Here is a 144179-nt window from a genome sequence, read left to right as displayed (position 1 = left end):
TGATTTGAAAAATGATTGTGGCAACACTTAACTTTTTGTTACTAAAAAAATAATGGGATAACTTTTTGTTCCAAGTACAAAGTATTCAAAAGATACATAACCTCACTTCTTAGAGAAACAATGGATCATATCGAACTCGAGTCAATCTATGAGTTAAGTCATTTCTTATCGAGTCGAGTCGAGTTGAATCGTGCTCAACTCGACTCGACTCATTACCTACTACTTTTGCCTTTGAGGTGCAAGCACCCATCTTGTATTCTTCATTGTTCTTTTCTTTCTCTCTACCACACTCCTCAATCTTTTCTTCCATTTCATGGATTCTCCCTCTAGCTCCTCTATCATCATTGTCAATGTCGGTGTCTTCGGTGAGTACCATCGTCATTATAATTCTTCCTATCTCCACATCTTCATTTTTAAATATCAATAAATATGAGTTTTCCTTTGTGAAAGGTATCTCCATGACGAATGTGTTGGTTGAGAACAATGTAAAGACCTCATAATCTTGAAGGCTATAGACCACATCGGCGACAGGATCCAAAAGGAAAACTTCGACGATGTATCCATCGAGATCGTAGCCGCTTGGATTGTCGAAGTTTGTGGGAAAGAGTCCAATCTTGTTTGGGAACTCATCACTGAATCTGAGCTTCGGACCTGCTTCTCTGATTACACCAATGCGCGATACAACATCTACGATCGCAATTGAGACTTTACTTCCTTTTCTATTCTATGCTTCTTTCTTCCTATTGCTTTGTTCCGTAATTTGTGTTATATGTTCGGCATGCTTTATATGTATCAGTATATTTCCGTTTTGCTGAAATATATTTATGTAACCAAGTTTGTCTCAACGAGTTCATTTCAATGGAAAGATAATTATAAGCAGAAGCGTGCGGATTGATACAAAAAGGTTGTGGACTTGGACACTTTGACAACTTATTATACAAATAGTAGTTATTAAATTATTATACAAATAGTATAAAAAAAACTAGGATGAAATACACTTTTTGGGTCTATTTGATTGGCTAAAAATTATATTGTTGGACATGACATACTTTTGTTCCACGTTTGATTTGAAAAATGATGAAGGACAACTCAACTTTCAATTACTCAAAAAATCATGGGTTAACTTTTTGTCCCAAATACAAAGTATTCAAAAAATACATACCGTCACTTCTTTAAGAAGGAAAGGTTCATATCAAATTTGAGTCGAGCTTTGAGCCGAGTCAAGCTAAATCGAGCTCAGTTCAACTCGACTCATTTCCCACTATTTTTTCCTATGAGGTGCAAGCACCTATCTTGTGTTCTTCATTGTTCCACTTTTTTTTTTATCTACCACATTCCTCAGTTTTCTATTTCATTTCATGGATTCTCCTTCTAGCTCTTCTGTCATCATCGTCGGTGTTGGTGTCTTCGATGAGTACCACCACTACTACAATTATTCCTCTCTTCACATCTTTTTCAATTTTCAATATCATTAACTATGAGTTTTCCTTTAAAAAAGGTATCTTTGCAGCAAAAGTGTTCATTGAGAATAGTGTAAAGACCTCATAGTTCTTGGAGGCAACACACTGCATTGGTAGCAGGATTTAGAAGGAAAACTTCTACAGCAGTTGGATCATCGAAGTTTGCAGGTAAAAGTCCTATCCTATTTGGGAACTCACCATTGAATTCGGCCTTTGAACTTGCTTCTTCGAATACACCAATGTGTGATACAACATCTATGATGGCAGCCGATAGGCAGCTTCTATTTCCATTCTTTGCTTCTTTCTGCCTATTGCTTTGTTCCATAATTCTTGTTATATGTTTGATGAGCTTTATATGTATCAGTGTATCATCATTTGCTGAAATATATTTATGTAACCAAGTTTATCACAACGAGTTCATTTTAGTGGAAAGATAATTCTTAGCGGAATCATGCAAATTCATACAAAAAGGTTGTGGACTCGAACACTTTTAGGGACAACTTATTATACAAATAGTAGTTATTGAATTATTATACAAATACTATAAAAAAAACTAGGCTAAAATTCACTTTTAGGGTCTATTTGATTTGTTAAAAATTATATTACTAGACAAAACAAATACTTTTGTTCCACGTTTTATTTGAAAAATGAGTATGGGGCAACTAAACTTTTTGCTACTCAAAAAATCATGGGATAACTTTTTGTCCCAAGTATAAAGTATTCAAAAGATACATACTCTCACTTCTCTAAGAAACAAAAGTTCATACCAAATTCGAGTTGAGCTGCAAGCCAAGCCATTTCTTATCGAGCCGAGTTGAGTTCAATCAAGCTCAGCTGAACAAAGGTCCAGTACTATTGTCTTCTATATGGGTCATCCAATCTTCTATAATTTGGTGAAGCGTCCAATCATGTATAAGAGAGCATCCATTATTGTGGTTCATTAACATAGGCTATGTTGTAACTATAACTGTTTTTTGTTTTAACCATTTTTGGTTAGACAGTTAGTTGTTGTCTCCTTTATAAGGGTCTTTGTGTTCTAGCTGTAGTGAGCTTGAGGGTGCTTTTGAACCCCCTCATAGTAAATTTCGTCATTCGCAATAAACTTAAGAATTTTGTGTGGTATTTCTTTTCTCTTTTTATCATCTAAGCTTCTTTATCTAATTAGAATTTCTCGAATCTTTCTTAACAAATTGGTATCTAGAGCTTTAGTTCAAGACCAGTTTGACATTTGTTTTGTGGTAGATCAAGCCATCAGTGATGAACCATTCTGTTTTTTATTTGTCCGTGTTGTGTCTTCAATATTTTATCAAGAAAATATTCAACACAATCAAGATTGAGAAATTCATAGGGAAGAATAGCTTCAACCTTTGGTGCATCAAGATGCAAGCCCTTTTAAACGAACATGGCCCCTGGGCTCCTCTCTCTAATCAATCATCGAAGATTGATAAGTCAATGCTTGAGTTATATGAGGAAAAAACACATTCGCTAATTCTCTTATCTTTTTCTGATGAGGTTCTTTATGATGTTTCTAAAGAATTGTCTGTTGTTGAGCTTTGGCTCAAATTGGAGAAATTCTTAATGACAAAATCAATATGAAACAAATGCTTATGAAATGACATTTATTGGCCCTCCGAATGAAGGAAGGTACATCACTAAAGAACATCTTGATGAGCTAAACTCTATTCTGCTAGAGCTATGTGACATTGATGTCAAGATGGAAGACAAAGATCTAAAAATGGTTCTGTTAACCTCTTCTCCTCCCTCCTATGAGAATTTTGTGAGTTGTCTTAGTGTAGGCAAAGACTCCATTATACTTGAAGAAGTCAAGTCCAATATCTATTCTAGAAAGCTTTGATTAAAGACGTTTGGGAATGATGATGAAGCCTCTGGGTGCGGATTATAAATGATTGATTCCTCTAAAAGGGAGAAGAAAAAGAAAGGCAAAGGTGGCAAGAAGAGAAAAATTGATCTCAAGGACATCTACATTTACTGCAAAAAAATAGATCATGGAAGTGAGACTGTTCAAAGAAAGCAAAACAAGATTATGTTGTTGCTCTTGTTCAAAATGGCTCCTTATTAGAAAGTGATATTTTTTTGGCTAATTGTGAACAACTATAGCAACATTCTGAACAATGGGTAATGGAGCCAGGTTGTTCTTATCATATGTGTCCACACAAACATTGGTTTATGACATATGAGAATAAGTCTCGTGGTAATGTCCTCAACGGTAACAATGCTCCTTGTATGTCAATCGGTATAGGTTTTGTACAAATCAAAATATATGTGTTAGACAAGTGGCCTCAATAACTTAAGAAGAGGAGGGGTGAATTAAGTTTCAAAATTTTCCCACTAACAAACTTAAACCCCCTTTTAAATGATAGGCTTAGAATGCAGAAGAAGAAGAAGAAGCAATCAATTTAACAATGTTCTTTTAAATGCACAAGACAAAGTAAAGTGCAGTAAAATAACTGAGATAAGGGAAGAGAGAAATGCAAAGTTTATTTATACTGGTTCGGCCACTTCCCGTGCCTACGTCTAGTCCTCAAGCAACCCACTTGAGATTTTCACTAACTTTGTAAAAAACATTTTTACAACTTCTGAACACCCAAGGAATCCCTTTCGCTTGTGTTCAGGAAACTCACAATTCAAGAGACAACCAGTCTCTTGATTACAACTTACTTTCTGAGATGAACAAAAAGATTTCTCTCCTTTAGAGTGGATAATACAATTTGATGTTCCTGGATGAACTCTCAATAGATTTGCAAGTATTTGCCCAAGAGTTGTTGAGAGAGCATTTGTCAATGAAGTTCTCTTAGAATATCTCTCTCTTACTTTTCGAAGTCAGACACGCATATATATAGGCCCTTGTTTGATTTTCCTTTAACATCATGAAAACATGTATTCATACATTCACAGTATGATGGTGTTTTTAGAACCTTAATTGAAGTTTGTCACGTTCTAGAGTTTAAGAAAAATCTTGTATTTATGGGTGCCATTAATTCAAAAGGTTTTTCTTGCTGGGTTGAAGGTAAAGTTATGCAAATTAGAGGGAAAAGGAAGTTTATGGTAATGCAAGGAACCAAGCAAGGAAATTTATACATCCTTCAGAGGTCCATTGTGACAGGCTCTATCTCTGTTGTTTCACAATTTGGTAGCCATGTATCCAATGGCTTATCTGATAATTCTCTATGGCATTTGTGTATGGATATTCTGAGCAATCGAGGCTTATGTAGAAATCACAAGGTAGAACCTCTTTAGTTTTTTAAGCACTGCGTCTATGGGAAGCAACATCAGATGAAGTTCCCAAAGGTTGTGCACATAGCAAAGCCCATGTTGAACTACATCCATTCTGAATACTGGGGGCCTTCGAAAGTTCCATCACTGGGAGGGGCAAGGTATTTCCTCTCCACCATTGATGATTACTCCAGGATGACATGGGTATTCATGATGAAATAGAAATTTGAAATTTTTAAGCATTGGATGATTCTTATAAAGAATCAAACAGGAAAGATAGTAAAGTGTCTTAGGACTGACAATGACTTGAAATTTTTTTCTACTGAATTCTGTAGAGATGAAGACATAACAAGACAATGTATTGTACACTATACTCCATAGTAGAATAGAGTAGCTAAAAGAATGAACAAGACCTTGTTGGAAAGGGTCAGATGCATGCTATCTAATTCAGACATAAGTAGGAGTTTCTAGGTTGAGGCAGTTAGCACAATATGTTATCTTGTCAATTGCTCATCGTGCATTGCCATAGACTTCAAGACCCCTATTGTGGTATGGCCTAATAAACTAGTTGAATACTCAATGTTTAAGGTGTTTGGATGTCTAACACACTATCATGTAAGTGAAGGTTAGCTGGAGCCCAAAGCCAAGAAGGGATTCTTTATGTGTCAAAGGAATTTGAGTTTGGTCTCCATCTAAAAGAAAGGTCATTCTGAGTAGAAATTTTGTCTTTGAAGAACTCTCTATGTTGCATTATAAATCTATTGAAGATTTAGGCAAGGTTGAGGATGTCACTATAGGTGGAGTTTGAGAGCTCTACAATCAGAAACATTAGTGATCAGAAGCAGTTTGAAGCACCTAATGAGATTAATTAAGATTATCAAATGAACCTTCAACATCAGAATTCAACACCAGTTGAGGGAATTGAATGGATGATTCAAAACCATTCAAAGCAACCCAAAACCACAACACCGAGAAAGTCACAACACTACTAGAAAATAAGCTTTTAACATTGGTTGTTTTCAACTTTCAACATTGGTTTTCAACCGATGTTGAAATTACCGATGTTAACATTATCAATGTTAACATCGGTTTTCAAAAAATTGATGTTAACATACACTACACGACATCGATTTTTATGAAAACTGATGTCGTAAGTAAGAAATATACAAAAAAAAGCAAAAACTACAAAAACTGATGTAGAAATTGTCTTTACAACATCAGTTTTTGGCAAAACCAATGCAGAATGTGCTTACGACAATGATCTTAGCCAAAACTGATGTAGAAAGTGCCTTTAATGGATACTTTATACATAGGTTTTAGACCAACTGATGTTGTTTTTTGTAATTTTTTATGTTGGATCGAGTGGCCTCAGAATAATTAAGAAGGGGGGTTGAATTAATTATTCCTAAACCTTTACCAATTAAAAAATTACTCTTTTAAGGCTTTTACTAAATTGTTAAGAGAATGAGGAGTAGAAGAGAAACTTAACAGAAAGTAAAAGCGGAAATTAAATGCACAGTGGAAAGTAAAAGAGTAGGGAAGAAGGAAACAAACACACAAGAGTTTTTATACTGGTTCGGCAACAACCCGTGCCTACATCCAGTCCCCAAGCGACCTGCGGTCCTTGAGATTTCTTTCAACCTTGTAAAAATCCTTTTACAAGCAAAGATCCACAAGGCATGTACCCTCCCTTGTTCTCTTTGAACCTAGTGGATGTACCCTCCACTAGAACTGATCCACAAGAGATGTACCCTCTCTTGTTCTCAGTCAAACCCAAGTAGATGTACCCTCTACTTGTACCACAAAGGATGTACCCTCCAATGTGTTAAGACAAAGATCTCAGGTTGTTAAACCTTTGATACTTTGTGAATGGGGATACAAAAGAATTCTCAGGCGGTTAGTCCTTTGAACACTTTTGTATTAGGGAAAGGGAAGAATCAAAAGAATTCTCAGACTGTGTCATTTTTAATTCTTTGACAAGGGAGACACAAAAGAATTCAGGCGGTTAGTCCTTTGTTCTTTTGGAAAAGGGAGAAGAGAGACACAAAAAGAATTCAGGCGGTTAGTCCTTGGCGAATTCTTTTTGGCAAAGGGAGAAGAGAATGAAAAGATGAATAGCACAAGTTTTCAAGGTTTAGAAAACCAGAAAACTTCAGAAAGCTTTTGGTACAAAGAAGAAGAAGAAGTTCAAAGAGATTCAAGGCTTGTAAAGGATTGATTGGAAAAGTAAAAAGTGTGAAAGAATAAAAATTGAATTGAAAATGCAAAACAAAACCTTGCTTTTATAGACTCTTCATGTCTGGTCAAGAAGACCATTTAGAAGAGTTATAACTTTTAGAAAAACTTAAAACCAATTTGAAAAAGTCAAAACCCTTTTGAAGAGTTACATCTTTTGATTTATCAGAAACAGTCACTGGTAATCAATTACCAAATAAGTGTAATCGATTACACAAAGCTTTTGTGTGAAAGGATGTGACTTTTCACATTTGAATTTGAATTTCAACGTTCAAAGGCACTGGTAATCGATTACAGCCTTTTGAAAATAATTGGAACGTTGTAAATTCAATTTGAAAACTTTTTCAAAACAATTTTGCTACTGGTAATCGATTACAACAATCTGGTAATTGATTACCAGAGAGTAAAAACTCTTTGGTAAAAGGTTTTGTCAAAAACTCATGTGTTATTCAAAGTTTTGAAAAACTTTTTAATACTTATCTTGATTGAGTCTTCTCTTCATTCTTGAATCTTGAGTCTTGAATCTTGATCTTGATTCTTGAGATCTTGAACCTTGAATCTTGATTCTTGACTTTAGACTTTCTTCTTGAGTCTTGAATTCTTCTTGATTCTTATCTTGAACTCTTGAATTGTTCTTGATTCACTTGAGTTGTTCTTTGATTGATCTTTGATTCACTTGAGTTGTTCTTTGATTGATCTTTGAGCTTTTTGTCATCACCTTTGTCATCATCTTTTGTTATCATCATTGTTATCATCAAAACACCTTTGAATCACCTTTGATTCACCATGAAGCTTTGCTTCTACATTTTAAATATTTTGTTTGTTTTTACAATGAACCAACCAGAACCAATTTATAAAAAATATATTAATTTTAAATTAAAATATTTAAACAAATAATTAACATATAATAAAACTTGATAAGGAGGGAGATGATAAGATTAAGCTGACTAATTAATTCTAACTAAATTAAACATTTTCAAGGTAACCCCATGCCTCTCTAGTGAAAACTACAAAAACAAGTTGCATTGAGTTCAAGAAACTATCAGCAATAAAGTTTAGAAAAAAATAATTTCCTCTTGAAATGTGGATATCTTGAAAATAAAAATCAAAGAGAGTATTTCATAGTTGTAAATGAAACAAACAGTTTCCACTTAAAAGACTCAATTCCTATGCATATTCTTCTTTTACATATATGTATAGAAAAAGCAAGCTATCTAATTGGAACCTCTTGACTTTTCTGTTTCTTTTTTTTCTTCTTCTTTGAATTGGTAGTTGGAATTATAAGTTGCAAAGAGGCAACAACGTAAATAAAACTGTTTTTAGTGGCCTGAATTGAAACTTAATTAAAAATAGTATTGCTTCTAATTAAAAACTACGCTATCAAGTTATTGTCTCTAAGGTACCTGTGGCTTGCTAGATGTTAAACATGACAAATCAAAATCTGTTAGGGACACATGCCCATTGCTCTAGAGTAACACATTTTTTGGCTTCAAATCTCGATATATTATCCCCGTAAACTCTCACCAAACAATTCACATTAAACTTGGTTCTAAGCAACTGTCTAGCTTGTTATACATCAGAATTTTTCCCTGGCAATATTTCTTGCAAGTTGCAAGGGCAGAATTTCGTGATGCAAATTGCTAGTACGTTAGCATATGACACTTGATGACTTGAAAGGAAAATAAAATAAAATAAATTTGTTTTGTTATTAGTTCTTCTTTTAATAAGATATGAGAAATTAGAAATAATTAAAAATAGAAAGTTAGAAATACATGTAAGGCTTAAGTGAGATGTTAACAGAGATGGGAGGTGAAAAAAATCAATAAAATCATTTTGAATATAATTTACATTTTAATAATAAATTAATAATAAGTTTCTTATCATAAACAAAAAAATTTATTAAAGACTTAAGAAGTATTCTAACCTAATGCATTGACTTAAATTACATATATAGAATATACAGAGTTAAACACAAAGTTAAGAAAATTATCTCAAGTTGGCTAAAGGGGAATTACCACAATTTGGAATGAGATATACTACCCCAAATACTATTGAAAACTGCTATGCTATTTGAATCCCTTAGCAGCTCAAGGCCTCAAGGCACTTTACTTTCCTCCTCATGACAAAAGAACTAAATTTGATTGTTACGTATGAAACAATAAAAGTACTCATGAGTTTTCAACTTGTTTTTAAATGGAAATAAATTTAGAACAAGTAAACTTGGTAAAACAACCTAAGACACTATTTGATCCTAAGATAGAAACATATAATATAACAATAGCTATATATATCAATGTACCTCTCTGCCCACTATACCCTAGTGTACCCTATAAATCATCCATTTCTCAACATAAACCTCATCATCTCACAGATGGAACATAACCACATACCTCACCATCTTACAGATGGACCATAATCACATACCTCACCATCTTATAGATGGAATATAACCACATATCTCACCATCTCACAGATAGACCATAATCATATACCTCACCATCTCATAGACGAAATCTAACCATAACCACACCATCTCACATATGAAACCTAATATCAAAACATGTCATCTCACTTATGGGATATAACTAGCAATTCCTTACTCTTCCTTCAATCTTTTTGCATCTTTTTGTCGCATTGCGTGCATAGCCCTCATGTCGCGCACATCACACAAAACAAACATTCATAAACACACAGAGAGAGATAAGGCTCAAGCCTACATACTACTCTCAGGGAACCATTCAAGGTCCCTCAAGTGATAGAAATCACTTTTCACATAAATCTACTGAAAACTTGGTAGCATAACAATTATATTTACAACATCTCAATTTATAACAAGCAATTTGCCGAGGACCGGACACCCCCAAACTCAAACCAACGTGTGTACATGTGAATATCAATATATTGTAGAAATATAAATCACATGTTGCAGAGACAAGTGTTGGAGTTGACAGTCTCTCAGTCTTAGGCATTCATAAGCAATAATAAAATTTTATTGTTCATTCATTGAAATACAACAAATCACACCAGAAGAGGGGTTGAATAGTGTGTTAGTCAAAATATAAAACCTTTATGAAATAAAGAATGTTATAATGAACAAGTTTATAGAACCCTTGTCCAATGACAAAATGTGGACTATTGTCCAATGAGATGTAAAACTTTGTCCTTTAGTAAAAATCTTGTGTGCAAGGTATGACAGTAATGGATAGTGAAATACTTTATAAGTTAATGAAGAGCAATAAAAATACTTCGTTTTACACTGATTCACTCAACTTGAGCCACGTCCAGTTCTCTTTTACCAACTAGTAAAGGGTTCCACTAATCAACCTAGATTACAATAAGTATTCTTTCCCGCCACTTCTGGCTTACAAGTATTCTCAAGGCCACTCATAACACAACCCTTAGACTCTCCCTGAATCTAAGAGCACCCAAGTATTGTTTTGTCACCAAGCCACTCCTAGCTTTCACAAACAAAAGTTTCATATAGAATCAGAGATTCTTTACAACCATCAGAGAGTGGATTTACAATAAGGTTCTTATCTTTCACTAATACTTTGTATACTACAAAGGATGAACTCCCTTCAACTCAGTGTGTTTCTCAACAAATGTTTTTCTTTTCTCTTGTTTCTTGATTCACGACTCTAGTCTTTCTATGCATGTTCATTTTTCCCCTTCAATCTTTGATGTTGTATTTATAGGTAGAGAAACACTTGTAATTAGGGAAAGTATCTTCGGAATTGAATGTTATGACCGTTGTGCAGATTGATCTTTGTTTCCTGAATTAAGAGGATAGTGTGTGGTTTTGTCTGATAGAATCATGACTTTCCATATTTGTCATTCATAACTGAATATAACCGTTAAACACATAAATGGAAATAAAAGATAGTTTCGCAAATATGTTTCTTTTAAACAAAATTATATAAACTGGAATAAATTGATAATTCAAATAAAGTGCTTACTACATTTTTTGTTTAGATGGACTGGATGAGTACTTCATGCTTCTAGTAGGTGAGTTATTCAATAATGGAGAGGTCTCTCCTGGTGTTGCTTCCCGTCATCAAACTTGTTAACTCATATGCAACAAAGTGATTAACATAAATTTATATTTGTTTTCATCAAAATGTAAGAGATGACTGGGTCGTTCAATGATGGATCCTCTAGTGTCTAACATTCATATCTTAGAAATCACACTAGTAGGCAATATATTCATTTAAAGCATAACAATAGTCATCGAACATGCACACAATCAACCTCATCATAGAACATGACATTCATCGTATATCTCAATAATCACATTAGTGGCATCCATAACATTGTGAGGCATAACAATAACCATCAAAGAGCAACTACAATTAATTTCAACATTGATCATACAATCCACAAACATTACATACAACATCAAATTACAAATTAGAGAATTAATACAAGTTGACCCTCATGTGTTTAGTAATTTTTTTTGTCTTAGCTTACAAGTTCACATGGCTCCATGACACTTTCCCTAGGGTTTTCTTCATTTTAAATTCATTTTTAGTCTTAGAATTACCAAATTAAGTTATCTAATGTCCAATATGAAGTTGCTGCCATGTTTCACTCTTAAACTCATTTTTTAAATTTCTAAGTATTCTGGAAATCAGTTTTCATAAATTTTACATGCTACCCTATATTTTCACACCTAACAAACTCATTTTTAAAGTCAAAACTTGAAAAAAAAAAAAAAGAAGTCCATACAACCATAAAAATCACTTTAATTTCATAATAGATTCCATCCTACAAAATATCCTTAAACTTATTTTATTCATAACTTTTGCTCAAGGTTCATGAAGTGGAAAGACCCCCCTTACCTTGATGAAGCTTGCACAAAAATGCCCAGATGAACCAAGAACTCAGATCTGAATGTTCCCAAGCTTCAAAGGATGAAAAAAGAAATTTGGAACCAAGGATGAGAGTTTTGCACAAAAATGGAGAGGAAATAAGAAGAGAATGAAGATTAAGAGCCTCTTATGAAAGCTTTGAGGGAAGAAGCCACAAGAACACTTATATGAAGGTTGGAAGAAGAAGAAGAAAATGTATTGCTCTCCCTCCCTTGAAGAACTCGTGCACAACAATGGAGAATAAAGGTTCTAAGTTTGTTTTTTCTTGGAGAAGCGAGGAGATATAAGGCTTTAGGCTTGCTTCAAATGAAACTTGGTTAGGCTTAATGTTGACAAGATCAAATTGATAACATGAATAATCATTTGATAGCCATAATGCTGCCATATATGCATATTTTGCCTTTTGATTTTTTAACTAGAAATGACTAAAGTAGACTTAAGCAAAAATGGTAAAAACTCCTTTTGTTAAAACTGATAAACCTTATCCTAATCTTCTAGATTAGTGTGCTAACATCCCTTGGGATATGTGTACTCATAGTGAACCTTGCACAGAGTTCATTCACACAAAGACAAATTACATTACAACTCAGTGCACAATCCAATTCTTATACAGATGGAAATCTAACTCAAACAATTCCTATTTCTCTGTCAAGCTTTACTAAACCAATCACACACACGCACACACATACACACACATACAACACGAAATTCTATGATTAGAAACATATAATTACTAAAATTAAATTCGTACATACACAGATGACACAACACATAATTTTGTCTATTAATTTGAGTTGTAATTTTTTAGGGTTTTACAACTTTAACTTATTTTAATTATTCTTCATCATATAATTAGACACTTTAATTAGTCAGAACTAATTAAATTAAAATTCTATTTTAAAACTAATTGTATAGTGATTTATGAAAATGCCCTCCACTTTAAACTCTTATGACTTAATCACCCTTTTTCTAATTCCATGAAATCTAAATCATCATTAGTCAACCTTAATTATCCCTACTTAATTTCTAACCTTACTTACATTAATTACTAATTTTCTTCTTTCAATCTTGTGATTTCTATTTCTAGAATAAAATCAAATTATTTACATCTATGCCATTAATGACTTGACCATTATTTGACCGGAGAATTTTCTGTAAACTATCCTTATTCTTTCTAGACTTTAGCTTAAAAGCTTAAGAGTTTAACCATGCTAAGGTATTCTATGGTAATATCTCATTTTCTATCATTTCAATACTAAAAACACTACTCCACACACAACATAACAATAACACTATCTACCACACATACATGAAAAATTGGGATGTTACACTATTGAAAAGAATACATATAATTTTTAGTCTCTCTAAAATCTTGCATTCTCTTATTCTCTACTTTTCTGCTCCGAGTTATATTTTATTTAACACTTTTTAATTTTTGAGTCACCATGATATTGATATAATAATGGTGACTAATCATTGACAAAAACCTTGGTTAGCTATCTATGGTGAGTCTCTTAATATATTTTCTATCCATAAGATTCTCAAACCAAAGAAATGGTACTCTTATTCACTTGCATCAATGAGATATTACTATACTTTTAAAAGTTTAGAGACCCAACTGCAATTTTAAAAGAATAATTAGGAATCTAATTAAAAAATCTTAAATAATTTAGACACTTATAGATTAATTTAACCTTTTTCTCTTCACACCCATGAATTTTAATATCAAACTTTGAATCACAGACTTAAAGAATTTAAACTCCTTAATTTTATTCGAACCAATCTCTAAATCAAATCTTAATTATACTTCTTTATACAACGAATAAAGTATGATTAGGTTGTTAATAATAAACTTAACATATTATATGCTAGTATGAATATTAAATGAGTTTATTATTAACAAACATAAGTCTATTCGACACCTTATATAAGTCTATTCTTTAAGTCTGTGATTCAAAGTTTATTCGACACCGATGTCGAATAGACTTATGTTTGTTAAAAACAAATCCACACTGCTAGAAAAACAACATTTTACATCGATGGAAATGGGCTTTCAAAGACAGTGGACGCGTGTCTTTGATACGAATGTCGTTATAAAGGGTGAGTTTCTACATCGGTCATAAAATGACCGTCTTAGAAACACGTCATAAACAACATCGTGCCTACCACAGCAACGATGTAGAAAGTATTGCTTTCTACATCGTTGTTACCGAAGGCACGATGTTGTTTATGACGTGTTCTATGACGGTCATTTTACGATTGATGTAGAAAGCTTTTTTCTACGACGTTGTTGACACAAACACGACGTTGTTTATCACGTGTTCTACGACGGCGGTTTTGATACGACCAATGTAGAAAGCGTTAAACACGACGTCTATCACGTAAGCACCGACGTAGACACTTTATTATTAATTTATTTATATTAAATTAATATTAACAATTTTTTTATATATAAATTTATATTTTAACAACACATTATTAAAAATAGGACAAGTACATATACTTATTTTAAAAATTAAATCAAGATATGATAAGTACATATAATTAGAAAATTAATTGAAAGTATGATGAGTACACCTTTAAAAATCTTTATCTGGCTGCAGAGTTTGATGAATCGTCAACAAATAAAAGTGTATATTTACAAATGCAAATAAATAAGAGGAAACTCACCAAATTCAGAACTCCCAAAGGTTTTGTCACAGTGAAATTCAGCTCTTCATTCCAGTTAAATGAGCATGCCTACCAAACAATAACATAAACTAAATGAAAGAAACTTTGAGATTTTTCATGTAAATATCTTTATAACTTAAAAAGTGAGAAAAGAGTGGCAAGCCAGTGAATATCTTAAGTAATAAGTTGGATCCCTTAGTTAGAACTGAATTTTATTTAGACAAAACATTTAAAAAAAGGTAAATACAATTTACCAAAAAATAAAATAAAATAAAAGGAGGTGGGATACAGTGATTTAATGGCTGACAAATTAATTTTTTTTCTCAAAGAGAAACAATCTTTCTGTTTCAGCAAGGACGTACAGCAACTCATGTATATCTGATTTGAAAAAATCTTTGCTGAATTATATACTAATAATTTGATGATTATATACTATATTATAAGTTTATATATATATATACTAATAATTTAATACTATTGTTATTCAATAAAAAATCATTGTTAATAAATTTTTTGATGTAATTATCGTAAAAATAAACAAAGTTAACATTTGTTTCCTAATCAATGTGTTAAATGGTTTGTGTTTTGTATTTTATTACCAGCAGCCTCAATGGATTTAATTTCCAAACATGATGTAAATTTTAGGAATTAGTATAAAACACAGGAAATAATGCATGATAACTATCACCATTGATTCCAAGTTCCAACAATATTTTTCAGAATGAATATCAGTAATTAGCCTAAATTCTGAACTTGTGAGAGAAAAAGGCAAAGATAATCATTGGCAACATCGGTAAAAAAGTTGTAGACAAGACACCACAAATCCATTTCAGCAGAGAAATAATAAAATCCTATAGAACTTACTTTATCATCTTTTTCTGTATTATGACTCAGCCAAGCATAAGTCTCTCTAAAATCGTCAAAAACATGAAGTCCATCATGTGAATGTGATGTTAGAACAATAGAAGGGGCTGAATAAGCTTCTGCTGCCGCCTATACACTATGAACCTACATGAGAGATCAAGATAGTGAGGAACTTATTTATAACATACACAGTAGCATGAAAGGGCATCACAATTTAAACTATTCATGAAAAATCCAACATACAATTTATATATTTAAATACATTTATTAATTTGAATATTTACAAAAGAGAAACAAGAAGGAAGAAATTATAGCTATTAGCATGGTATAGATGGTACAAGGACACAAACCTTAAAAGACAAAATAAGGCCTTCAAAACAAGTGCTCAATAATTAATCTCCCTATTTCATTATTTATATGATGTTTAGAAATATTGGAGATCTCACAATTTATACTCACCTTTCTGCATCTGCATCTGATCATTATGCTCTGTCCCTTTGCCTTTGTTATGCTCTGTCCAATGATAGCAGATTAAAAACACATAAAGCATAGACCAAAACTATGATTCAAATAAAATAGAAAACCACATATACACTTATTACTTAAGTTAATAAAGAATACAAACCTTTGTAAGTTCCTGTTATGTTCCATTGTGAAAATGGACCTAAGTTGCTCTCCTCCTTTCTTGTAAATAGCCCCTAAGAGAAGTGACATATCAATAACATGCAAATATATGAGTTCTCCTTCAGTCAGATTTTGACTCAATCATAACAATCCCAATTTTTCAATTCAAATAATTTTTAATTATAAATCGATGTTTATGAGAGTTATATGGCAATAAAGTTAAAGGCAAATGCCTTACAATTAATTTGGGAAAAAAGTTCATCGTTTGACACCTTAAGAGTTACACACGAAAGATAAACTCAAATATATGACTATTTTCTATTATGAGAGAAACACCCTGTAAACCACTCAAAAAAGCATAACTAAAGTACAAATTGACAGATTTCTATAAATAAAATGCAGCACATTCCTAACCAAACTAAATGAACGCCTATGACTCTTCTCCCTAGGTTCAAACATTCTAAACAAAACATGTTCGATTAATGTCAGCTCTAACAAAACCAAACTTTAAATTTCCTGCTTCTAGTGTCTAGTCTACTTCCACAAATCACAATTGCACAAAGCAATAGCAGCTAGTGCAATCCCTAACTAACCACAATCAAAATGCAGCCACCAAATCATCAACATTACAACAACAACAAAAAATTCAAATTCATGTGCATCACATTCTTCGAGTACCATCACAGTCATTAAAAAACTGAAATTTAAGACAAGTTCCTAAACAAACCTCATCAATCCAGGACCCAGTCCTTTCTCTCAAGGGTCTGAGACCCGCCACTGGATTAACCAACAGTAGAATCACCCACCACCAAAATGCAACCCACAACAAAATTCTAAGCCCCCCTCTTCCTCTTACACAAAAAAAGCTTCAATCTTTCAGTGACAACCATATGAAATCCCTAACTCCTTGTTCGTACAGAGGTAGGTTATCCTGAACTCGCTGCGGTCCAGTTCGCGGCCCAGCTCATAGTGGGCCTCGATCTCGCGGCCCGTCGAGGACTTCAGAATGGTGAGCTTCAACCCGTTCGCGGCGGCTCGATTGCGAAGTGGTTTTGCTTTTTTCCTTTTTCGCCTTGTGCCGCCACACGACTGGCCGTCTCGTGGCTGGCGCGTGGACCATGAGGAGCTCGCGTTCATATGCGAGCCGCATAATTTGTTTGTGAAAAGGGAAGAGGAGATGCTGGAGGAGGTGGAGAGCTTTGGATATTGGATTGGGAAAAGGGAAGAGGAGAGAAGAAAGATGCGGAACGGACGCGAAATATGGTTGTGAAATATGAAGGGACTCAAAATTTGTTTTTTTTTTTAAACTATTCAAAGATGGTCATTATAATAAGACCGCCTTTGTATAACCATATTTTTAAGACAGACTGAATACACCCGTCTTTATCTTAGGATGCTTGCTTATTAAAGGCAGTTACTTTAATAACCGTCGTTGTCAACTTTATGAAAATTACAATAATGCCACCACTATTATTTTTACGACGTGTTGCATTTGACTGTCGTAAGTGTCGTGTCGTAAAATAACATTATTGTAGTAGTGCCAATGTGTAAATGAATTTGGGAGAATGGTGCTAATTGAAACCGCCATGGATTTTAGTAGATAATATTCGGAGAGGTTTGAGGAATATCCTAGCTAGAATTTAGCTCCTTCCCCTACCCCAGCAATAAAATAAGGTAAATCAATCTCATTCAAGAATCTTTAAAAAAACAAAAAACTTTGTTGTTTTTTTTTTAATAATGGCAGGCAGAAAAATTAAAGAATGAAAGAGAGCATAAAGAAAGAAATTGAGACTGCAAAGACTTATTTTATTCTGATATGAAGCAACGTATTTAAAAACATGAAAAAGATAGTAACTGCTAACAAAAAGATGATATCACTAACAGAAAGATAATACCACTAACAGATCATGCCTAGAGAATAGGATCAAAACTGTTTTATCCTATCAGTCAACATGACTTTTATTTTTCCAAAAAAATAGCATAAAAATCTTATCTACTATAATTTGTTAGACAGTTCCAACAGTCAAATCTTAACACTCCTCCTTGACTTTGGAAGTGCAAACTCCAAGCTTTTGTTTCAAGTATTCAAATTTGGCTTTTGGAAGTGCCTTGGTCAGAATGTCAGCACTTTGATGCTCTGTTTTGTAGTACAGTAACTTCACTTCTCCTTCCCTTTGAACTTCTCTTAGAAGAAAAATCTTTATCTTGAAATGCTTAGTTTTGCCGTGAAACACTAGATCATTAGCAATTGATATTGCAGCCTGGTTGTCCACAAAAATCTGTGTGCTTTCTTCTTGTTTCATATGCAAATCTGTCATAATTTTCCTGATCCAAAGAGCTTGATTCACTACAACAACAGCAGCTACATACTCTGCTTCTGCAGTTGATTGAGCTACAACTTCTTGCTTTTTAGAACACCAAGAAAAGACTCCAGAACCAAATGAAAAACAATAACCAGAGGTGCTTCTCATGTCATCAATACAACCTGCCCAGTCACTATCATAATATCCATGGAGCTTAAAATTATGAGAATGAGAGTACATTATACCATAGTCTAAAGTGCCTTTAACATATCTAATAACTCGTTTGGCAGCTTAAAGATGAACTTCACTAGCACAATGCATGAACCTTGAAAGTATACTTACTGCAAACAAAATGTCAGGTCTGGTTGCAGTAAGATATATTAAGCAACCAATCAAGCTTCTGTAATGCATTTCGTCAACTTTATCAGCTCCATCATCCTTGTTAAATTTCTCCTTTTGGTTCATTGGAGATGTAGTGCTTTTGCAGTCCTCCATATGAAACTTCTTGAGTATTTCCCTTGCGTACTTCTTTTGGTGAATAAGGATTCCATCATGATCTTGTTTCACCTCCATTCCCAAAAAGAAACTCATCAAGCCAAGATCTGTCATTTCAAATGCTTTAAACATTTCAGCTTTAAACTCCTTTATGAGTTTCTCATCACTTCCTGTCACAAGTAAATCATCAACATAGACAGCAATAATGATTAAATTTGCATCTACCAATTTCACATATAATGTAGCCTCACTTGGACTTTTGAAAAATCCAAGATCTTGAAGATGATCATCTATCCTGTTGTACCAGGCCCTAGGAGCTTGTTTAAGACCATATAATGCCTTTTTCAACTTGTAAACTTTTTACTCCTCTCCTTTGATTTGAAACCCCTCAGGTTGGTCTACATAAATCTCCTCCTGCAAGTAACCATTTAGAAAGGAAGATTTTACATCTAAATGATAAACTTTCCACCTTTTATGTGAAGTCAAGGCAAGTAGCATTCTAATTGTATCAAGACGTGCAACTGGAGCAAAAGTTTCTGAAAAATCCACTCCAAACACTTGAGCATAGCCTTTCACCACCAACCTGGCCTTGTATTTATTTACAGAACCATCTGGATTAAGTTTGGTTCTATAAACCCATTTTACCCCTATAGGTTGTTTGTGTTGAGGTCTGTCCACTAGCTCCCACGTGTCATTTTTTTCGATTATTTTCAACTCTTCCTTCATAGCATTTATCCACTTGTCATCCTTTCCAGCTTCTTCAAATTCTGCAGGTTCTAGGACAGCTACATTACTCTTTTGATAAATCTCAGATAAAGATCCTGTACCTCTGACAGGAATGTCATCTACATCATCATCAAGGAACTGTGGGATTTCTGGCAGCTGCTTCCTTATTGGCTCATCCCAACTCCGTTGTTGCTCTTCCATAAATTTGACATCTTTACTCATAAGAATTTTCCCATTTTGAGGTTGGAAAATTTTGTAAGCTTTGGAGGTGTTGCTGTATCCAATGAAAACTCCGGGTTCTGCCTTTTTATCAAGTTTTTCCCTTTTAACCGGTGGAACATAAGAGAAACAAACACAACCAAAGATTTTTAGATTTTGTAAATCTGGTTTGTAACCAAACCAGCCTTCAAATGGAGTTTTTTTGTGCAGAACTCTTGTAGATAGTCTATTCAGCAAAAATACTGCAGTGTTTGCAGCCTCCGCCCATAGCTCCTTTGGCAACTCCTTTTCATGCAGCATACACCTTGTCATCTCCATGATACTTCTATTTTTTCTCTCACTCACACCATTTTGTTGTGGGGTGTAAGGTACGGTGAGTTAGTGCTCAATGCCAGCTTCTTCACAAAATTTATCAAAAACATCATTTTTGTATTCCTTGCCGTTGTCAAACCTTATTGTTTGCAGCCTGCAATCACTTTGATTCTCCACCAATGCTTTAAATTTCCAGAAAATATTAGCAACCTCAGTCTTGGATTTAAAGAAATAAATCCAACAAAATCTAGTATAATCATCAATAAATGTAATATAGTATTTATTACCATTTAAAGATGATACTCTCTGAGGTCCCCCAACATCTGTGTGAACTAATTGCAGCTTTTGAGTTGCTCTCCAAGTTGATTGAGGAAATGGTTTTCTGACTAGCTCACCATATTGGCAAGCCACGCAATCGGCTAACTTGTCTTCAAGGATTGACACACCTTTCACCAAGGCATGTTTTTGCATGCATAAAAGTCTAGCAAGATGGAAGTGTCCGAGCCTTTTGTGCCATAGTTCAACATTGGTGGTCATGCTTGAAAAAGCTATTTGCTTCTCCTCCATTAGATTTAAAGCATAGCTTTTAGCCCTCATTTTTACCCTAAATACGTCTTTTCCTTTTGCATCTTTGATCAAGCACCAATTTTCTTCAAATATAACTTTGAAGCCTTTCTCTACAAGCTGAGCAATACTAAGTAGATTTTGATCAATGTCAGGCACATATAAGACATCAGAGATATATTTCAAACCTGTCAAGCTTTCAATAGCAACAGTCCCTTTTCCCTTGACTGAGATGAAATCACCATTTCCAATTTTTACTTTGGAAACAATGGTTTTGTCAAGTTCTTTAAAAAGGTTCAGGTCATTGGTCATATGGTTTGTGCAGCCGCTGTCTATTAACCATGAATCACTGGAACTATTGCTTGTGGCAAAGCATGTTGCGACAAATAGTTGCTCATCTTCTCGTTCCTCCGCAACCACCTTTGCTTCCTCTGATTTGGACTTGCATATTCGCTCTACATGTCCCATATTGCCACACTTTCTGCACTTGACATCTGGCCTCCACCAACATTTTCTTTCAGGATGATTTGTCTTTTTGCAATGCGGACAAGGAGGAAAGGTCTCACCTTGCTGCTTGTTGGAGCCTTCTGGTTTTTTGTTCCTCCATTTGTTGTTCGTCTTGTCTTTGCCACCTCTTGAATTTTGTGCTTTCGTATGAAACGCACCTTGTACCACCTCCTCTTGTCTCATCATTCTTCTCTGCTCCTAGGCTTGTAGAGCATTTATGAGTTCTCCCAAGGTGAAGGTTGGCAGGTCTTTAGACTCCTCCAATGCTGATATCTTCGATTCATACTTCTCGGGTATAGTGACTAGGATTTTTTGCACTATTCTTTCATCAGGAAAGTCCTTCCCAAGAAGCCTCACTCTATTTGCTATGCCTAACAGCCGGTCAGCGTAGCCTTTAATTGTTTCAGTCTCTTTCATGCTCTGCATCTCGAATTCTCTGCCCAAGTTGAGTACTTGCATGCCTTTGGTTCTTTCACAGCCTTGATATTCTGATCTGAGATAATCCCAAATTTGTTTGGCAGACTTGAAGTTCATAATTCTTGTAAAAATAATTTTTGACACAATAGAGAAAAGGAAATTTTTAGCCTTAGCCTTTTTGGTCTTCCTTTCTCTGTGATTCTTCATCTGAGCCACTGTTGGATCTAAAGGTAGTTCAGGAACATCATAGTTTTCTTCTACTGCCTCCCAAAGATCCAAAGCTTCAAGATGAGCGGTCATCCTTGCAGCCCATAATTCGTACTCCTCACCATCAAAGATTGGTGGTGAACCTGTTGTGTATGATGTTTCTCCCTCCATTTCGATTTCTCTCAACTCACAGATCCCTTAAAGATAAGAGCTTTAGATACCAATTTGTTGTTTTTTTGTTAATAATGGCAAGCAGAGATATTAAAGAATGAAAGAGAGCATAAAGAAAGAAATTGGGACTGCAAAGACTTATTTTATTCTGATATGAAGCAACGTATTTAAAAACATGAAAAAGACAGTAACTGCTAACAAAAAGATAACATCACTAACAGAAAGATAATACCACTAACAGATCATGCCTAGAGAATAGGATCAAAACTTCTTTATCCTATCAGTCAACATGACTTTTATTTTTCCAAAAAAATAGCATAAAAATCTTATCTACTATAATTTGTTAGGCAGTTCCAATAGACAAATCTTAACAAACTTCAATAAGAATAATGTGCGACATATCCTTAAGCTACAGGTGGTTGAGTGGGGCAATCGTATTCATGTTGTTCAATGATCACTATCAGCAACAAGTTAAGCAAATCTCCTCCCTAGGTTGTTACTCGTTAGGCAAAATCACTAGTCTTTCGGTCGGTTTGTGAAAAGAGAAGACAGCTCTGTTAGAACAGTATAAAAGAAACAAAATACAAAATGAGAAAAAGTAAGTCCTTTAATTATTTTTTTTTTATATAAATAGACACTTTAAACTTTAATTTTATCTTAATTGATCTTTAAATATTATTATTTTTACAAATAAATACCAAAAACTTTAATTTTATTCTAATTAGTATTTAAATTTACCATTTTTGTAAATACAGACACTTTAAACTTAACGTTAATCAAATTGATACTTAATATTTATTCTTTTTACAGATAATTTCTCTACCAAAATAGAGTTAAAAAACTAACCAAACACGGAAATTGGATAATTTATTTATCTTAAATGTGAATCATTCATTAATCTTTATTTATTTATTTTGTAATTACTCATTTTTTTCATATATTCAAATGTAATAAAACTCAAGATTAACCTAGTGGTGTAAAATTATGTTGCATTTATATGTAAAGAAACAATCTATTTAGCAAAATAACTCGTGTTTGGTTAACTCTGTAAAATTCTCTTGAGACAACGACAACTAAGGGTGGGTAACTGTTTAAGACCTGACCCGCGAAGTCCTTATTTTATAGGAGTCAGATAAGTCCAATGCATGAAATAAATGGACAATTTTTAGGTCCATATCCGATTTGCCAAACATGCGGATAAATTGGCTAGTCTATGAATCCAAATAATGATTTAAAAAACAAAAAATAAAATTAAAAATGTATAAAACTAGAAGAAATTTTCCGTTCATTTTTTAAGCTAAAATTTATAACAATAAAATACATCAACATTTATAATAGTCCTAAACACTATATATTAAAGTTTTTAAGACTAACATATATCCACATTTATAATCGTTTCAATATTAAAAGCATAAAAAAATATTTTAACAATAGTCCAAATAGAAAATACACACCAAATAAACATAATCTTGATGTCTTAATTTAAAAGTCCAAAAACACAACCAATTATTAAAGTGTTAATGTTTTAAAAATAAACATAAAACATTCTTAAATTTAAATATATCATGTTTTGAAGTTTGTGGAACAGTCCGTGAACCCACGAATCAATCTAGGTCCGTTATCCATTAGGATCGTGGACTTAACCGATCAATCCGTAAACCTGAATTCATATAGTCATCCCTCACAACAATCACACACTAAGAATGAAATGAATCTGATAGAGGGTTGAGAGACCCGTGACAAGAGGGAGAGGAATGGATTGATATGCTAGTAAAATATAAAGCTATTTCACTTTTAATTATAGGATTATTTTTTCTTTTTGGTCGTGGATTCTGTTGCACTTTATACAAATGGAAAGCATCATAAAGGCCAGAAGCCTTCCCAACGTAAAGTCCAGGCAAGATCTAGCTGCATAGTAAATCCGTGAATAACTGAAATGGATATGTTTTCTAAATTTCTTATGATAATTACAGCAATAAAACAAATTTGAGGTAGGGTGCATTGTTTTTAAAATTAAACTTGAAGTCTTTATAATGATAATCGTAGTCGCATTATGTATAAAAAAAAGTTGTTGTCACATTTACTTATAAATAGTATATTATCTACTCATAAAAAAATAGTATCTTACTATATACATTGACGAATATTTATAAATACAAGTTAAAGGTTTCTGTCAAAAAAAAAAGTTAAAGGTTAAAAATATAAATTTGAGTATTGAATGAAAAAATAATGAAATTAAATATTTATTATAAATTGGAAGCATTATTAATTAAAATGAAAATTATTAAATAGGTTAATATAAAAACTCACAAGACATGTATTATAAATTAGGAAAACTTATCAGTGTATGAAAAAGGAGTACAGAGTGATGAATTCAGAAAGCATGCAAAGGACAGGTGAACAAAATTCATGCATTTTTATCTTAATAAATAATTTTAGTGTATTTTAAAATTTAAATTTTATACATACATATATATGGAGATATATCTAGTGAGAATAATTCTTATTTTAAACGTATGAGAATTTATATAGTAGTCACATGATCACTTTAAAATATCATGTGTATTTATTTTTTAGCATTTAAACAATAAATATAAAAGGAGATAAATGAGAATGCTACTTTTAAAATAAAATAATAATTTGAATGAAAATGAAACTTGAAATTGAAGAGTGAGTTTGAAAATAAATTATATAAATCAATTATTAATTTGGTATGGTAAATTCCAATTCCAATTTATACTTATAGAAAATAATTTCATATTAACAATAAACCTTTAGATTAACTAAATTTAATTAAGTACTATTTATAAATTAAAAAAGATAAAATGTGAGATCTTTCACATGGGTGGAGAAATCACATATGCCACACTGAGAAGGAATTGAGAGCAATTTCTGAGCACTCAAATTTAATAAACTTGATTAATACAATGCAAATTACGTATTTTTATTTAAAAATTAAATTTTATATGCCAATTTTACCAAAAAAAAAATGCATAATATGACTGAAACCATTTTTTCTTCCATTAATTTTATATACTAAACTTTTCTTCCATCTCACTTCCATTTTTTTTTTTTACATATCACTCTTTATTTTCTATCACATCATTTATCACATATATTAAATTATTTTTCTTCTTTTAATACTCTTTACAAATTTTCCTTTCACCCACACACTTTAAAATTAATTAAGGTGTACATTTAATTTTTTCCTTCTTTAATATACACATAAAAAGTTATTTCATTTTTTAAATAAAAACTTAAATTTATTATAAAAATATTTTTCTCAATTTGAAGGATCATAAAGTAATTATCATAATCGCAACTCCAACCTTAATTTATATAATCATGATTTCCTGTCTATAATTTAATTGAATGTCAAATATGAGTTTACTTTCAGCAATACTCGTCGAATTAAAACACCTTCTATAGACATGATTTTTTTAAGAGTCCTTCTATATAAACAATTGATATTTACGTGTATGAATAATAGTTTACACAAGTAATAATGACTTATATCTTTTAATTAATTGGTCTAGGATTTGAATCAAACTTTAAGTATAAAATAGATCGTACAGGAGCTACTTAGTATTAATACCATGTTAAAAAAAATATTGATATTTATGAGCAGTGAAAATCTCAAAATAATTATCCTAGTAAGCAAGAAAGTGAAGGAATCCAAGCAATTAACCAACTTGAATTGGTGTGATGTACGACTAGACACTGAGTTGGAGTATCTTATCCTAGAATTCTAAACAATTTAACTTTAAAACTCTTGTCTCTTGTCCCATGCATGACCAATGTGCAAGCCAGGTGGGCGACACCAGTTAGTTTAGTCTTCTCAACCGTTGCTTGCTCCATCATACTAAAAGTGAAAGAATGCAATAGTAAAAGGACACAAACACCAAATTAAGGTGAAAAAATATCAATAAAGCTTGGTCCCATGTACAACAATATTAGATGCCTCTTTAACTCACTACTAGACACATGCAGTCACACGAGCACATTCAACCTGCATGCATGCATCCATCCCTGTTGCAATCAAACATGCATTATTAGTAGAATCTAGCTATCTCTAAATGATTGGAGACCGATCAAACCAAAAATGCAGTTAGTTACTATTGTGAGAAGTGCACACATGCACCAGGTACCTAATTAAAATTATAAAAATATTCCATATCTTTCGAGAACATATTCGAAATCAAGTACCTCCAAGAAACCCAAGGTACTAGTCATACGCAATTGAATTTCTTGAATACATAAAAACAGTTACAAGAATATGATCTACCCATAATTCATTGAGGACAGTTATGTGCTCTACAAAGTTTAAACGTATAACTGGAAAAGGTATAACGCATGAGTGACAGTAGACACCACATACTATATTTATATAAAAAAATGTTAGTTTTCGTGGAAAAGTACTAAGATCATAACATACATGCGACTTTACTTCCACATTCATTTTTTTTATTAGAAAAATAATGAATATTAAAAAAGTATAACGGGTAATCCAAGTATCTAACCCTTATGGCTTATAATTTACAAGAGTCTTCACATTCACAGATAAAAGATTGAGAACTTCTTCAAGAAAATATAAATTTTGTTTACCCGCTATAAAAGTATATATATGACTATTAATCTTAATCGTGTTCCAAATGCTTAAGAGTTTGATAAATTCTTCTTACGTACGTGTACAGAAAATTATACAATTATATATGCAAATAATGTTATTTACATAAAGTAAGTTAGATATTTTACTATGAAAATTAATTATATGATTTTAATTACATAAAATACATTTGCAATTTAACATTAAATTTTTTATTTAGGAAATTTGAAAAGAATTGAAAGTCGCAAACAAGAAAATGACAACGAGAAATAACCTGTAATAATAATGACCATATCATAACATACCACATATATGTTATTGGCAGAGAATATTCTACACTACAACTTCAAAAATAATCTAATACATGTGATCATGAATAAGATCTTCAACGATCAAATTCATCCTCATGTCACAATAAAGTAACTCTGATCGATAAGCAAGCTAAATCATAAATTAAATTAAGTTAAATAAGACTTAAAAAATTTATTTGACATTCAAACTTTATTAATCTCGCAAAATAAATTGTATGCTGAGTTGCATTTTTTATTTCTTAGGTATTACAACTATGTAATTTTAATTTTTAATTAGGTCCCCTGAATATTACAAATGTGTAAATTTAGTCTTCCAAGTTTCAATTGAGCAAATTGAGCTCAAGTATTACAATTGTGCATTATTAGTCTCAACTATATATATTAACAAGAATAATGTTGATATATCAAATGAAAGGATTAAAATTGTACAATTGTGATATCTAGGAGACCTTATTAGCTCAATAAAACTTGAAGGACTAAAGTCCTACAATATAAGTTTGAAGGACTAAAATCACATAATTGTGATACCTATGAGACCAAAAATGCAATTAAACCTAAATTGTAATAATATATATTTTTCTCCTCTAACAAAATATCAAATTATATCTAAAGAATAACTAAAACAAAAATTTAATAGTACTAGCTATTAAAATGAAGATAAGAAAGAGGGTTACTTAGCTTGGTTGGGCTGTGGTGCTGGTGTCACGTAGAAACTACGATGACATAGTGGAGAGCATACACAGATAGATCGGGGCCTACTAAAAAAAATTATTTTTTATGACAGTATTTACGACGGTCGTCAAAAAACCATATTCGTTTGTATAACGGTGACAATTTTGTTAATATTATGAACATTTCAAATACGATTTTGCAAAAACTGTTTTTGAATGCGGACCATTTTAGTTTTAACCCCTCGCGTCCATTCCTCTCCTTTCCACAAATCTCAAGTCCGTTCCTCTTTCCACTCACTTGTTGTCTTCTTCTCCTCCTCGTCTCTCCTCTTCCCATTACCCTTTCTCCACCTTCTCCCTGGCGCCACCATCGCCCCCAACGCCACATTCTTCCTTCGCCCCCATTCCCCTCTCCTCCAGTGGAACCGCAAAAAACCCTAACCCCCAAATAAACTCAAACCCTTGTCACGACGAAATCTCCACCCCCTCGCTCCTCTTCTTCACTTAGTTCGAACTCATGCATGTTATGATTATGCACACTCGGCTCGTTACCCTATGTTTTCTCCGCCACGTGGCTATTCCAGCTCAAAGTTGCCGTCTCCGCCGCCTTCTTTCAGATTCGCCTGAAATTTCCTTAACTTTAAGCAGTACAAGAAGTACCACATGTCGTATTTTCCTAGCGGCGGTGATGCTCACATGTTGGAGAAGCAAAAGTGAAAAGGTTGAGAAACGTGATGAGTCTAAATCCAAGGGAGAAAAGGAAGAAGCGAAGAAAAAGAAGGGTGATTCGAAGGAAAAGAAAATGGTTTCGGAGAAAGAGGAAACTGAGTTTCAATATAGATTGAAAATTAGCATGTAAGTTGAGAATATTATCATGTAAGTTGAAAATTTCTTGTTAAGGTGCAAAAGCTCTTTCCTATAATGCTTCATCCCTGCAATTATTGAGTCCGCCGCTTTATTAAAGTTCACAAACAGCTAATTCCCAAAAGAAGAAAGATTTTCAGTTTTTGTGACGATTTTTAGCTTATAGTTTAATCAATAAGATTATTCGTAGTGTACTAATAGTGCAATAGTGTAGTTGTTAGATCAACAATATATTATTTTTCTTTCTGTTGATTAATCAAAGAGGAGTATAAAGGTAAGATTGTTACTTTGTGACTTGGTACTAATAAACAATCAGTAGGACTTCTATTCATTTATTTTTCAGTTCTTTTTCCGTTTTTTTTACTTATCTCAGTTATTAATATATTGTTGACAACTGATTGAATTTTAATTTATTATTTATTTTCTTTGTTAGTCAAACCACTAGCATTAATGATCCCCAAGATGAGAGTGTTGCACAATAGAAGGTTGAAGCCACTGCAAAAAATAATGCTACTAATAATCGTTCAAGTGGTGATGTTGCTTGCATGCAGAGAAATATAGAACTAATTGAGAAAGGAAGTGATGAGACCTATAAATTGTTATTTATTTTTATACTATTGCTGCTAATAATCCTTTTGTTTGTTAATTCATTGCAAATGAAAATGTTTCTTCTAAGATGCTTGGATAATATGATACTACATTCGTAATAACTTTGTTCTCAACTACACAAACAAAGAAGGTTTGTTCTTCATTTCCACCTTTATCATGTTCCTTTCTCTAAAGCAAATCTTAATTCCAGTTTTGTTTTCTTTATTCAATTTCTCTAATTGTCACACCATATAAGCATGCATTTTTCCCTTGATACACTTGAAGTGGTGAATGCTTGATAATTTTACTTTTCAATTTTTTTGTTCTAGTTTTTAGCTCTTTGCAAGGTGCATCTCTGAAATTGTTGATGCATGGGATGGTTTCATTTGCAGCTCACACAACACCATTCCAAGAATCACATCTTTGTGAATACAAATTAATTATCCTTCTTCTAAACTTCAATTTTAATTACTGCAAATCAAACACCAAAAAGGTTGCATATGCATTGGTAAATAGTCAAAGGAGTAGGTGTTGGATTCAAAAAAATCACGCCAATGTAGAAAGCATGTTTTGATACACTTAGTCATAAACACTTACATGGAATTTGGTTCAGGTCTTAGTGTTCTTACTTTTTTACCTATCCTTATGTTTTGAACTAGTTAGAAGGTTTATCATGAAAAACTTATACTCCTGATAAAAAATCTAGCTTACTTTTTTTGGCCAACCATTCACTGTTCCAATTGCTGTAATTTTTAAATTGAATTGCTTTGCAATCTACCCAATGGTTACTTTACACTGAGCAAGCACTTTCAGAATGGTTCAATTTTGCTTTGTGTGGGTTGATTGGTATTATCACTACTTACATATTTGTCTGGATTGCCAAGTATTATACTGACTACAAGCATGAGCCTGTGCGCATATTAGCTTTTTCCAACTCTACTGGCCATGGGACTAATATAACTGCAGGAGTCAGTTTGGGTCTAAATCTACTTCTCTTCATGTCCTTGTCATCAGTGTGTCAATTATCTCATCTTTCTGATTGTGTGCATGTTACCTTCATTTCTTGATTATTTTCTTGGTTTTTTTCTAATGTAGTACTAATATTGAGAGTTTATGGAAGATGCATTTTTTTTTGTCTTAGAAGGGTACCCTTTTCTAACACTATTAGAAAATATGCTTTCTACATCGATTATTTATGACTTTCAACATCGGTTTTTGAACCGATGTTGAAAGTACCAACGTTGATAGAATTATCGTTAACATCGGTTTTTTAAAAACTGATGTTAACGTAAAATTACCAACATCAGTTATATAAATAACCGATGTTGCTAATATGAATTACACCCACAAAATATATATTAACGTTGAAAGTTAACATCGGTTTTTTTGTAAAAACCGATGTTAACGAATGTGTTAATGTTGACAGTTAACATCGGTTTTTTTAGAAAACCGATGTTAACGTTAGTTAACATCAGTTTTCTGTAAAAAAAACCGATGTTAACGAATGTGTTACTATTGACAGTTAACATCGGTTTTTAAAAAACCGATGTTAACGAATTTGTTAATGTTGACAGTTAACATCGGTTGTTTGTAAAAAACCGATGTTAAAGAATGTGTTACTATTGACAGTTAACATCGGTTTTTTATAGAAAACCGATTGAGTATAATGCATAAGTTATTATATATCTGTGACATTTATTCCTCATAAAAAAACAAAATATTTAAATAAATTTAATTCATTATTTTGCCATTTACGTTACACCTAACCTAAAACTTCTTAATTACTTATTAGTTATTACGTCTGTGCCTTGCTATACTTCTTTATTTGGATATCCTAATTGTTTTGTCTTTGGTATTGTTATAGCTTATTACATGATGACTTTGGTGGGCATGATGTTGGAAGAAGTTCAAGTTTTAAATTTGAATTATTAGCAATTTTGAGATTTAAATTTGCAGATCTTTAATTAATTTTAGAATTATAGATAAAATTGTTAATTTTTGAATTTTATAGATATGTTAATTTTTAAGATTAGTATTAATTATTGAACTTTGTAACTTATTTATAGATAGATTAGTCGATAAATGTCTTTTATAGATATCCTAATATTTTATTTCATTTTAATTATTAACAATTATTTTTATATAATAAATTATAAATTATTTCTATTTTAAATAATCATCATAATTAAAGTTTTTGACTCTATAAAGCTCAATATAATTTTAAAAATTTGGATCTTTTTGAGCAAATCATTATAATGTTGATTAATTTTCATGGGATATAATCACATTTTTTAAAATATGTATCTTTTTAACGACATGTATTTAGTATTATGCAAGAATCATATCTTAAATTAATTTTTAGAATTTTTTTATAAATAACAATGATTTTATATTTATTCTGAAATATGTCTATTGAAATAAATCATTTTATCGGTCAAAGAGATCTGACTAAAGAATTATTTTTTTTTGTCTTTTCTTGGTTGAACAGTTATTATATATTTTTATGTTTAATTTTTACGAATAAAAAAAATTAATCAATCCGACCCTACACTTACTTGGGTAGTAGTCACACACTACACTTGGACATTTGCGGTAGACCGATCTTTGACAAAAAAAAATTACTCAAGATTTTAATTTCTATAAAGAAACCATATAATTTTTTTATATCATTCATTAGTTAAAATTTATTATTACTACAATTTTTAGGATAACTAACATGAGAAAAAATTGTACATGATAATTTATTATTAAATATTAGTGTAAAAAATTAAATTATTAACATACACTATTTACTCTTTTTTTTAGTAGCATCCACTATTTTACTCTTAACACAATGCATTTGGTAATAACCAAAATATTAAATTTCACCTCCATTTGTATGTTGGTCATTTAAGCATTGAAGAAAAAACTTTGCTTAGTCAAATGACAAAAAATATGGCGAAGTCTAGTCAAATTTTGTTGATTAAATAATAATAAAATTAAAATTACGAAATTCATTTTAAAAATTTAGTTTAATTTTTAAATTTTTACCTTTTGAATTTATAATTGTTTTTTAATTATTATATTTTTTTAATTAAAATATAATTAATAACGCAATATATGATTTTTTTTAAAATATACAAAAAATTAAAAAAAAAGTTTATATTAACATCGGTTTTTTGGAAAACCGATGTTAACGTGTATGCATTAACATCGGTTTTTTAAAAAATCGATGTTAACATATCATACGTTAACATCGGTTTTTCAAAAACCGATGTTAACGTGTATGCATTAACATCGGTTTTTTGGAAAACCGATGTTAACATCATTAGTTAACATCGGTTTTTGAAAAACCGATGTTAACGTGTATGCATTAACATCGGTTTTTTGGAAAACCGATGTTAAGAAAGATACTTTATTTACAAATATGCCACCGTGTTTAACTTAACATCGGTTTTATACTAAACCAATGTTAATAAGCCGATGTTAAAACTGCTTTTTGTAGTAGTGTAAGATGATTTTTTATTGAACCGTCATCGAAATTCAAGACTTTTGACGAAGTTGGCTTCAAAGATAGTTCAAAACCATCTTTGAATGTACGTTACAACTGTCATAGAAGGCCCTTTTTCCAATAGTGTTGGGACAATGGTGATAAAAGAGAGAAAAAGAGAGGACATGAGCAATTAACCTGATGCAGTGGTGGCATGACAAGATGCAGTAGGGACAAAAGTGTGGTGGCGGCTAAGGTGCACAAATGAGGAGGTGAAAGAGAAAATTGAAAGGCAAAAGTGAAAATAGGGAGGCAAGTGGATCACTAATATTTTTAGTAGGGTGGTGGCATGGAGGGGCAAGAAAAATATGGTGGTGTGAAGGTTGGGGGATAGGTGCATAAGAAGAAGGAGAGAGATTTTTTTTTGCAAAGCAAAGGGAGAGAGAAAATTGAAGGTCAAAAGGCAAGGAGGGGAGACAAATGGCATACTAATGTCTATAATTATTGTTATACATTTAATGACTTGTAGTGTTGGCTTACACCAACACTAAAATCAATGCTAATATCAATGGTCATGTCACGTAATGTCATCCATGTCGACGCTAACATGATATTATACATAGCTTCTACCAAACTCAACACTAACATTGACAATGCATTGGTTTAGTGTAAGCTTGAGGCTACTAACACTACTAGAAAGAATAGTTTTAACATCGCTAAGTTAACATCGATTTTATCATGATTTTGTTAACATCAGCTTTTAAAAACTGATATTGAGTTTATGCTAGCAACATCGATTTTTGGAAAACCGATGTTACATTTTTGCCTGTAGACTCCTCACTTTGCAACATTTCTCACTCTCACTCGAACCCTTTCTCGTTCTCAGTCAAACTCTTCTGGCACTTAAACTCCTCACTGTCGCTCTCACTCTCAGTCTCGCTTTTGGTGTTACTCTCGATCTTGCTGTCGGTCTCGCGGTAGTGACAAGGTTAAGAAAGGTTAGCATTCATTTTCTCGAAAGGTTAGCTTTCGTTTTCGATTTCAATGCTCATTTTGTTCAACGAATGTTAGGAATCTCCCAAATGTAGGGTTACATAGAAAATGTGTGAAGGGGATTTGGACGAGGGAGATGGTGGAGTCTTGTGGGGGAGAGGATCTTCATTTTTTGATGTTCAGGGAAGTGTTGAGTGTGGCAATGTTGTACTTTTTTCTCTGTTCTAATTGGAGGTATAATGCTAAGAAAGGGATAATGTGGCCATGGGCCATGAAAGGGAATAAGAGTACAATGTGTTGTTGTTGTTCTTCTTCTTGTTCTTGTTTTAGTTATGTTTCTGCCATTGTTGCTCCAAAAGAGGACATTGTGTTGTGCCTAACACATTGTTTGTGTTGGGAGAGGATCTTAGATTTTAGGGTAATGTATAAAAAGGATGTCAGTATATATTTTTCAAGAATTAAGAGTAGTATAGGGGTAGAAAAAAGTAATTAAGGAGTGTTTGTGTCATTTCGTGAAATCTCAAACATAATTAATGTAATTTACTGAAACCTCTGTGTCATCCTTTTTTCTTTCAAAGAATGAAGATAGTTCTTCCTACTCTGCTGAATTGAACTTATTATTGGGGATGTTTATGTTGGGTGTTTCATATGATATTTTGCTTTGCATTCTATTGCCTGTGTTAATACACACATTGGTGGTTGCAGTAATTGTTTTGCTTGGATTTTTTATTTGGTTAATAGCTAGTTGTTGGAAATTCAAAGTGATTGTATTTTATTTTATCAATTATATGTTAGCAGCTGTAAGAGTCACAACTGTATTATAATATTTTGTTTTATTTTTCTTTTGTTGAATCTATGTTATCAAATGTTATATTTGGGGTTTGAACCTTTGAGGTTAGCTACTTAATTTTCTGGTTTGTTGCATCTATGTTATGAAATGGTATATTTTGTAGTTTTGAATTGGGAGTGGCTTGTCATCTATCAAGATAATTCGTTTTTTTAGTAGACTAACTATCTTTGTGTATCACATGATTTCTTGCTATTCTATAGACTAAGTGCATACTTTTGTATATAGTTGTGGCCTTGTGGGTTATGTATATGGTAGCTGCTTCACGAACATGATATGAGGATAATCCCCGTTCTTAGTAAAACTCTTTGGTGACATAGTTCTGTTTCTGTAATGCTACATATATGGTGCTTTAATAAAATTTGTGTAAGTGACAATGCACCTAATACAAAAGAGGTTATACAAAGCTCTAGTAGTTAGTTAGTTAGTTAGATAGTTGTACCAATGGTTACAATTTAGTTGCATTAGCTGGTCTCAATCAATTAAGTTAGGTGCATATATATTGTGTGGATTTCTAAACATATATAAATATTCATCTTTCCTTCTCTCGTACACACAAACACTCGTACACTCCTAATACAAAATAATTACTAATGAAACTTTATTTTCTCTCTATTAAGTTTTGTTATTTACCATTCGTCTACTATTCAATTCAACTATGTAGGCACACCACTGCAAAAACAACCTTCTACGATGGTCAAATTGAGCATTCTACAACGGTCGCAATCATAGAATGCTACGATTCTAAGATGAGTTTTACCTTAAAAATCGTCTTAGATGCTGCATTCCCTAGCCTGAAGCTCAATTAATTATATAGCATTCAATTTATATACGTTGAATAAAAAAATTGGAGTAATTAATTAGCCTGAAACAACAAACCATTAATGAAAAACAATTAAACCAATTTTCTATTAAAACACGCACACACACACATGTGAATACAATGAGTAATGCAACATAGAGTAAAAGTAACATATATAATAATTGCATTCATTCCATTGATAATTTTTAACATAATGAAGCATTCAACTAATGAGCCATGTCCAGATGAAGCATATCTCTTACAAATATGTAGTTTTTTTTTTCTTTTTTTATTGGAAAAGTTCAAGGGAATGCTACCTTAAGCTTCCCTGTTTGGACTTGAATCATATACGTTAAGTTTTTATGGAGATGTGGCCAGTTACTTCTAGAGACAGAAATAGTGACAGAAAGAAATCCTTGATTTCAGAAAATGTGCAAGCAAACAACATATATTCTTCCTTCAAAATAGTCCAAAATATGGTTATAATTTTGACTTCTAAAGGCAATTGTATGTTGAATATTTGCATTGCTTTCCTATTAAATCACTAAACTCTTCCAATTGTGTCTTTACTAACTAATAGTTGATATATGCTACTGTTGGATCAAGTGTCCTCGGAATAATTAAGAAGGGAGGGGGGGTTGAATTAATTATTAATGTAGCTTGACTAATCAAAACTTATCATTCTTAATGTTACTAGATTCAATTAGGCTTTTACTATAATGTTAAGAAAGTAAAGAGCAGAAATAGAAACTTAACCAAAAGTAAAAGCGATAATTAAAGTCCACAGTGGAAATTAAAGAATGTAGGGAAGAAGAAGACAAAAATAAGAATTTTATATTGGTTCGGCAACAACCCGTGCCTACATCCAGTCCCCAAGCAACCACCAGTTCTTGAGATTTCTTTCAACCTTGTAAAATCCTTTACAAGCAAAGATTCACAAGGGATGCACTCTCCCTTGTTCTCTTTGAACAACCAAGTGGATGTACCCTCCACTTGAACTGATCCACAAGAGATGTACCCTCTCTTGTTCTCAGTTACAAAAACCTAAGTAGATGTACCCTCTACTTGTACCACAAAGGATGTACCCTCCAATGTGTTAAGACAAAGAATTCTCAGGCGGTTAGTCCTTTGAATCTTTGTAAGGGGAAACAAAAGATATCTCAGGCAGTTAGTCCTTTGAAATCTTTTGTTTAAGGGAAAGGGAAGAATCAAAAGAATTCTCAGGCGGTTAGTCCTTTGTTCTTTTGGAAAAAGGGAGAAGAGAGACACAAAAAGAATTCAGGCGGTTAGTCCTTGTCGAATTCTTTTTGGCAAAGGGAGAAGAGAATGAAAAGATATAGCATACTTTTATTTTCTGCAGAATTTTCACTTGCAGAAGAACAAGGTTTGAAAAACAAAAAACTTAGAAAGCTTTTGGGCAAAGGAAGAAGAAGAAGAAGAAGAAGAAGAAGAAAGATGAGTAGGAAAGGTTTCAAGATTTCTCAAAAGTTGTTCAAAGAAGTTCAAAAGTTCTAAAAGTCATTTTGAATGAAAGTCAAGGTCTTGCTTTTATAGACTCTTCATGTCTGGTCAAGAAAACCATTGGAAGAGTTATAACCTTGAGAAAATCTTGAGAAAACCATTGGAAGAGTTACATCTCTTGATTTTTTATTCAGAACTTGTCACTGGTAATCGATTACCATAACCATGTAATCGATTACACAATGCATTTTATGAAAAGATTTGACTCTTCACAACTGAATTTGAACTTCAACATTCAGATACACTGGTAATCGATTACCAATATATTCTAATCGATTACACCATTTAAAAATTATTTGGAACGTTGCAAATTCAGTTAAAAGCTTTTGAAATCAAACTTTATCACTGGTAATCGATTACAGGAAACTGGTAATCGATTACCAGAGAGTAAATACTCTGGTAACTTAGAAAATTTTGAGAAAACTCTTTTTGAAAAACAAAACTATGCTATGTTTAGTTTTTTAAAAATCTTTTAATACTTCCCTTGTGAAGTCTTCTTGATTTCTTCTCTTGAATCTTGAATTCATCTTCTCTTGAATCTTGAAATCAACTTCTCTTGAATCTTGAATCTTCTTGATTTCTTCTCATGAATCTTGAAATTAATCTTGATCTTGAACTTGTTGACTTAATCTTGAAATCATTCTTTTGGGCTTTTTGTCATCATCAAAACTACTTGATTCATACTTGAATCATCATCATGAAACTTACTTTTACAGCTACATTTTTCCTGCTAAACCTATATTCGGGTATATTTCAAATATCAATTATATTTTTTGTATTTCGAAGATAAATACTTATTGCCAGACAAAGTTTTTAACATCATAAGGAAGTTAACAAGCCTAGTAGGAGTTATACTGTAAACACTGATATATGGTGTAACAAGGTTGAGGGTTCTGTTGAGCCAATATTGCCAAAGGACTTGGAAGTGGAGTAACTGATGTGGTAGAGCCTGAAGATATCTTAGCCTCTCGTGAGTTTAACAAAGAGGGTGAAGCCATCACGCAATGGCTAGTCAAATGGAAGACAAGGACTGTATATCAACCTACACGGGAGTGTGAGTTCATTATCCATAACCAATTCCCTTCCTTCATCCTTGAGATAAAGGGGATTCCTCTTCTTGGTTGTAGCACAACCACGACTTATAGCTTGGGTAGGGGTTTTCCTCTGAGGGGTTTATACTTTATACTTAATTGGTAGGGAATTAATTATAATTTTGCACATTTTTCCTTTGAATAACACTACTCTATATAGGTTTCCGTTATACTCTAAATTTCTACTGGCTTTTTGATAGACTCACAATACACTTCCACTCAAGGCCTAAGGCTACATATGTCAAAAGGCACAAAACCATGAAATTGAGTAGGAGCCTAGCCTCTTAATATTATATGATTAAGAAAGTGTTATTGTTCAGATAAGTGGCAAATTAAGATTGCTTATGTTTTGGCAGTGATAGTTTTGACACAAAAAAGATAGAGATATAAGAGCAATAACAAATAGTAAGTATCTTGTATAAGTACAATAACAACTATTGAGAGGTTCTTTAGTGAAAGAAAGGGAGAATTACAATAGTTGATGGTTAAGTTTAGCAAGGACTTTGTCGCTAACTTAAAAATCTTTGACTTGTGGTCCAATCTCAACTTTTTTTCCTACCACATTAGTGCCTCATGCAAAAAATAATGAATGAATGTTAAATATTAGAAAAATGAATTGTATAGAGTTAGATACGATAAGAATGAATAGTTATTGAATACAAGGTATGTGGGGAAAGGTTCTGGGGAGAAATAATGAATGAAGAAGACCCTCTCAATAGTTGCAAAAAAACAAAGTTTTGAAAACAAAGTTTAGAAAGCTTTTTGGCAAAGAAAAAGCAATGGGAAATGGTTAGAGAAAGATTGTGAAAAAGGATTGTTCAGAAGGATATCATATATTGAAACGTGTGCCAAAGACATGCTTTTATAGACTCTTCATATCTGGTCAAAGAAACCATTGGAAGGGTTATGACTTTTGAGAAAACCATGTTAAGAGTTATAATTCTTAACTTTTTCTTTAAAACTATTCACTGAAAGGTGTAATCGATTACACAATGTATTTTATGAAAAGTTGTGACTCTTCACAATTGGATTTTAATTCCAACGTTCAGATTCACTTGTAATCGATTACTAATATAGTATAATCGATTACACTATTTGAAAATCATTTTGGAACGTTGCAAACCATTTGAAAATATTTTGAAAACCAAATTGGTCACTGGTAATTGATTACTGTCAACTGCTAATCGATTACCAGAGAGTAATCACTCTGGTAACTTAGAAAATTTGAGAAAATTCTTTTGTAAAACAAAACTGTGCTATTTGGTTTTTGAAAAATTCTTTTAATACTTATCCTATATGAAGTCTTGACTTGTTGCTTCTTGATTTCTTCTCTTGAATCAATCTTGAATCAATCACTTGGGCTTTTGGCATCATCAAAATTGCTTGGTTCATCACCATGAAACTTGCTTCTACACATTCTTTGCATGAAGAAATCTACCGTGCATATGTATCATGTGCATTTAGTGGAGATTTGGATAATACATGAATAATTGATCAAATTTTAAAGCTAAGGCTGGAAAAGGCCAAGCTTCTAAACTACAATAACTATGCTGAGGTATGATTCATATGCTATATTAAGAATACAATTTAGTTATAGGTTGCTAATGACCTAATGTATAATCGATCTTTCAGGTTAGCAAGGCAACCAAAATTGGTTTTAGTCCCCTAAATTAAAAAAAAAAACAGAAGTCATTTTAGGCTTATTGTATAATCGATTTATTTTTAATAAAATAATAAAACACAAATTTAAACTACCAAAAACTAACAACACCCAACAAATATTGACTAGAGGCAAATCAAATTTGATTGTTGTCTTACCATATATGATCACAGTGTTCCCAATCATGCACTACTAGAAAATAGAATTTTTACATCGGTTATTTAAGACTTTCAACATTGATTAGTGACCAATGTTGAAAGTACCAACGTTGAAAGTATTATTGTTAATATCGGTTTTATAAAATTGATGTTAATGTAAAAATACAACATCGGTTATTTAAATAACCGATGTTATATAATAAGAATTATAAAAAAAAACTTATATATCTTCAGATCAACATCGATTTTTGAAAAAAACTGATATTGTTAGTGTTAGTTAACATCAATTTTTTTAAAAAACTGATGTTAACTTATTACCAGCAACATCAGTTTTTTAAAAAACCGATGTTGTTAATGTTAGTTAACATCAATTTTTTAAAAAACTGATGTTGTTAGTGTCCATTAACATTGGTTTTTTAAAAAAACCGATATTATTTTTAGGAATTTTTTTAATATATTGTCTGTTTTTTCAATAAACCCCAAAATTAACCTGTAAATTTTAAAAGCAGACCACACAACATATAATTTTCATTCTGTTTTAAAACAATTTTTACCATAAATTCCATGAGAAATTTATTAATTTCTATGAATTAAAAGAATATTTAATGTTAAGGAGACATGAATTGTAAAAAATGTAAAGTAAACTACAATTACAAAATTGCCTAAACATCCTAAGTTTCATTTTTAACTTTCAAATAATACTTTGCCCACTAGATACGAAGCGCCTTCAATCTCTCTGGTTTCAATTGTCTAGCATCATTGAAATACTACATGATATAATAAAACAAAGTTAATAATATAATACCAATCATAAAAAAATCAAATTTGTTTGAATTAAACAATTATTGTTTCCCAATTATTCTTGAAACTTCCTAAGATTATAGTTGACATCCAGTGCATAATGTAATACCCACACTCAGTGCTTCCTTTTTGTCTATTACACTAAATACATTATGAAATTTAGATATTCAATGTTAAGTACAAATTAGTCTACACAGTACTAAAATATAAGTAGAAACATTGTTTAAATGACTTACTTTAACAACAATCTACCTAGCAGCAGCCTTGGATTTACTTTGTGGAGTATCGTCAAGTCCTTTCAAAGCACCGTTGAATACAAACATGGATGCTTATTGTACAATTAGAATATTGATGTTCTTGACTAATGCTAATACAAATGTATTGAAAAACAACACTGACTTGTTAATTATTCCTTTGAGGTAGTTGTCTGGCCTATTATGCAACGAACAAAACCAGATGACAACATTTTCCTTAGGCAAAATGACGACCATTTGCCAATGTGCACTACACTGGAGACCAATATAGGTTATTATACTATTATACATTATTTAAATTCATTTGTTCAGTTTAACTTACCCATTCAGGTAGGCTTCTAGGTACACATCCCACTTTGAATTCTGCATCCAGTTCTTAATGTAACTTTCTGATTCAAATTGTGATTGCCCAAATCTCTGGATGGACTGTGGCTCGAGGAATCCATACACATCAGCATTCCCCGCTCACATTCTTGTCTCAGTCATATGCCTATTGTTGTTAGCATAAAGTAAATTATGCATGAATTTAAAACAATAAGTTAGGTAATAAACAATAATGTAAATTGACTTATAGAATCCACAACTGTATAACAGAGATGCTGAGACATTGATCACCATATGCTATTTCAAACAGATCTTCATACTTTATGTACAAGGGGAAGTTCTCATTAAACACCCCAAACACGGTAGCATCCCACATAACCTGCAATGACTTCAGAAATAGTTGTGCGATGGTCAATGTCATCAGATATAATGGATCATCGACATCATAATCCAACCCATCTGTAGGTTTCGCGGGTCCCACAGCTCCCTATTTATCCAACATAGTTAATTGAAAAAATAAGCATTTAATGACACTGAAATACCTGTTCTGATAAATGCTTGAGAAGATGTGTCAGCAAAGCAAGGAAGGTGTTAAGTGTCTGCCCCACTAACTGAACCTCTTCAGTGGGTACAAGAATGGAAGCATCTGCATCTCTAACCTCCTCAACACCAACCTTGACTTGATCATGCAATAAAGGAATCTTGTGAACGGTTGTGGATTCCTCATAAAGTCTTCCTAGGGAAACCAGGCAGGGAGGATTTTCTTCGATGTACAACCTGCATTTGTCTGAGTCACCCGTGTCTGGATCGTTCCCTGAGGGATCAACACAACTCTCCTTTGTACTGACACAAGCAGCTGAAGGACCAACCTCAAGCTCAAGAGGTAGTGCAAGTCCCTGTGATTGCATTTGTGATTGAAACTGGGACTGCATCTAAATGAAGGATAACATTAGCTGTCAAGTCACTTTTTCTGTGATTGACTCCTCCAGCTGGTCCCTGATTTGTTGCGTCAGCTGCTCCAGGTCTTTGGGAGCTATGGAGGAAGACGTGCGGGAAGTCCTTGGAGCCGGTCTAAAGTATTGCTTGATCGTGACACCAACTCCAACAGCACGCACACGACCAGGGTGTTCTAGTCGCCCAATGGTAGCAGTTAGTACATCCTGACGTCCATGGGCGACAAACGAACCCTGTGAGGCCTGCTCCTCCAACGAATCCTATAAAGAACACATTTATTGGTTTACTCAATCACACAATAAACATAAATAATTATAATTATTAATTGAAAGTGACTTACAATCTTCTCAACAATTTCCTTTGCTGCCTCAGACATCATTTGGCCAGTTTTCTTCATGTGGGTCATCTTTCACCTCATGTGTCGTCTGATGGGAGATGGAGGATCAATCACAGTGTTAGTGCTTCCGGATTGAGCGGTGATGTAAGCTTCATTGGAGCTTGTAGGCCTAGGATCTTCTTCATCAATGGATTCCTCTGCTTCTTGGAAGATGAATGACAGTGGAATGGAGAAGGAAGAGAGAGAGAGGAGATGCCACTTCAAGGAGAAGATGAGTCTAGAAGAAGCTCACCACCATAGGAGGTCATGGATAAGAGCTTGGAGGAAGAAGGAGATGAATAAAGGGAGAGGAAGAGAAGAGCACGAAATTTTGTGCTCTAAAAGAGCTCTGAAATATGAAGTTTAATTTTCAAATGATCAAAGTAGAAAAAAATGCATACACATGACCTCTATTTATAGCCTAAGTGTCACACAAAATTGGAGGGAAATTTGAATTTCTATTCAAATTTCAGTTGAATTTGAAATTGAATTTGTGGAGCCAAATTTTGGAGCCAAAATTTTACAAATTATGATTAGTGAATTTTAGCTATGGTTCAGCCCAGTAATCCAAGATTCTCCACTAAGTGTGCTTAGGCGTCATGAGGCATGTAAAGCATGAAGGACATGCACAAAGTGTGACTATATGATGTGGCAATGGGGTGTAACAAGCAAATGCTCACCTCCCCCTCTAAAATTTAACTGGATTAGGCTTCTCCCAATTCAATTAAATTTATTTCTCAACACACACATAAAATATTCACTTAATGCATGTGAAATTACAAAACTACCCCTAATACAAAAACTAGTCTAGGTGCCCTAAAATACAAGGGCTGAAAAATCCTACATTTCTAGGATACCCTACCTACATTATGGAGCCTTAAATACAAGGCCCAAAAATAATGAAATCCTAATCTAATATGTACAAAGATAAGTGGGCTCATACTTAGCCCATAGGCCCAAAATCTACCCTATGGCTCGTGAGAACCTTAGGGCCTTCTCTTGCATCTCTGGCCCAATCTTCTTGGAGTCTTCTATCCAATGCCCTTGGGGGGTAGGATTGCATCAAGCAGCTTCCTCCATTTTTTTTCTTTCTCTTCTCATCCATAAACTTATTTTCTAAATATTCATAACCCCCACGAGACAACACGTGAGGGGTAGTGTTTTGTTTCTGGATGGCCTGTGCCTTGTTTTGCACATCCTGTAGAAATTAAACTTTATTGAAAGTTATCATTACAATGTATAACAGAAAGTGGATTTATAGTTTAAAACAATGAAAATCACAAACTTACCTCCCACGAAGGGTCTTTACGGGTCTGATGATGCTAAGTGGCATAGGGCCAAAAGAACAGCTAAAAAGGTTCAACATTTCAATAGTGCATGAAATGAAAGGGGTTGGGCAAGGAATGCAAGACAACCCTTGGCAAGCAGTTTTGGAGAACTCAAAGCCACAAAATAGGCTCCTTGATCCACCCTAAATTGCTGGCATAACAGATGACTTCAAGATCATAGTTGAAGCATCAATACTTCCCCTAACTTCCAACTCATCAAGGCTTAATGTTGTTGCCAAGATAGCAATGCCTACTTCAAAAGGGATGCTTGAACTGAAGAACATTGGCCCTAGGTAGTTGAGATGTTGCATGTAATGAGGAATTTAAGTTCAAGGTTCCATTGATTGCCCAAAAACCACAATTTGGAGCGAAGGAATTAGGAAATGCTTTTTAGTAAATGCCTATTAAAGAGAGTTTTTGCTAACTGGGCTAGTAATTAGTAAATGCTTTTTAATTAAAATGTATGGTAAATAGAGTAGCAAAAATACATATCAAAGACTACAATTTGAAACTACTAATCAAGGTGAAATAACTCTACATCAGTACTTCTTGGTAATAATCTTGTTTGGGTGGATTATTGATGGTTCAACTGAAAATAGATGTTAGGAAAAGTTGTTATTGTTAAATAGTGTATAATGTTAGTAATTATCCAATAGCACATAATGGCAAATTATCCGGCAGCACTAATTAAAAGAAAAGGAACTAAGCAACACTAATTCTGGTATTGGTCCAATAACAAGCTTGCTGATATCAACTAGGCGTTAATCTTCAAGTAATAACTTAAGCTTCTAGCTGAATTGGTTTGGTCCTTTGATGGTTCGTGTATATTGACCAACTGCCCTAAGATGTTGAACATGGTTAGTATAGATACATTTCCATTTGATATGACCCTACCTACTTCAAATTAAAGGGATTACCATCCAATCTTCTCACTGCCTATTAAACCTTAACTTGTAAATTAACATAGAGAAATATGATAATAATAACTGCTACACATGTTGTTTTCTTCATACCTAACTAACTGTGTGACCTAAGAGTAAGTAGTACCCAAACGAAAACATAAGTTTAATGTAAATTTCTTTTTATGCCTACACTTTATTAAATATATATATATATATATATATATATATATATATATATATATATATATATATATATATATATATATATATATATATATATATATATTCAATTTCTATTAAAGAGACACAAAACAAAACCATGCTATACAGCCACATAACCAAGATTTCAATGGATCCTCTAAAAAACCAATAACAACACTTGTTAAGGGAATTAACAAATAGCAAAATTTTTATTTAAAAAATACAGAGAGCAAGTACATAATAGAGCCATGCTATACTGCCATATGTTTAGTGAAATGCTAGAGAAGAAAAGATTAATTTTACCCGCAATGTTCCTTCTGTGGATGAAAGAAATAGCAAGTACAACTCCTAAAGCTGCAACAATGGAGGTTCCAATAATTATTTTGGAGCTCTTCTTGCTCTTGACAGATTCTTCACGGTTGAAATTGATCAAAGAAAATAGAAATGGTTAAAGTCCACATTGAAGGATCAAGATTAAATTCTCAAAGATTATATATTTTGATTTACATTTAAGTTTAACACAAGGATTACCTTTGGTGAAGGAGTAGAGACTGGTTGTGGCTTGGGTTCTATTGATGGTGGCGGTGTAACTAGGGTTGCAGGCTCACTTGGTTGTTCTTAGGAATTCAACAGACGAAGTAAGATCAAAGGAAAATTATTCTCCAAAAAATTCACCTTTACATTGAAATCCTATTGCAACCCATTAAAATTCGGACTAGATAGTGCTTCATGAACAACAACTCAAATAACAATCACTAAGAACAAAGGGGTCACTGCTAATAGGCTCACTCACCTCTGATATAGCGCAAATCAAAGGGCCTGAGCCTAGTCTCAGGGTATCTAAAGCTTGAAATAGTCAAAGTACAACTTTCCTAAATAGATCACATGCAGGTTGTGACCAACTAAGGGAAGTTAAAAGCTCAGTTTAAGGGAAGTTATAACTAAGAGAAGTTAACATAATGGCAAGCACAAGCAAAACTTACCTTGTGATTGCGAGTACAAAGAAGAGCAAAAAGTGCTTTGGTGCCAATGGAATGGCTGCAAGGAAAGCAACAAACATCGTTCAAAGACAATGGCAGTGACGACATGAATTTTTTTGAAGCAAGAAAACTTACCAAGACACGACAGTGAGCGTCACAGCAGACACAACTAGAGCGCGACGACGGCCTGAAGGTGGCTTTGTGAGACTCAGCGTGGGGGGTCAGGGACAATGGCAATGACGAGGGTGGGTTTGTGAGACTAAGCGCAAGCAGAGAAAAGGGTTTTGGGTTTTTAGTTTAAGTAAAAACACAACATCGATTTTTTAAAAAAACCGATGTTAATAAACTCGTCTTATTTACAAGTATGCCACCGCGTTTGTGTTAACATCAGTTTTGTCCAAAACTGATGTTAACCTAGCGATGTTAAATGTATAATTTCTAGTAGTGATGCAATCATGTTCTATGGTTGTTGGTTTTCTTCCATATGTGGTATAGTCCTTAAAAGATACCACTGCTTTAAGCAAATTTGTGGTTCTTAAAATAGAAAAAATGAGTATTTTTTTTACCATTCTGCATACTACTTTTCTTTTATCATCATCTTTAAGTTAATCCACAAGTATTATTAGTGCTCTAGTATTTTACTTTTAACTACAAATAATCATACTGCTCATTTACTTTTATTTGGCATGGAGCTTTATGAATGGTCCAAAGGAAAACGAAAAGATTAAGTTCAGCGTGGAACTCTATCAATAGTACACTGTTATATAATTTTGATTTTAAAAATTAAGTTTTAATTCAAAATATAATGAACTTATGGCTTAATTATGAACGTGTTAAATACAAACAATAATTGTTGTTATTTCTTTAAGTTTTAACATCATGTAGCTTTGTAGAATTATTACAAAGTACCTGTGGGCATTATTTAATTTATAATTATTGCTAATTAAATTAGTAAAAAAAATATGCGTATTTTATTGTACCCATTAGAAAATCATTGCTCTCATCACTTTCACATAAGTAACTTTTGAACTCAGTGACTTTTTCCTTTTTTATTTCTTAAAATAAATAAATAGAGAAACTAAACCGGATTGGGGTGTGTTTTAATTATAGAATTCATGCTTGGATGTTGTGATTTTAGATTTCTTCAGTGTCAAGATTTTTTTGTTTAATTATTTTCTTGATTGATTTTTTATCCGACCTGAAATATTCAATTTTTGATAATTTTCTGCTTCACTTTGGGCTGTGCGAGTGGAGCAGCCTATTTTACAATTAAAGGCATATTGTGTTACAAGGTATAAATAATTTTTATGCATGTGTTTTCAGAATGCATTATTTTTTTTGATAATGACCATTGTAATTTATTGAAATTTTTATGACATTATTTTTTTTAAATATTCACCATTATAATTTATTCCAGTTTTTATGATTTTTTAATAATAAACTTAAATATAATAAACTTAAACATTAATTATTTATGCTTTAAAGAGAATCAATGTTAAGTTATTTTTAGTTTCTTATTTCTTCCTGTTAAGGTAATTGTAATTTGTAGGCACTTTTTGTTTTGTTATTTGCATCCTGATCATGACATTTATTGTTGGAAATTGGTAGTGATCATCATCACAGGTACAGATGTCTTTCATAAACTTTTCATTTTTTTTCTTACGAGTGCTTTTATAACTTATTATATGTGATTAATGATTATTACTTTATATACAATTAATGTTCATTATGAGTAAACCTTAGTTTCCCGTTTGTGATTAAATACAATGATTCTTTTGGACAGTTTGGGAAGAGTCATTTTTTTTATAGTAGGTTCATATGTATAGGTTAAGTCTCTTTTCTTAAATTTGATGAAATTTTAGTATAATGCATTTCACTTTGTTCTCTGAGTGCATACTTGATTGTGGTAGAATTCATGTCACTGCTTTCATGACATATACTTGGAGATCAATGCAAAATGCTATCAAAATTTCGTCAAATTTAAGAAAAGAGACTTAATCTTTACGTATGAATCTATTATAAAAAAAATGTCTTATGGAATGGGATAGAGCCACACCTTTAATGAAAAAACTGAGGTTTTCATGCATGAAATAACTTTATAAGTATCACAGAGTTATTAATTAGATGGATCGAAGTTGGATGAATGCAAGTGGCATGAGCTATGCATATGAGTAACGCATTGAATAGTTCTTGGAATTTGCCTTTGAAAGAAGTCGATTGGATGAGGATGGAAAATATTTATGTCCTTGTATAAATTGTTTGAATGGGAGACGACATACGGGAACATCTTTTGTGTGATGGGATTAAGATGAATTGTATGACATGAATATGGCATGGTGAATTGACAGACATGTGGAGGGGGTCCTAAACTGAACCGTTGATGTAGAAATGGGAGATCGATTAGAGGATATGATTCCTGATCTTGGACAAGGGTATTTTCAACAAGCACATAAATATTTTAGAAGCATCTGTATCCGGGGAGCAATAAGTCTTTGACGTTGTTGTCAGCGGTGTTAAGTCTGGTTAATGTTAAGGCCATATATGGGAGGAGTGACAAAAGCTTCACTTCGCTACTTCTGGTAGTGCAGGATGTGCTTCCATAGGAAAACATGTTGCCAAAAAGTTATTATCAGATGAAGAAGATACTATGTTCGATGGGTATGGAGTATTAGAAAATTCATGCATGCCTTAATGATTGCATACTGTACAGACATGAATTTGAAGAAATGGATAAACGCCCCAGGTGTGGGGTATCACGGTACAAAGTGAAGGATGATGACGAGTGTAGTAGTGACAAAAACACAAAGAAAGGCCCCCCAACGAAGGTGTTATGGTATCTTCCGATCATTCCTAGGTTTAAACGTCTATTTACTAATGGAGATGACACAAAAGACCTTACACAACATGCAGATAGGAGAAACTATGATGGAATGCTCTGCCATCCAGCTGATTCCTCCCAGTGGAAGAAAAATAATTGTTTGTATTTGGATTTCGGCAAAGGCAAGAAATCTTAGGCTTGGACTTGCCATTAATGGAATGAATCCCTATGACAGTTTAAGCACTTAGCACAGTTCGTGGCCTATTTTGCTAGTAATTTACAACTTTCCTCCTAGGTTGTGCATGAAGCAAAAATACATGTTGTTGCCTATGATTATATCAGGCTTAAGACAGCCAGGAAATGACATCGATGTTTATCTCAGTCCCTTGATTAAAGATTTGACAAAGTTACGGGATGAGGGGGTTGCCGTGTTTGATGGGTATTGGAATGAGACATTCAAGTTGCGTGCAATGCTAGTTTGTATTGTTAATGACTTTCCAACATACAATAATTTGATTGGATATAGTGTTAAGGGCCATCGTGCATGCCCTATCTGTGAAGAAGACACAAGTTACGTTGATAAAAATGTTGAGTTGTCCCAATAAAAAATATAACTAGGAAATTATGTAGCACATGATTAACCTAGGTCAACTCAGAGATATGATAAATTTTGGTTCCTACATTCATTCACTTATAAACAGCAAGGGGGGATTTCATCAAACCGTTTGTAGGTGATTGTAAAAGAATGCAAAAACACAAAAACAGAGATGAAGAAGCAGAACATAACAAAAAACAAAACACAAACCAAGTTTGATAGCATCAATACAATTCACCAAACCAATGCAAATCGAATTATCACAATTACTACGAATGATGTTCAGTGTGAAAGTTCAGTTAAATGCATTAGGGAAAGTTCAATCGAATCAATCTCTAAATTGTTTTAGATTACAAATTAAGTTGGAAAATCATCCAAACAATCTGTGATTAAATTTTGAAATTAGGAAATAAATCCATAATCTAATTCATGTTCAATCCTAAGCATAATCATAATCATGAAAATCGAAAATAGGATTGAAGAGAAAGATGAACATTCACAAAGATTAGAAATACTAAACAAGAACTCAAATTCAACCTTGCTTGGAGTGGATCCTTGGATTGATTAATTGTTTAGCCCTCCATGATCATCACCAATGGAAAATCGATGAAATTTTGTGCAAGAAAATGGAAGAACAAAAGTGAAAAGAGGAAGAAGAATGAAGAACAGTTGAGAGAAAAAAAAGTTTGATCCTAAAACTTGTACAACAAGTAACTAATTCCATTTTTTACAAAATGAACTAACTAACTTCCACTAATATATAGAGTGACTACTCAGAAGGAAGGGATAGGTCTTGATTAGACCCATCTAATCTACCTAATTAAACTAATTACACCAAACAAAACCCAAACTCACAGCCCAATTATTCAAGTGCAAAAGTTCATACTTCCAAACTCAATTTGACCCATGAAATGGAAGAATTGGCCAAAGCTTATTTTTGAAAAAATTGAAGATCTTTTTCTTATCTTTCTAGGGACTATTCACACTGCATTTGGAGTTTTGTAGTGTCCTCTAGGCCCTACACAAGGCAAATTGGTTAAGTAAGCACAAAATTTGAAAATTAGCTATAATTTTTAATTAAGCTAAATCATTTGCCTAAGACCAAAATTGAGTTGAAGTGAGAAAATAAGGGTCAAAGAGATTTCAATTGAGCTAAGAAGAATAGGAAAATATTAAGCTATAAATGTTAAATTGTACGACTGAAACATGGAAGAAAAAAGTATACACTCGGCATAGATGTTTTTTAAAACCTTATCACCCTTATCGGTGATTGAAAAAACCTTTTAATGGAAGTCAAAAGCATAAAAGTGCGTAGATACCGTTAACTAATCAACAAATTCTTGAGCGGGTTGAGGACATCGATACTATATTTAGAAAGACCCAAAAGAAGCTGACAAGTAAAACTTTCATATGGAAGAAAAGGTCAATATTATTTTATCTTCCATACTGATCCAATCTAGATGTTATACATTGTATCGATGTTATGCATGTGGAGAAAAATGTGTGTGATAATGTCATTGGCATGCTTCTTAACATTCAATGCAAGACAAAGGATGGTTTGAATACTCGTCAAGATCTAGCTGAGATGGGTATACGTGAAAAATTACATCCAATTTATGATGGTAATAAAATATACTTGCCTCCAGCATGTCATACTTTGTCAAGAAAGGAGAAGACAAGTTTCTTTCGGTGTTTGTGCCTTGTCAAAGTGCCATAGGGATACTCTTCAAATATTAAGAGCCTTGTGCAGCTGAAAGATTTGAAATTAGTTAGCTTAAAGTCTCATGATTACCACGTCTTGATGCAACAACTGTTAGCCATGGCGATTCAAGACATTTTGCCTAACAAAGTGAGGCATGCCATAACTTGTCTGTGCTTTTTCTTCAATGTCATTTGTAGCAAAGTCATTGGCCCTGCAAAGTTTAATGACTTGGAAAATAAGGCTGCTATTATCTTGTGTCAGTTGGCGATGTATTTTCCTCTTTTATTTTTTGACATCATGGTTCACTTAATTATTCATCTGGTGAGGGAAATTAAAGTGTGTGATCCTGTTTATTTATTGTGGATGTACCTAGTTGAGCGATACATGAAGATCTTAAAAGGGTATACAAAGAATCTACATTGTCTTGAAGTATCCATTGTTAAAAGGTACATTGCAAAAGAAGCTATTGAATTTTGTTCAGAGTACATTGAAAAGGAAAAACCAATTAGGCTTCTTGAGTCTCGGCATGACAAGAGAGTAGGAGGTAAGGGTTCATGAGGGTTACATGTTATAACTCTAGGTCAAAAGGAATTACAACAAGCTCATTTGTATATACTGAATAATAGTAATAAAGTTCTACCATCACTACTACAAAATATACATTTAACATTATTACCTTAACATCAATTTTTGATAAAACCGATGTTAACAAAAATGCGGTGGCAAAATTGTAAATAATGTGACTTTGTTAACATCGGTTTTCCAAAAAACCGATGTTAACATAACTGAGTTAACATCGATTTTTACTAAAAAATGATGTTAACTATGTGATGCCAACGTTAACATCTGTTTTTTTTAACTAAAAACCGATGTTAATAAATTATACGTTAACATCGGTTTTTTATAAAAAAAAAACACTGATGTTAACGTTAACATCACTTAGTTAACATCGGTTTTTAGTAAAAACTGATATTAAAACCTACATTTAAAAATATTTAAAATGCCTCTATGAGTCATATTTTCTCTTGCGCATACTCTTGTCTGTTCATCTCCTCTCTGTTTGCCTCTCCTGCGCCTCTCCGCCGCATTTGTTCCATTAGCAGGTAAGTTCATCTTCCTCGTGCCTCTTCTTCCTCACATTCCAATGTTCTGTCATCACCACCTCAGTCGTGTTTCGTCTTCTCCATACCTTGCGACAAATAAGCCCTATTTGGTTTCGAGAAGAAGAAACACGGGTGAGGTGGTGACGGAATCGCAACGTGTTTGCTTTATGTCTGGAAATGTGCTCTCTGAAATTGATAATTGTGTAAATGTTAGTGTTATTGTTTGTTATTGCGATTCTCTAATGAAGCTTGTATTCGTAAGCTATGGTAGTGTTGTTATTTGTTTTTTATTTTTGTTGTGGCCTTCTAGGTCATGTATATAGTAGTAGCTTCATGTACACACTGCTAGAAAATAGGCTTTGGTTGCACAGTTTTGTTTCTGGTTTGCATGGTTTTGTGTGTATGTGTCTGTTAATTGGACTTTGTGCTGGTGTGAGAATTCTACCACAGCCTTAGGCTCCCAAAATAGGAATATCATATCGGTATGTCAAATGTATCATGCATATTAATGTCATGTTTATATTGTAAATGGAATTTAGAAACCATGGATGAACATCAACAAAACTGGAAGGAAATGGCTAACATAATGATGAAGATTCACAAAGAATCAGATGAATTGTTCAACACTGTTCATGTTACTGATCAGGTTAGAAATTATTTCATGACTATTCTAAAATTAACATGACTTGATATATAATAGTATCTTGCTTATATTAATTTGTTTTTTAAATGTAGCCTTACGGTGAAGTGGGTAGGTCATTTGCTATAAGATGGAAAAATGAATTAGAACCTATGTGGCATCTGCTACTGATCGAGGCCGTACCCGAATCAAATAAACATTAAAAATGCAGTATCTAGGAAGTGATCCTAGGTCGTCTCCCAACGAGCAATGGTCAACCAACGTTCATAATAGATAGTGATAAAACAGTAACGAATTAGGGGGGGGGGGTTTGTTTGATTTTGTAAATTAAACAGCGAGCAATTTTAATTAGCAGAATTAAAACACGTTGTTTTCCCTTGATTCACAAGAAAGTCTCTTATCCTAGGTTACGAGAATTTATCCTTTATCAATTCAACCACTTAATCCAACCCTAAATTAAATTACTAAGAGAAATTTAACATAAGGTTGTCATTATGTGATTAAGCAACACATACACCAATTAATCATGAACGAAACTGATCATTAAGAATGAACGTAAATTAAGCGCAGAGAAAATTAATCAAGCACTAAGCATGCATGGATTAATAGCAACAAATATAGAGTAATTGGTGAAGAGGAAAAACTGATCAGAATTCAATAGTAATAATAAAACCTCAAAGAGAGCTGTGCTTGATCCTCAAGAGAAAACAACGCTGGAGACTTAGCCTTCCATTAATCAGTAGAAAACGAAATTGCAGATTGAAGCTTAAAACAAATTTTATTGCTACGTGAATAGTAAAAATTGGAATTGCAAAACCTAAAATTATTCTTTCTCCAAAAACGAAAAGAGACTTCCTAAACTAAAACCTTGGTGCTCTTATATAGGTTCTCAGCCCGCAAAGCTTACAAATCTGTTTTAAGTCCAATCCCATTAATAAAATAAAATCTGGACAAGATAAGATAAGATTTGATAAAATAAAATCTAGATGAAATAAAATCTAGATAAGATAAAATATTGATGAAATAATATCTAGATGAGATAAAATTTGGATAAGATAAGATTTGGTAGAATAAAATTGTCTGCTCTCTTCAAGTCCAAGCCCAATTTCGGATTCAAGCCCAATTGCTTATAATTCTCCTGAAATTAAATTAAAAACACAAAATTAGTCCAGTAGGCCCAAATGATAAAACTGAATAATTAATTTGACAATTAAGGCTAATCAGTAATTAAAATGGTGACAAAAAGGGTTAAGAAATAGGAGAAAATGATGACACATCAAATCCCCTCACACTTAGCCTTTTGTACTCCTGGGCAAAATCAAAAAGCAAAGCAAGGAACAAATCCAGAGACATTAAAGAGAAACAAACAGACACAAAAACACTTACATATTTCTCAATGAATCTCAAGAATGAAAAGAATGGGTAACATCCAACACGTAAAGAGTTAAAGAATCAAGGCCGTCATGAAAATCATCCAAGCATCTCAAACATGGCAAGATAGTCAATCAGCTCAAGAATGAAAGGTGATAAAGCCTCACAAGATATGCACTCTATCTCTCAAGTGTCTAGGCTACTGTTTACTCTCAGAGCACCCATGAAAACAAACACCACATAGACTTGGCAAGACTCTAAAATTGACAACCATATCACAAACACATGCACATGAGGATCAAAAGGTCTTTTAAGGTTGTAATGGGGCCAAGGACAAGGTAGATGAAAGTATGGGATTAGTAGCTAAAACCCAAAGGAATAGAGGAGCAATGGGGAATAAGTGGGAAGTAAGAAAAAGTAGTAAACCCCAAAACCAAAATTACAAATTAAGCTTTAAAAAGTAAACCCAAAACAAAATCAACCAAGTCCTCAACCAATCCAAGTCTTCAAACCAAGACCTCATTTATTCAACTTCATCCTCTTTTTTTTTTGTTTTTGTTGTTTTTTTTTGTATTTTTTTTTTGAACGTGAACAGTAGCAATTGAAAGCATTTGAAAAATAAAGCAACAATTAGGCAATATATGTATACATCATCAAGCATGACCAATAAAAACATATCATCCAATGAAACATACCCCCCCTCACACTTATTCCCAAAACAATTCCAAAGCTCCTAAATTCCTTAAGGGTAGGGTGAAATCATGGTTTTTCACTTAAGGCTTGTAATGAGCTTCCAAACAAAGAAAGGGGAACATAGGCTCAAAGGGGCTATCAAAGGAATTAATTCAAGGTAGGCTCATTTGGCTAGAGGCTTATAAGAACAAAATGCTTAAATCATCTCCCAACATGCATGTGAAGCAAGAAGTATCAACAAGAGTCAAGCCAAGGCTATTGTGCAAGCAATCAATGGGGCAAAACACACCGAGTAAAATAGATGATGATGGCTCAAATTCTCACCAAGGGTAAGTCTATCACTTTCAATTCGAACTTTCAAAACTAACTTGACATGTAGAGAAAAACAAGGGTTTCAATTCACAAAAGGCCAAGAAACTCCTATTTCAAAAAATAATTACCCATTACCTGTACATAATCCAAAATTGAAAGAGAAACATGCAATGTTGTACACAAAACATAAAACCAAAATAAAAAAATTAACCTAGAAAAACCTAATAAGATTAAACTAGAATACCCAACAAAATTAAAGAACAATCTCCCCCCCTCCCCCTCACACTTAAACAACACATTGTCCTCAATATAGCACAATCATAAGATCAAGAACAAACAAAACAATCAATAAATTTGGACAAGTGCAATAAAAGTAAAGAAGGAGACAGAAAAAGAAAACTCCCTAAGTCATGGCAGAAGAGAAGTAGGGTGAAGTAAGGAGGTCTCCTCCACCACTACATCCACTAAGGAGGGATTTGTGAGGAATGGTTTCAGCCGGTGTCCATTGACCTTGAAGCTCTTATCTGTGGACTCACTTTTGATCTCAATTTCACCATAAGGAAAAACATTAATCACCACAAAAGGACCAATCCACTTTGACCTCAACTTACCACTCATGAGTCTGAGCCTAGAGTTATACAATAAAAATTTCTGTCTAACCACGAAGTCCTTCTTAGCTATCATGCTGTCATGGATCTTCTTGGTCTTCTCCTTGTACAATTTGAAATTCTCATAGGCTTCTAAATGGATCTCATCTAGCTCACTTAGTTGCAACTTCCTTTCCTCTCCAGCCTGATCAATAGAGAAGTTGCAGGTCTTTACAACCCAGTAGGCTCTATGCTCTATCTCTACAGGAAGATGACATGCCTTGCCAAAGACAACACGATAAGGAGACATTCCTATGGGTGCTTTGTAGGCAGTCCTATGTGCCCAAAGAGCATCATCTAGCCAGGTGCTCCAATCCTTTCTGTTCGGCTGCACAATCTTCTCCAATATCCTTTTTATCTCCTTGTTTGAAATCTCAGTCTGCCCATTAGTTTGGGGGTGGTATGGTGTGGAAATTCTGTGCACGACCATATACTTTTTTTAGCAAGGCATACATGGACCTGTTACAAAAATGGGTGCCTTGATCACTAACGATGGCTCTAGGGACTCCAAACCTGCAAAACAGATTAGATCTAACAAACTCCACAATGACCTTAGCATCGTTAGTTCTGGTGGGTTTCGCTTCCACCCATTTTGAAACATAATCAATAGCAAGGAGAATATAAACAAAACCAAAAGAGACAGGGAAAGGCCCTATAAAATCTATACCCCAGACATCAAACACCTCACAGAATAACATGGGTTGTTGAGGCATTTGCTGTCTCCATGAAGGTGAGCCGCCTGCTCTTTGACAAGGCTCACAAGTGCTACAGATTCTCCACGCACCTTGAAGATGGTGGGCCAATAGAAACCGCAGTCAAGCACCTTGCGAGCTGTCCTCTGTATGCCAAGATGGCCACCTGGTGTGGAAGAATGACAGAATTGCAGGACTGAGTCAATCTCATGGTCTGGAATGCATCTCCTAATAACCTGGTCACTGCACAACTTCCACAAATAGAGGTCATCCCAAATATAATGCTTAGCATCGCTCTTAATTTTATCACTTTGAGCTTTAGATGCCAAGGGAGGAAAAACAGAAGCAACCAAATAATTCACAATATTAGCAAACCAGGGAGTAGGGAAGGAATCATAAATACTATACAGAATGTACAAATGGTCATCTGGAAAATCATCCCGAATGGGTGAGTCCTCAGACACACGCTCAATCCTACTCAGATGGTCAGCCATGAGGTTTTGCGCACCACTCCGATCACAGATCTCCAAATCAAACTAGGCTTTGATTCAGCCTTCTTCAATAGGTACTTTAGAGCTGCATGGTCAGTATAAACAATAACACGAGTACCAAGAAAATATGAACAAAATTTTTCAAGAGCAAAAACTATCGCTAGTAGCTCCTTCTCTGTGGTAGTGTAATTTGCTTAAGCAGCATCCAAAGTTCTGGAAGCGTAGTAGATCACCCGAGGCAGCTTATCAATCTTTTGAGCAAGGACAACCCCCAATGCGTAATTGGATGCATCGCACATTAACTCAAATGGGGTTGTCCAATCAGGTGCCTGAATGATAGGGGTGGTAGTCACCGCATGCTTGAGGCAATCAAAAGCCTCTTTGCACTGGTCATCAAAATCAAACTCCACCTCCTTTTGCAGTAGATTGGATAGTGGAAAGGTCGCTTTGCTAAAATCCTTGATAAAACACCTATAAAACCCTGCATGACGAAGAAAAGAATGAACCTCTCGCACGCAAGAGGGGTAAGGTAATTGTGAAATAACATCTTTTTTTGCAGGGTCTACCTCTATGCCCCTATTCGAAATTATATGCCCTAAAACTATACCATGTTCTACCATGAAGTGACATTTTTCAAAATTCAGCACAAGGTTAGTTTCAATGCATCTATTAAGAACTCTATCCAGACTATCCAAACATGCATCAAAAGAGGAACCATAAACAGTAAAATCATCCATAAACACCTATATGCAAGTCTCTAAAAAATCACTGAAAATGCTAAGTATACACTGTTGGAAGGTACCAGGGGCGTTGCATAGGCCAAAGGGCATCCTCCTATAGGCAAAAGTGCCAAAGGGACAGGTGAATGTGGTCTTTACTTGATCCTTAAGAGCAATATGAATTTGTAAATAACCATAAAAACCATCAAGAAAGCAGTAATGAGACTTACCTGCCAAGCGCTCAAGCATTTGATCAATGAAAGGCAGGGGAAAATGATCTTTTCTGGTTACTTGATTCAGCCTCCTATAATCAATGCAGACTCGCTAGCTGTTCTGCTCTCTTATGGGGATAAGCTCATCCTTTTCATTCTTAATCACTGTGAGGCCCGTCTTCTTAGGAACCACTTGGACTGGACTCACCCATTGGCTGTCAAAAATGGGGTAGATGATTCCAACTTGTAAGAGCTTGGTCACTTCCTTTTTCACCACATCTAGAATGACAGGGTTAAGTTGCCGTTGTGGCTGCCTCACTGGCTTAGCTCCATCCTCTAAAAGTATCCTATGCATGCAGGTAGATGGGCTAATACCAGGAATGTCTGCTAAAGTCCATCCAATGGCTTTCTTGTGCTTCTTGAGAACTAGCAACAACTTCTCCTCTTGCTCAGCAGCAAGGGAGGCAGAGATGATCACTGGAAATTTTTCCTCGTCCTCCAAGTAAGCATATTTGAGGGTTGCTGGTAAGGGCTTCAACTCTGGTGTGGGTGGTGGCTGAACAGTGGGAGGAACCAGGGTAGGAGAAGAAGGAGGTTCCTCAGCCTGTACCTCATAAAGCAAGTTAGAAGTGTATGTACTTCCTGCAACATGATTAGTGCATTCTGACTCTAAAAAATCAACATCAAGAGGTACAACACCCAGAAAATCAGAACCAGACTCAAATTCATATTCATTCTCAGTATAAAAATTAGATACAGGATCAAATTTAAACTCAGATTCAGATTCAATGCATAAGGAATGACAAGTATGCAAATTAGATAAAAATGGATGTTTCCTACCATGAAGAATAGAATCAAAATCAAACATATAATCATCAACAATATGATCAATTATCTCAGCACGAAAAAAAAAATGATCCTCAGATGGATGTTTCATGGCATCAAGAATGTTAAAATGAACAACAGTATCACCAAATTCCATAGACAATGTGCCAGCATAAACATCTATCTTGGTTCGGGCTGATTTCATAAATGGCCTGCCTAAAATAATTGGAACTGAACCATGGGAAAATCCCTCTTCCATATAAAGAACAAAAAAATCAATAGGAAAAATAAGTTCACCAACCCGAACCAGCACATCCTTTATGAAACTTGCGGGTTAAGCAACACTTCTATTTGCCAAATGAATCACCACATCTGTAGATTGCAAAGGTCCAAGAGATAAAGAATTGAAAATGGACAAAGGCATGACACTAACCGATGCTCCAAGATCTAGCATGGCATTCTCAAATTTATTGTTCCCAATAATGCAAGGTATACAGAAAGTACCTGGGTCCTTACATTTCTCAGGAATGTGAGGAACAAATTTACCTATCAATGCTGACACATTTCTGCCCATGCTAATCCTTTCATTGCCTTTGAGCTTCCTTTTGTGGGTGCACAGCTCCTTTAGAAACTTGGCATATCTTGGAATCTGCTTAATGGCATCTAGCAGAGGTATGTTCACCTCTACTTTCCTGAAGGTCTCCAAGATCTCCTTTTCCGCTTCTTCCATTTTTTTGTTTGGAATTGCTCTAGGTGGGAATGGAAGAGGGATAGGAGGCTGCGGTAAGTCAGAATTACTAGAAGAAGGTCCACCTGCATGAAAATTTTTGTTAGAAAGCTTTCTCTTTTGTGCAACTATCTCATCCTCTTTTTCAGGTGTAGAATGAAGCTTGACAGGTTCAGGTGCAGGTGCTACTACTAATGGAGGCAGTTGAATTTGGTTGCCAGACCTCAAGGTGATGGCACTCACATTTTTCAGATTCTGCACAGTTTGTGAAGGCAATTTGTTAGAATTTTGGGACTGAGCTTGGTTCAACTGAGTAGTCATCTGCCCCATCTAATTTGTCAGACTCTGAATGGAGGCTCTTGTCTCTTGCTGAAATTGCATATTTTAGATGGTCATTTGCCTCACTAACTCTTCTAAGGAAGGTTGAGGAGGAGCCTCAGTTGCTTGTTGTCTTTGTTGTGACTGCTGCTGCTGTATTGGAGGAGGAACATATGGCTTGCTTGGACCAGCAGCATTTTGAAAAGGAGGGACAGGCTGTTGTTGTTGTGGAGGACTTGTCCATCTCAAAATTGGATGATTCCTCTAACCTGGATTGTATCTATTGCTTGAAAGGTCATAATTATTCTGCTGTTGTTGGTTTTGTTGCTGAGGAGGTCTATTATAAATGTTTACAGCATAAGCTTCAGGTTGCTCATTGACTCCAGATTGCTGCAAAAAAGGACAGAGATCTGTATGGTGATCTGCAGAAGAACATAGACCACAGACTCTTGCAACAGGTGTAGATTTCTGATTCATGGCAAGCTGAGTTACTAGCTTGACCAAGGCATCAAGTTTTCCTTCAAGCTTTTTATTTTCAGTAGATGAAGATGAATCTGTGGCCACCTCATGGACTCCTCTAAGAACAATAGCATCATTTCTTGCACTGAATTGTTGGGAGCCATCTTCTCAATCAAATTTCTAGCCTCAACAGGGTCATATCACCAAGAGCTCCACCATTGGCAGCGTCAGTCATACTCCTCTCCATGTTGCTAAGTCCCTCATAGAAATATTGAAGAAGGAGTTGCTCAGAAATCTGGTGGTGAGGACAACTTGCACACAATTTCTTGAATCTTTCCCAGTACTTATACAAGCTTTCTCCACTAAGTTGCCTGATGCCTAAAATGTCTTTTCTGATGGTAGTGGTCCTAGATGCAGGGAAGAATTTCTCCAAGAACACCCTCTTAAGGTTATCCCAGCTGAAAATGGACCTGGGAGCAAGGTAGTATAGCCAATCTTTTGCCACTCCCTCCAGAGAATGAGGAAAAGCCTTTAGAAAGATATGATCTTCTTGGACATCAGGGGGCTTCATAGTGGAATAAACAATATGGAAATCCTTAAGATGCTTATGAGAATCTTCACCTGCAAGACCATGAAACTTGGGCAACAAATGTATTAGTCCAGTCTTGAGAACATATGGAACACCCCCATCAGGATATTGAATGCACAAGCTTGCATAAGTGAAATCAGGTGCAGCTATCTCCCAAAGAGTCCTCTCATGAGGTGGAGGTTGAGCCATGTTCTCAGTATGAAAATTAGTAGTGGAATGCTCAAAATCAGAATACTCAGAATCACCCTCAACAAAATGCTCAGAATGGTCAAAATGCTCAAAATGCACAGAATGACCAGGATGCACACTATATCTAACTAATCTATGAAAGGTTCTATCTATTTCAGGATCAAAGGGTTATAAATCACCTGGATTGCCCCTAGTCATGAACTATATGTAGCAAATAATGTGTTTCTCAACAAGCACCTAACAAGGGGGTAAAACTACAGCTATACTCAAACGATATCAAAATGAGCTGAAATTTTGTGAGGAACACCCTAAAATCATGAAAAGATAGCACAAAAAATTTCAAATTCTAACTATGAAAACTACCTAAGCAAAGTTTAGAAAAATAGGAAAATAATACTTGAAAAATAAAAAAAAAAAACTTAGTAAACGGTTGATTTTTCAAGTTTAAAATGGCAAAGGACCACAGGTCAGGTGCCACAGCATGGGAAATTTTCTTCTACCCCAAATGCATATATAATAATAGTCATTCTGATACCCGGAGAAAAGTTATGGCCGTTTTAAGTTTTGCTAAAAACAAGTTCCCAATTTTTTTTGTCTCTCTCAAATATTGCCACACCAAGTGCTTCTGGTATTTTTCACACAAAATATGGACCAAAAGAATTTACCACTCAAAAAATCAGCCAAAAATAACAACTCTAACTATCAAAACAAAAATCGCCAATTAAATTGCAAAATCAGTCGCTAGTTCAGTCGCTAAACATTGTTCACAACAAAACACAAAACTGAAACAGTTGCTAAAATAGGGAATGCGAATGAAATGCAAAACAGAACGCTACTCAAAACAAAATAACACACACTCACAACCTAAACAACAGAGCTACACACAAAAAAAACTAAACACTATTATGAACCTTTGGCCCATTGCTCCCCGGCAACGACACCAAATTTGATCGAGGCCGTACCCAAATCAAATAAACATTAAAAATACAGTATCTAGGAAGTGATCCTAGGTCGTCTCCCAATGAGCAATAGTCAACCAACGTTCATAATAGATAGTGATAAAACAGTAACGAATTGGGGAGGGGGGATTGTTTGTTTTTGTAAATTAAACAGCGAGCAATTTTAATTAGCAGAATTAAAGCACGTTGTTTTCCCTTGATTCACAAGCAAGTCTCTTATCCTAGGTTACGGGAATTTATCCTTTATCAGTTCAACCACTTAATCCAACCCTAATTTAAATTACTAAGAGAAATTTAACATAAGGTTGCCATTATGTGATTAAGCAACACATACACCAATTAATCATGAACGAAACTGATCATTAAGCATGAACGTAAATTAAGCGCAGAGACAATTAATCAAGCACTAAGCATGCATGGATTAATAGCAACAAATACAGAGTAATTGGTGAAGAGGAAAAACTTATCAGAATTCAATAGTAATAATAAAACCTCAAAGAGAGTTGTGCTTGATCCTCAAGAGAAAACAACGCTGGAGACTTAGCCTTCCATTAATCAATAGAAAATGAAATTGCAGATTGAAGCATAAAACGAAATTGCAGATTGAAGCAAAAAATGAATTTTATTGATACGTGAATAGTAAAAAATGAAATTGCAAAACCTGAAATTATTCTTTCTCCAAAAACGAAAAGAGACTTCCTAAACTAAAACCTTGGTGTTGTTATATAGGTTCTCAACCCCCAAAGCTTACAAATCTGTTTTAAGTCCAAGCCCATTAATAAAATAAAATCTGGACAATATAAGATAAGATAAGATCTGATAAAATAAAATCTAGATGAAATAAAATCTAGATAAGATAAGATAAAATCTAGATGAAATAATACCTAGATGAGATAAAATCTGGATTAGATAAGATTTGGTAGAATAAAATTGCCTGCTCTCTTCAAGTCCAAGCCCAATTGCTTATAATTCTCCTGAAATTAAATTAAAAACACAAAATTAGTCCAGTTGGCCCAAATGATAAAACTACATAATTAATTTGATAATTAAGGCTAATAAGTAATTAAAATGGTGACAAAAAGAGTTAAGAAATAGGAGAAAATGATGACACATCAACTACACTCTAGCGGCAACATGCACTCTGTCACATATAACCAAGATTTGGTGAACCTAGCTCTACTTGCTGGATAGATCGAACTTAGAGAGTTTTATGGGCTCACTAGAAATCATCAGGTCACCTTGACCCACTATGGACAAAGTGTTTTCCTCCTCCCCATCTTCAAAAGCAGCTCTAAACCAAAAGCTTTCCTTAAATGGAAGTCTTTGAACCACCAAGTTCCTAACTCAGTCACTTTTAAAGTCCTACTCACTGAGTACAAAGTGATTTGCAACAGTTTGATGAGTAATTAAGCACTCCTCTATGTATGTTAAATTTTGATATCATATAGTTATCTAATATGGATTTCTTTTGCATTTTAGGATGTGTACTCATTTATGAAAGCTGCAAGATTCACTCATCTGAACTTGGAAGAGACAGAGTGTAGAATAGTTTATAATCATCATAAGAAGACCGCAAAAATTAGAAATGGATGGAGGACTTTTGCACAAACACAGAATTTGCTTCCTATAACTCAAATTATATTTGAGTTCCCAGATGCAACTTCTAACTTTGTTTTATTCTGGCTTTGTTTGTAATTAAAGTACATTACTACTCTAATATATTATCAATTTGTAAATTTTAGTTTATATGTTATTTAGTTTAGAAATGTTTATAACTACCATTGGTGCATGATATATTGATATACTTTGTTTATAACTTTTGGTGCATGACTAATTTATGCGTTTTTATACAACTTTGAACGATAAGTTGATTTGAGTTAATTACTATAGGTTGCTAATTAAAAAAACAAATACGATATTTAAAATTAAATCATAAAACAACATTGATTTTTAGGAAAAACAATGTTGTTTTCTACTTACCAACATCAGTTTTTAAGAAAACCGATGTGTTTACTAACAACATCATTGGTAAGAATTAAACAACATCGATTATTCAAAAAAACCGATGTTGTTTTTTGCTACAATAACATCGGTTTTTAAATAACTGATGTTAATGTTGATAAATTAACGTCAACAGTTTCAACATCGATTAATAACTGATATTGAAAGTCTTTAATAACCGATGTTAAAAGCGTATTTTCTAGTAGTGCATATATAGTTTGTCGTGAAAACTTAGTCAGGGAAAGTAACCCAAAAATGACAAAGAATAGGGTGTTAATAGAGCATAACAAGACTTTTCTAAATTGGTTTAAAGATACAATCTTTGGTGACCATAATGCTTCTAAAACATTAAGGAAGTTAGTAGATGGACCTAAAAGAAATGTTAGAAGTTAGCAGGGATACGATATCAACATGTATTTGTTCTACGCCAAATCACAAGACGATAAGAGTACAATGCAAAATAGTGGGGTTAGTCTTATGGCTGAATCCCAACACTTTGCTTCTGTACATGATGACAATCCCTATCTGGCATCCATGCCTTACTTTGGAATCATTGAAGAAATCTGGGAGTTTAATTATGTTAAATTCACTGTGTGTGTTTTTAAGTGTAAGTAGGTTGATAGCAACATAGGTGGGCGAACCGATGATTTCAGATTTATTTTGGTAGATTTGAAAAAGCTAGCTTATCAGAATGAGCCCTTCATCATAGCAGAACAAGCTAAACAGATGTTTTACATTCAAGATCCTTGTGATGAAAGGTGGTCAATAGTTCTGCACGGAAAAAAATTTGGTCTTAATCTTGAAGATGATGGTTTAACCCTTGATGCTTGTCTCACAGCTTTCTCCACACAAATGCCTAATGTCAACGGAGAAGAAGAAGTTGACGAGGTCCATGCAAATCGTAATGATCATGATGAAGGAGAATTAATTAACATCGTATAATGTAATCTTTTTTTATATATATTTACTTGTTTCAATATTTACAATTACATAACTTACTATACTTTTGAGTTAAGTTTAATTAATGTTGTTTTAACAGGCACATGACTACACCACCAAGCTCCCTTCCTCCTCCTGAGTCAGCACCTTTGTCATCTTCGCCGAAGAAGACTAGAAAAGCAACACAGCTCAGATCATTAGCTACCAAACCCGTCGGGATGGAGAGACTAGTGGTTCATGTGGATCCTTTCGCTAGGAAAGTTGATGGTCCCCACAAAAAGAAATTAAGGACGTATTTGGGGATTATCTCTCGATACAAGGTAGACATTACATTTGTTAACTGGAAAGAAGTCCTTGTAGCTTAGAAGGATTTGATTTGGGAGGACATTCAGATATTTGAATTAAATGTTGAATGTCATTGTAATTGGTTGTACTAAAAATCTTATAATGTTGAATGTTATTGACTAACTATTAAATGTATTTTTTGTATCGTAGATTGAATTTGATATTCCAGAAGCATCCAACCAAAGGACAAAGAAGAAAATCCTTAAGACGGTAAGAGAGTGATGAAAGCAGTTTAAGTCAAATTTGACCTCCAAATGAGCTCTAGCACAACGCAAGGAGGATGAGGATAGCACTGTTTGTGAGAATTATGATATTAGCAAAGAAAAATTGCAACAATTTTTTTAGAGTCGTAGAGACCCTTCATGGGAGGTTAGTTGACTTGCATTGTTTATGAATTTGACAGCTATGCATTATTTTGAAGTGCATTTTGTTGACAAGTTTCTATCTAATTGTAACAGGATGTTAGAAAGAAGGCTCAGGCCATCCAGAAAGTAAACACTGCCCCTCACGTGTTGTCTCATGGAGGTTATGATTTACTAGAAGAAAAGTTAATGGAGGAAAAATGAAAGAAATGATTAGAGCAAGAAGCCCAATCTAGGAGCACAGGAACAATCATTGATCCTCCATCTCCCATTAGACGACATGTGAAATGGAAGCTGGCTCGCACTAAAAAATCTAGAGAGATGACATCTGAGGTAGCACAGGAAATTGTAGATAGGATTGTAAGTTATTTTTTTATTTCAATGGTCAATTTTTATAATAACAAAAATAGTTCAAAAGCTCATGTTGTATTTTGTTGACTGCGGGATTCCCTTGAAAAGCAGTCAGCACAGGGCAGCTTTGTTGCCCATGGACATCAGGATGTGCTGACTACTGCCATTGGGCAACCAGAGCACTCTGGTCATATCTGTACTGTTGGAGCTAGTCTCACGATTAGACAATACTTTGGACCAGATTCAAAAAGCTCCCGCACATCTACATCCATCACTCCCAAAGAGCTGGAGCTGTTGGCACAAAAAATTAGGGACCAACTGGAGTAGTCGATCACTAAAAAAATGACTTGACAACTAATGTTGTCCTTCAGCCAAATGCAGTCCTAGATGTAGTTGCAAATGCAAATCGAGGGACTTGTGCTGCCTCTTGAGCCTGAGGTTGGTCCTTCTGCTGCCCGTGTCAACACAAAGGGAAGTTGTGTCTATCCCTCAGGGCATGACCCAGACACGGGTGAATCCGAAAAATATGGGTTGTACGTTGATGACAATCCTAAACACGGGTCAACAACCATCCACAACGTCCCTTTGGGCAATGATCTAGTGAAGGTCGGTATTGAGGAAGTTCGAGATGTTGATGTCCATGTCCCTGTACCCACTCAAGAGGTTCAGTTAGCGAGGTAGACCTTTAACACCTTCCTTGCTTGGCTGACACATCTTGTACAACCTGTTTAAGAATAAGTATTTTCTTTTTTTGTGTTTGTTATTATTAAAATAGGATTTGTTACAAATAAAGTGTTGATTGTCATTGACTTATGTTTATTAACTATGTAGGATAAATGGGGAGCTAAAGGACCGACGAAACCTGTAGATAGGCCAGAACTTGATGATGATCCCCTATACCAGATGACATAGACGATCTCATAGCTTTTCCTTAAGCCTATGCAAGTGTCCTGGGATTCAAATGTGTTTAGGGTGTATAATGATGATGTCCATTTGTACATAAAGAATGAAGATCTTTCTGAAATAGCACACGGTGATCAATGTCTCAACATCTTTGTTATACAAATGTGGATTTTGTAAGTCACTTTACATTATAGTCCATTACATAACTGATTGTTTTAAATTGATGCATAACTTACTTTATTTTAACAACAATAGGCTTATGAAGGAGTTAAGTTTGCGATCGGAGAATGCATCTGTGTATGGCATAGTTGATACAGAGATCTGGGCAATTGCAATTTGAATCTGAGGGTTATATTAAGAAATGAATGTAGAATTCACAGAGAGATGTCTACTTTGGAGCTTACTTGAATGGGTAAGTAAAACCGAATAACTCAATTTAAATGATGTATGCACTATAATAACTTAATGTTCTCCATTAATCAAATGCACACTGGCAACTGGTCATTATATGTCCTAAGGACAACGTTGTCGTCTGGTTCTGTTCCTTGCACAATAAGCTTGACAACTACTTGAAAGAAATTATTAACATGTCAGTTGTAATTTTTAAGACATCAATATTTTAATTGTATAATATGCATACATATTTCTCTTAACCGGTCCTTTGAAGGGATTCAACGATATTCAAGGAAGTAAATTCAAGGCTACTACTAAATGGATTCCAATTAAAGTAAGTCATTTAAGCAATGGTTGATGTCTTAAAAATTAAATTTTATTACTGTGTTAATTGATTTTTGGTTAACTTTCGATATCTTATTGAATTTAGCATAATAAACAAAGAGGAAACATTGAGTGCGACTATTATGTGATACATTGGATATCAACATAGTCCTAGGAGGTTTCAAGGATAATTGGAAAATGGTAATTGTTTACTTTAAAACTAATTTCATTTATTATACTTGTTATTATTTATACCGATTAAGTTGTTTTATTATATCATGCAGTATTTTACTAATCCAACACCATTAGAACCAGAGAGATTAAAGGCAATTCGCATTCAGTGGGCAAGATGTTATCTCAAAGTTAAAAATAAAACACTAGGTGTTTAAGGGATTTTACAATTGTATAGATAGTTTAATTAGATCCAGTTAAGGTAGACGATTTTATGTATTGACATTATTGTTCTCTTTAACTATTTCTTATAATTGATAGTAATTATTCAATAATATCATAAAAATTTGTATTGTAAAACTGCATGGATTTATCTATTTTTTAAATTTGCAGGTTTGGGTAACATTAAAAAATTAGACATGATATTAAAAAAAATTGCAAAACACATCCATTTTCCTAAAAACCAATATTGTGGCGCACTCATAACATCAATTTTCCTAAAACCAATGTTCCGGTACACCTGACAACATCTGTTTACCTGAAAATCAATGTTGTCGTGTACAACACAACATTGGTTTTTAGGAAAACTAGTGTTGTTTTTTGCAAGTTTTACATTTTTTGGTTTATTTCTTATCACACAACATCATTTTTTAAAAAAATCGATGTTGTGTAGTGTGGTTTCAACATCGGTAAAAAACCGATGTTGAAAGTAAAAGAAAATGATGTTAAAAGCCTATTTTCTACTAGTGCTTCTACAATATATATTGACGAAACATTAATGTAAATCTATGTGCGTGTAATATACTTAGTTAATCTTGGAAATTTGAAAAGTTTTGACATTGGACCAATATCTTTTTTATCATCAACTTTAACAAGTACCGTCATGGCATTCTTTTTAGCAATTATTTTTTACTTTTCCAAATTCTAGAGATCAGTTTTCTGTTTCAAAGCTCTACCATTCAGAATGGTTTTACATACTACAAGTCTGCAACTACTGTAGATTTGCAATTATAAAGATAAGCTTGTATGATTGTATCTTTATTTTGCCAAAAATGGACATAGTAATTCAACAATGCCCTTGTTTCTTCCTTAACACTGATGTTTGTGTTCAATGCCTTGTTTTTGTAGGGAATTGGGCTATAGGGCTTATAGACTTGAATCTGTTGATCATCTTCACAATCCATTTGTGTCCATTTACTTTGGTGTTGCTTATTTAGCATGGTTGTCAGAATGTGCAGGAAGGTATGTCTAATTAGGTTACCCCGCTAAAGATTTTTATTTTTGGATAAAGTTACCCTAGTATGCAAATAATTTCCACTTTTAATCATAGGGGTTTCGAACGACCTTCCATGTCCATGTGTTATTCCAATCCCTTTCACTCTAATGGTCTGTTTGGTGGAGCTAACAATTTCAAGTTAGGGGTTGGACACTAATTTATATTTTTGATTTGGCTAAAGCACATGTTTTTATAATTTTAAACTATTTTAGAAAATTTAAATTATGTTCAAGATATATTTTGAGGCTTAAAGGGGCCATGAAACCACTGTTGGATCAAGTGGCCTCAAAATAATTAAGAAGGGGGGGGGGGGGCGTTGAATTAATTATTAATGTGTCTTGACTAATTAAAATTTATCCTTCTTAATATTACTAGATTCAATTAGGCTTTACTACTAAGTTATGAGAAAGTAAAGAACAGAAACAATAATATAGACAAAAGTAAAGCGGAAATAAAAAGTGCACAGCGGAAAAGTAAAGAGTGTAGGGAAGAAGAAAGCAAACACAAGATTTATACTGGTTCAGCCACAACCCGTGCCTACGTCCAGTCCCCAAGCAACCCATGGTTCTTGATAATTGCTAAATAATTGTATTTTGATAGTAGAAAATTAGTCAAATATTGGCCTGAAATTAATTATTTAGCAGTTATTTGTGATTAAAAGTTAGAAAATTAATTAAATTGAATTTTTGGTTGCGGATATAAAAATTGGAGGTGTAACAAGCAAAAAGGGCAGAAAAATTGAAGAAAAGAAGAAAATTTGAAGAAGGCCCAACCCAATACACGCGCTCAGTGCGCGTCACAGGCTAAGCGGGCCAGGAAGTACACGCGCTAAGCATGGGGTGTCGCGCTAAACGCGCCTACGAAGGCCCAAAGCCCACTTCAGCAGCTATAAATAGAAAGTCAGTCCAAGGGAAAAACACAACCACAGAACCCCCTCTCCTAGGGGTTTCATTTACTCCCTTTCTTTCTTTCACCCCTTCTCTCATTGTAAAGCCCTCATGACCACCATGAGTGGCTAATCCCCTAGCTAGGGCCTGGCAGGCCTAAAAAGCCAATGATGTATGGAGCATTTCAAGAGTTATCAATAAAAAGAGGAATTCCCTCTAGGTTCTTTATTTATTTACCGTTCTTTCTTTTTACATCTTGTATCTCTGAACTTGCTTTCTGTTAGGGTTTAGTCCACTCGGGAGAGGGTAAAGCCTAATTAGGGGTAAGGAATGAATACTTGAATCTGTTTTAAGGGTTAGGCCACTCCGGAGAGGGTAACGCTTAAGAGAACACTAAAAGGAGGAAATTATTGAGCTATCTTTTAGAGGGTTTTTCCTTCCAGTTTCTTTTATCTGCTTTTCTTTCTTGCTTATTCTGCATCTCGGACTTTGTTTTCTGTTAGTCTTTAGGCCACTCGGGAGAGGGTAAAGCCTAATTAGGGATAAGGAATGAATGCGTGAATCGGTTTTAAGGGTTAGGCCACTCGGGAAAGGGTAACGCTTAATAGAACAATAAAAGAAAGAAATCATTGGGTTAGCATGACTTAATGCCTCAATGCCCATGCTTTAGCAGACATCTAGAATGTAAACTTAATGCATCTTAGTTATTGAGTCTTCGCAAAGGGCATTTGGAAGATAGGTAATTAAGGTAGGCTTGTCATCAAGAGGCATCAGGGGCAAGTAGATGGATAGATGTGGGGCAGAATTAGTTCACTGGTATTGATAATAGACAAATCCAGAATCCATATATCTAGGCTAATTAGACTTGTCAGGTTTTAGCAATTTTAATTTATAGATTTTATTTCCTATTTTTATGGTTGGTTTTTCTTAGAAGTAGTTATTCCTTATTTTACTGTCGGGTTTTAGGAGTAAGCAATTAGATTTAGTAGATTTAGATTTTATTTATTTGAATTTCGTAGAAGTAGTTATCTTTATCACAATTTAAATATTTTATCTTCTATTTTGATCTTTCAATCTTTTATCTTATCTTATCTATTATCTTTTTCTTTTATCTTCTAATTTTATCTTTAAATATCTTATCTTTTCTTTACCTTATCTTCTATCTTTCTTTATCTTTTATTTAAAATTCTTATCTCTTGCTTTTAAATTGGGGTTTGCAATAATCTAAGTACAAACAAAGTCCCTGTGGATTCGACACTCGGACTTCCGAGAGCTTTACTACTTGTGACGATTTGGTACACTTGCCAAAGAGTTAACAATTCTTGAGATTTCCAATAACCTTGTAAAATCCTTTAGAAGCAAAGAGCCACAAAGGATGTACCCTCCCTTGTTCTCTTTGAACAACCAAGTTGATGTATCTTCTAGTTGAAGCGAACCACAAAGGATGTACCCTCCCTTGTGTTCACTATTACAACCAAGACGCTACCCGCTTCTTACACAGAATTCTCAGACGGTTAGTTCTTTGAATTCTTTTGGCAGGAGGGAGAAGGAATGAATCAAAAGAATAGCACAAGTTTTTGACCAATGAACTTTTCTTGACAAAGAAAGTATTGAACAAAAAATCTTAGAAAGATGTTGAGAATAATTGAATGAAATTCTCTCTTAAAATTCGTGCCATGGTCACATATTTATAGCCATTTGATGGCTCTTAAAAAACCAAGTTAAAAGTTGTGACTCTTGGCAATTTCTTCAAAACTAGTCACTTTAAAAGTTGTGACTCTTTTGAAAACTAGTCACTTAAAAAGTTGTGACTCTTGAAAAAAATCTTCAGAAACTAGTCACTTTAAAAATTGTGACTTTTGGCAATTTATTTTTCAAAATCAGTCACTGGTAATTGATTACCATCATAGTGTAATCGATTACACATGAACAGATGTGACTTTTCATGTTTAAATTTAAAAATCAAAACATTTAGAAACACTGGTAATCAATTACAAATGTTGTGTAATCGATTACACAAGTTTGAAAATGTTTTATCACAAGTTGTGACTCTTGAAATTTGAAATCTCAACGTTCAAAAATATTGGTAATCAATTACATGCTCATGGCAATCGATTACTGCTTTGTAAATCAGTTTGAAAAGAATGTTGGCTACTGGTAATCGATTATTGCCTTCTGGTAATCGATTACCAGAGAGTAAAACTCTTGGTAAAAGATTTTTCTTTGAAAAATTCTCGAACAAAATTGTGTTATTCAATCTTTTCTTTTGAAAAAATATTTTTATACTTATCTTGATGCTTTTCTTGAAGTTATTACATATCTTGAGTCTTCTCTTGAATCTTCACTTGAATTTTGATTCTTGACTTGAGTCTTTGGCATCATCAAAATAAACTTGGAAAGTTTTGCTTCCACAATCTCCCCCTTTTTAATGATGAAAACCTGAAACCAAGAGAATACATGCAAGTTTTGTTCTATCGTTCACTCATCTCTTTCTCCCCCTTTCTTTTTGAATTTATGCTTAATTTTAAAGCTTTGAAAATATAATATCTTGATTTCTAAAATACCCATTTTCTCTCCCCCTTTGGCAACATAAAAAAGGCCAAAGTGCATAAAATAAAACATACATAAATGATTCTAAAACATACATAAAGCATAATTTGAATATCACCAAATTTAAATACATACCACTTGTCATATATCATCAAAATAACTAAGTCTAAGCATAAAACATAAACATATAAGTGCAAAATAAAAAAAAAACATCAAGTTCAGTCATAATTAACTAAGTACCAAATACTTAAAACATAACCAATGTTTTAGAGAATAATGTCATAAAACATAGCCAAATACATGGCTTAAACTTAAAATATAATAATAATCTAAATCTATGAAGATGGTGGTGGAAGGTTGAAGCAATCAATCAAGTAATTCAAACATATCAAACAAGAATCACACAAGGATGGAAGGATATAGATCACAGGCATCATCAAACACTCAGACTTGTTAAAGGTAATTTAAAAGCAATCCCAAAACAACAATAAAACAAAATTTTAGTTATCATGTTAACAATTTAATTTAAAATTAATGAACTGAACCACTTAAGTTGAGTATTTGGATAAGATAATACCTTTTTCGTGACTGAAATGTTTGATCTTCATCATTGGAATGAAATGGAAATCAGATTGCCATCTTGATTTTAGTCCCTTTGAGTGATGTCCTCTTCACTCTCATAGTCTTTGGTTAGAAGGTTGATTTCCTCCTTTTCAGATCCTTCGGATGAATCATTGTCATCCCACATGATGTAAGCCTTCTTGGTCCTTCTTTCTTCATGGCTTTTCTTATCATTCTTCTCAGGCCATTGCTCGTTTGAGGGGCAATTTGCTTTGATGTGACCAAGTTGGTTGCACTTGTAGCATCTAAGAGTTGGAGAGCCTTCTTGGAATCTTTTTCCATGGTTGAAATTTTGACGCCTCTCGCTTCTTCTATTCTTGACAAATTTGTGAAACTTATTCATAAAAAGTGAGAAGTCTTCTTCATCTTCCGATTCTTCATCTTCATTTTCCTCTTGCATTGATGAGGAGGCTTTTAGTGCTATGCTTCGTTTCCTCTTGTCGGTTTCTTCATTTTGATTTAGCCGTTGAAGTTCCATCTCATGTTCCTGTAATTTGCCAAAAAGTGTGGCAAGAGACATAGAAGAAAGATCTTTACTTTTAGAAATGGCAGTTACCTTGGGCTGCCATTCCCTACTTAAGCATCTCAAAACTTTATTAGGAAAGGTTTTTCCTAAGGAGGCAAGGTGATTAACTATGTGTGTGAATCTTTTCTGCATGCTTTGGATGTTCTCATTTGTGTTCATCCTAAAGAGTTCATATTCATGGGTCAGTAAATTAATCCTAGATCTCTTAACATCAGTTGTGCCTTCATGTGTGAGTTGAAGTGTGTCCCACATCTCCTTAGCTCTTGTGCAGTTTGAGATTCTAAAATATTCATTTATTCCTAGGGCAGAAGTAATAATGTTTTTGACTTTAAGATTATATTGAACTCTTCTTCTATCTTCTTCAGACCATTTATCTCTAGGTTTTTCTATTGTTGTGCTTGTTGATGTGCTTCCATCTATTATGGAGGGAACATAAGGTCCTATTTCTATTGCTTCCCAAATGTTGTAGTCTATGGCTTCAATAAAGATTTGCATTCGGGTTTTCCAGTAGTGGTAAACCTCACCATTAAAGACAAGTGGCCTACGGATGGAGTTTCCTTCTGGAAACAGAGAATTTGAGGAGGCCATGAATCTTGAAGTTGTGAAACCTTTCTCAAGATACCTGCTCTGATACCACTTGTTGGATCAAGTGGCCTCAGAATAATTAAGAAGGGGGGATTAAATTAATTATTAATGTGTCTTGACTAATTAAAATTTATCCTTCTTAATATTACTAGATTCAATTAGGCTTTACTACTAAGTTATGAGAAAGTAAAGAATAGAAACAATAACTTAGACAAAAGTAAAGCGGAAATAAAAAGTGCACAGCGGAAAAGTAAAGAGTGTAGGGAAGAAGAAAGCAAACACAAGATTTATACTGGTTCAGCCACAACCCGTGCCTACGTCCAGTCCCCAAGCAACCCACGGTTCTTGAGATTTCCAATAACCTTGTAAAATCCTTTACAAGCAAAGAGCCACAAAGGATGTACCCTCCCTTGTTCTCTTTGAACAACCAAGTAGATGTACCCTTTACTTGAAGTGAACCACAAAGGATGTACCCTCCCTTGTGTTCACTATTACAACCAAGAAGCTACCCGCTTCTTACACAGAATTCTCAGTCGGTTAGTTCTTGGAATTCAGTTTTTGGGCAAAGAATTCTTAGACGGTTAGTTCTTTGAATTATTTTGGCAAGAGGGAGAAGGAATGAATCAAAAGAATTCTCGGACGGTTAGTTCTTTGAATTCTTTTGGAAAGAGGGAGAAGGAACGAATCAAAAGAATAGCACAAGTTTTTGACCAATGAACTTTTCTTGACAAAGAAAGTATTGAACAAAAAATCTTAGAAAGATGTTGAGAATAATTGAATAAAATCCTCTCTTAAAATTCGTGCCATGGTCACATATTTATAGTCATTTGATGGCTCTTAAAAAACCAAGTTAAAAGTTGTGACTCTTGGAAATTTCTTCAAAATTAGTCACTTTAACAGTTGTGACTCTCTTGAAAACTACTCACTTTAAAAGTTCTGACTCTTTTGAAAACTAGTCACTTTAAAAGTTGTGACTCTTGAAAAAAATCCTCAGAAAGTAGTCACTTTAAAAATTGTGACTTTTGGCAATTTATTTTTCAAAATCAGTAATCGATTATCATCATAGTGTAATCGATTACACATCAATAGATGTGACTCTTCATGTTTAAATTTAAAAATCAAAACATTTAGAAACATTGGTAATCAACTACAAATGTTGTATAATCGGTTACACAAGTTTGAAAATGTTTTATCACAAGTTGTGACTCTTGAAATTTGAAATCTCAACGTTAAAAAACATTGGTAGTCGATTACATGCTCATGGTAATCGATTACTCCTTTGTAAATCAGTTTGAAAAGAATGTTGGCTACTGGTAATCGATTATTGCCTTCTGGTAATCGATTACCAGAGAGTAAAACTCTTGGTAAAAGATTTTTCTTTGAAAAATTCTCTGGAACAAAATTGTGCTATTCAATCTTTTCTTTTGAAAAAATATTTTTATACTTATCTTGATGCTTTTCTTGAAGTTATTGCATATCTTGAGTCTTCTCTTGAATCTTGATTCTTGACTTGAGTCTTTGGCATCATCAAAATAAACTTGCCTCCATCCTTGCAGTTTGGATTTTGGAATAGGAGACTTCGTACTGAAAAATTTGGAAGGAAACAAAAAAATGTGAACCCTCAAATTACAAGTATTGGCTGCCTAAAATTAGAGGAAATTCTCACCAAATATGAAGAAACAAAGAGGTACAAATTTTGAATGCTCACATTTTTCATAGGAATTTATATAGATACAACTGGACTTATTGAACTGAAGTTGACCAAAGACAACTTTTCTTTCTATTAGAACATGACAGTAATCATATATGGGAAAAATATAGCTTTAGTTTCAAGGTATTTTGGGTTAATCTTTATAAATTTTTAAAATATTTAATAATTACTATCTCTGAAAATGTAACATGCATGCAGTCATGTCATGTTACATGTAACCTCAAAATATATGGTTAATGTGACATCATAGATGCATGCAAAAGGCCCATGCAGTGGCAATAAATGGAAGAATAGTTGCTTGCAAGCCTCTCCGGATACATTGCAGGGCCAACAACAATCACCTTCTCAGCCATAGAATTAGCATGTGATTCCTATACTGCTCCCCTTACTCTTTAATCAACTCCTTAAGTACCCTTTTCCCTTCTATACTCCTAACATAAGCCACCAACCCAACAACACAAGTACCAGAACTTATATGCTGTAATGAATTATGCTAACAAATGAATTCCCAAGGTAGAAGAAACATCACTGTTGATTGCCCCCTTTGTCTCCTAATATCACTAAATGCAATGCCACCACAACACCTCATGCTTTCTAGTATTCAGTCACTTAAATCATAAACTATAGCAATTTGAACCAATGTGACTCATATGTCCCCAATAACAACATCTTAAAGCTACGAAAATTAAATTCACACCTCGCTTATACTTTGAAGAAAGACTCAAAGTGAAAAACTAATTCAAAAACAAAACAACTTCAATTATACACATCACCATTTATGTTGATATTTTCCATATCCTAATTTTATTATAATATAACATCCATAATTTTATTAATATTGTGTATCTCAGGATGATGTTTATGAGCGCATGGTGCAAAGTGCAGTAAATAGTTCTAGAAAAGTAAAAGGTACAATCCATATAAAATGCTTCCATTTCATGAGGTTCATCCTTCTATCGATAGATAGATATAAGGTATAAATTGCTTCTTGGTAGAAAAGAAGCAACAAGTTAAAAACTGTGACTCAACTGATAAGCAAGAAACAGCAGTTGCACCTATTCATGGCATTCTTAAGAACCGCTTCAAACATGTTTTTGAAAGACGTCAAGTGACAGTAGTATTGGAGATGGTAGTGAAGAAAGCTATTATAATGATCAAGAGGCAACCTCGGACAGACATGTGAAATTCTCTGGCAAAGATGATATACTTGGTCCAAAAAAGACAAATTCATTTGATGAAACCATGTTGAAGATATCTTCACATGCAGTTGCATCTTCACCAGTAAAGGAGAAGTCCTCTGGAAGTGATGAACAAACTGGAAAATTGGAGCCAAACAGAAATTATGACCATTTTGACAGAGGCAAGAGAGAGGAGGTTTTCCCTATTGTTGAAATTAAACAGTTTTCTAAAACTATGGACCAAGATACCGTACAAAGCTTCTTGAAGCCATGTATGAATGAAGAGAAGTTAGAGTTGTTAGAAGAGAAGTCAGAATTGTTGACCAAGGTGGCAGTTTCTGAAAATAATGATTTAGTTTTTTTATGGAAGGAACAGAACTACCCTACATTGTTCTCCATATGCTGACATTTGTAGACCTCTTTCAGTTGTCTAAGTAGACAAGATGTCTGGTATAAATACACAGCTGTGTGAATCTGGATCTTTCAGCTATAGTGGGAACTTGGACCACTTGGATGATCCACAGGTTGATTCTGTTCACTCAAATCAAAATACAAAGACAACTAAATTATAATAATATTTCATGCTTCTCTATCACTCTTGTCAAATTCCACAAAACCAAGTACTACAAGGGAAGAAGAACTTAGCTACAAGCAAAGGAAGGATCAAAGAGAATGGCTCAAGCAATGGCATCAATGACTAGCTTACATGGTTCATCTCAGGCTATGTTGGAAGGTAGCCTTGGCTCTGTACGCTTGAATGTAGGAAGTGGAAGCAGGGTGGCCTCAGTCACACATGTAGGGTTCACAGTTAAAGCACAGCAACAACAAGTGAATGGTGGTGAGGTACAAAGTAGTCGTAGGGCAATGCTTTCACTTGTTGCTACTGGTTTGGCCACTGGCTCTTTTGTTCAAGTTGTGCTTATTGATGCCAAACCTATCAAAGTTGGACCACCTCCCCCACCTTCTGGTAGATTACGTATGTCTCTCTCTCCCCCCTCTCCTTCTCCTCTTATAATTCAATTTATAATGAAGAAATTAAGATTTTTTGTTTTTGATTTAATTAGAATGCGCTGGAAATATAATTGTCATGTAATCACAAATTGTCAAGTGTATAGAAAGTTTGTTGACTTTTATAATAACTATGTTTTAACGTACCTAAGACGATTTCTAATTAGTTGAGAGTCTAACAATAAAAATCTTTATAGAACTTAGAAACAATTGTTTATTTAAAACTGAACCTTTTCAAATTTGTATTTAATTTTGATTTGATTATTCATGTAAAATGAATAGTTTAGATTAACTCCTTTTTTCCTCTTATCTCTTACTTGATGCACACCATGTATGTGTGTGCAATGATCATCAAAACTTGTCAAGTGGAAATCATTGATAAGTCATGGATGTTGCATTGAATGATGAAACTTGAAGGATGAAAAATGGAAATTGGGGCAGGGAAGTTGAAGTAGATTTGGGGTTGGTTTTAGTAAGTTTCATTTAAGTAAACAATATGATTAGAAGCAAAGACAGGAAATCAAACAAAAATCAGAAATGGGGTTTTGTGACATAGTAGAGTATTGTACCACAGCACAACAAAGTTTTGAAAAGAAAATAGGTCATGCATGTTGCATTAAATGATGACAGAAGAAAAATAGAAATGGGGTAGAAAAGTTTGAGGTAGAATTGAGTTTGATTTTAGTAGTAGATTTCATTTATGATATAGGGTTAGAGGCAAAGACAATGAAAACAAAAAAAGAAAAGAAAGAATTATTGAAATGGAGTTGTTATTATGGAATATGGCAGCTGGAACATTGAACTCAGATGAACCAAGACACCTTAAGCTACCATTGAAAGATAGGTTCTTCCTTGAACCATTGTCTCCAACTGATGTTGCACAAAGGGCAAAGGAATCAGCCAAGGAAATTGTTGGTGTTAAGAAGTTGATTGAAAAGAAGGCTTAGCCATATGTTCAAAATGATCTGCGTCTCAGGGCCGAGTATGTGAGCTTTGATCTCAACACTATTGTTCCTACAAAGCCTAAGGATGAGCAGAAATCACTCAAGGAATGGAATATAACATTAGACCTCTTCTCTCCTTGCAGCTCAGACCCTCAATGTTCCTTGGTTTGCACTTTGGCTTCCCAATTCATGCTCACTCTCTCTCTATTTCTACACTAACGAATGGAATACAACAACAACACTGGTAACTTAATTAGTTTGTCTCTATGTCTGACTCAGTATTATTAGCATACAATAATAGCATTGCTCTGCAAACAGTTGGTCATCATAAACACCCAAAGTATGCTGATCTTAAAATCAAAAATGATTCACTACAATATATTTTACAAAAACATAGTTAAAACAAATTCTATAAACCACCAACACACATACAGTATATATTTTTTAAGCCATATTTATGCCAACATAGATGATTCTTTTATTTTCAGACTCAAGAACTTCATGATGCTTATATCAACTATGAAGGCCACTTAAGACCTACATCCACAAATCACTCGTAAAGCATGAATTAACTAAAAAAATAAGCCAACCTGCAATTTGCTGTAATACGTACAACATTTAGGAGACATACCTAAATTGGGGCTCAGCTTCACGGGAACCAGTTATGCACTTCGACCAAGCAGTAGTGAAAGCAAGATGACGGCAGAGCGACACGCAAAACGGCGAAGCAGGCTGCGATGTCAACACAGAAGGCACGGGAGACAGCGGAGTAGGCTGCTAGGGCATAAACAACACATTATCGGGGGACTAGTGAATTCACAACTAGGTAGGTTGCAAATGAACGAAGGACAATGATCACGTGCTCAAATCACTAATCAAACAAAGACGGTTTTTGGGATTAAACCGTCTTTGTATGGTAAGCAAAAATTTACAAGTTTGCCATCGCCTACTATTCAAAGTCGGGTATATGGAAACGTCATCTTTTTCTTCCTGTTTATTACAAAAATGTCACCGCCGCACTTTCTAAGATGGTTCTTTAGAACCGTCTTAGAATCACCGACATAAATAACACATTTTTTTAGCAGTGATTGAACAGTGAAAGGGAAAGGGAGGAGGCACAACTGGCGTACTAATGTCTATAATTAGTGTTATTCATTTAATGACTTCTAGTGTTGGCTTACACCAACACTAAAATCGATGAAAATGTCAATGGTCATGTCACTTAATGTCATCCAAGTCAACGCTAGCATGATGTTATTCATAGCATCTACCAAACTTGACACTAACATTGTTTATGCATTGGTTTAGTGTTGGCTTAAGGCTACTAACGTCAGTGTTGAGGCTATCTCAATCCTATTTTAGTGTTGGCTTGAGGCTACTAACGTCTTTCGTGTACATATAATCTTGAGGTTGACTAAGTTGTTTTTCCATACTTTTCCACGACATTTACCATTTTAATTTTAATAAAATTTTTATTAAAAATAAAATAAAAACATGTCTACTGTTAATGGGGAAGAAGTAAAGAGGCGAGGGAACAACTCAGTCACCAAATGCATCATTGCTACATCATTGGTACCTAGAGCCAAGAAGAGAAGAGAATTAAAGACAAAGGTAAAGGAAGCGTCGTCATTGGGAATCACCTCTGGTGGTGGTGCATAGTGGAGCTTGTTAGGGCCAAGAAAGCTAGGATTTTTTCCTTTTTTTATGGCCTTTCTGCCCCACTGCTTTCAATCAAAACTTTGTTTGGAAACTATTTTCTTTATGTTACCTGTGGCAGTGTTAGGTTGATTTTGTTGCCATGGGAACCATGCACTAAGATTTTGGCATGATGGACTGCCAAACAATGTAGGAGATCGAGGGATGAAAGTACAAGCATATCATCAATGTGTCACTTCCCATCTTCCAACTACCTCTTTCGAATTTTAAAAAAAATCCACGTGAACGGAAGAAACACAAGCACCCTAATGTTCCCTTTCCCATCTTGAGTACCCTTTCTCCCTAGAGCACAAGTCGGACAATCAAGTTTGAACGAAATAAAGTCTAGTATACAAAGGAGGAAGGAGATGGAACAAGAGCATGGCGTAATAGTGAAGGTACTACAAGAAAATCGCAGATTAGCGAGGCAATGATTCCTCGCAAATTACTCCAATTTTGTCTCTAATAACATTAGCGACATACTTTCAAGGGATTTGCGAGAAAATATTCCCTCGCAAAATACAACTAGCTAATTTGCAACCCAAATGTTCCCTCACAATTTCATCGCATCATTCCTCGTGAATCCTTCGCAAAGCATCCCTTGCTAATTCCTCACAAAACCTTTTGGAGATAATGTTGTCTCATTATCCGTCACCATTCCCTCTCTAATCTCTCACAAATATCCCTCGCTAATCCTTCAAAATTATTCCTCCCTATCGTTAATCCCTCGCAAAATGTCTCTCGCTACGTTCTCATTAATCCCTTGCAAATAATCTCTTGCTATCCCTTCGCTAATCTTGTGGATAATATCCTTTGTAAACAATTTCTTGCTTTTCCCTTTGCAAATAATCTCTTGTTAAAAATTAAGAAGGACATGTTTTTAAATTTTGAATTTAATTTTTTTTAATTAAAAGAGGTAAATGGCATGGAAAAGCATTGGAGAACAACTCAACCAATCCCAAGATGATGTGTACCTGATGACGTGATAGATTGTCTATCACTTCATCACTTAAAACAGATTCTAACTAATGGTGAATACTAAAATCGAACATTAAATAATGTCAGATACTAAAATAGAAAAATCAATAGTTTAGGTAGTAAAATCTAAATAGACTATTTACAAGTATGAAAAATATATTTATGTCATAATAAATAAGTTATTTAAAAATTTGGATACAAATATATGATTTTTAAAGGAAATTATAACAGATTATAAAATTAATTAGTTTTTATAAAATTAATTCAATTTTATAAAATTTACTCTTATTTAATGTATAAGAGTAAATTTCATTATATTGCAAGGCAAGTCTGCAGGCTCGTGCTACAAACGAATGCTCCGAACCTCCCATGAACTGTTTAAATTATTGAAAAGGACACCATCCTTATCCATCATCCACTATTATTATCTTGCTTTCTTCTGTCTTTTTGAAGATATGGTTTTAGCTTTCTTCTGCTGCTGCACAATCTGGTCATTCGTGGTGTTAATTAGTGGACCCAAAAAGTGTTTAAATAGTCAAATTTTCCAAAATACACTGAAATTCTTAGGTTTCATGTATCGTGTTAAGGTGATGGTACATATATAATAATATATAATCCAAAGGCATCTTCGCAAAATTATATTGCAGTATAAATCTTGGATTTAGTGGATGAAGTATAAATCCCTCTTCTCTAAAATCTGAACTATCAAGCATATAATGTGGAGCCCCGTATCCCTTTTTGCAAAATCTTAAATTAAGCCTATCCCATTTTTCATATGTAACAGCTAGCTAGCTTTTTTAAATTTTTGTATATGACGAACATATGTAACAGCTAGCTGTAAGTATGAGACAAAAGAAAAATATATTAATGTATAACGTATTTTGTAGATAAGGAAAAGGTATAATTGCTCTGTGGATGTACTATATGCAGCCTAACCTCGCAGGAAATTTTGTTCCAGAGACAGAATCTGATCCCTTTCCAAGCTTTGGTAGGGTAAATTTTTCTAGCCAACGTTTTTGTCTTAGATTCTTACTACTCATAAATCATTATCAACCATAACTAATTCAAGTTTAGTGAACTTGATTATTTCAAGAAAAGAACTCTACCGACATTTAAAGAGTGTTTAATTTCTAATTTCAAAAACTGATTTTAGTTTTTGAAATTATTAATAAATCTTTGCAAAACCAACGTGGCTCTCGCTATCTATAGCATCCATACCTTTGAACTAAAAACCTAAAACCACAAACAAGAAAAGACAATGAAAAGTTATATCTAAGTTGTTGTTTTTTTAATTTATAATGGAAACAATTTTTAAAATCTTGTTTGAATAATAAACACACATTAAAGAAGAAAATAAGAAAAAATAAAAGAAGTTTTTGTCATAAGCTAAAAAAAGTTACACATAAGATAACTTGTAAAATCTCTTTGTGGAGCCATCAAAATGGCTCAACCTCACCCATTCGACCCATTTGGCCATGACAAAAATGGGCTAGGACCAAGGCCCCTTGGGTTAAGGTCAATTCATAGGCTTTGCATTTTAATAATTTGATCTACCTTTTTAATATTATGGCTAAGGTTAAGATGAAGATACTCTAAGTAAGGTAGATTAAAGATATTGTGATTGACACCAAGTTGAATATATTATAGTTGAGACTAAGTTAAAGATACTTTAAACGACACTGAGTTGAAAATACTCTAGCCAAAATTGAGTCGAAGATACTTTAGCCGAAATTGAGTCAAAGATACTCTAATCGAGATTGAGGTTGTATGCTAGTCGAATTCAATGTGAAGATACTTTGGCCAAAACTACGTTGAAGATACTCTTGTATCTTTAGCCAAGTTAAACTCATTTTGGCTAAGGCTGAGTTGAACATACTTTAGCTGAGGCCGAGTTGAACATATATTTTGGCTAGGGTCGAGTTGAAGATATTTTGACCATGACTAAGTTGGAAATACTATGGCCAAAATCAAGTAGAAAATACTCTAGTCGAAACCTAGATGAAAATAGTCTAGTCTAGGTTGAGTTGAAGATACACTAGTAGAAACATAGTTGAAGATGCTTTATAGATGAGGTCAAGTTAAACATACTCTAGCTGAGATCGAGTTGAAGATATTTTGGCCAAGATTATGTTGAAAATATTCTAGTCAAAATCGAGTAGAAAATACTTTGGCCAAAATTGAGTACAAAATACTTTGGTTGAAACCTAGTTGAAGATGATCTAGCTATGTCCAACTCAAGATGCCCTAGTTGTGGGAAAGTCATAACGCCTTAACCTAGGTTGAGCTGAAGGTGCCTTGGCTGAAGTAGAGTCAAAGTTGGCTTGGTCTAAGTAAAGCCAAAAGTACCTTGGTCAAGGCTGAGCCAAAGATGTTGTGGTCTTAGCTGAGCCAAAGATATCATGGTCGAGGCTAAGCCAAAGATATTGTGGTCGTGCATGAGCCAAAATTATGGTCGAGGTTGAGCCAAGATGCCCCAATTGAGATTGGCCAATAGATGCCTTGACCGAGGTTAGCTAAAAGATGCAATGGCCAATAACAGATAAAAATAGCCCCAAGTTGGTCAAAAGATGCCCCAATTGAGGCCAACAAAAAGATTCCCTACCAAGGATGATTTAAAGATTCCCTAACCAAAGTCGAGTCAAATATGTTATGGAAAAGGTCGAGCTAAAGATGCTTAGGTTGATACCTGTCTAAAGATTTCTTAACTAGGGTCAAGCCAAATATGTTGCCCATACCAAGAGTGAGCTAAAGATGCCCTCAGTTGAGGCTACTCAAAAGATATGCCCCCAAATGGGTTGGCCAAAAAAATCCCCAACCAAGGCCGAGCTAAAGATGCTTTAGTTGCGAATGAGGTAAAATTACTCTTACTGAGACCTAGTTAAAATTACCTTTGTCGAGGCCAAGTTAAAATTACTCAGGCTAGCTAAGGCTAGGTTAAAAATATTTTTTTAATAGTTGAATAAAATATTTTTTTGAAGTAGTCATGACTTTTGAGTTGACCATTCTTAAGCTCTGGTCCGGACCCCATACTAAGTGGGGTTATTAAGCCCCCTCGTTAGGGGGGCTAAAAAATGCTAGAGCCATTATAGTGGGCAAAGTAGACCACCCATAGAGTTTAGGGCCAAAATGACACATCTAGCTCTCTCATGTTAGGTTCTACAAAATCTGATTTTAACTTAATTTTTATAAGTATCTATGAAGAAATTTGATTATCTAAATATCATTGAAGATTTCACTACTACAAAAAAACTTTTCTACGACACTAGATCAAGGACGATTCTACAAAATTGATGTCTTCAAAGATGCGATGGCATTGCAAATAATCGGAACCTTTTAAAAATGGTTTTCACAAAACTGTCTTTGAAATCTTTTCAAAGAAGGTTTATTAAAATCTTCATGTAAAGGGCCTTCATTTTTCGTTTTCACTTTCATGCTTTATAGGTTTTCATTCCCTCTCCTCCATCCCGCCCCCTACAAACCTCACCTCTCCTTTCCTAAGTCATGTTCTCACTCCTTTGTCGTCGCTGTTGAAGCCTATGTTTTGGTTGTGGACAATAATGGCTCTTCCTTTTGTGTTTCAGGTTCTTATGTTCTTCTTCTTCCTATTTTCTCCCACCACCAAAATTTCCTACTTATCTTCTTCTTTTATGGTTCACATCATGGGTTGCGTATGATATGAACCATGTGAAGCATTAGCTATTGCATCGTCTCTTAGTCGTCTAAGCCAGCCTGCAAAATCAATGGTATCATGAAACCCCACAAAGTTTCACCCAAGATGCAAGACCTCGTCGGAACTCCTGAGATAGCTCAAAACCAAGAACTCAAACAGATTTAGGCTTACATTAAGGACAACAATCTTCAGGTTTGGTTGTTCTTCAAACCCTAAAACCTTACCCTTTTCTTTTATTGTTCTATTTTGTTGCATTCCATGGTAATCATGTTAACAAACACTAGGGTTTGCATAAAAATGATTTTAAGATGTTATAAGGGCTAGTCTCGCTCAGGATTCAACTCAACATTTCCTGCTGGATTACAACACCATTTCCAATATTTTATTTATTATACAATAATTCTTTTCTAGACAATGGACATAACTATGTAGCCTTATGTTGTGTTTAACCTTAATTGTAAATATTCAACAAATATACATTCATAATTAATCCATCTTCACACAAACTATTAGCCTATCTGCTATTCCATTTTTAGTTTTCCGATTGGATAGACTACTTGTTGTAAATTGGTATTGATGGCCCAGATGGGCAGAAAGTAGAGGAATTTTGTGCTGGTTCAAAGTTGTGTGGGTAAGATAGCTACTGTATCAGCATAGACAGACTTAGTGTCATATGTAACATCCTTGATTTTCAACTTCTCGGTGGCTCTTACACTACCGATACTTTACATGGTGACACTTCACTCAACATTCTTGTTGGTCAGAACACCTCATAGGTAGCCCTTTCTGAGACCTCAAAAATCAGCTTTGTATGCTTCTAAGATCAATGATTGACCCCACAAACCAACACAAGACTTTTCAGCATACTTTGTCTTTACTCACATGCTTTCTGGGAAACTTCCTGAAAGGTCGCCCATCCCACAATTACTCCAAGCCAAGCATGCTTAACTATGAAGTTCTTAAGTGATGGACGACCGAAAAGTATATGCATCTTGTTGGTATAGGTAGTACCAATTAATTCCTTTAAGTCATCCTCAATTGTACAGTCTCATACCTGCACAGCCTCTGGATCCCGGGTGTGATTCGATTGAGGTGTTACATGCCCACCGGTTTCTGTCTGGTTCGTCCTTGAACCACACTATACTGAGAGAGAGGTTTGCTCTAATACAATTTGTAACTTTCCTGAGTTTCAATTTCTCAGCGTCTATCACACTGCGACACTTCACACGGTGACACTTCACTAACAATCTTTGTTGGTCAGAACCCTCCACCGGTCAGAACCCTTCGTAGGTAACCCTTTTCGAGACCTTGAAAATGAGCTCTATTTGCTTCTAGGATCAATGAATGACCCCATAAACCAACACGAGACTTTTTAGCGTGCTTTGTCCTTACTCACACGCTTTCCGAGAAACTTCTCGAAAGGTCCATCCCACAACTACTCTAAGCCAAGCACGCTTAACTATGAAGTTCTTAAGTGATGGACTACCGAAAAGTATATGCATCTTGTTGGTATAGATAGTACCAATTAATTCATTTAAGTCATCCTCAGTTCTACAATCTCATAGTTGCACAGCATTTAGATCCCTCTCATTTTGGTGTGATTTGACCGAGGTGTTACACCATAGTTGTCCATATTTTTTTGCTACTGGTGTCCATCTAATAACAGTCTTGGTTCACTCTAAATCTGTTGGTTATTCTATGGGTTTGGGGTTACATTACATGCCATCTCTAAAGAGTCTGGTGAGCCATATCATGGATACAAGGTGCATGAATGGTTCCTACCCACCTTTCAATCTTGAATTTGTAAAGGTATTAATCCATTCCCTCAACTTTTAGCCAGCAACATGATGTTCCCTTTGTGATGCCTTTTGTACTATATCCTCTAAGTAATCCAAGCAATTCTCACGTTATAGGATACGTCTTTCTTGCAGATGCTTGCTTTTCTCTTGGAATTGGGAGCTTGCATTCATGCTCCTCCAAACAAGAATGTAATGAGTAAAAGATCGAAAGTGTAAAACTTTGTTGCTTTGGTTAATCTAGTACCCCTTTGTTGGTTCTATTTTAAATTACAGGCTGAATTTATTATCAAAACAAAACAAATATTAAAAAAAATTCACATTCTACATTGGTTGTCAGAAAATCGATGAAGAATGTCATTTTTCACGACGATTTTCTACAAAATTGTCTTTGAAAACACATTCTACATCAATTTTTGTGAAAATAGTTGTGGAAGGCAACGTTCTACAACAATTTTGGACAAAATTGTTGTGGAAAGCAATATTCTTAGATGGTTTTGAAAATTATATTTGAAAATGTTGCATAGAGAGATATTCCAATAAAAATTTTACATTAGTTCTAATAAACATCGTCAAAAAGCCACTTTCTACAATGATTTAAAATTGTCGTCGAAATCTTTCAACTTTTAACAATGATCATTTCAACATTGATTGAAAACCGTCGTCGAAGTTTTTCTAGAACTATTGTTAAAAGATTTTTTGTAGTAGTGCTTTAAAAGAGATATTGATCATTGAAATGTTTGAAATGTTTTTTATTTTTCATTTGTTTTCCTATAAATGTTTAGGGAAAAAAATTATCTAACAACATCTTATAATAGCTTTTAAATTAGACAAATATTTCATTTTTATTTTTTTCCTATAAGTTTTTAGGAAGAAATTTATCTAACTAAAACATCTTAATAGCTTTTAAATGAGAAATTGACCATTGAAAAGTTTGGTGTTATTCTAGAGAACAGTTGTTAAAACTAGAAAGTGAAAAAGCAAAAAGCTGGACCAACAGGCGTTAATTTTCTAGCTAAACGATTAGCAAATCTTATTATCGATTCCATTAGTAAAAAGAGACCAACATATTTTAGAAAGCAGCCAAACTTACTAAAATAATAATTGGAATAAATCAGTGAGCCAATACGGGTTTAAAGAAATTATGCCTCCAGATTTTTAGATGAGGGACCATCCTCATCTTTATCCGGATTCCAGTTCAGAAACAACAATATATATACCCATAATCTCATGCTACTGAACTACCGAAATTCACACCGTGCAATCTCCTTTAATACCCTTTTGTTCTCAAAACTTGCTGGTGAAAATGGAGGCATACAGAAAGAGCCACAGAGGGTCCATGAGAGGAAAATCGTTGCCTTTTTATAGAAATGCACCAAAACCAGCTTCCTCAACCGCCGTGCAATACACAGCTACAGATATTAAGCCAAATCACTATTCTTCTTCTCCTGCCTCTGTAGGGTTCGTGGTCCACGAGGACTATGCAACCACAAAGCGAAATCTGAAGGTTCGCATTGTGGTTGCAGATAGTAGGAGCAATTTGGATGAGTTGTATCGCCAGCCAGCAGATGAAAGCGTGGACACCAAAGCTGAAATATATATCGCTATGGTTCAGAAACGTTTGATGCTTGAGCGATAAAACGCATAAGCAGATACCCTGTTTCAAAAAAACAAAAAAACGCGTACGTTTTAAGAGATCAAGTGATCATCAACCATGCTATATATATTTTAGTGATAACATGATTATAGTTGCAGGGCCTAGCATTTAATAAAATAATAGTACCCTTTTTAAATTTGTGCGATTTTGGCACTTCGTGTAGAGATAATTATGTTATGCTGTAATAAGTATGAATTTTACATAGTAGTAGTTTGTTTGGCTTATATATAAATATGTTTGGCAAATTAAAGCTATGGTTGTATAGTGATTAAGTATTATTTTGGGTTATCAGATCATAATGAGTAGAAATTGAAAATTGTTGCTTTCTCATTGTATCAAACTATAGGTTCCAAATTGTAATCCAAACATGATAGTATATATTTGAAGCAAATCCAATTGAGTTTGCACCCATATGAAGGTTTTCATTTTCGTAGTTGTAAGTCTCTACCATAACATTCTCTCTCCACTCAGTGCTGTTAGAAAGAGGATAGCTATTGGATCCGCTGATCGCAGTTGCTTCATAAATGTAAAAGATCTTGTCCCTTGAAACAGATGTTTTCATGAAATAATGTAATTTTTTAAGCCAAACCTAATTTAATGAGTGCACATGCAATCGTGGATCTTAAGCTGTAACTCATGTAGTTCTTAAAATGAAATGGTACTCCGTTATGTTCACTTGGGCAAAATATAAGGAACTATATACAAATGAATTATATATAACTTGAAATTCTTTTACTTATATTTTTTGCATTAGTTTTCCATACTGCTATATCAAAGGGAGCTTTTTGCTCTCATGTAATGTTGTTATTCGCTTATTCTATTGCTTTAGTGTGATTCCCCCACTCCCCACTTTCATGTACATGAGTTCTCACGATAAATAAATCAAGCTTAAATTTATGAGCAATGATAAAGAACGGTCTGGAGCACGTATTAATTTTAATATATGAACGATTTTGTTTTAAGCTGTCATTATTCTCACTTTTTGTTAAGTATATATTTGCAAACAAATAATCAAGCCATTTGAACACCTTATCTTTTTAAACATTCCATCAATACCACTCTTTTTTTTTTATCTTTCTCTTCCTATTATATTATATTATTTATCATACCTATAATTTTATTTTTTTTCTCTTGATTACTAGATGTAGAATATATAACACAATGGGTGTCCAAATATATTTTCCCCAAATAAAAATGTAGAAATTGACTGTATGCTGAGAGCCAATCGCACCTGCCAGAGGAACCTATTAACATTTATGTTGAGGTTGAGAAATTAATTATTTCTACATGAAATGCGCGGGAGTTTAAACAAAATATTTGAGTTAGTGTTAATCTTGTTAGAGAATTTATTTAAATTAAATTTTTTACATTTAATTATATTTAATAGGAAATACAATAATATAAAAAAATAATACATTATTAAAAAAATCAATTTCATGCGTGCTAAATAGGAAAATTAAGAATAAGTTTTAAATTCTGCAATAATTTAGAGACTTTATAGTTTTTATATACTGCAGAATGCAATTGTTTTGAAATTTAATGTTTCCAAGTTATCATTACAACATACATAACTAAAAGTTCCTATGTTAAGGAATATATTAACCAATTTATATTATACAAAACAAATATCATTTTTTTTTTACTGGAACAAATATAATATATTATCACTTCATTTTACACATATATGCATTTTTAAATATGCTTATTCATGTTGTATCAAAATTCTTCTAAAGCAGATCTTCTATTCATTATCTATCGTGTGATGCTCATTTTGTAATATGTTCTTACAACAATCTATTACTAATTTAAAAAAATTATAAACTATTTTTTCTCTTCATAAAAATATATATAATTCTTGTATAAAAATACTATTTTTTCACTTCATTTCTGACTCAACATATAATTGAGTTTTTTCCTTTTCTTTTACGTTTATATATATCTTTTTCTTCTTCTTAATTTTCATCAACAAAACAATATATCAAAACAGAAGATGAAAGCAAACAGGATTTGAGTTTGAGTTTTTTTATTGTACAATTAAGAATTTAAGATGCATATATATAATTAATAAAAGAGTTGATTAATCATTAAGCATGTGATTCAATTAGTGCGAGTTTATTTTAGTTTGATCGATGACCTTAAATTCAAGTTCTGGATATGTAATAACATTAAATACTAAAAAGGAGAGTTTTATAACCTGTAATGGTCCTATTAGCTAGATCGAACACAATTGTCATTAATAAAAGATACAAGTAAACTATAGTATCTGTCGAAAAATAAAAGACACAATAATAAATATTTTTGTAAGAATATTATAAATAATTTGACAATTTATTTGAAATTTGAAATTTGAAGAGATATTGTTATTGGTGTGTTTTTAATTAATAATGAAAGATGATGTGATATTAATCATGGTTCTGAGAATCAGAATGGACTAGCCAGTTGGATCGGTTGAATCAAGAATTGGCCTAGTGATCAGTGAATTTAAACTAAAAAATAGACTATTTCAAAATTCGTGCGAATCGATCTGAAATCAATCAAACCAGTATAGAATTGGTACATAAAACCAATTTAAAATCCGTGTTTTTGAAATAAAATATTTTTTCTTTTAAACTTTGAAATAATTAAACACCTATTTCATAAATATTACTATCAGCTTACTCATTTATATTAATTTACTATTTTTATATATCTTTATTTTTATTTTTATAATTTATATTAATTTGTTATTTTCCTTTTATCCTAGAGTAAACTTGTTATTGTTAATGAATATTGTTTTTTTATTAAATTTAAATTTAAATATTTTGATATTTTTAAAGACTTTTATTTGTTCTTTGAATGTTAAAAATATAAAAAATGATATTTTATTTTAGCTAATAATGCTAAAAAGTTGTGATATTTTATGTATTATATATATATATATATATATAAAGAATGCCCAGCCATAGTCATATTTACACTTTTCTTTTGTTTTTAAAGCATTTTAATTTTGTTTTTAAAAAATTTAAACATTTTATTCACGGACGGATCCAAGGGAGACAAGAAGGGGCCTTATTTTCTTAGTAATAGATCATATCTCTAATTTTATCCATAAATTTAATAATAAATCATTTTTAAACTTATTATTTATTAAAAGTTAAATATTTAAATAATTGTGTAAAAAAATATGATCCCCTTTTATTACACTCTTGTATCCGTGCCTAATTTTATTCTATTACTTTTTCCTCTTTGTTTACTAAAACAATCATACATTGCATGGGTTTCAAGGCTATAAATTTTATTAATTCGTATACATTGAATGGCATTAAATTTGAGAAGATAAGAAAACAATAAAATATTAGAATTGACACGTGAATTGATTTGGCAAAATAATATTAATAGAATAGTTGAGGCATCAACATGATAACCACGCATCAAATTTAAATCATTATAATAGATTAATGTAGAAACGATATAACGCAAGATAAATCATGAGCAATGAGTAATATACCTTTCTTTAGTGCAAGACAAGACATGGTAGGACAGCTGCTTCTCTATTTTGTTTACTTTCTAGCTATTATTATATCTGCACACTTTTTAAATTTTATATTACTACCATATTTTTTAAATCATTAAAAATATCTCACCATATAATGGATAGAACTGGACTTTGTTCGAATATATAATAAGTCGTCCGTAATGAACTACAGGATTGTTCATGTTTTAATAATACGGGTATATATTAGCATAAGAAAGTAGCTTTAATTTTCTGGAACATAAATATGCACACTGATAAACCTAATATGTTTCCTCAAAAAATAAAAAATAAACCTAGTATGTTAATTAATTATACAGGTACTAGTAGCTAGTAATCATATTTTACCATATTATGATTTGTCTTGCGTACTTGATACTTCATTTCCACGAGATAATTTTTTACTCTTTTTGTCGTTAGTATTACAACTTGGAAGTAGAGTGGAATGGTGGATCTAATTCTGTCTCAACATCAGCATCACCAAACCCCATGACGTCGTTTTAATGATATTAACATCATCATCCCCGTTGCCATAACGTCATTTGGAATTGTTTTCTAGATAATTACCATATCCATTAGTTGATTACCCTTGGACCTTGGTCATAGATATTAAAACAACTGTTTCTCCAAAACGAGCAGCTTCTGCCGACAAAATCACCTGTACATTCCCAAAGCAAAGCTTTGAAAAAAAGTAGATAAAGAACAAATGCATCTAGGGAACACACGCGTATGAACATTAATTTAGCTGGAGATTTTGTTTTTCGGAATTAGTTTGGCTGGAGATGTGTTGCTGCCTTGCTGATATTGAGCCTTTGATTTTATGCTTACTGAGATGGGCTAATTCATGATCTTTTTATAGATTAATTCTGTTTTTGTTTCTATTTTTTTAAAAAAAAATCACTTTTAGTCTTCAAAATTTTTAGCATTTTTTATTCCTATATTTTTTCAATGTTAATAATTTGAGTTTTATTGTTAACTAATAATGTTAATTAATGATGTGATAAGTGATAATCACATTGACGGTCCAATGACTTATCACATCATCGAATGAGTTTGACGGAACAATAATAAATAATTGGGCGAGGTATAAGTATTATACTAGTTAAACAATAAAACAATGCTCAAATTGGGAGAGGTCTAAGTATTATACTAGTAAGTCCTTTATTGATTAAAAGTATGTTCTAGATCACATAAAAATAGTACAAAAATAATGTTTGTTGGCAATGTTTGACCTAAAGTTTAAAGAAAATAGTTGAAAAATCCTCTTAAGAATGCTCACACATTCACATGAAGTTGCGATGGTGCCACACACTAAGGTGTTGCAACATGACAATCTTAAAAAAAAAATACTCAAATATCAACCAAAGTAAAAAAAGAAGTCAAACATCCATAAAAAGTTAAGTGCTATACTCAAATTTGATTGCTCTTGGTCGAGTTGTCAATGAAATACCTTGAGTCTGGCACATTTGAGAGATCAATCTTCAAGATCCTGACATTCTCTAGGACTAGTATATGAAAACTTTTGTATCACATCTAGGAGGTCTTGGAAGGGAGACCCGAGTGCCAAGTCCAAGGCTTGGGATTGCCTTGTTATTATCTCTACGATATTGACAACAATATTAGTGTGGCCATAATGAGTTGAAGTTCTAGGTACTCGAGCTTTACTTAGTGAAGCTCGAGTTTCTAGAATTTAACAAAGAGTCCAATATACAACTTTTTGTAAACATGAAAAGTTGATGAAGACTTGTAACTCTTAGTTTTCATTGATGATGTGTGAGTTGTATATATTGGAACACTAGTCTTAATTAGGATGATTGTTATTGCCTTAAATGCTTGATTGTGTGCATGAAGTCATGCGTACATGCATCCTATACTAGGCTATGTAGATTCAACATGCTCAAAATTATTGGCATTGCATTGATCCATGGTAGTTAGCCTAAGAGAATTGAAACCTTCATAACATAGTTTTTAGAATCTCTAAGTTTCAATTTTGCATCATATAATAGACTATATGTTAATATAGTAGACTAATTTGCAGCCCCTGTATCTCAAAAATTGAAGTAGGTGAGAAAATAGTCGACTATCTTAATTGTCTAATCGCTTATTTGGGTCTAAAGAAATTTTTGCTTTCGCAAACAATCGGCTATATGACAATATAAACAACTATCTGCTTTTCAGGAAACCTATGTGATGCGAAGAACAATATGATCAACTATCTCTATGACCTGATTGACTATTTATGTTCTAAGGCTATAAAAATAAATTTTTCGAAGGACTTCGAGTGTGACATTTTTTCTATCATATTTTACATTGCAATTTTCATTGAGAGAGTTTTTGAACCTCTTAGTGTCATCACCGATTTGATCCTTAATTGGAAACAATCTTTTTACATTTGGTGCAATGGATCTTTGCAAAGGATCATGAGAGGAAGTTGATACTACATTGAAAATGTTGTCAAACTTTCACATCTTTCATATATTAAGTGAAATATTTCCTTAATTTGTGTTTCTCATTTTCGTTTTCATTGAGTAGGTTTCTCAATGGTGCGCATGTAGTGGGTTTTCTACATATGGGTTTGGTTCTTGATAGGTTTTCAAGAGATTAGGCATTTGGGGTGTGAATTTGCTTGTGAGTTTGGTTGTAACTCAAAAATTATAGTGAAAAGATCCTAGTGGGTTACTATGGATCAATTGGATGTAGATTTCCTAGACATCGAACTAATATAAATTATGTGTTGCTTCTTTTTCTCTGACCTTTAAACTCTTATATTGCTTCTTGCATAAGTTTCTTAACATTTGTGGATTGATAATTACTTTGTATCATTGGCTGATTGTTTAATTGTGATTAAGATATCAAAGGATATTTGCAACACATCTATATCTCTTGTTTCAATTGGATTAAAGGAAATTATTTGTGAAAAGTTTTAATTTGAGTATAAAATGAGTTTAAAACCAATTCAACCCCCTCTCTTGGTTTGTGGTTTCATGTGTCATTATTTCTAACAATTTTTAAGATACTCTTCATATATGCATTAGCCTATAAGTGCTTACAACTTTCTTCCTCTTCAATGGGCATATTGTGCACCAAAGTGCACAAGGAAGGACACCTAGTTTGTCACAAATCTCCTCAATGCAACATCAAGTTGTGATAACTTACATGATGACAACAAACTCAATAGTTCCTCTAAGATTCTTCACAATCTTTGCCATAATCCCTCAATTTCTTGAGGCACACCATTGCTAGAACTCTCACAAAAAACACTCTCTAATCCCCCTACCCCCATCAACCAAAAATAAAGAAAATGATGCTAGGGGACACAAGGAATATTTGTGAAGAAAACAAAGGTAAGTCAGGGAAGAAGCTCCACCAAAAAGTCTTAGCCATTACAAAGGTAACCAAAAGAAAGGAGAGAAAAACTTGACGTAAAGAAGAGAAAAACTACAAATAAGAGAGAAAAAGAGAAACCAAACTCAAAAGGGTAAAGCCCTATTTGAAGCAAAAGGAAAAAGGGCAAAAAGGAAAAACAATAGTTGTAAATCTCAAGTCGATCAGAAGAAAAAAAGAGAAAGCCTCCATAAATATTCCAGGGTCATTTAAGTTATAAAATTTGGGTTCACTACTAGCCATGACTGCATGACTTAAAGCACATGTTATTTAATGCTTAGCTCAGTGTGTCAATGGCTATGTGGTAGTCCAATGCTAGTGTTTTTTTTTCAAAATTTAAAAAACACTAGTTATTGTGTAGCTAATAATAGTTACTAGACCTGAAGCCTTTTGTTTTCATCTAGATGTCTTTTCTACTTATGATTAGGAACCTAGGAGTTTTGGCCTGGCCAAGACCTACAATGTCTTGATAACCTTTACAGCTTAACTTAATTAGTTGGGGTACAACTATTGATAGGCTTGCTTCGAGGATAGGCCTTACTTCCAATAATTTTGAGGTCTATCTTGGATCATAGAGGCATCCTAATGCCCTCAAAATACAAAGGTCAACTTCCACCTCAACACAGGCTACTCATTAAGTAGCATGCATTCTAAGAAGGGTCTCATCTACCTCAAAAGTTATGCCTCTACCTAGGCCTTGTCATGGAACTTTATCAAACACATTCTATTGTCAAAAGGAGTCCTTGTTTATTCCTTAATTATTGATCTCACTTACAGGTCACAGCCCTCTAAGGGACCCTTGGTTTCCTACCAAAATTGATCTTATGCCTAGGAAATTACTTGACCCAAATAGATATCCATCTTGGACTCGATATCCTCCAACTCGTGTTTATAAATAGTGAGATCATTCACATCATCAAGTGTATATTATGACCCATAAAATATACTATTACCCTCCTTAAGATCACATTGCCCTGAGTTCTTTTTTATTGATAAATATTAGTTTGTTAGAATGTTAATTTTGTTAACAGATGGGATTGAATCCGTAACTTTTCCACTTTTCTCATATTCCTTAACCATCCAACTCACCTTATATCTCTTCTCATTGACTTGAGTATTAAAGTCCTTACAAGTATAACCACCTCAACCAATGAGTTTTTGCTACACTCCTATGAATCTTCCACCAACAACTACTTGAAGAATTATCTAATCTAAGTGTCAGCTAAACCCTCCTCACATCACCTTGAATCACTTATGATACAAAGATCTAAATATCATAAGCAATATTTTATGGTTGAGTGTGTGACTTGATTAGATTGGATCTATTGTTTAGTTTTTCTTACATTTGATAAATCTAACTTAATTAAATATTAACAAATTAGAAAAGAAAATAATAATTATTTTTTATATTTTTAAATTTTGTAGGGATTTTATGAATGATTTAAAAACTTATAATTTTTCACAACTTAATCTTTTCTAACATTAATTTATATATAATTCAAGTTATAATTATTTTTTGGCATTTTTTTGTATTTTATGAACTCGATTACCTAAATCGATTCAACCTATTTTGTATTTTTTTTATGAATGATTTGCCATTTAAAAATTTCATTTTTGTCACTATAATTTGATCTTTCTTAAGTTAATTTTAATAGAAGACAAGTTAAAAATTTTTTTGGTTGTTTTTCTAGTTATGAACTCAAATGCTTAATCGATTTGATCCATTCATAATTAGTCGGGTTTGTTTAAAAAATGAAAAGTCTACAATAAAAAATCAATCCAACTCAATTCAATTCATACTTCAAATCTGTATGGACTCAATTTTCCTTAGAGTTGACCTATGTTTGAAACTAGTCTTGTTAAACCATGATTGGATTTTGCTAGTTTGAACCATTAATATGGAGGGAGTTGCTATTAGCACTATTGCATTTAATAATTCCACTACCCATGTGGGTGTTTTTTAACAATATTCCTAAAATTCCTCTTTGATGGAAACACAATAGAATCATATTTTTGTTATATTTTTTTCACCCCCAAATTGCACAATAGAATCATGATTCTATTGTGCATTTTTCAACCCCCCCCCCCCCCCCCCCTAAATACACAATGAAATCATCATTTCTTTGTGTATTTTTATTCCACCCCCAAATGTGTAACGTAAGAAGGATTCCATTTTGTTATTTTATCTTCACCATCATTGTGTAGCAAAATCATGATTTTATTGTGTCAATTTGAAAAAAAAAAATAACAAAAGTACGATTTTGTTGTATTTCTCAACCTAGAGCACAACAAAATTGTACTTTCATTGTGTATAAAAAAAAAAAAATACTTACCTTCACAATCTTGATGGAGAGATAAAGAGAGAAGAGAGTTAGGTGTGCATAGGGAGAAGGAAAAAAGGTGGAAAAGAGGGAAGAGAGTTGAAGGAGAAATGAGAGGGAGACTGAGATGAATAGGAGAGAGTGGGGGAAGGGGAACGGGCGGGGGTGAGAAGAAGGGAGTTGGGCGAATGGGGAAGTAGATAAGTAGGGGTGGGGGGAAATTGCCTTAAGGGCAATTTTTTTCTTTTGCCTCATTTTCAAAAAGTAATTGTGGTAGTGAAAGTAGTAGTTCCCTTATGCGGACCTATCATCAAAGCATCTCATTCTTCAATCTAACTAAATTCACATAGTCAATCCAACACCCACTTCATGTTTATGCAATGAAAATGTAAAACTTCCATTTGATGCTAGAAAAAAGTTTATAAACACAACCTAAATTATTGATGTGACTACGTTAACCCAATAGTCTGACGGATTGGTCATGTGTCTCATTTACAGTTGAATTGATAACTATTAGCTTTGGTTTTCAAAGGAATAATAATAGAAAATCATGTATTTAGTCATTTTATTTTTTCTTCGTATTTTTCTTTTTCATTTTAAACACATCACTTATTATATCTTTTACTGATCTTTTCTTTTCTATTTTATATTTTTCCTCTAAACTTATCAAGCATCTCTTCTTCTCTTTCTTGGTATGAAAGAAGTAGCCAAGACCCATCTCCCTCACAGTCTCCTTTCGCGGATTCTTTAAGAGTGGCATCCACGTGATCACCATGTCAACTGTGGTCCTGACCAACAAAAGTGCAACACTTGGACTTGTATAAATGACTCAACAATAGTGGTTATAAGTATTTAGTTGAAGATTACTTAATGAAATCTAAAATATTGTAGAATCAATTTAACCTTAAATCGTGCAAACAAAATAATGCAGATAGTTAACGCTCAATTTCTAAAATTAATTGCAAATTGTTTATGTAAATCTTTCATGGCACTGGAAAAGCAGTTAAAGCGAAGAAATTATTCCCTAGCTATCCAGGACTAGCATGTTAGTTGTTGTTACGGGTATCGACCAATCACCATGTAACATGTAATGTATAGAGATACACAACTTAGTGAATCATCTCTACCAGTGCACATGTCACATTTTTATTAGTCGGAACTACTACAATTAAGATGATAATCCTGGACCAGGTAATAATTTAGATTCTTGATTGTTGGACTTTTTAAAAACATATGCACACTATAATACTTTTTTTAATCTTTCTTTTTTGGTTATATTACATTTCTAGTCATATCAATAACTTTTTTCTGTCTCGTAGTATAAACATCCCATAGATTCTGAAGTATCTCTTTCCTTTAAATAAATAAATAAATAAATAAATAAATATATATATATATATATATATATATATATATATATATATAACAACCCTATTCTCTATGAAAAAGTTATTCATGATAATATTTATTAATTTCATAATAATTATTTTAAAAATTATACTAAAATAATTTGTGATTAAATAATAGATTTAAATATATTTTTTCTTTTTATAAAATTTAGTATTTTTCATTTTTATCCTTGTAATTTTTTTTTGTTTTTAATTCTTAAAGTATTTTAGATAACACTTTAAACTATAGAAAAAATTATTTAGAATATTATAAAAATAAAAATAAAAATTAAAATAATTTAAAGATACTAAAAAAAATATTTTTTTACAAGGATTAAAAGAAAAAAATATTAAATTATAAGAATTAAAAAGATATTTAACTCAATTCTATATTCAGAGGAAAAATAGCATATGGACGCAACGCTTATCCGGTGACCTCGTATACTGCACGTACCAAGCTTATCCGTTAGTCTTGACACGTGAAACATGGAAGGTCCACTCCATCCAACCCATAAGTATCCCCAATCCATACGTGCCCATACTCAAATTAATCCAGATAAGGAAGTAGTACTTCCATCATGTGTAACATATCATCACTTTAAGGCATACTCATGGTCATGAACCAACAAGCTATTGGTTAAAAAACATCAAGAAAAAAATATTTCACTACTGATGATAAGTCATTTTTCTTAAGATTAACTTTTAACAAAAATAATAAATATTTCATATTAATAATATGATAAAAAAAATACTCATGATCATGATGAATCATAATTTTAAGTAAAACAGAACAATAAATAGTGTTCAATGATTTACATTAAAATTTAGAAAAACAAAAATCTAGCTACGAAGAAAAAAGTTTGTTTAAACATTGAATATCTCCCCAATAATACAACTTTTTTTTCATTCTCATTGGTAACACAACACCCCTCAACTCAACTATAAAACTATTTCTTTTTTTCCTATAGTTCTTCAGCAGTGATCCCTTATTTTATCTTGGAGTTCGGATTCTGTTTCACAAGAAAGATACATGAGACGCCAAGTGGACGCCGAAGACCACCAGCTAAGGGTGTTATACGAGCTATGTTCCCTCATCATTCACACTCTCAAGTTTCCTCCGTTACCCTACCCTTTTCCCACCTCGTACCCATGTTCTTCTTCTCGCGCTTCTTCGTCTTTGTCGCATTCTAGGAGACATCACTGGTGGACAACGTTGGCTACCTCCCAGGATTCCCCGGCAGCATTCGCGTCGCTGTTTCTGGGCATGTCCCTGTCCCTCATGCTTCTCGGGGCGGTCACGTTCCTCGTTGGGTTGCTGCTGCTGCCTTGGGTTACTCTTCTGGTGCTGGTTTTCTATGTTGCTGCACTTGTCTCCAATTTGTCTGTGTTGGGCCGTTTCATTCTTGGGTCCATCACGTTGCAGAGGGATCTTCCACGTGAGCCTCTTTCTCTCTTCTTGCTTCCTTAGCCTATCTCTCCCTTTCATGCTTGTTTGATAGTTTGTTCTTCAATCTATTTATTTACTAATTATTATTAGGCTAAATTATGTTTTTCATCATTTACAAATTTTAATTCGGATCTATAATAAAAATAACAGCATTATTGAGTTTTTAATAAAATAAAAATTTTGTTTTCTAACGTTTGATATTTAATTTTAATCTTTTACAAATTAACGAATTTTATTATGAGAAACGATGGGTAGTACAAAGGTTAATGCACGATTATTATATACAAAGTACTCCTGATTGATTTCCGCTAATTCCTTAATTTTATTCATTTTTTTAAAGTTATATGATTATCCAATCAAAACAAGACAAATAGGATTTGTGTAATTTTTTATGAAAAATCTTCAAACCAAATAACATAACTTTTTTATTTTTCGTCTTTAATAAATTTTGTTTATTTTATATTAGTCTCTTTATAAAATATCGGATAGGAACTAATAACAAATCTAAGTTTATTCCAATGAAATCAGATTTATATCTCTTAAATAAGACTTGAGTTAAAACTCTCAAAAACAAAAGATCTTGACTCTTTGAGTTCAAACTATGTTAACTATAGATAGAACATGTAATTATAGTATCCTAGCAATTTTTAAGCAAAATTAATCTCTTAAATTTTTTATTGTTGCAATTAAGTTTTTTTGTCATTTTTTTAAAGAAAATCTTATTTTATATTAACAAAAGATACAAATTGAATTGACTAATTTACTTTGTTTACGTTTTTGATTTAATGTTAATAATTAAATATTAAATGTTACATAAAATAGTTATTTGTAAACATTTTCCTTGGTCAAATCCTAATGTTATACCTTATTAAATCTTTGAAGATTTATTAACGTTTTATTAACTTTATGACTTTCAACTTCAAAAATTATTTCATATCTTAAATGTATTATAATTTCTCAATTATTTGAATGGAAAATAAGGTTTTGAAAGTTGTAAGTCAAAGAAAATTAATTAGAAGACCAACTCTGTTTTAATTTTAAAATAGCAAACATGATCTACTAAAAAATAATTAAAGAACTAAAATTGTACATAATTTAAATTAAAAAGATTAAAAGCACTAGATTTAAATTAAATTTTGTGTTTATTATTATTTATTTACTTTTTTGGTGCTTGGGATGTCTTTCAGATGAGGCTAATATATACCGCTGAAGCTTTAGGAGGGAAAAGAAATTGTCCGAGACATTGAGGTTAGGTAGCAGATCACAAATACATATGTCATGATAAATAATAAGTGAATCTGGTTGAGATTTTGATGACTTCATTTGCTTGCAATAAAATGAACGATTTCATCTTTTTGCTCGTTTCAATTTTAATTTTCTCATTCTATTTTCGCATGAACTAGTCTGTTTTGTTTTCTTCGCACTATGTCTCTTAAGATCCGTAACAACCTCCGCACATAGTTCTTCAACTCTTCAATTGTAATTGATAAAAAAAAAGTTCTATTCTAACTTGAACGCTTGTACTAGAGGAGAAGAATTGTGTCTTAACATTACAAGTTTGATCAGCAAATAGAAAGTTATCAACAATTTTACAAAGCCTTTTTTGAATACTCTGAGGCAAGGAACTTGTATTTGTTGTATCGATACTGCTTGCGGTATCATTAGATATCTAGAATCACATTTTCATGTTCAACTCCACCACGACCGCAAAATGTGGTTAGATTCCGGCATGATATATTTTTTAATTACAGGGAGAACAAGTAATATCTTTTGGATCCAATAATTATCTCTTAGAGATCTATTCCAATTTATCATTTTTGGGTCTAATGAATTCATAGTTTATAAGTCTGTGCAATCTGCATCTTACTTTTGGTTCTTAAATTAATAATTCGCGTAGACGACTGACACGGGGGATGCATTTCTCTCCAAATTAACCCGTTTGAATTAGAAACCAATTATTTGAACTTCTATAATTGAAGCTACAGAAATTTCATCTTACCAAATTTGTTTCAATTAAATGGCTGGAAGGGTATATAATTTGTCAAAATCGTGGATAACATAAAATTACTTACATATTACTTATTGACAAAAATCCATCGGTTAATCAGTCGTAGGAAACCTTACTGATGAATTTCGGTGTCCATCAGTAATTGCTGACAGATATAATCCGTAGGAAAAACACTATCAAGTACCCACAGATAAATCCTTTCATCATAGGCTCTCACATACCCACCGACGATTAAATAGGATGGTTTCTCGAGCATCGCAAATACAACGTCATTAAACAATTGAAGAATAAAAACATCTCGGGTAGTGGCTAATTGATATGCTTGTAATGGAATTCAGAATAACTGGTAAATACTTTTCATCATAGATAATGATTTATGCAACAGCGGCTTCAAATCAATGTTAAATTGCTTTACACAAGAAGATTAAAAACAAAACAACAAACTCACCAAAAGAAAAACGAGTGTTCTACTCTAAACTTACTATTAATACACTGGTTGCAACTCACTAAGAAGCAGGATAGTAGGGGTTGCAACCTTAAGAAATTCAAAACCATACATCTAAAGATAAATAGAATAATATAACGTGATGGAGATCATTCTGTTGATGCTTAACTGATGGGGCTATGACAAATGAATAATATAACGGGACATATATGAAAACAAGACCATGTTTAGATTTCTAAAGATAAATAGAATGAAATGAAATGAAATAACAACATATAATTGAACCAGGTGAAATAAAATCATCTTTTCACTGCTTCGACATTTTTATCAAGGAAGAAAATTAAATTAGAAGTTCTGTCCCATACACCCCCACCCCAAATTCCCCAATACTGAAGGGAATCAAAAAGTAATGGAATAAAACATCTTTCATCATATTCTATTTCATTTCATTAAACTAAATATAGTCCAAGGTAATAGTAATGATATGTAGGTGGGTGTATTCAGAGATCTAAGTTTGATTCAATAGTTGAGGAGCTAGGGGTGAAGAGAGAAGGGAGGAGGAGAGATGGGGAGTTCAAATTCTTCCCATTGACATTTCTAATAAAACTAAAAAATTAACATTTGCTAATTAAAAAAAAAAAGTGTATACCGTGGATGATTTATTTATCCACTACCAATGTGAACATCAATGGCAATGAGGAAGATAGCCATGAAGCCAAAGAAGAGAAGGGAATGAACAAAGACGGAGACGCCACTTGTTTGGAAATTGCAAAAATCCACAGGCCTTCCTTTGCCAGGAAGCTGGAACAGTAATCCGGGTGAAAACACCACAAACAGGACCAAACCTATCACCACACCAGCCCAATCACCCATTTATCTCTAAAATTTTCTGTTACTAATTAAGAGACCCGAATGAAAATGAATAAGCACATAGAGGAAATGTGTATAGGTGAATTTATATTGGAGTGCTTGAAGGGCTTGGCTAGCTACACTGGCAGTGTAGCATGGATATGGATGTGATATAGGACAACATAAAGTTCAAGGAAGGGTGGGTAGGGAGAGACATTCAAGTTGAAAGATGGGACAAATAGAATGACTTCGTTGGCTTGGCTTGGATTGAAATCGACCGGCAGAGGCATTGAATGCAACGATTCCTTGAAAGTTACATCCTTAACGCATGGCATTACACTATTGGGATCTCTCTTATATGGGACGGCTACCAATTAAGTTTCCAAAGAATTAATGTTTCTATCATACTGTACTACTTTGTGTTTTAAGGTTATTAGCATTAAGAGTTTAATGTATATAGTGTAAAAAGTTTACACTGTCCGTGCATAACATTTTTTATCATTAATTAATTTGTTGGCCATGTATTTTCTTTATACTTATTTTTGGTTTCTCGATTTTTTGAAAGGATTACTAGTTTGATGATTGTATTGTCTAAGGTCCATCAAATACACATGACATCTTATGTAACACTTTGAGACACACATCAACCCTCCATGTGAGTCCTAACACAAAAATACAGACACCTCATCTTTGGTAGTCGGGCTCTCCAACCAACAAGTTATCTTTAACCTCTAATTATTTAAATATAATGTCATATCTTTATTTATCTCTTGACAGGTATTCAATTATCTACAAGGCTGCACATTAGTTGTAAGTAACAATTATTTATTAACTTTTATCTCTAAGCTATACATTATCTCTAACTTTATCTATAAGATATCAGTTATTATTTACACACCGGTAATTATCTGTAAGGGTTGTAACAGCCCTTACATACAAGGACCTGCAACTCCCTCTACACACTATAAGTACCAGGTTCCCTCGTATTCTCTCGACATGCTTTATGCTATCGAATGCATACACCTACTCACAAATTTGTGTATTCTCACTCTTCTAACTCACATACTTTTGTTTTGCATGTCCTCCTGCTTGTACTCTTGATAAAGGCAACTCTTAGTCCGACGTACGAAGTCTAAGAACCTACCTTAAACGTGTGTCAGCTCTGGATTTTTATAAATGCAATGGTAATATAATAAGCATGTAAAGTAATCTTATACCATCAAATAAAAAAATTATGGTTATAATTTTTAATGTGATTATTATAAAACCAAAATAAATACCAACATGGTGGTTTAAATTGAATGATATATATCATAAAATCGTTTGACGACAGTCCAAAGTCTATTTTCTTTCATATTATAAATTGTAGTGAGTTTTTAAAATTCAATGATTTTGTAGTATTATCAATTTTTTATCCATGTAATTATTAACCGTACTGAATTTTATTTTTCAATTTTCCTTTTGTTGTAATAAGTTTGATTCTTGTTCATTGTTTCTATAATTAAGAACTTATTAGTTATCATATTATATCTTAGTATTATTCTTAAGGAAGAAAAAATGTTAAGAAAATATAATTATGTTTTTTTTTAAAAAAAGTGCATTCTTCTATCTTCTGAAGTTGATGTCACAATTAGTGATTTTGCATTTAGGAATGTTTGAAGAATTACTTTTTATTATAATGTGATACAATGTGATGCATTTAGGAGTAAATTGAATAAAAAATGTGATACATCTTTATAAGATTTCTTGAAATCATTTTATTAACTTAGTGTAATGCAAAATGTGATACACTTTTAATTTTTTTTTATAATTTTTTATCTTTTAAAAAGTTTAAATTAGTTCATTACTAGATTAAGTAGGTTTTAAACTTGTGATTGCACGGATTCAATTAAATTATATATTTATTTTTTATTTGTATTTAATATTTATATTATTTTTTAAATATTTAGAAATATATTAAAGAAAATAATATTAAAATTAAGAAATATAATTAATTACATTTTAACATATACGGTAACAAATTTGCATATATTATCAATATAATATAACAATCTAATCAGTAAGTTAAATATTTCTATGCAAAAGTATATAATCAAAAGAAGGATATATCATGCAATTGACATACTATCATCTATTGTTGACTTTTATCATAATAATAAAAAAATTGGTACAATCCTATAAATTATATACTACAATATATCTTCATATATTGCAGTCATGTAATATAATAACAATCATGATAAGAAATCACCCATCACAATAGATACATACCAGTATATGCCAGATTTCACAAATCAGTACCAACAATAAATTATAGATCAATTTAAATATCTCTTCAGATGTTTAATAAATATTCACATAAAAGCCTAATCTTTCTATAAATTATGTAAAATATAATTTCACTTAAAATGAATAAACTCATTAACATTTAATCGGACAAGTTTTCATAATTTTAACATTTGATATACTCAATTATACCAAAGTCATCAAGTTATATAACATTAGAAGACAATAATTTTCATCTTCAAAGCTACTCAAAATATGTTACATCTAACAAAAATTACCTTAACATCTTATAATTCACATATTTCATTTATATTTGTATAATCTTTCATGTGAAATGAAAATTAATCTACTATATATATTTAATATATAATAAACAAATATATATCTCAATACATCTCATCTACACCAAATAAAATAATAATTTGGATCTAAACATAACATGCAGTACAAGATTACGATCATGATATTTATCTAACAAATATATATATATATATATATATATATATATATATATATATATATATATATATATATATATATCAGTTATATCTAAAGAAACTAAAACAATATTAATAACATAAAGATAAAGTGACACGTAACAATATTTTCAAACAATTTCAATTGATCCGGAAACATATCATAACACCAAAGGTTCAAAAGTTTAAATAAATAAATAAAATTTATAATTAAAAATATTAAAACCATGAAGATGCCCAGTACATACGCTTCAACTTTCTAATTAACAAATCAATGGATATAAGCATGGCAATAAGTGTGTATGCTTCGACTTTCTAATTGTAAATAATTATAAGCACCACTGTACGATAGCTTTTGTTAAATCACTTGAACGCTTCATGCCAAATGACACACTATGCAGCATGAGTACTGCTTCAATGTGCAAGCAAATAAAATATGAACCTTTGTGACAGTTTCATAAATATAATTTTAATACAAAAGAACCTGGCTTTGATACCAATCGAAGGGAAAAAAAGAGTGTTCAAAATACACACAGCGCGTTAAAAAAGATTTATTTTACATCTAAATTATATTGAAACAGATAACATACTAAATATATACATGTTGATGAGTTTTTGAAACATAAAAAATTTCTTCAATAGTGTGAAGACTACACGTGTATCCACACTGAAACTAATCTCTATTCTCCAACAAATTTGACAAATGGAATAATAATCTTAAAATATTGGAACTCTATGAGAACAAGAAGAGAAGTAATTTTTGTCATTTAAACGTTCAATCTAAAGCTTTATTTATAGCATATAGTAGAAAAACAAATATTCAATAAATTCGAAATCACCACTTCATCGTATCTTATCTTTATCTTTTAAGTCATTTTCAAATATTATTTCTTATTACTTTCTATCGTTAGCCATTTAGCAATTTGAAATTGAAATATTAATTGATCAAGTTCAACTTGTTGTGCGTAATAACTTTTTCAAACCCAATTCCAAATATTTTAATTATATTTTAAGATATTATTCAAATTAATATATTAATCAAGATAGGTGTCTAACAACACACTTTAACGTCCGAATAGCATATATAAGGTAACATATTTTACCTTCAAGAACCAGTAGAAAAATAATGTAATGTTTCCTTCCATCATTTATAGCTCAAGGTTAACTCTAGAGTATAGTATTACTATAAAACTATAATAAGTTAACACATTATATTTAATCAATGAATGACTTAAGAAAATCTTTTCTTCTTTCATTTAATTGTCATGACCAAGGTCTTAATTCTATCATAGAGCTTAACTCATTACCTAGAGTTAATTGATTATTTCTTCTTGATTAATCATCAACTCTACAAGTATTTAATCATATCCAATATTCATTCAACTAGTGCCCTAAGATATTAGGTGTCTGAAATTAAAATATAACAAATAATTTGTTAATTACTATGATAATATCATGTCAAAGGAAACTATTATATTTCTTCTTAAGAACTTCCTATTGACATATCAAGATAATATTAATTATTAAGAATTCTCAATTGAGTCGGTTCAATGATGACATTCACATATACATCATCTATATATGCAATTTAATAAATGAGATCTATTAATCTTTATTCATTATATATATATATATATATATATATATATATATATATATATATATATATATATATATATATATATATATTGATATATTCATATTATTGATGTCTTATTCACAATAATCCTATGATCAATAACAATTTAAATTAAAATTATAAAAGACTTGTTTCTCATTTATTATAATATCTGTCATGATAACAAGTCTCTAATTTTAATCAGGGACTTGTCAAATCAACAATTTAATAAAACAATACATGTGATAGTAAAATAAAGAACATTTTTTAAACTAAAATTGATAACAAGATGGATTGGATCTTGGGCATATAAATTTATCCCCAACAATCTCCTACTTGCAGTAGAGCCAATAACTCATGTATTCCACTACTAGCTAATTCCAACTTATTCTCATCAAACTACTTTAGTTTTTAATTTTGAGTCTCCATAATGAGGCATAATCTTTAGTTCTTAAATACTTAAGAATGGTCTTACCCACTTTCAAAGCTCCCCACCAAGACTTTATTGATATCAACTTGTTACACCTAGTGCATAAATGATATTAGAACATGCAAAAGTCATGTCATATACAATAGCTCCCACTATGCTAGCATATGATACTCTAGTTATGTATTCTCTCACTTCATGAGTTTTAGGAAAATCCTCCATATTGAGAGTAACTCCAATTTCTATTGGCAAATAGTCACTTTTGGAGTTTCCATGGTATACCTCTTTAGGATGGTATCAATGTACCTAGATTGGGAGAGTCTAAGTAACCTTTTAGATCTATCTCTATAAACCTTTATTCCTAGAATACAGGTTGTCTCTCCTTAATCTTTCATGGAGAACTATTTTGATAACCAAATCTTTGTACTTAATTTGCATTGTTGGTATATCATTTCCAATGAGTAATATGTCATCCACATATAGCACTAAGAAAATGATTACACTCCCACTAACCTTTTTGACTCACAAGGTTCTTCCTCACATTAAAGTGAATGTTCCAACTTTTGGAAGCTTGTTTCAATCCATAAATGGATCGTTTGCAACTTGAAAACTTTATTAGTATCATACAACGATGTGAATCCATAAAACTTTATTGCAACTTGAAAACTTTATTAGTATCATACATATCCTCTTTTAGCTCACCATTAAGGAAAGATATTTTTACATCCATTTGTCATATTTCATGATCATAGTATGCTGCTATAGCAAGAAGAATCTGAATTGATTTGAGCATTGCCATAGGATAAAAGTTTTGTCATAATCTATACCATCCTTTTGACGATATCCCTTGCCAACAATGCAAGCTATTGCCATGGGAGAAAAGTTTTGTCATAACCTATACCTTCGTTTGATGATATCCCTTGGCAACAATGCGAGCTTAATAGGTCTCGACCTTCCCATTTGCTCCAATCCTTTTCTTGTAAACCCTTTTACAACCAACTAGTTCTATACCCTTTGAAGCTTAAACTAGAGTTCATACTTTGTTGATCTTCATTGATTCCATTTCAGATTCCATAGCTTCTTGCCATTTCTTACAATCCAAGCTTCGCATAGCCTCTTCATAAATTCTTGGATCATCATCATCATGATAAACCTTATTTGATGTGTCATCTAGGACCATCAAGTTTAATCTATTAGGTGCACAATGCACTCAAGTAGATTTTCTAGAAGGCCCATGCATTTGGTTCATAGATTGCTGAATTGGCTCTAAGGTTGGTTCATTAACTTGATCTTGAACTATAGCTGGCTCTTGAACCACAATTGCTGGAGGTGATGACCTTTGTGGTAACTTCAGAACATTAAAGAAAGGTATTTCAGTTTTCATCCCATAGTCTTGAGTTGTTTCATTGGTTAATTGAGTTTCATCAAGCTCAATTTCTTTATCATGACTTCCTTCTACAAGGAATTTCCTTTCTAAAAAATGGTTACTCTTGCCACAAACACTTTATGGTCGCAAGGTTGGTGTAAACAATATCTCATAATTTATTTGGGATACCCAATGTATCTACATTTCTCAGATCTTGCCCAAGTTTATCTATTCACAATCTCTTAATGTAAGTGGGATAATCCCAAATCTTGTTATATTTGAGATTCATTTTAGCTCTTTCCATATCACATAGGGAGTTGTAGATACTGATTTTGTAGAAACTTTATTTGGCAAATAAGTTACTACTTCTAAAGCACATATACACATAAACTTACTAGAAGATCATAGGTAACTTGATTATCACAGTCATTTAGCTTATTAAGCATCTTATGCATGAGATCAATTCTTAGGTAACAATACTAATCGTCATAATTGGATCCAACCAATTTTTATCAAAATTTCTTTAAGTGGAAAATTTCTTAAAACTATGAATGAGTCACTTGGTTGTCAAGTCATTTTTCAAAAATATTCTAAGGCAGAATATATCACATATTTTTCTAAGACATGATATATAACATACACTTTGAAAAAATAATCATACCAAATAAGTATCTATTGTCAAACCAATCTTATTGGTATCTACAAATTAAATTTAATGCTCCTCCAGGTAGTACAGATGTTTAGTATAAAAAATAATTTCAAAATTCACGATCTCATGTTATATTAATTAAGTATAAGTCTCCTGGTTTTCAAGTCATTCCTTATTATTAATTAAATAAATAACTTGCATCACATGCTTTTATTTTAAGCTACAAATCTCTTGGTTGTCAGGTTGTTCATTATTATTAATTAAATAAATAACTTGCATCACATGCTTTTATTTTAAGCTACACGTCTCCTAGTTGTCAGCTCCTTCCTTGTAATAAACTAATTTTTGACACATGCTCTTTCAAATTACAAGTTTCTTGTTAGTCAAGTCATTCCTTGTGATAAAATAAATCAAAATAACTTGCATCATATGCTCCAATTTATTTTTTTAAAACCACAATTTCCTTGATATTCAGGATGTTCCTTGTAATTAAATAATTTAATATATAAAATAAATTGGATAATATATCATCATATAATAAAACACATATCATCATATGTATCGCCATAAAAAACTATAAGCAACATGTGGAGAAAAAAAATTGCTTCTACAATAAGATTTTTATAGTCATTGACAAAATACAACTTGAATTAAATCATTTTAATTCAAAATCATATTTCTATATTAGTTGTTTAGAATAGAAATAACTTTTGTTGTCAACTTCTTTGACAAGCAAAAGAAAGAAAAAAACTTAAACAATCTTGGTGCTTAGAAAACTTGTTTTTCTAACAATTCGAAAAAAAAAACTCATGATGCATTCTCTCCCTTATTTCTATCTAATGTCTAAATTTAAAAACACAGATTTATTTTTTGTGTTTCTACCTGTTAGTTATTAATATATTTAACTTTAAAAGAATTTTTTTTAGTTCTATTTGCCAACTATTAACATATTAAAAACAAAATCTTTTTTTGTGTCTACTCAATAAATTAAATATCTCCAAGCAGAAAAAAAAAATCAAAATGATATATAATATTAAGTATTATTAAATTTTATCACAATAATTAAAATCTAGGTACAATCCTATAAATTATATACTACAATATATCTTTATATACTGCAATCATATAATATATCTAATATATATTATATGTATATAATAATATAATAAAAAAATTTGCATATATTATCAATATAATATAACAATCTAATCAATAAGTCAAATATCTCTATGTAGAAGTATATAATCAAAAGGATATATCATACTGTCAACTTTTGTCACAATAATAAAAATTTTAGTACAATCCTATAAATTGTATACTATAATATATCTCCATATATTGCAATCATATAATATAATAACAATCATGAAAAGAAATCACCAATCAAAATTGACACATATCGGTATGTGATATTTCATCAATCAATCCCAACAATAAATTATAGATCAATTTAAATATTTCCCTACATATTTAATAAATATTCACATAAAAAAATGTGAGATATGAATTTCAAAATTTCTAAACATCTAAACAAATATATCACAATATATAAATGTATACTTTGTGAAAAACTTCACAATGAAAAGTATCGAGCCTAATATTCCTGTAAATTATATAAAATATAATTTCACTTAAAATGAATGAACTCATTAACATTTAATCGGACATGCTTTCATGATTTTAACATTTGATATACTCAATGATACCAAAGTCATCAATTTATATATAAATGTTGAAGACAATAGTTTCGTCTTCAAAGCTATTGAAAACATGTTACATCTAATAAAGATTACCTTACCATCTTATAATTCACATATTTCATCTATACTTGTATAATCTTTCAATACGGGAACGTGAAAATTAATGTACTATTATATATCCAATATATAATAAATAAATATATATCTCAATACATCTCATGTACACCAAATAAAATAGTAATTTGGATCTAAGCATATCTAACATGCAGTACACATTTACGATCACAATATTTATCTAACAAATATATATCAATTATATCTAAAGAAACCAAAACAATATTAATAAGATAAAGATAAATGGGCACATATCAAGATTTCCAAACAATTTGAATTGATCCCGAAACATATCATAACAACAAAGGTTCAAAAGTTTAAATAAATAAATAAAATTTATGATTAAAAATATTAAAATCATGAAGGTGCTTCAACATTCTAATTGTAAATAATTATAAGCACCAAAATATGAACTTTTGTGACAGTTTCGTAAATAGGAAAAATTGCAATTTTGGTCCCTCACTTTTGCTCCAGTTTCGCATTTGGTCCCCCTATAATTTAATTCACAAATTTGGTCTCTCATTTTTTAAATCCCTGCAATGTTGGTCCGAAACGTCCCAATTGGACGTTGACCGTTAGCCTCAGATGTTGATTGCCACGTGTCAACATCTGATAGGTAGGCTTGGTTTTTTTTTACCCTACTGTGATGTGGTAAAAATTTGTTTAAGCTGAGGATAATTCAAAAAGCTTTTTTTAGGGTTAGGGTTAATTAAAAAAAAGCTTTTTAATTAAGTGTAGGGTCTGCAGCGGAATTGCTTCATTCGGTGGAAGGTGAGAAGTGCTTCATCGGCGAGGCCTTGTTCATCGAGGAGATTGATGAGGCACGTGATGGTGGCGGTGGTCACGTGAGGGGAGTGTTTGAGGAAGTGCCAGAGGGGTTTGAGGGTGGTGGCGCGGGCGAGGAGGTAGGCGAGTTCGTGGCACGTGGGCTCGGAGAGGAGGAAGTTGAAGCGGGATTCGACCTAGTGGAAGAACTCAAGGACTTTGAGTGGGCCCAGGTGGTTGGCTTTGTAGGGGTCAAGGTGGGCCGCGGGGCCAAGGAGGAGGGTGTTGTTGTGGAGCTTGTGGTGTTCGAGGTTGAGGTTGTGCTGACGGAGAGGGGTGTAGTAGCGAAAGAGGTTGAGAGATCGGAGAGCTTCGTCAAGAGCTGAGAGAGAGAGAGAGAGGTTGAGAAATTGGAGAGCTTCATCGAGCTTGCCGGCGGCAAGGCGGCACAACCCGCCTTGTAGGCTTCGTCGGCAACACGCGCATCATATCCCTCGTCGGCGTCGATAAGAGTGGTGGAGCGTGAGATTTCAAGATTTGAGATCGCGGAGTTGATCTTCGCCATGAGTGTCTCCGGCGTCGCTGCGATTATCTTCACTCCGTCAAAAATGTTCCAATGGATTTTCCCCGAACCCATGTCGGTGAGTCTGCTACACGAGATCTTGTTAATCGGTAAAAGCGATTTGTCACAAAAGGAAGTGAATGATGAATGTGTTGCTGTGTAACATTTTTTGCATCGGAAACAAAAAAAAAACAAATTTTATGCTGAGTGATTACTGATTAATGATTTTCTTACACACTGATCTGATCTAAAACCCTAGCTAGCCATTTTGGGTTTGGGGACGCAACGCAAATCGTAACAAGAACTGTGCAATGTCATTTGGAAGAGAATTGTACCGTGTCATCAGGAGGGTTAGGGTTAGGGTTAATTAAAAAAAGCTTTTTGAATTATCCTCAGCGTCACCAAATTTTTACCACATCACAGCAGGATAAAAAAAAAAAGCCTTTCCAGGGAACCTATCAGACGTTGACACATGGCAGTCAACATCTGAGGCTAATGGTCAATATCCAATTGGGACGTCCCGGACCAACATTGCAGGGATTTAAAAAATGGGGGACTAAATTTGTGAATTAAATTATAGGGGGGCCAAATGCGAAACTGGAGCAAAAGTGGGGGACCAAAAGTGCAATTTTGTCTCGTAAATACAATCTTAACAGCAAAGAACTTGGTTCTTATACCAATTAAAGGGTAAAGGGGGTGTTCAAAAAATGCACAACGGGTTAAAAAAAGATTTATTGATGGATTTTAGGTCTTCAAGTCCTTCAATGTTGCCCTCCATCCGCCAAAAGCTTCTCGCATCACTGAGGTCCTTTAGCAACGCCCTCCTTCGGGTTTGTTTAAGTGTAACACTGATGGCTCTTTTTGGGGGCACCTTGGAGAAGCTGAATGTGGGGGAATTTTCAGAGATGATAAAGCTCTCCCTTAAGGTTGTTTTGTGCAGTACTTAAGTATCTCAACATCTTTTGAGGTGGAAATTTTTTGTGCTATTGTAGCCATTGAAACAACTTATGAGAAGCAGTGGTATTCACTTTGGCTCGAATGTGACTTGGCTCTCGTCATCGAAGCTCTTCAAAACAATAATCTGGTCCCGTGGAAGCTCAGAATCAAATGGGCTAATTGTGTTCATATAACCAAATCTTTTCCTTTTAAAGCTACTCATATTTTTCGGGGAAGAAACTGTGTTGTGCAGACATTATCGCTACCTTTGCGTGTCTAATCGCCATTCTTACTAGTGGAATGATACATCTTTTTTTTGCTTTGTTTTTTTTTCGTGATTTCTAAGGGCTGTAGCAGTACAGATTTAGACATATGTAGCTTGGGTTTTGATCTGGTCCCCCAAGGTTTTTTTTTTTGTTCTGTTTACTTTAATGAATTTAGGTTTTGGAGTTCTGGCATTTGTTGTCTGAGCAAATGTGCCTCCTTACCTTCTCCCCCCAAAATCAGCTCATTACTTGTTGCTAGTAATTTTTCCATGGTTTTGTTGAATTATAAAGCTAATTCAACAACACATTATAGATAGTTAAAAGGGTACATATGTAGAAATAGGTGCTTTTCTAGAAGATGGATTAATAAAGATACAATAGTAACAATGTGGTAATAACACTAATAATGTGGCAACGGGATTAATGGAAATATTCCAATAGAATCTCTCTTAAACTTTGAGTAAAATCACGTTTTATATAACTTGTTGAATGTTATGTGCAGGGAAGGGGAGAGAGAGAAAAGGTTGCCTTAGTTCGAGGCAAGGCTCCTCCAGAATATGAGTGAGTTAACAAGCTTTTTTTTCATCCTTTATTCGATATTCATGCAATGTTTATATAGACTGCGAGTTCTGCTACATGCACGTTCAATAGCTACAAGTTATTACAAGTAAGAAAGGCTTTAACGGAAATAACAACCCTCAACAGCTAACTAACTTGTAACGGTCCCAACTAACTCCACGTTGCCTCGTTACTAATCTGCACGTGCCTCTTTCGTGTCTGTTGTATTATGATACGTAGTCATGCAGGTATATGGGTTTGGTGATAACCCTTCTAGGCCTTTCGGGTTCGGGTTCCTGTGGGTTGCTATCACCACTCCCGTCCCCAAACACCACCTTGTCCTCAAGGTGGTAAGTGTCGCGCAGGTCCGGCCAAGGTTCCCAGGTGGTATCTTCCGAGGGTTGCCCTTCCCACTGAGTTAGAACCAAACGTGTTGGAGGAGATGTTGATGTGTCAAGTTTGGAATCTAGGAAGCAAAGAGGTCGTGGCACAGGTTTGTGATCCTTGACCTGCAACGACCATAAGTCGGAGCACAATGGTGGATGTCTGTGGTGTGCATGCAAAAGAGAGCAGTGGAATACCGGGTGGATGCGTGTTGTGTCTGGTAGCTTTAGACGATACACGACTTTCCCCATGCAGTCTGTGATTTGGAAGGGTCCAAAGAAACGTTTGGACAGTTTTGGGTGGGTTTGCCCTGTGACTGAACGTTGACGGAAGGGTCTGAGTTTGACATAGACCCACTGGCCCACCGTGAAGGTAACGTCATCGCGTTTGGCATCTGCGTACTACTTCATTGTATTTTGTGCCTTTGTTAGTCGCCGTCGAAGTGCCTCGTGTATCTACTGACGGGAGCTAACCAAGGAATCAACTGCCTCGTTGTTTGTCATTCCCGGAAGGTATTGCGGCAATGTTGGCGATGGTTTGCCATAGATTACTTCGAATGGAGTAAAGCCTGAGCTGGAATGAAGGGATGTATTATAGGACCATTCAGCCAGAACTAGATATCGGAACCAAGTCGCCGGCTGGGAGTGAGCGAATGATCGAAGGTACTGTTCTAACACACGATTCATGACTTCGGTTTGCCCATCGGTCTGCGGGTGGTACGCCGTACTCATGCGAAAACGGGTGCCACTGATTCGAAAGATTTCTCGCCAAAAGGAACTAAGGAACACTGGGTCTCTATCGAAGACGATGCTGCGAGAGAATCCATGGTGTTTACAGACCAAATCTAGGAATAGGGATGCGACCTTGAAGGCAGAAAAGTTTATGGGTAATGCGCCAAGATGAACGCCCTTTGAGTATCTATCAACAATGACGAGGATGACTGTGAATCCTTGAGATGGCGGCATGTGGGTGATAAAATCCATAGAGAGGTCCTCCCAAACCCCTGCCGGAATTGGTAAGGGTTGCAGCAATCCCGCCGGCCGCCGTGTACTGAACTTAGTTTGTTGACACACACTACATTCACGCACAAAGCGTTTAACATCCTGTTGTAGATTGGTCCAATAGAAGTTGGATTCGAGGCGGTGAGTGGTCTTTGCGACGCCTAAATGTCCTTCCAAGGGTGTAGCGTGGAACTCGAGCAAGAGGGTGGGAATGTAAGGATTAGTTTATTTATCCAGATACGTCCTTTGAATAGAAGCAGGTCGTTGTGAATGTGAAAGTCGGGGTAGGCTGAGGGATTGGTATGAATCTCGGATAGCTGAGCTTGGAACTTAGAACTGGCTTGTAACGTACGATGAAAATCATCAAGGAAGTCAAGTTGAGGTACCAAGAGTAAGAGTAGTTGGCCTCCTGACTCTGACGGCACGCGAGAAAGGGCGTCTGCGATGACGTTAGAGGAGCCAAATTTATACTGGATAGTGTAGTCGAAGCCTAGTAGCTTGGACAAGTAATAGTGTTGTTTTGGGGTTTGTATAACTTGGGTCATGAGCTCTCGAAGGCTCTTATGATATGTGAGAATGGTGAATGATCTCCCCAACAAATATTGACGCCATTTTCGGACTGCAGTGACAATGGCGTGGAGCTCCCTTATGTAGGTTGAAGCGTGGAGTAGGCGTGGTCTGAAGGCTTTACTAAAGAATGCAATGGGGTGATTCAGCTGCATTAGCACGACGCCCATGGTGGTGCCGGAAGCATCCGTCCTAACGATGAATGGTTTTGCAAAGTTAGGTAAGGCCAAAATCAGGGCACTAGTCATTGCTTCCTTGAGCTGGTTGAAGGCAGCCTGAGACTCTGAAGTCCATTCGAAGGCTTCTTTGCATAGTAATTTGGTGAGGGGGGCTGCTATAGAAGCATAACTTTTACAAATTTATGATAAAAGCCCGTGAGGCCCAAGAATGCCCTGAGTTCCTTGGCCGAGGTTGGGGTAGGCCACTGCACCACGGCTTGAACCTTAGATGGCTCTGGTTCGACTCCCTTGCTCGAAACCACATGCCCTAGATACTCCAGTTGATTCTGTGCGAATAGACATTTTGTGTGCTTGAGATAGAATTGCTCTCTTACAAGTGTTTGGAAGATGAGTTCCAAATGCTGGAGGTGGGATGATAAGGAGTCACTGTATACCAGGATATCATCGAAGAATGCAGCGGTGAAACGACGCAGGAATCATGTTCAGAGGTTGTTCATGGCGGCTTGGAAGGTGGAGGGTGCATTGCACAGGCCGAATGGCATAACACGGTACTCGTAGTGTCCGTGATGCATCCTGAAAGCCGTCTTCTCGATGTCAGGTTCATGCATGAGTATCTGGTGGAATCCTTGCCTTAAATCCAGCTTTGAGAACCATGATGCGTACCCCAACTCATCTAGCAACTCGTCAATGGTTGGAATCAAAAAGGGTCGCGCACGGTGGTTGAGTTTAATGCGCGATAATCCACGCACATTCGCCAGGTGTCATCCTTCTTCTTCACGAAGAGGACTGGGGATGAATAAGGGCTCATGCTTGGTTGTATAAGACCGGTAGAGAGAAGATAGGAGACTTGTTTCTCTATTTCCATTTTCTGGAAGTACGGGTAACGATACAGGCGTATGTTCACCGGGGCAGTTGATTGAAGAAGATTGATTCGATGGACTACTCCCCATGGTGGTGGAAGGTTGGTTGGAGTCTGGAAGAGATGTTGATACTGATGGAGCAAAGCTGAGATTGTAGGGATCGGGTGAGGAAGATGTAGTGGTGGGTCGGGTTTGGTTGCGGGTAAGAGGCACAAGTGGAATAGCACTGAAGTTGACCCGATTCGAATCAGGCGTTAGACTTGAGATGTTGAAACCGGCTGGCCCATTTGTTACGTCTGCCCGAAGTTCCACCGGTTGGCCCAAATGATTGAACTTCATGACAAAGGAAGTGTAATCAGTCATTGCTGGCCCAAACTATTTCAGCCATTCGATGCCCAGGACCGCATCGGCGCCGCTTATTGGAAGCAAATGGAAGGTAACCTGGAAGGGATGGCCTTGTGTAACATCCCAATTTTTGTAATCTAGATTAAAAAGGATTGTTATTTATAAATAAATAGAGTTTTAGAAAAATGATGAGATTTTATAAATAAATAAATAGGGAGATATAATTATTAATTAAAATAATGATTTGAGAGAAAATAAAAAGGGTATTTCATTTATTTGTTTGATAGAAAATAAAATAGAGTTTATTTTTATAAAATAAATAAATAAATAAATATAGGGCAAATAATAGGCTGAATACCCTAGGTATAAATAGTTATGTTAAGTCAGGTGCCTTTTTTGGCCTCATTCTCGTTTTTCCCATTCTCCTCTCAAAACCCTTTCTTTTTCCCGCAGCCCACCAAACCTGTCTCAGAGAAACAACGATCTCGGACTCTTTCACCGTTGGATCGTCGTGAAATTTGAGTACCACGTTCGCAACCCAATTTCGAACATTCGCACCGTTGGAAATTTCAAAATCATATCTGAGTTTAGAGGAAAACCCTTCGCATTGTAGCATTTTAATTTCCCGCAGAAACCCAAAACTGTCTCGGTAAAATTACGATTCTGGTTTCGTTAACCGTTGGATTTTCATGAAATTTGGATATGTAGTTAGAAATTCAATTGCGCACACGTCTGCCGTTGGGATTTTAGAGATATTATTTGTAGAGGGAGAAAAATGAATCACATGAAGACAGTACAAGTGGAGGTTTCAATCTCTTCTCCGTCTCTCTGACGTTTGGGAATTCTATCGAAGCAGTCGGAGAAATAACTGAAGGAATCTCAAGGAACCGCTAGAAATGTTACTATCGCTGGCTGAAGACACGTGAGTCTGCTTAGAGGTAAGGGATGAGTTATTCACAATTGGGGGTTAATGAGAACATGTGTAGGGATCCTTAGAGAACTAAATTTGGGTTTATTTTAGGATGTTTATTGAATTATAATTTTTCTTTATGATTATGAATGCAATATTATTGTGTTCTATGTACCAATTGATGTCCTGATGAGAATTGATTGATAAACTTGAGTGCTCTTGATGTCTGTGTTTAACCCATGATTTTGATTAATTGATTTTGATACAATTGTGAGAAACTATTTTAGAGGCTTTACATCCCATGTTGTGATAAATTGAACATGTGACGGATGATGAAATACATGTGTATTGAGATGGGATGTGTGTATTGAGTTGTGAACTATGAACTGTGCAATCACACAATTGTAAGACCCTTTAAGGGCGACAAGTATTGTGATGGGATCCACTGTGGGAACCCGACGAGTTAAAATGATTTTTGAAAACAATTGAGTAAATGTGTGTATTGCATAGTTCATAGATAAAGTGTATATGATTCATGAGGTGTGATAACATGTTAAATTGAGATTATACCATTGTGATTGGGATTAAGTGTATGTGATAAATTGAGTATGTATATGATTGAGATATATATGTGCATTGAAGTGTTGTGTGCATTGAGTTGTGAACTATGAATTGTACAATCACATAATCATAAGTCCCTTCAAGGGCGACGAGTTAATGCTAGGTCCCTTTTAGGGCGACGAGTTAATCTTAAGTCCCTTTAAGGGCGACGAGTTAATGATAAGACCCTTAAAAGGCGACGAGTTAAAATTATTTTGAGAACAATTGAGGAGTCGTGTGTTTTGTACAGTTCATAGATAGAGTCTGTGTGCTAAAATGTTTTCTGGGTTGGACCTGAATCAGGAGGGAGAGGCCCTGACGGACTCTTCGGAGTGTAGGCCTTGGGGGTCACACGGTTTGAGTGCTCCTTTAAGCCTATGTTGATCCCATATGGTTGGAGCATTCTTGCAAAACACTGTGACCCTGACTGGTCTCCCTATGATATTACCTAGTGAGAGTGACTTGACTTATTATTGTGTGGTTTGTCTTGTCATGTACTCCTAGGCGCCCGACGAGGTTTTTCACTGACATGGTACCACATTGCATATATGCTTGAGTCTTAGCATAACTGTCGCATACGCTTGCTAATTGTTTATCATGAAATTGATGTGTTATTATGTCTTGATCGGAGTGTGTGATTCCTGTGTATAATGATTGATGATTGAAAGGTGTGATTGATGGATGGAAAGTGTGATTGATGAATGACAAAGTGATGAAATAATGTGAGATATGCTAAGTAAATTGTATTTGGCTACTATATGTTGTGTTGTTTCTCTCTAGTAGTTAGAAATGTGATAACTCACTCCCGATTTGCTGTTTGTGTTTGGATCCTGTGATGATCTTGAACTTTGTGTTCGGGGGAGCAGATGAATAGGTGGATGACTATGAAGAACCTCATACTAGAGGACACGGGAACACCATGCTCTGATAGGATGTGACATTAGGATATAGATTCTATATTAATTGTATGAAACTTAGATGGCCTTCTTTGAGCCGAGATGACTTTATTATTTATTTGGACAAGTTTGAATATGATGTAGAAGAAAGTGAATGTGAGCCTTTTACCCATTTGAAAGGCTTGTATTTAAAAATGTTTTAAAAATACTTTTAATTAATATTTGAATTTTTATTCCTTTATTAATATACATGTGAGGGGTAGAGGGTGTCACACCTTGGAGAGATAATGGGGTGTTGGAACATTGTTGATTGCAATCGAGGATGGAGCCATTTCCCACAAGCACACGAAGGGGAGAGGTGGTTTGGATAGGAAGGTGAAGAAACTTGGCTATGCGGGGTCAGAGGAAATTGTGGGTACTTCCACTATCTATGAAGATTGTGAGGCGGACATGGTGGATAGTTCCAAAAAGAAGAAAAGTTTCAGAGGAAGGAAGACCTGATAACGTGCGAAGACTGATGTGGGGAAGGTTGGTACTGGTTATGGAGTCAGGGGTAATAGTAGGTACCTCTTCCTGTATAGTTGTGAGCTCTAGGCTTACTTGACCCTTGCAACGATGATTCGAGTTCCATTTTCCGTCGCAGTTATAGCAGAGGCCTTTCTCTTTACTGAAAGCTATTTCATCCGAGGAGCATTGAATATATGGTGGTTTTGGCTTGGGGTTGGAGTTGGTAGGGTGGTTTAATGGTATAATGTTTTTGGACCTATGCGCATATCATCAATCTCGTAGCTTATCTTCCTCTAGTTTTGCAAGTGCAATTGCCTGAGGAAGGGATATTGGTTGAAGTGCTAGTACCTCTCGGTGAATCTCCAGTGATAGGCCAGAGATGAAACAACTTAACATGAATGGAGGTGGTAATCCTATGACACGATTGGCTAATCGCTCAAATTCAGTCAGGTATTCATTAACCGTCCTGCACTGTGATAGCTTGAAGAGAGCTCCCTTCGGGTCATCATAGAATGTTGGCGCGAATCTGGACTCGAGTGCTTGTAAGAAGTCAGACCAGGAGGTGATGAACCCATTGCGGTACATCCACAGATACCAGCTTAAGGCGGTGCCGTCGAGGTAAAATGAAGCTACCGTGATCCTTTCTTCCTCTGGAGTGTTCTGATAGTCAAATAATTGTGACATTTTGAAGATCCATCCTAAAGGATTGTGGCCATCGAACCTTGGGATGTCTAGCTTGGCACAGTTTCGTTGGGTGGGCTGAACATTGGAATTGGAATTGGGGTGGTTGTGGTTGATTTCTCGTAGACGAAGATGATCAAGAATAGAGTCTACTTTGCTGGAGAGCTCGGCATATTTGTCATTGAGGGAGATTTGGCTGTTGGATAGTCAAGCGATGGCGTCTTTGAGCTTATCCATGGTGGTCTTCCTGGTTGCATGGTCAGCCATGGCGATGGTGACGGCGGCAGGTCGGACCAGTGTTATGTGCAGGGTAGGGGAGAAAGAGAAAAGGCTGCCTTAGTTCGAGGCAAGGCTCCTCCTGAATATGAGTGAGTTAACAAGCTTTTTTTTTCATCCTTTATTTGATATTCATGCAATGTTTATATAGACTGCGAGTTCTGCTACATGCACGTTCAATAGCTACAGGTTATTACACGTAAGAAAGGCTTTAACGGAAATAACAACCCTCAACAACTAACTAACTTGTAACGGTCCCAACTAACTCCACGTGGCGTCGTTACTAATCCGCACGTGCCTCTTTCGTGTCAGCTGTACTATGATACGTAGTCATGCAGGTATATGGGTTTGGTGATAACCCTTCTAGGCCTTTCGGGTTCGAGTTCCTGTGGGTTGCTATCATTGAAAGTGATCTCATATATATAAAAAAGTAAATTTTATTTGAAACTTTGAGAGACATCAGTTTAAAATTTTAACTTTATAATAGTCATTGATCTAATTTAATTATGTAATTTTTATTTTAATATTTTTAGTTGTTAGAAAAAATTTAACTTCACAATAGTTTGTTGACATGATTCAATGTGATTTAACTTTAATTGAGAATTGTTAATTTTTAAAACAAAAAATATTAATAGTGTAAAATAGAATAATTATAAGTAGTCATCACATCATAATTCATCATGTGTGATAAATTTGTTGACTTTTACAATAACTATCTTAAAAGTTATATAAAGAGTGATTTGCAATTGAATATTATAAAACTAGTTCATACTGTTACTATATGTCCATTAAACTCTTTTTAAAATTTAATTTTTTATATAAGATAATTATGATTAAATGTCTTTTAATTTACTATTTTTATTAAATAAAAATAGAAAAACCTAATAAAATAAGAGATAATATAGTTACTTCAAAATATATTCGTTCTTACTTCTCCATCACTATTGCTCTACTTTTCTCACTTCTTTAGTAACAACAACAACAATGATAATAATACTAATGATATACAATTTTTTTAATTATACTAAATGAGAGTGTTCAATTTATGATGTGATTGAGTTAATCAATTTAAATCTTCAATAATATCACATAAAATTAATTCTTTTAAGTCTTTCTCAATTATGGAGTCTCATACCTGCACAACCTTCCACCCTCTCATTTCAGTGTGATTCATATGAGGTGTTATATACCCTACACATATAATTACTAAATTATTATTTTATGATATGTATATTACTTAATTACTTTTATTGTCACTATTTCTTATCTATTCTTTCTATTATTTTGAAGATTGAAACTAAAACTCTAAAGACAAACATAAGTTATAAGGAATTACTCTCTCTCAAGCATTACTCTCTCTCAAGCCTTACGATTTTTAGGTGATGAGGATATAATTTTCATAAGAAAATTTTGACTAAGATAGGAGTTTATATTTGATTATAGCAAGTTGATTGTTTAAACTTGACTCCTTGAATAAATAATATATTTAGTTTTGTTCAATTTTTTTAAATTATTTTTTTTTCATTTTTTAAAAACTATTGTACAAGGAAAGGTATATCGGAACTCCAATGAGAATAGAGATAGGAAAAAAATTTCATACCCATTGGGTATGGGTACATGGATGGTTTTGGGGAAACCACATATGCTCCACTCCGTTTTCATATCCAACCAAAGTACAACTAAATTAAACATATGGAGAATAAAGTGTAACCGATCAGTTTACTAGTAGTGTGTGTTTGGTTTTATATTGATGTAGAACCCAACTCACATCCCAACTATGTTTTACACAGAAATTTCTATTTATTTTATTTTTTCTTAAATATTTTTTTGTCCTTAAAATTTGAAGGTCTATCTGTTTTAAGCCCCAAAAACCCAAATTAAAATATATATTTTTTAGTCCTTCAAATTCTAGGGAAAAAAAATTAGTGCTTCCCACAATAAAAATCACCATAAGTGGATTCAAATTGTCAAAAATTTGTCAAGAGGAACTAAATAAATTTTTTTCACAAATTTAAAGGATTAAAAATATAAAATTTAATTTAGGAAGACTAAAAAGAATATATTCTAAATTTAAGAAACCAAAAACATGTTAAAATCCTTTTTTCATATAATTGGTATATGTACTGAGCAACTACACACTAAACCAAACACACAACTTAAGAGTTGAAAATAAGGGTTAATGATATGTTATTATATAGTTAACATCTTTTTTTTTTCCACTCTAAACATTTTTTTTCATTAAAATTTTATTGAAGTTTACATTCATTTGCTTTTTTTCTTTAATTTTTTATTAGTTTGATATTGACATATTTTATTTTGTTTTAAAAATAGTTTTTGTCTCTATTTAATAGTATTCTATTGTACATTCAGTTATTTTTCCACTGTTTATACATCTAGTTATACTAAGACATTAGTTATTTGAATTAGTATGACATTTTTTTTACCAAAAGATAATTATATCATTGCATTCGTAATAAATAGGTATGTAGTATGACATGATTAGATATATATCATTATTTGAGTAATGAAAAGAAATATTTTATAAAAGTTTTAAAACTTGTAAAGATCAAAACTAACAAATAAATTTTAAGTATAACTTTAAAAACTAAATTTATAAGAATAAAAATATATTTACCTTTTAATTATACATACACTGATGAATAAGATTCCATTCTTAGAGTGCATCAATGTACATGGCATAACATTGCAGGTGGCTTAGAGATAATTAATTTAACAATATCTTCAAAAGATGTTGGCCATGAGTTATTGTAACCGTGCCTATACATGAATTTGTTTGTTAAGGGATACAATTCAATTGATGGAAGAAAATGTGAGTTATTATAAATTCACAAATAAAATATAAAGATTTTATTAATTAATCAGTACTCTTAAGATATTAGTTAGGAAATTAAAATAAAAAAATATTTATTTTATTAAACATATGAGAGCTTAAAAAAGTTATGGGAAGTAATTTGCATATCACTATAAAATCTTTCTCCTTTTTGCCAAAAAAAAAAAAAATACGCAAAGAGTTCATTTGCTTCTCTCTCTCCCTCAATCTCTCTGTGTATGTATATTTCTGATTTTATTTCACGATACCGTGAATCTTCCAAATTCACCCCATGAATCTTCCAATGATATTATAATTCTGATTTTAATGTTATTTCACGACACCATGAAATAGAAAAAGTAGAGAGTTAGAGACTGGGCCTAGCTTAAAGGGCCACTAACTATTGGTTACCGTCCCACATCGCCTTCCTCTACATCTCAAATCCAAATTTTTTAACATGTTATATGCCGATCCAAGTTTTAATAATAATTAAAAAAAAGTTAATGATATTTTTATCTCTAAACCATTTCTAAATTTTGGCTTTAATCTCCTATATCGAAAAACTTGGTTTTAGTCTCAATATTTTTTAAAATACTTAAATTCTAGTCTCTATAAAACGAAAAAGTGTTAATTTAGAGACTAAAATTAAGGTATTTTCAAAATGTATGGACATAAACTATTAATTTTGAAAGTCAATAACAAAAAACGAAATTTAAAATTTTTTCAGAACTTAAACCACTATTAACCCATAAATAAATAATCAATAAACATATAACACAGGTTCATATCATATCAGAACACGGCTGATAGAAATATTCCTTTCATTTCTCCTTTTTATAGCTCATGACATGCATTCCATTCTTTTCTAAATTTATGTATGCTTTGGCTTTGAACCCATAAATTATGGAACCTACCAGAGTGTCGTCTCATGCCCAACCCAATCTTTTGACACGCATTTCTTTCCACTTTTCAAGACTTAACATAGTTTAATAAATAAATCAGACTCACTTTGATCAAACAGTAAAGCAATCAGAAAAAAAAAAAAAAAAAAAAAGACACCCAGCTGAGCATTATTAGAAGCTTATGAGGGAAAGAATTAAAAAAATAAAAATAAAGCTAGTTCTTTTGGTTGGCACATAAAGCAAACCCCACTGGCCACAACAAATAACATACCTTTCTTCTCTCGTTAACCCTTGTCTTTTTTTCTCACCAAGTTTAGCATCATCTTCTCCTTAACCACCAAGGAAGTCTTCTACTTATTGAAGAAGCCCCACATGGTCCATACTTGGGTTATTTTCACACACAAGCAATTACAACACAGAGGCAGAAGAAGCAAAGAGTGAGAAGTGAAGAGTGAAGAAGAGTGAAGAATTGAAGAGAAAATGGGTGCTGATTGGGGACCAGTTATTGTTGCTGTGGCCTTATTCATCCTCTTATCTCCGGGTTTGTTGTTCCAATTTCCCTCAAAGTATAGGGTGGTTGAGTTTGGAAACATGAGCACTAGTGGGATTGCAATTTTGGTTCATGCCATCATTTTCTTCTGCATACTTACCATCTTGGTTGTAGCAATAGGCATTCACATACACATCAATTGAATCCTATGTTCACCTTATAAGTCACCACAAATCTCCATATGTACGTTTACAATTACTTTTCTTTTTAGCTCCTTTGATGTATTAATTTCCCTTTTAAAGTTTTTCATCTTGGTTTTCTTCTGGGGTACTGTGTACCAAAAATTGTTCAAAATGGAAAAAGAGATATAAAACTATAGGAATTATGTCTTTTGTTACTTCTTAATTTCTGTGGACTTCATCATTCTTGTCCTATCTTGATTTTGGTAGCATTGACTAGTATCTAATACTTCCTTTGGACTCATATATAAGCAAACAAGTGACCTTTTATGTTGAACTTAAATATAATATTGGACTTGTATGCAGAGAATGTGAACAACATGGATACGGATGAGTCTAAGTTGGGTGATATTGTTTGTCAATGTAAATATCTCCTCCCAAAATTCAAACTTTTCAATCGAGTTTGTAAAGAAACATGTTAATGTTGTTGCTCACACCCTTACTAGGGTGGTAACATGTCATGCAAGGCTCAAAGTTTTTTAACATATACCAACTTGTATTTATGATTTCATTATGAATGATATGAGGTAATACTCTATGTAAAAGAAATTGTCTTATTTAATATTATCATTCTTAAAATATCTTTCATTTAATTTAAGTTCTATTTTCAATGACCCATTTTTATTCTTTGTAGTAAGTTCCAATGAAGGATACTTTAGAAATAACCTTATTTATCACTTGAGGTTAAATTTTTTTAAAAAATATCAACTAATTTTGTTAATTAATGTAAAATTATTTATATTTGCTTACATGAGTTTAAGAGGAAATGCATCTTATGCTCTTAATTCCTAATGGGTTGTCTGCATAAGAATATTCTACCCACAATTTAATAGAATACCACAATCCAATTTTTAGTAAAAGGAAAAAGAAAATAGATTTAATTGATGGTGTATCAAACAGAAAGATTTAATTGAACGATCATCATGTCGAACCTTTGATATCAGTTGTTGGAAAATCAAGGAGATTAACACCCAAAAGATTTAATCAATAGATCATAAACAAGACATACAAGTGAATCTGATACCACACGTTAATCTAAAATCTTAAGGTCCAGGTTTATGGGTTTTATCCTCACTTAAATTAAATTTTGAGAGAGAGAGAGAGAGCATGTAACTAGTGAATCTAAAGGTCGTTAATTTGGCACTATAAATGATATTTGGAGTATTTTTAGCAAAATATTTAAGTCCCACTTTCTTTTGAACAAACAAAATTTCATGGTATATAATAGAGTTAAATGTGGTTTTAATTACATATATTTTGGTAAATTCCATTTTTAATTTCTTAAGTTTAAAATTGTACTTTTTTGTCTCTCAATTTTAGAATGGTTAGATTAGTTTTTTTAGTCCTCTAATTTATTTTTTAATTCAATTTGGTCCTTTAATTTTTTTATTCAATTTATTCCTTTATTTTTTTTAGACTAAAATATTAATTTAACCTTTTAGAAATATACCCATTTACATCTTCTAACACAATGACATTAGGTTAAATGCCAACATGACAAAGGAATTGAGTTGTCATCATCTGTCACATGTCATATTCATTTTATGTAACTTAATGGTGTCATATTAGAAGTACTAAAACTAAACTTTTCGGTATTTAGAGAGATGAAAATCAAATTTACATATTTTTTGAGGATGCAAAAACATTTTATCATACTAACTGTTTCTAACATCAATTTAACTGTTAGGTATGCATAGAGATTTACCTTTGAAACTAATAGTCATCAATGGGTAGGTATTCTCTTAATTTTTTTTACTTGTGATATATTTATTTCTTGCAAAGAAATTGTCATATGATCATAGAAGTGACAACAAAAAGACAAATTATGTAAACTTCTTCATTTTAGTACACAACGCAGACCTTATTGCCTAAATGATATCATGATTGTCTTAGTGATTTGAGTAGAAAATCTTTCTCAAATAATTAACCAAAGAATAAACGAATTTTGAATAATAGACTTGTCCTACACTAGATTATGTCAATTCACAAAAAGGTTAAGAGACTGAATACTATCCGAAGAAAGTTTTGATAGAGAACTTGTCACTAAGCATTCTCAAACCCTTTTTAATCTCCAAATAAACTTTTTATATCTTGTAAATGTTCTTAAATAGAGGAAATTTTCATTTATATTATTTCCGCTTTAGAGAAAATATGATTGAATATTTTTGGTTCCACTAAATATGAAATGTATGTAAAAGTTCAATTTTAATATCTCATATATCATCATTGGGCCACATAGAACAAAAATTCAGATGGCTACATTAGTAGTTAACCTAATGTTGTTACCTTGAGGGACAAAAATTGATCTACTTAAGATGTTCAATTTTAAATTCGAGGGATCAAAAGTAGACTTAACTAAAATATGTGAGAGTAAAATCATATTTAATTCTATGTAATATTTAATCCTTGAATATATAAAAAATATAACAAATTAATTTTATCGTTAAATTTGTAAGATTGTTTTATCATTAAGTTATATTATTTAATAATTGACAATAAGTTATATTCTTTAAAATCAATTTAACATTAAATTATAAAGTTTAAAAACCAATTTATCTATAAAATTAATTTGTTACACTTTTTACAAATTCATAAACTAAATTTATATTTTTATCTTCAAAGACCAATTTGTCATCACACGCAACACACTTTCATGATCGAATTTGATTATTTATCCTTATTTTTATAAATAAAATACAAATATAAGTCCTTTTCAAAACAATTTACTGACTTCTTTGGACTATTGGCCAATCTTTGGAAACATTCCAATGAAACTTAACATGCCAAACATATCTTAAATTGTGTTTTTTTATCCGTATGAATTAAAGTCGATATCAAGAAATCTACAACAGTGATGGGTCCTCCTCAACCAACCAATCAACCAACCAACTGAAGTGAGTTATACCTCTTTGGTTGTTTTTTATTTAATTTAATTCAATACATTTAGAATGATATCATAGCAATTGAAAACTAACAATACTTAAAACAACTCAAAACAAAATTACTACATAAGTGATCCTCTTGTAATTAGAAAAAACAATTACAAACCTCACTAGCTAGGCTATTTATTTATTTATTTAAAATAAATAAAAAAACCATTTGCCTGCATCTATTATGTTAGGCATCATTGGAAGGTTTCCCATTTATGTTGAAGACAAATAGAAAATGTAACACAAACAGAAACATTATTTCCCAAAACACAAGCCTCAAATAATCAAATATTGCATTAAATAGCCACTTTATTGACACATCCGAGACCCCAACTGCAAGTGAGACCGAGTTAGAGTAATTACATGGAGATAAATGTTAGTACTATGTTAGCTCAGATCTAATATCTTTCATATCTTTCATCAACAGTAAGAGTATGAATGAAAATGTTGCTACACAATAGGGTATGACCAATTGAAGGTAGCAACAAATCGTATTTTGTGTTTACCCTGCGATTTACATTATACAAAATGGTCACAAATGAATTGGGTTATTTCATCTTTCCCCTGTATTAATACAAAACAGGGAACTGAATCTACGAGCCCTTGTTCACACCTAAATCACAGTTTAGTGGATGATTGAATTGACGTTCACTTAATTTGATTTTATATTGAATAATCACTCTTATTCTGAAATTGGGATTATCATATTCTATATTTTTCTTAAATGAAGTAACTTACAATGTCCACTTGAGGAATGTCCTATATCCATCTAATTCGATCTTTTCTTTTCTTCTGCTTATCGCTTACTCTTAATTGTGCATCTTAGTTATCTGACATAATATAATATAAATCTAACTAGGAGGCTCTGCCACCTTTGTTGATCTATATTATATTATTTTATCTTACGTACTACTGTATTTACTTTTTCCTTGTTTATAATACAAGCGACTCGACACCTCATTGGTATCAGAGCTGTTATTTGGCTCTGAATAGACATTGAGATCTAACCTGTATTAACAATCCTATTAACAAATTTTCTACAAAATCATTTGAAGACTTATCTAAAACTTTAGAAAGTTTAACAAAAACACAAAACTTGTTGTTTAACAAAGTACAAACTTTAGAAAATAAAATTAACGATATTTTGGATATTCTTAAATCTAAAGACCAACAAATTCGTTTTTCTATAAACGAACTCGATAAAATTACAACACAACTTTCTAAATTATCTTTAGGAAAGACCACCTGTCAAACCTCAAATAAATTTGTATTAGCAAAGCCAAGAAAATGAGGACAATACCATTTACAGGAACATCACAAACAGTTTCAGGACACAATCTTGTCACTGAATCTTTAAACTAACATCCTGGAATCTTAGATAGATTTTTTAGGAAAATAAACTCCCGAACCAAACAACTAGAACAAATAGTAGACATAGAATCCAATATTGATATCGGGTCAAACTCTAGGATAGACTCCCTCAATCCTAGACAATTATACAACTTAAATTGATTAAGTTCTGGTAGAACTAGCTTATACAGATATAGAAGGATTGATGACTTTCATCTTCCTGATGGAAGACACGAGATTATCAAATTAATCTCAGAACCAACCGGACGACAACTTCTTAGCACAAATAGAAGATATGTACACCTAGGGTTAATAGCCATAGGCGTTAGGTCTCTAACAAGATCTTTCGTATGAGCAAAAGCTTTTGTGAACAAAGCATGGTGATGCCCCCACTATCATGCTTTGTTCGCAACTCTGATGTAAGTTCGTCTATTATAGGTGACATTTGTGAGTTTGTAGAAATTAATAAGTAATCTTTTGTAATGGTGACTGATATGTTATCATGTACGATAAAGTCTAGTCCTAAAATCTTTTTTTCTTTGGCTGGTTGCAAATCTACAACATCTGCTTTATTTATAAAGATTTTGTTGCCAAAGATATCACAATTTGTAGATAATTGGATAGTAAAATTTCTGGTTTTTGTATCATTAGTTATTATGTCTCCAGACATTGTTCTGATTTTAGTTATTATATTACCTCTAAAATAATTATGTTGGGATACAACACTTTTGCATATGGAAGTAAAAGTACAACTGTATCTACCAAAGCTTGTAAAATTACTTCAGTTTGATCAAAATTATTTATTTTGGGAAAATTTATTTTGACCAAAATATGTAAGCTTTTATTTTTCTTTTTATTACAAATTATGGGAATACAATCCATGTTTTGTAGTGTCATAAGCCCACTTGTGTGTTCTTCAGAAAATAAATTATTCCTGTTTTTCTCAAAATTTTTGTAGAGAAAATCTATAGTTTTTTCCATCTTGTTTAGTCTGATTTCCAAAGTGGAAATCCTATAGTTCATAATTTTATTTCCAGAATCATTTTCTTTCTTAAAATTGGGAAATTCCGTTTTCAAAACTGTTTGTACACAAGTTTTGCAAAAGTTCTTATAGCATAAACTATAGTGAGTTCTTAACGTTTTGCGGGGATATCTTTTACAAAATTGACATTCTTTAAGATCAGGTCCTATGTGAAATTGTATTTCATGTTCACAATCATTTAATTTTATTTTGAACATCAGGTTGTATCCCAAATCATCAAGAATTTCTCCATAATGATTATATTTGTCATCTACTGGGTATAGATTAGCGTATTCATTTCTAGTGAATTCATTTAAGATGTTATAATCTGTGTTAACTTCTTCTTCTTCAGAAGTATAGTCAGACCAACTAACTATTGAATATATTTCTGAGTCAGTAGAGACTGTCTCATCTATTGGAATGAGATTCATCCTACAACTTTTTATCAATTCTGCTTCTCTTGTAAACAGATTGGTTTTGTTTGGACAATCTCTGAAGTAATGTCCTGGTTGGTGACAAATATAACATTTTAATTGCTTTGTATATGTTTTGTTATCTCTAAGTTTTCTAACATATATTTCTTTGTTAAGAGTAGGTTTTCTAAAGTTAGAGGCTCTAATTGAATGCCTACGGATTAGATTCTTTTTCCTAGAGGGTTATTTATAGATCTCTGAAACATCCATTTTTATTTGTTTGTTAATGGCTATGTTGGTACATGTATCTTCCATCACTTTCATTATGTGTTGGATTCTAATAGTTAGATTATTCATGACTGAATCAACTTGGTCATCGTTCCAACTGTCTCTAATTTTTTGTCCTAATTTACCTGAGAGTTTTAAGAATAATTTTTCTCCTAAAGATTTATCGGTAAATCCTCCTACTACTATAGAGGCATACATTAGGTAATCTTGGGTAAATTCTTTTATTTTACCAAAATAACTTATAGAGAGTCTTTATAGGTTACCTAGATAAATCTTTTGTCTGATAGTATTTCCATCATTTACAGATTGGGCTGTAAAGATTCTTTGTATTAGGCTACAGAAATTGTAGATATTTGGACCAAGGTCTACTAGATTTGTTCTGGAAAAGTTTGTTTAAAGGAGTCCCAACAGGCTCTAGCTATATCTCCTAGATATGTTTTGACTCTTGCTATCATGTCTTGGCTGTTGGATACATGACTTCCATGGTTCACTCTATAGTCTCTCATAACAGTAAAAGTCCACTGTTCTATGTAGTTTGGAAGTAATTGGGGGTCAATACTTCCTATGTTCAGTAAAAGAGACGACATATTGAATGTTGGTTCTATGGGCAACCTTTTTCCTTTAAATTTTATATTATCTCCTAAAGTCAAGTCTATTGGGGTGATAACTTTTTCACGGGGGAGGAATCCCATCTGGTAGTCTTCCATGCTATAATCAAATTGAGGGGTAAAATTTGAACTAGTACCAGAGACATCAGCCATGAGACCTTTATGTGTTTCAGGAAACGAAACTAGTGATTCTGTTTCATCAATCCTAGAATTAATTTCTAAAGTATTTTTGAAGTTTATTTCTTTTTCATAAAATTCATGTAAATTAATCTTCTCAAGTAAATCCTCAATATTCTCTGTGTCTGAATTTTCTTTATCTATTGATGAGAATAATCTTTGTCTAAAAACATATTCATTTTCTTAATTAGTATCATCATGATCTGTTTCATTATTTACAAAATTTTGTCCTTGACATTTCTTATTTTCTTCCTATTTTTCAACTGCTTTAAGGAGTTTTTGGGAAAGACAAGTTTTTTCTGAAGAAGAGATTTAAGTTTGTTTATGTTTCTCATAGGAAATATATGATTCGAAATATGAACAATTCCATAAATTCATCATAGAATTTCTAGAGAGTTCCATCTCCTCTTTTGAGAAATTTTGTATGTCTTCGTAATCAGTAAATCTTACTGAAAGACTATTTCTTCTGTTTATTATTATAGCCAATCTGAAAGTGGTTATTGCACTCCTAAAGGATGCGACATCAATATGTGTTTGCCATTGATTATTTTGATTTCTGAAGGAATCAAAGATTTCGGGCGACAAAAATTGAATTCCATCAGATGATAAGGTTGTCACTAAAGGATTCGTGTTTATCCTATATCTAGGGGATATTTGGTCACTTATTCTGCCTATGAAGGTAATATCTAAGTGTAAGTTATGTCCCATAAAGTTTCTTCGAAAACCTATTGTCTGGACATCTAGGTTTATGTTTTGTATGAAATCACCAAGATTCATTGTGTGGTTAAGGGCAATATAAATCAGGGAGACTGTTTGATTTAGATCTATTTCTATCATCCCTATTATGGCCTCAAAATTATTATCTCTGAACCTTTGATCGAAGAACACTACAAAAGCTTTTGCGCATACGAAAGATCTTGTTAGAGACCTGACACCTATGTCAATTAACCCTAGGTGTACATATCTTCTATTTGTGCTAAGAAGTTATCGTCTGGTTGATTCTAAGATTAATCTGATAATCTCGTGTCTTCCATCAAGAAGATGGAAGTCATCAATCCTTATATATCTGTATAAGCTAGTTCTATCAGAACTTAACCAGTCTAAGTTGTATAATTGTCTAGGATTGAAGGAGTTTATCCTAGAGTTTGACCAAATATCAATATTGGATTCTATGTCTACTATTTGTTGCAGTTGTCTGGTTCAGAAGTTTGTTCTCCTAAAAAATCTATCTAAGATTTCAGGATGTTGATTTATAGATTAATGCCTGTTTGGATACAAGTCATAAGCTCTTTTGAGAGCTTCTCTACTGAAAATATAGAGTATATTTCTAGTAGAGAAACTCTCAAAAGAGCTTATAACTTGTATCCAAACAGGCTTGACAGGATTGTGTCCTGAAACTGTTTGTGATGTTCTTATAAATGGTACTGTCATCAATTTCTTGACTTTGCTAATACAAATTTATTTGAGGTTTGACAGGTGATCTTTCCGAAAGATAATTTAGAAAGTTGTGTTGTAATTTTATCGAATTCGCTTGTAGAAAAACGAATTTGTTGGTCTTTAGATTTAAGAATATCCAAAATATCGTTAATTTTATTTTCTAAAGTTTGTACTTTGTTAAACAACAAGTTTTGTATTTTTGTTAAACTTTCTAAAGTTTCAAATAAGTCTTCAAATGATTTTGTAGAAAATTTATTAATAAGACTGGTAGTATAGGTTAGATCTCGATGTCTATCTAGAGCTAAATAACGGCTCTAATACCAATGAGGTACTGAGTCGCTTGTATTATAAACAAGAAAAAAGTAAATACAATAGTACGTAAGATACAATAATATAATATAATATAAATCAGAAAAGGTGATAAAATCTCCTAGTTAGATTTATATTATATTATGTCAGATAATTAAGATGCACAGTTAAGAGTAAGCGATAAGCAAAAAAAAAAGATCAAATTAAATTAATAGAGAACACCCTTCGAGTGGACATTGTAAGTTATCTCATTTGAGATTAATCTGATAATCTCGTGTCTTCAGTTAGGAAGATGGAAGTCATGAAGCCATCAACGAAAAATTTAATTGTTTTATTGATAATATTTGAAATATTTCAAATCACACAAATAATAATGAGCAATTTATTTATTCATTAAAAAAATACATAATTTGTGTCTTATACAATTTCTGCATAGCAGATAACCAACGAATCTCTCTCCTTACAAAAGTCTCTCATTCTGGATAGTCTACAACTAATTTTAAATTTACCCAATTTTAGGTAGTTTTAATGATAGATAAAAAAGTTTAGTAATTCTAATGTAGCGTGTTTGGATTCACATCCAAATTACTGAAACGTGAATCACAAAAGCAACTTTTGGTATAACTTAAGAATTGGATCAAACACCAATCACATATGCTAATCCAAACACCACTAAATTTCACTGCTACTAACTTACTTTTAAAATAAAAAATGTTTAAATATAATTAATCAGATCACTTAAAAAATCATTTTTTTTTCCAGAAGCCCATTTTCACGAGCATATTTTTTTCCCACTCCTGTCACCTTGAAAAACCCTTCTCAGTACTCACTACAAAATTCAGCTTTTTTCCCATCCAAAAACAAAAAGCACTTGAAAAGTTAGTTCAAACCCAAAACTACACTTCAATCAATCAAAAGTAAAACAACAACACCGAAGATAGTCAGATCTATGCATTTCCATTACTAAATAAATAGAAAAATCTTTGCTTTTTTTATTTATTTCCATAAAAGGATAACACAAGAAGAAGAACAGGCAATTGTTACAGCAATGGTGGTGTTTTTCTTTCCTTTCATTTCTCAGTAACCAAACCAAATGATACCTGAGATCCCGCCCGGGAACCGGTTCAGCCGGTGTAGATGTGGACTTTAACGGCGAGGATGAGGATGGAGTAGAGGGCGAAGAAGATGAGAGTGTGGATGAAAATGGCCTTGCCGTTGGTCTTCATGCTCCCAAACTCTAGCTGCTTCCCGTTTCCCGGAAAGGAAAAAAGCAGCCCCGGTTGGAGCAGCACGAACAGCACCACCCCGATCAACACCGGTGCCCAGTCAGCCATTTTCCCACAAAAATCAGAAATAATAATAATAATAATAATAGTCACAGATCTTTCAGAGAAAAAGAAAAGAAAAGAAAAATGTGACTTTCGGGGCAGAGTAAAGAGTAAAGAGTAAAGATGGTGGTGGTGGTGGCTTTTGTATTATTTTGGGAAGGAGGGACACTGATTAATGAAGAAAGAGGCACCGAAAGGGACGCTTGGGAATTTGGAAGCACAAGAAAAAGGGTGTCAGGTGGGTGCGAGGGGCTGGGGTGGCAATGTTACTCTGTGCCCGAGACTAGGGAATTGGGGTTTGGTTAACTTTTTTGCTTATGGCTACATATCCGGGTCCGGAATGCGATGGAACTGATTTTGCCTCAGTCTTATCTTCTTTTGTCTTCGCTTAGTTATGACTTCTTGTCGGTGATCATTCCATAATTATTTATATTTTCAATTTTTACTAGAACTGTTTAAATAGGCTCAATCTGTTAGGTCATCATCATCAAGCTGGGTCAAAGAAACTGTGGTCTAAATAAGTCTAAGAATTCAATCAGATCTGATTGGATTTTTCGTTTTTTCTTTAAATTTATATAAATTTGGATAAAAAAAGTAAAATAAATTAATTTGAATCAGTTTCACAGGCAAAATGATTAGGTTGGATCATAAAAATTAGAATGCATATAAAATACAATTCGATCTGAAGATCTATTTTTCACGCATGATAAGATGGATCAGGTTATGGATCAGGTTATTTATTTTGACAATTCTAATTTTCATGTTCATCTTATATTATTTATTTTGATGAGTGTTACTAAACACATTTTAACACATTCTTTTTTATTTTCTAATATAATATTTTTTTATTGGTTAAGATATATTAAAAATTATAAAATTATAAGAAAAAATCATTAAATAAAATTAGGAATTTGTAAAATTTTATTTTTTTTAATAAATTAAATAAAATTAGGAATTTATAAAATTTTATTATTTTTAATAAATTTTAACTAAAATAGTGTGTTAAAAAAATGTGTTTAAATACTCACTAAAACATGCGTAATGGTGAGAGATTTAAATATTATACATATGAAATCTTAAATTTTAACCTAAGTACAACTATTGCACACTTTTTTGTTAGAAGAATATATTCCTAACATATTAGTGAATATATTCCTAACATTTATCATTCATATTTTTTTATCACACTCTCCCCTCACTTTACTTGTACGTTTATTGTCATTATTTTTCCTGTCACTTTTCTCTTCAAGGGAACATGCTTGAAAATATATTTTTAATATATATTTATATATAATATTTTTTTTCTCTAATTTTTTTCATTAAATCAATTAATTTACATTACTTTTTTTTCCTTGTCTGTATAAAATAAAATACTTTTAATTTTTATATAGTATAAAACAATTTATATTATCGATCCGTTGCTTTTAGAGTCCTTTGTTCCTTTTCAACGACATATATGCAAAAATGAAATCAAATCTTTCCTGCAAACTCATATATTATCTAGTAAATCACATCCATATTGAGTAATGTAAAATTTCCCACACTCACAGTTAATAATAAATTGCCATATCCAATATGATTATTTATTTTTATAATAATTACTTTAAAAATACCTTTAATATAGTTTCCAATTGATTGAGATTACTATATCAAAATTAAACACTTTTTTTTATTATACCCCCCTTATTACTGTTGATCCATGACCACTCTTACCGGCTACCACCATACGAGGAAAGCTAAAGAATAAAAAGAACAAAAGAAAGGGGAGTGCCAAGGCTAAGAAAAGTTCTTTTCTTTTAAAAATAAAATGAAATAAATCCATTTAGCGCATGCCCCTGTGTGTTTTTTTTATGTGTGGTTGGTTGATTTGTATTCTGCTTTTGTATCTTCTTTTTCTTTCATGTTCTTTTAATTTTGTTATATCCAACTTCCTTGCATAATGGCATAAAAGGGGGGACAACAAAGATATCAGGCTTGTCATCAGGCACTAAATGGACAATGATAAGTTTTATCAAATTACTGCCTTTGTTTATTATTGCAATTGAACAAAAATGCCATTTTTAATTTCCATTCTATTGTAGTAACCAGTGGCGGATTCAGACCCGGATCAGTGGGAGAAAATTATATGTTAAAAAATAAATATTATTTATTATCATATATATATAAATAAAATATAAAATATGCATGTTTGTGCTTCTAAAATTTGGTTTTAATCTTTCTACAAAATTATTTGTTATTTTTCCTCAATTTTAAAATGTAATACTTTTGGTTCTTAAAGCTCATCTAATCACTTTTCCTTCCTTCATAAAGAATATGTAAAATTGTAAATTATTTTGAAAAGTAAAAGTGATGCATGTCAAACTTAAGAGAGCAAAAATGGACAATATTTTTTAAAGGAACTAAAATTGAACATAAAATACTTAAAGGGACTAAACAAACATATTTTATCATTTAGAAGAGAATGAAATGTTCAACCAAATAAAGGAAAAGGAACAAAATATATGGAAAAAAAATTAATCAATAAAATAGAAAAATTGGTTACAACTAAAAACATAAAAGCAGGGAGCTCAAATTATAAAAATACGGGTGCAAAAAATAACAATTCTAGATGTTTCTGTACCCCCTCAATTATATCTGAATTCCTCTGTCTGTTAGTTACTTTCTCTTTCTTTTTTGTCTAGACTACACTACAGTTATCCTTTGCTAAAAATAATTTTATTTGATTTCGATAGAATTATTATGAATTACAAAGTATTTAAGTTGCATATCTAGAATATGAACTTAAAGAACTCTTGTTAAACTAAAATAATCACACAAAGTTAATCCACTTACTTGATATTGTGGCCCATTCTCTAGAACTAGCCTTGTGGGATTGTTGACTACCAAAGAAACCGATGCTTTTCTTATCCAGAAAAAGCCACAAAGAGGCCCGGATAAAAAGGAGGGCAGAGTACAGATGTTAAAGTGAATGATTGATTATTTTTATGCCAAACTTTATAGGATTCCAATTCCCTCCCTTTGAGGGATAGAAAGAACGCAACATTCAAAATTTAGTAGTACTAATTTTGATCTTTCTCTTAGCATCTAATTCTACTTGCTCTTGTTCTTCTTCTTTCATTCAAGCTTTGTGAGTGATTCTTAGAAATCGATCTCTAGCTACAATGAACGATTGGGCTCCTCCTCTCATAGCTGCGGCTTTGTTTTGGCTCTTGAGCCCGGGAATGATCTTTCAGTTGCCGGGGAAGAATGCACCCTTTCAGTTTATGAACATGAAGACCACTGTTGCATCCATGTTTGTGCACACTGTTATTTATGGTCTGTTTCTGATGTTGTTCTTCGTTGTTCTTAGTATCCATCTTTATATTTAAGCAGCAGCAAAGGGTATTTAAAGAAAACTTATGTGTTGCTTTATCTTTTAAAGTAGATCATGTAACAACCTTCTCTTGTTGATCAATATGTATGTGCTCTTTTGAATTTTCCACTTGATCAGTCTTCTACTAAAACTTTCACGAGTAATATGCTTGTCGTTTATTATTTAAAAGTGTAGTGTAATTACTATGCAGTGGAGTAGAGAGTAGTATGAAGAGCTTCTCATGATGTCTTTAATCAATACCAACTATGCTGAAAAGAAAAAGGAATAGATGTAGCTGGCAGTGATAGTATTATACTTTCATATGATTTTTCCTTACATAATTTGAATCAATACCATTCCTTTCCTTCCTTTTCTCTGCCTCTCTGTGTCTGTCATCAAAATTAATTACTCTGAATTATTATTTTTATGTTAAGATTAGATGAACAAAAATTATGTGAAACTAATGTATGAAGAAATAAGTAAAAAACTTGATAGAGGCTAAAAGAAAAATAATGAACATTGCTTATTCCCAAGTCCTAGGTTCTTTTCTGTAATGTTTAATGTTTTGGTTCGTAGGAACTAACAAACTACCAATTCTCAACAATGCATTCAAGTTAGGCAAATTGACCAAATAGGATCACTTTTACAAACATTTTATCAAACTGGGTTTATTTTAAAACTATTGACGAGGGGGGTCTGTTTTTTAATGGATGGCGCCAGTGAAGCTGGCGATACAGCTGAGTAGCCATTGGCACTGGCGATTTGGAGGTGTTTCGCCATTGGCATTGGCAAAACACGTGACGTGGAGGTGGGTGTAGCCAGCAGCACTAGCGAATTAGGTGAGTCTAGGGCAGGTTGCAGAATAGGGGCGCAGTGGTTCAGGGTGTTACAGAATAGGGGCGCAGTGTACAGGGCGGTGTCACTAACATGGCTGGCGATTATCTTTTGAATGTATGTCGTCATTGCTGCTGGCGATAAAGGTGCCTACATGGCACGCATGCATGCAGCAGACTGAACGTAGCAAGCAAGTTTTGCAGAAACTTTTCAGAAAGGGTTTGCAAGTGGGAGTGGCGGAATAACCTTCTCCCCTATAAAACGCCCTTATACGAATGAATGGAAACAAGCTGTACGGAACTTGGTGAATTTTGCTTGCTGCTTGCTACGCTTTGGCTTGGTGGTTGTTACCTTGTGCTGGTGGTGAAAAGTTTGAAGTGGGTTCTCCTCTTGCTTTCTCAAATTTTGTAAGTAGTTAATATTTGTTGTGTTAATTTATTTTATGTTGCTTCTTAATTAAATTATTTATTTTAGTTTTAGGTATTTTGTAAGTAGTTAATATTTGTTGTGTTAATTTTTTTTTGTGTTACTTGATAATTAAATTATTTGTTTTAGTTTTAGGTATTATAAAGTTTGTATGCTATATTTTTTTAGATATTAATATTATGTGTTTTAAATATTTGATTTTATTATTTGCGTTATATATATATATATGTGGTACGTTTCTTAGTTTGTAGGTTAATATTTTTTTTAGATATTCTAAGATATTATTAAAATATATAGTACGTAGTTAAAATTTGGCATGTAGTTAAAATTTTTGTGTTCTATTTTTTCTGTAGGTCATAATTAAATTTATTTTTTTTAGTTTTAGGTATGATAAAGTTTGGATGTTATATATATTGTAGGTATTTTAAGTTATTATTCAAATATATGTTACTTAGTTTATATGAATTTGGTATATATATTGTGTAAATGTTTCTACTGTTATTAAAATATATATTGTGTTATTTATTTAAATTTATAATTGGTGTTGTTACGTTATGGTTTGGTGGTCGCAAAAAGCTTGTGAGCTATGTGTTATCCCGTCCATATTGTTCTTGTCAAACTCGGTAAGTAGTTAATATTTTTTGTGTTCTCTTATTTGTTTTAGGCATTTTAAGTTATTATTCAAATATATATGGTACATTAGTTTTTAATAATTTGATATATATATATTGTTAAAAATTTTGTTTGCATATTAATTTATATTATTAAAATTTATATTGTGTTATTTATTTAAAATTGTGTTTGCATGTTGTCGCAACCTACCCTTCGGCGGGAGGGCGACGCGAGACTCGCGGGTGCGTGTTCCAAGAAAGGAATACGCGTGGAGTCGCCGTCAACGTTTATTTGAGAAAAACGTCTGAAAAACCGGAAAAAACGTGATCTACGAACTCTAAGTGAAAGGTTCAGGAGTTGTATTTACGCACGGGGAAGGTATTAGCACTCTACGCGTCCGTCACAAGAGACGGCAGCCTTTAATCAAATGTGCAAATATGACTTCAATTTATATTCTTTTCCCTTTTTACGTTCTTACGTCTTTTTATGCCTTTTATGTTTTTATCTTTTTGTGGTCGACAAGGGCGTTTCCCTTTGCTCCTACGTATTCCTCAATTGTGATGAGAAAATCAGACCTACGTAGTTATTTTGTGAACAAAGCGTTTTGGTTAAGTTATTCTTTTTTATCCTTTTTTGTAAGATATGTTTTTATTGAACGAAAGGTCATTTAAGGCGTTGGACCATTAGACAATCTTTCGATTCTTTTGAAAAGTGAGAAAACATTAAGGCATTGGACCATTAATGATTTCTTTATTTTTGAAAGAGGTAACAAAGTTACATATTGATTTTAGGCTTTTTTAGAAATCTACATTTAACCAATAAAAGCGGAAAAGACCATTTCAAGGCGTTGGACCTTTGAAAATGGCTTTTTTAGGCGATGACAAAAGTTTGGTTTATGAATTGATTTTAGCCTAAGTTTCACTTTGGTTATTAGTCAATTCAATTAAGAAAGAGAAATCCCAAAGAAAAACGTTCGATTGATTTTTTTGATTTATTTTACTAAAAGATATTTTTTATTATTATATTATTATTTTACCTCTTTTTTGGTTTCCAACGTGGTTACGGCATGACCGAACGGTCGGATTCCATTTTAACAGAAATTAACGGATGTTACAATTCAAATGATCGGTGGAAATTTATTTTATTTTTGATTAGGGGAGAAAATGACTTAAGTAAATGACTAAAGCACGTCAAAAGGGGGTACGGAAAGTAAATGAAATGAAAATAAAAGCACGTGAAAACAAATGAGGACCACTAAGGGTACATAGAATGAATTGAAAAGTTCGATTTCGGGAACTTACCGATTGAAGACCGAAGAACGACGAAGAACGAACAAAGGACGTCGAAGAACGGTTGAAAATCTTCGCGAAATCACCCACGGAAATGTTACGGAAGCGCCTCGGCTTTAATTTTCTTCACGGAAATAATTTTTTTCACTAATTTCAAGTGACCTCGAAATATCAGAAGGGCTGAACATTTTTCTCCTTCACTCCTCCCCCTATTTATAGGAAAATAGGGGAGGAGCTTGCCACCCAGCTCGCCCAGGCGAGCTAGGTTGCTTCCTCCAGAAGCAACCGCCTTCTGGAGGAACATCCTGGAAGGCCCAAGTGGGTCTGGTTGCTATTTGAACCCCCATTTTTACTAAATACACCCCTGCCTTTTTTTGGTGATTCTTTTTCCGTAAAGTTATGGAAACTTACGAATTTCGTAACGATACTTGTTTTATTTCCGTAATGTTGTGGAACCTTACAGATTACGTAATCATCCCTTTTTTGCCTTCCGGAACGTTACGAAACTTTACGGATTGCGCACTAACACTTCCTTTTAATTTCCGGCATGTCA

At 33.2% G+C, this 144179-nt stretch overlaps 6 protein-coding genes and 2 pseudogenes across 6 annotated transcripts; 5 read left to right on the top strand and 3 right to left on the bottom strand.

Moving 5' to 3' along the window:
- Positions 1-21279: 21279 nt before the first annotated feature.
- On the bottom strand, positions 21280-21876 carry LOC102668003 (uncharacterized). The gene has a single exon (XM_006605095.1). The coding sequence runs from the start codon at positions 21874-21876 to the stop codon at positions 21280-21282; it is 597 nt and encodes a 198-aa protein (XP_006605158.1).
- An 18630-nt stretch (positions 21877-40506) lies between these two features.
- LOC113000475 (uncharacterized) lies at positions 40507-40998 on the bottom strand (annotated as a pseudogene).
- Positions 40999-77330: 36332 nt separating this feature from the next.
- Positions 77331-78932, top strand: LOC100802557 (oxygen-evolving enhancer protein 3, chloroplastic-like; annotated as a pseudogene).
- Positions 78933-88098: 9166 nt separating this feature from the next.
- Positions 88099-88714, top strand: LOC100527394 (uncharacterized). The gene has a single exon (NM_001248533.3). It carries the CDS (start codon positions 88159-88161, stop codon positions 88489-88491), a length of 333 nt encoding a protein of 110 aa, NP_001235462.1. The 5' UTR covers positions 88099-88158; the 3' UTR covers positions 88492-88714.
- Positions 88715-99880: 11166 nt separating this feature from the next.
- Positions 99881-101912, top strand: LOC100796708 (uncharacterized). The gene is made up of 2 exons (XM_003553893.5): positions 99881-100549; positions 101748-101912. The coding sequence occupies exons 1-2, from the start codon at positions 100144-100146 to the stop codon at positions 101768-101770; spliced, it is 429 nt and encodes a 142-aa protein (XP_003553941.1). The 5' UTR covers positions 99881-100143; the 3' UTR covers positions 101771-101912.
- Positions 101913-103228: 1316 nt separating this feature from the next.
- LOC100796180 (uncharacterized) lies at positions 103229-103886 on the bottom strand. Its single transcript, XM_041012444.1, has one exon. The coding sequence runs from the start codon at positions 103884-103886 to the stop codon at positions 103677-103679; it is 210 nt and encodes a 69-aa protein (XP_040868378.1). The 3' UTR covers positions 103229-103676.
- Positions 103887-126705: 22819 nt separating this feature from the next.
- Positions 126706-127418, top strand: LOC100526927 (uncharacterized). The gene has a single exon (XM_003553891.5). The coding sequence runs from the start codon at positions 127004-127006 to the stop codon at positions 127214-127216; it is 213 nt and encodes a 70-aa protein (XP_003553939.1). The 5' UTR covers positions 126706-127003; the 3' UTR covers positions 127217-127418.
- Positions 127419-139925: 12507 nt separating this feature from the next.
- On the top strand, positions 139926-140594 carry LOC100794064 (uncharacterized). Its single transcript, XM_003553888.5, has one exon. The coding sequence runs from the start codon at positions 140275-140277 to the stop codon at positions 140479-140481; it is 207 nt and encodes a 68-aa protein (XP_003553936.1). The 5' UTR covers positions 139926-140274; the 3' UTR covers positions 140482-140594.
- The last annotated feature ends 3585 nt before the right edge of the window (positions 140595-144179 follow it).

The sequence above is a fragment of the Glycine max genome, chromosome 19 (assembly GCF_000004515.6).
Source record: "Glycine max cultivar Williams 82 chromosome 19, Glycine_max_v4.0, whole genome shotgun sequence".
Lineage (NCBI taxonomy): Eukaryota > Viridiplantae > Streptophyta > Magnoliopsida > Fabales > Fabaceae > Glycine > Glycine max.
The sequence above is the reverse complement of the archived record's forward strand: the minus strand, read 5'-3'. Positions and strand labels throughout refer to the sequence as shown.

Excerpts from the sequence above, each read along its gene's own strand:
- LOC100794064 (XM_003553888.5), top strand. The coding sequence starts at position 140,275 with ATGAACGATTGGGCTCCTCCTCTCATAGCTGCGGCTTTGTTTTGGCTC.
- LOC100526927 (XM_003553891.5), top strand. The coding sequence starts at position 127,004 with ATGGGTGCTGATTGGGGACCAGTTATTGTTGCTGTGGCCTTATTCATC.
- LOC102668003 (XM_006605095.1), bottom strand. The coding sequence starts at position 21,876 with ATGGAGGGAGAAACATCATACACAACAGGTTCACCACCAATCTTTGAT.
- LOC100796180 (XM_041012444.1), bottom strand. The coding sequence starts at position 103,886 with ATGGGTGATTGGGCTGGTGTGGTGATAGGTTTGGTCCTGTTTGTGGTG.
- LOC100527394 (NM_001248533.3), top strand. The coding sequence starts at position 88,159 with ATGGAGGCATACAGAAAGAGCCACAGAGGGTCCATGAGAGGAAAATCG.
- LOC100796708 (XM_003553893.5), top strand. The coding sequence starts at position 100,144 with ATGAGACGCCAAGTGGACGCCGAAGACCACCAGCTAAGGGTGTTATAC. Across the intron at positions 100,550-101,747 it reads GTTGCAGAGGGATCTTCCAC|ATGAGGCTAATATATACCGC; the intron begins GTGAGCCTCTTT and ends GATGTCTTTCAG.